This window comes from Leucoraja erinacea, chromosome 17 (genome assembly GCF_028641065.1).
Source record: "Leucoraja erinacea ecotype New England chromosome 17, Leri_hhj_1, whole genome shotgun sequence".
In the NCBI taxonomy this organism is placed as follows: Eukaryota; Metazoa; Chordata; class Chondrichthyes; order Rajiformes; family Rajidae; genus Leucoraja; species Leucoraja erinaceus.
In genome coordinates this window covers 29,125,074-29,269,252 of record NC_073393.1, presented here as the reverse complement: position 1 = coordinate 29,269,252, position 144,179 = coordinate 29,125,074, and the positions used below count along the sequence as shown (strand labels likewise).

The following is a 144,179-nucleotide window of genomic DNA, read 5'->3' as shown; positions in this document are numbered from 1 at the left end:
CAGCATTTTTGTGTACCTTCGATTTTCCAGCATCTGCAGTTCCTTCGTAAATACTTCTTGGCTATGCTCCTTGACCTCCTGAAATTTTGCAACAGTGTCTGTTCTACTTAAATTCTGTGAAAAATGGCCAGAATTTTTCCTCTTGTCAAAAGCAAGTGGCAGGTTCATTGTTTGAGATGGGGATCGATATCACACCATTCACTGGTGGGTATATTGGACAGCAAGGTTGTGAAAATGGGATCCATTCTCTGCATGAATCACAGGCTGATATATTTCATGATTCGTTGTTTCTTGCAAATTAGACGATGTGATGGTTCTTGTGACTTGTGAGGCTCGGTGATGACATTTCTCCATCAGCACCATCAATCTGACCACGACAAATTGGGACTCTTTCATCCAGCTAATTCAAGTCAGGTCAATTGTCAAATGTACCTACAATGGAACGATGAAATTCTTACTTGCAGCACGATAACAGGGCTATAAACACGATACTCATAGAGAACATGTAATAAACCAAAAACTCTATAAATTGATAAGACCAATACTCTTGCAAAAAAGCACAAAGTCCTTTGTGCAAACAAGGATAGTCCTTAGTTCCTAGTTTAGGTATGGTTGTGTGGTGTTCGAAAGTTTGATGGCTGTTGGGAAGAAGATATTCTTGAACCTGGCCGTTATGGTTTTCAGACTCCTCTCCCTTCTTCCAATGGTAGGAATGAAATGGGTGCGTGGCCATGGTGGTATGGATCTTTGATGATGGTGGCAGCTTTTTGAGGCGGTGTATGCTATTGGGCAATGGGTGGTTTCTTGCTGTAACTTTTCAGCTCTCATCATTATGATGAAATGGAGATCTCTTCTGATTCACAAGAGAATGTCAAGTTTTTCAATTGCTTATTAATTACACTGGGGATCCTAGTTTTTCATCCACCCACCCTATTCACACCATCTTCAAAGCTGCAGAAAGGAATCATCAAACACGTGCATATCTGTTGGAATTGGAACAGGTGTGTTCATTAGAACTTAGACTTTAGACTTTAGAGATACAGCGCAGAAACAAGCCCTTCAGCCCGCCGAGTCCGTGCCAACCAGTGATCACCCCGTACACCAGCACTATCGTTCACACTAGGAAAAATTTACAATTTTTACCGAAGCCAATTAACCTACAAATCTGTACGTCTTTGGAATGTGGGAGGAAACCGCACCCAGAGAAAACCCACGCGGTCACGGGGAGAATGTACAAACTGCGTACAAACAGTACTGGAAGCCAGGATCGAATTCAGGTCTCTAGTGCTGTAAGGCAGCAACTCTAATATCCACGGCTATCCTTTAACAAACTGTCTAATGACACCACTGGGGTGACCAGAGCTGTGGAGCAACAGCAGGAAATGCATACAATAATGCAAAATGGTAAGTGCAAGCACCAGCAATGCCCAGAAAATACTTTTTAATCTTTCCATCACCATTGTGAATGCAGATTCACAAGATAAAAATGCAGTTGGGAATTTGAGAGTTGGTAATAAGCCCAAGCTTCAACCATGAATACTGGTGAAACTTTGTCAAGTGCTGGCTGCATATTACATTCTCATCCTGCACTCCAAAGAGAGATTTCTACAATGTAACACACTTTCACGAATAGTGAAATGCCAGGATAGAGCTGATGTTTCCACTAGTGGGGAAGACTAGGACCAGAAGTCATAACCTCAAAATAAAAGGATGTACCTTTACAAAGAAGATGAGGAGAAATGTCTTTAGTCAGAGAATGTGGTGAATCTGTGGAATCCATTGCAACTGAAGGCTGTGGAGGCCAGGTTAATGGATATTTTTAAGGCAAATATTGATATATTCTTGATTAGTTGTGGTGTCTGGGGTTCTGGGGAGACGGCTGGAGAGTGGGGTTGAGAGGGGAAGATACATCAGCCATGATTGAATGATGATGGGCCCCATGACCCAATTCTGTTCCTACAACGTATGAACTGATTATAAACTTAAATCTCAGCCCTCTACTAGGAGTTATTCACAGGGAAAAAAAATGGACAAATTGATAGTACACTGGCACAAGTGATTCGGGTATAATGTTGATTCTAGTGCTGACTGTGTGGAGTTTACACATTCTCCCTGCAACATAATGTGTTTCTTCTACGTGCACCAGGTACCTCCCACAGACCAAAATGTGCAGGTTGGTAGGTTAATTGGTCACTGTAAATTATAGGTGAGTGCGAGCATTAGGGAGCAGATGATGGGAATGTAGGGAGGATAGCATGGGATTAGTATTAATGGGCTTTGATGGCCTGATGCAGACCTGGTGGGTCAAAACGTTCATTTTCAAGCTGTATGGCTCTCAGCGCTGTCTCTAAATGCAGAGGAGGAAGGTTTATTGATAAAATAGATAGAGACACACACAAAATGTTACGAAGGAGAAAGCCACCTACCATTTTCCTACATCTTTTACTGCAGTTAACAATGGAGGAGATTTCAACACAGATCCTCGCAGACAGCCACTTGTGATTGCTGTCCCAGAGGGGGTGACTGATCCCTGCCGATAATCCGTTCACTGACAGAAGTGCTCACTTGACCAGCTGTCAGCCTTCTTGGCTTAATGGGCTGATGGCTGCCTAACACATAGGGTGTATTATTTGACAACAAAAATACTTTGTGTTGACTGACAAATGAACTGGCATCGTGACAGACTGGAGGACAAACAAAACATGCAATGTTGGTCTCCGGGTGGTAGGCCTGGCACAGCAAAGCTAGACGTTGAGGGCATTGTACTTACACTCAAGGAAAGATTGGGAGTGAGATAAAATACCTGAATGGAGATAAAACATTCGTCAGCAGACATTTAAAATGTCCAATTGATCATCCCAAACACTAGTGGGCTGACAAGAACAGCTTACAACATTGAAGCAATTAGCCTGCATTTTGTAAAAAGTTCACAGGGACTGTCATGATTTATAAAGTCCGCAGATGAGTGCATGAATCCTTGAATACTGTTTTATGATAAATGTTTCTGTTTACAACAGCTGAACATTAGTTGGGCAAATCTGCCTCAGTGAATTAGCAGCGATAGTTATTACTTATTAACCTTAGCCCTACTGACAGGGCAAAGATTTCATGCATTATGAAAATTACAGAGTGATTCAAGAATGTTTATTTATGAAAATTGGTGAGTGATTCAAGTATATTTATTTTTTAAAGTTTTTTTTTAATCAAATAGCTACATGCATCTTATGATTATGCTTAGTAATTTCTTCTTTCAGGTCCAAATGGGACATATTTAAATCTTTTGACGCCAATTTGAATGCATCTTTCACCCTCAACTCCACTGCTGCTTGGCACATGCAGAGCAAAAACAAACAAAAGAGAAAAGGAGAAAGGTGCTGACATCAGACACTTGCCTTTGGTGAGATCTGTTAATTCAGAAAATGTGTAGCTGAATACTCTTATCTTTTATCCATAACAAAAAAGATTAGGTACTGCTCAAGGGATTTAGTATCTAACTAGAATGAATTTGCACTGAAGATAGACACAAAATGGTGGAGTAATTCAGCAGGACAGGCAGCCTCTCTGGAGAGTAGGAATGGGTGATGTTTTGGATCGAGACCCTTCTTCAGACTGACAGTCTGGGAAGCGGGAAACTATAAACATGGAAGGGTACAAACAGCATGTAAGGTGTGAAAAGCACATCAAAGCAGACGATGTTCAAGGAAATGTAGATAGACACAAAAAGATGGAGTAACTCAGCGGGACAGGCAGCATCTCTGGAGAGAAGGAATGGGTGACATTTCGGATCTTCTGAACCTTCTGAATTGGATCAAGACCATTCTTCAGAGCAATTCCCGCTGAGTTACTCCAGCTTTTTGTGTCTACCTTCGGTTTAAACCTGCATCTGCTGTTCCTTCTACACATCAAGGAAATTTACAATGGTCTATTGTTAGCTGAGGGGAAGGTGACAACGATGAGTACAAACAGTAAAGTTAATCAGGAAGACAATGAAACTAGTAGGAGAAACAGGGTGGGGGAGGGACAGAGAGAGAGGGAAAGCAAGGGTTACTTGAATTTAGAGAAATCAATATTAATACCGTTAGGTTATAAGCTGCCCAAGTGAAATATAAGGTAGAAAAAAATGCTGGAGAAACTCAGTGGGTTTCGGGTCGAGACCCTTCTTCAGACATGAAATATGAGGTTCTGTTAACATTAGATTTAATTAAAGAATGGCAGTAGAAGCTCTGGGAGTAGAAGTGGGGGTGGATCCGCAACGGCCGTGAGCCCCAGGTCGAGCTCGGCGATTGTTTGCCTGCTTCTGCTGCTGTTAAAGGTGAGACATTGCGTCACACCAGGGTCTTGGGCCTGTCTCACTTTGGCCGTCAGTTACGCGATAGGCTGTTGGCGCGCGAAGATTTAGTTCGCTACAAACATTTTGGAGCCCCGCACGATGTCGCAACAACTACATACCCCTCCGCGCTTCTCAGTGGGACCGGCCCCGCGCGGCCATACGATGCCCGTGCGCCTCAACACGACGACGAGGTCGCGTAACTTGCATGCCAAGGACATGTATGTGGGACAGGCACTTTGTAATTTGCCTCGTGATGAAACAGTTGATCATTATCAGTTCTTTACGCGCAAGCAGGGAAATTCCTTTGATACTTTTTGAAGAGAATTAAGACTGTTAGCAGATAATTGTCATTTTTCAGATTTGAAGGAGGGACTCATCAGTGACGGAATTGTTTGTGGAATCCAGGAGTCCAGCCTAGTGGAACATTGATCATGGGAAATTGTGAAAGTGTATGTAGACATGCAAAACTTCCAAACCATCCAACAGAAGGCTGGAAACATTGAATGGCCAATACTGGGGACTGATTGCACTAGGGACTTTGGGATGATTTTGCACTTATTAATTATATTTTAATTTATTGAACTTAATTTTTGTTTATTATGTTATCTATGAATATTGTGTTTACAGACCTGTTATGCTGCTGCAAGTAAGAATTTCATTCTTCCATTTAAGGTACATATGACTATTAACCATTCTTGAGTCTTGACTCTTGCTCCACTTGGTGAATAAGCAAACCACGATCGCCAGACACAATGTCACGGCATTGAAACTAACGAGTGCCAAGTGGACAGAGGAAAAGATTCAAGGATGCTGTCCAAGCTTTCTTAAACACTTTAACAAATCCACCAACTGATAGTAATCAAATCCCTAAACCGTGGCTGCACTAAATGAGGAATTCAGTCCAAATGCATGGAGAAGCTACCGACAACCGACGACCCATTACGACCACACAGGCGACAACCTACGACAACCGAAGTCAACCTATGTCCACCCACGACAAGCTACGACCCTGTCGGAGACAATTCAGTCGGCAGTACCTGTCGCCGTTTGACGTAGGTTGGTGTAGGTAGTCACCAATGGATTCACTGAAGTCAGCACCAGCAACAACCTACGACACCTGGCGACAACCTACGACCACACCTACGTCAGGAGAAGTCAAGCTAAGCTCATTGGCGTCAACACACTGTTGCCAAAAAATTTTGAACACGTTGAAAATCCAGCGGCGACCAGAAAGACTCTACGACTCTTTGGGCGACTGAGGTGACTACTCACGACCATGCAGGCGACACTCTGGCGACCATATGATGACAGCCTAGTCGCCTGTAGTCATCTAAAAAATAGCTTAAGTGGATCAGGCCCTTAAGCATCAGGCAGCATCTCTGGGAAAAAAAGGTTTGGTGACGTTTTGTGTCTGAAGAAGAGTCCCAACCCAAAACGTCACTTATCCATGCTCTCCTGAGATGCTGCCTAACCCGCTGAGCTACTCCAGTACAGTGTTCTTTCATTTTGATTCTCTGACTGCTTTCCAGTATCTCAGAGATACTAACAACAGATGCTATCCTCAAAGATCCTGTGTGGCAAAATAAATAAAATGTAATGGTTGCTTTGAAAAATACTCTCTGCTGGTAGCACAACATTCTAAAGAGCAGTACTGTGCAAAAATCTGCAAACCATCTTCATGTGTTTCTGCTAGATGTTTGCATTTGCAGCAAAACTAACTGGAATGTGTGACAATGGTAAATGTTCAAATGTGAATTTTACCATTTGGGTGTTATATTCATCAATCCTTTCATTCCAGGTAACATCAGCAAAGTGCAGAGGAAAATCTGATTCTGTTTTTATGATCCTTTTGTCTTCTTAAAATCCTGTATTTCAAACTAATTTATATATGCAATTAACCCTCCAGGGACTTAACAGTCTTTCTACATGCTTTCCATCACCCTATCATTTACACTGACACATACCTTTGGGATTAAACACTGACCTATACTGGAGCCTAAAGGTTAAATGCGCAGCAAAGTGTTTCCATACTCATGAGAAGAGCATTGCTCTTTTCTGCCACGTATATTTGCGATTGTATTATCATTCAAGTTGCAATTTGTAAAAAATAAATTTTCTTCAATTGCATTTCAGCTGGGGTTAATGTTATTTGTGAGATGCATTTACATCAAATCTGAAGTTTAGAGATACAGTGCGAAAATAGCCCCTTCGGCCCACTGAGTCGATGCCCACCAGCAATTACCCCAAACACTAGCATTATCCTACACTTCAGGGGCAATTTACAATTTTACCAAAGCCATAGAAACATAGAAACATAGAAACATAGAAAATAAGTGCAGGAGTAGGCCATTTGGCCCTTCGAGCCTGCACCGCCATTCAATATGATCATGGCTGATCATTCAACTCAGTATCCTGTACCTGCCTTCTCTCCATACCCCCTGATCCCATTAGCCACAAGGGCCACATCTAACTCCCTCTTAAATACAGCTAATGAACTGGCCTCAACTACCTTCTGTGGCAGAGAATTCCAGAGATTCACCACTCTCTGTGTGAAAAATGTTTTTTTCATCTCGGTCCTAAAATATTTCCCCCTTATCCTTAAACTGTGACCCCTTGTTCTGGACTTCCCCAACATCGGGAACAATCTTCCTACATCTAGCCTGTCCAACCCCTTAAGAATGTTGTAAGTTTCTATAAGATCCCCCCTCAATCTTCTAAAGTCTAGTGAGTACATGCCAAGTCTATCCAGTCTTTCTTCATATGAAAGTCCTGACATCCCAGGAATCAGTCTGATGAACCTTCTCTGTACTCCCTCTATGGCAAGAATGTCTTTCCTACAACTCTGTAAGTCTTTGGAGTGTGGGAGGAAACTGAGCACCAGGAGAAAAACAACGTGGACGCAGGGAGAACGTACAATCCCCATACAAACAGCATCCGTAGTCAGGATCGAACCTGGGTCTCTGGCGCTGTAAGGTAGCAACTCTACAGCTGTGCCACTGTGCTGCCCCTAAATTTATGGAGTGCAAATAGGATTTTAAGGGGGAAAATAACAAAATGGCTCAGTGATGGGTGGCCAATGAGATGAACATGGTACCACCATAGTTAAGTTACTGGCCTATCAGATTCAGATTCAGATTCAACTTTAATTGTCATTGTCAGTGTACAGTACAGAGACAACGAAATACTGTGATACAGTTGGTAAGGATGCTCTCGATGGTGCAGCGGTAGAAGTTCACCAGGATCTGAGGAGACAGATGGACCTTCTTCAGTCTCCTCGGGAAGAAGAGACGCTGGTGAGCCTTCTTGACCAGAGTTGAGGTATTGTGGGTCCAAGAGAGGTCATCAGAGATGTTGACCCCCAGGAACCTGAAGCTGGAAACACGTTCCACCTCCGTCCCGTTGATGTGGATGGGGGTGTGCGTGCCGCCCCTAGACTTCCTGAAGTCTACAATGAGCTCCTTGGTCTTCTTGGAGTTAAGGGCCAGGTTGTTGTCAGCGCACCATGCTGCTAGGAGCTGGACCTCCTCCCTATAGGCCGACTCATCGTTGTTGCTGATGAGGCCAATCACCGTTGTATCATCTGCATACTTGATGATGGTGTTAGTACCATGTACAGGTGTGCAGTCGTAGGTGAAGAGGGAGTAGAGGAGGGGGCTCAGCACACACCCCTGTGGAACGCCAGTGTTCAGGGTGAGGGTTGAAGAGGTGTGCTTGTCTAACCTAACAGACTGGGGTCTGTTGGTTAGAAAGTCGAGTATCCAGTTGCAGAGGGAGAGGTCGATACAGTTATCATCCAGAGAACTGTACCAATGATTGAGAGGCATGGATTTATATTGCACCACTGTGCTTGTGAAAGTTAAATTTAAGTAATTGAACAAATGTGGAATCTAAAGTTAGTATCAGAAATGATAAACATGAAATTATTGTATAGAATCCCATCTGGTTCATCGATGTACTTCAGGGAAGGTAATCTGTCAGCCTTAACTTGCTGGCCTACACATGACTCAGACCTACCATTGTGGTTGACGTTGAAATGGTTCCCCAGCTCCGTAACAATTACAGATGATCAAATCCTGGCATTTCCTGTAACAACCACATTGCATCGGCTGTCTTTTTTGTGCATGATGTCAAGCCTTGTGGATGTTGTACTCAGCCTGACAACAAATACTTGCCGAGTGGTAATCCCAGGATATTGTGTTGTCTTGTTTTTGCATGTTGTCAATCTTTTTGGATGTTATTGGAGCTGTACACAAAGTGGCGCAGTGGTAGAACTACCACCTTACAGCGCCAGAGACTCAGAGATCTTCGGTGTCCTCCCACACTCCTAAGACGTACAGGATTGTAGGTTAATTGGCTTGGTAAAATTGTCTCTATTGCATGTAGGATAGTGTTAGTGTGTGGGGATCAATGGTCGGTGTGGATTTGGTGGGCCAAAGGGCCTGTTTCAGCGCTGTATCTCTAAACTAAACTAAACTAGACTAAACTAGATGAGGAATGGTGTGCTGAGTGGTAATCACAGGATATTGGTGGTGGCAGATTTAATGTTTGTCAAAGGAAGGTGATCGGGCTCTCTGTTTCATTGCTCATGCTTTCTTGGAACATAGGGGAACTATTTGGCCCATCAAGTCTATGCCAGTTCTCACAGCAGTTCCATCAGTCCCATTCACCCATTTATTTCCATATACACTATGCACTTTCATGTGCCCATCAACTTCCTCCTTGTTCTTCAGCCACCCATCTACTCGAGGGGCAATTAACCTATCAGCAAAACTATGAGAGGTGGAAGGAAAGCAAAGGCCCAGAAGGAAACTGATACACCTGGCAGAGCTAATTTATCACAGCTGGTAAATTGCCTCACAGCGTCAGAGACCCGGGTTCGATCCTGACCATGGGTGCTGTCTATGTGCACTTTGCACGTTCTCCCTGTGACTGCACGTGTTTCCTCTGGGTGCTCTGGTTCCCTCCCACATCCCAAAGATGATTGACCTCTGTAAAGTTGCCTTAGTGTGTAGGAGGCGAATGAGAAAGTGGGATAACACAGAACTAGTGTGAATGTGTGTTCATTGTCTGCCGGTGGACCGAAGGATCTATTTACAGGCAGTGTCTCTACACTAAGCTAAGCACTCACAAGGAGAATATACCGCATGGACATCACCCAAGATCAGGATTGATCCCAAGGCACTGGGGCTGGGCAGTAGCCACTCTCTCTGCTTCACAACTGTGCCACCCTTGTGGGATGTTGATGATAAATTATCACTATTCATAGAAGACTTGACCCAAGTAACATGTTTTCCCTCAGCTACCAAATGCTTTGGAAATATTTACCATGTATAGACATTGCCTGCCATAATTTTACATTGCAAAATTACAACCTCAAATGTATGAAGAAGGGACCTGACCAGAAATACCCATTCTCCAAGGATGCTGCCTTTTAGACTAAAAGATACAGTGTGGAAACAAGCCCTTTGCCCCCCCCAAGTCCACACCAACCAGCGATCACCCTATGATATACACACCTACACACACGAGGGACTTATTTACACCTTTCAGAAGCCAAGTAACTTACAAACCTGTACATCTTTGGTGTGAGGAAACCGGAACACTCAGAGTAAACTAATACAGTCACAGGAAGAATGTACAAACTCCGTACAGACAGCACCCGTAGTCAGGATTGAACCTGGGTCTTTGGCGCTGCAAGGCAGCACCTCTACAGCTGCGCCACTGTGCTGCCCCTTAATGTGTCTGACCCGCAGGGTTACTCCAGAGTTACAAAATAATTCTTTGGTTTGGAAGTGCTGGAAGAGAAACTGAGTTAGAGAAAAGTGAGCTACTAATACAAATTTGTCATCTGAGCTCTTTAGAGCTTAGGTTATTATTGTCACGTGTACCGAGATGCAGTGAACAACTTTTGTTTGAGTGCTATCCTAGAAAAAGACTGTTCAATGATACAATCAGTGCAAAGATAAAGGATAAAGAGTACAATATTTAGTGCAAAGGTATAACATTTATTTCAGAATGAAACAAAAGGAGAATTAAAGTCCCTCTTCCTGCCACTATAAAATGCTTTGTTTAACTATAACTTCCACTGCAATACAACGTGCTGGCTCAAAGAGCTAAATGGCCTTCTCCTGCACCTAATGTCAATTGTCTATAACATCACAATACAACCACAGCCTTAAGAGGATAATAATATTTGTTGGCTGATCGGCTTTCGGAAATAACATGGTTGGGGGTGTCTAATATATTTCTGTAGAAAACTTTGCATTGTTATTCAATAGTTCAAAATGTTATCAACTGCATCTCAGAAACTCACTTAACACGCAGTTTATATGATGCATATGCTTGAAGAAAAATGTTCAAATGTTTCATTTAAAAAGGGGTAGAAACTTCCTTTGTCATCTTGTGAGGTCAGATCTTATGAGCTGGTGGCTATTCAATATGGTGCCAGAACCTATAAAGTCTACATCAAGTAGGGATGTTTCTTTCCGAACAGTAATATTGTGTTTTTACAGCATATCTGACTGTGTGTGGAGCCCTTGGCGTCAGTTTTGATCAAGGTCAAGTGCTGTTTTTACAAGTATTTAGATGCTATCTCAGGGAATCTCTAATTCAACAGCAGTCAAAAGTTACATTTACTTGGAGACCTGCATAAAGTTCACATTACTAGGTCTGGCTTTGCCTTTGATATCATTCCATCTCTTCATATTAATTTACCCAACTTCCGATTCAACTCGGCTGACAATCCTAGAGATGGCTTCTAATCCAGTATTTTTTCCCCGAGTTTTCCAAAGGCTCTTTTCAAACATCCAGTGCATGGTCATAATGAAGATGGAAAGATGAACACTAAGTACATATAGTATTTTCTTGGCTAGTAATTCCTGTCGTTCATTCCTTGGATTTAACTTATTGATGATGGAGAATTTTGTTTTAATTTGAGAGATACAGCATGGAAACAGGCCCTTCAGCCCTCCATGTCTGTGACAAACAGCAATTGCCCACACACTAGTTCTATCCGATACAAAAGGGACAATTTACAGATGCCAATTAACCTACAAACCAGTGTAGGAAGGAACTGCAGATGCTGGTTTCCAAGTCTTGTTGAATCTCATTGTCTGTAACTCATTTTCACCTAACCCACAGCTAACAATGACTGTTTCCTTTATCAACGTAACTTTTTTGCATATTTTTCTCTGTATATCACTGTCTATATCTCTCGTTTCCCTTTCCCCTAACTCTCAGTCTGAACAAATGTCTCGACCCAAAATGTCACCCACTCTTTTTCTCCAGTGAAGCAGTCTGACCCGCTGAGTTACTCCAGATTTTTGTGTTAACCTATAAACTTGCATGTCTTTGGAATGTGGGAGGAAAACGGGGCACCTGGAGAAAACCCACATGGTCACAGGGAGAATGTGCAAACTCCGTACAGACAGCAATCCTCGTCAGGATCGAACCGAGGTCTCTGCTGCTGCAAGGCAACAACTTTACAGCTGCGCCACTGTCGACTTTACTTTACATATGTAAAAAATGCTTTGCAGACTCTGCTTATATCTTGTCGAAGGACCATATAAGGACCATATATCCCTTTGTTCTTCTCATGTAGCCAATATAATTTCATGGCAAAGAAACATGAGTATCCTAAATCACGATACAGGTAAATTTGGATATTTCAGATCATATTTGTAACTGATTAGCGAATTGAACTTGGTGTATCACCTTGCTTTGATGTTTCACTAATGGGCACATGGCTTTCAGCTGCCCAGGAGCTGAGCTCAGTGGCCCACCCGGATTTTCCCGATCCTTCTGCTTTTTCCAAAGTGCTCCTCAGAATCAACCTCTTTGACCAAAGCTCCCATGAATGTGTTGTCAGCTTTTGTATACTAATGCTGTCAAAGAGCATCCTGGGCTGTAAAGGATATTAAAGGACTAAAGCTACCATGTAAGTGTAATCAGAATCAGAATCAGAATCACACTTTATTCGCAAATATGTTTTACAACATACGAGGAATTTCATTGGCCAGGTCAGATATACAATTAAAAGCAACAAATCACTCAAAAACACATTTTAACATGAACATCCACCACAGTGACTCCTACACATTCCTCACTGTGATGGAAGGCGAAATAAAGTTCAAGTCCTTCCTTATGTTCTTCCTCGGTCAGGGGCCTTCCATTGACGGGATGGTCTTGACTCCCGTAGCCGGCGGCGTTTGGGCTCCTGCATCAGGGGAATGTCAGCTCCCCCGCGCAGGGTGATCGAACCTCACGTCAGGGCTGGTCGAGCCTTCTGCGGCGTTGGGGCTCCCGACTCAGCCTCTCCCGAGACGGCGAGCCCTTGATGGTAAGTCCACGGTGGCCGCGGTTGGAACGATCCCAGGCAAGGGATCCGCTCCGATGTTAAGTCCGCGCCCCGCGGTGGGGCTCACGACAGTCCGAGGCGGCTCCCAGCTCCAGCGATGGTAGGCTGCAGAGCCCGGAGAATGTGATCCAAAAATTGATCACATCTCCGGGAAGGTAAGAACTTGAAAAAAAGTTACCCCCGATCCCCTCCCCCCGACATAAAACGAACCGAAGAACATTAAAACAAACTTTTAACAAACTAAAAAATAACAAATAGAAAGAAAAAAACTAACAGACTGCCGGCAGGGCTGCCATCTCCCTGGCGCCTCTGGTGGTCTGTTGCTTTTATTTGAGGCAACTTAGATATTGACAAGCTGAATTTGCACAATCCTTTGTTATTCTCTAGCCTGAGAAACCAGAGCACTCCACATGGGGTAAGCATTCCACTCATATAAATTAGCTATAAAATCATGTTTAATAGTTTGTTATTTACAACGTGTGGAACTATGGCAGTCGAAATGAAACTAAAATAATGATGAATGCCTTGCCATGCTTGTTTAAATTCAAATCAGGTAACTTCAAATCCTTGTGAGACTAAGTCAGTTCCAAACCACTATAAATAAATAGAAAGGAAGACAGATTTGTATTTATGCAGCACCTGTCATAAATTCTGTATTTCATAAAGTTGTTTCATCTCATGATATACTCAACTATACACATTGTTGAAACAAAGGCAACTTGGCAGCCAACTTATTCACTAAACTGATAACAACATAAATGGCCTTAACATCTGCTTCACTTGTCGATTGAGAACTAAGATTGATCAGATATGATCAACATTTTTTCAAATCTTTGCCAGGAGATCCTGTATATCCAGTTTGAAGGACGGTCTCATTTAGTTTAGTTTATTGTTGTCACGTGTACCGAGGGACAGTGAAAAGCTTTTGTTTTGTGTGCTATCTAGTCAAAGAAAAGACTATACATGAATATCATCAAGCACAGATAAAGGGTTAAAATACTACATTTAGTGCAAGGTATAACATTGAACTCTGATAAAATCCGATTAAAAATCGTGCCAAGGTCTGCAAAGAGTTAGATGAGAGGTCAGAACTGCACTCTAGTTAATGAAAGAACTGTTCGGTTGCCTGATACTGAACAGTTTGTTCCTGAATCTGAAGATAGGCTTTTTCAAATACCTCGTGCCCTATACCTCGTGCCCAATGGGAGAGGGGAGAAGAGGAAGTGACTTTGGTGAGACTGGTCCTTGATTATGCTGGCGGCCTTGCTGAAGAAGCTTGAAGTGTAGATGGAGTCAATGGAAGGAAGGCTGGTTTGTGGGGTGGTCTGGGCTACATCCACATCTCTCTGTAATTTCATCCACATCTCTCTGTAATGTACGACTTCGCTTTCTGAAGTCAATTACTGTCTCCTTTGTCTTGCTGACATTGAGGGAGAATTTGTTGTCTTGGCACCATGTTACAAGGTTCGCAATCCATATTACCCCCATGCCTGTGTCCTAGGCATGCAAATCAAGTTTCGCTCTGATCTTTGCCCCACGGACGTCTCTCTCCAATCCAATCACCGCACTCTATCCTCAGTCCCACCCTCTACTTCCGCCTCTGACCGACACTTCCCTCCTCCAATCATCGGGCTGAATTATCATGGTCCCGACCCCATTGCCTACTGACCGACGTCCAATCGACGCCCACGATCAGCAGTCCCACCCCCACTGTCTCGCGGAAAGCGGAGATTTCATCGGGTTTTAAAATCCGGATTACAATAATGGGGGGGATCGTCCCCCACCTCTCAAAACGGGAAAGGGGGGGCGCGTGCCCCTGGCCCCCCCCGGGATTTCCATCCCTGGTAACAAGGTAGGACCAATTGTCAGTGCACATGGTTGCCCGTGTAGAACACACATGGCCAGCTTTTGGCAACTTGAGGTATGACATGTTAAATACTAAATTGAGACGAACCGATGAAGACTGGGATCCACTCTCAGGAAAATAAAATGGAATAGGGTTCCCCAGACAGTTTCCAAACACTCTGTAAACATTTGTAAAACCACCAAGCTATGATAAATGCAGAAAGACAAATAAGAATTTTTGGCATAAGCAGGCTTTTAGATGGACAAGAGTTATTTTTAACAGCAGTGCAAAATTGGTTATTGTCACTTTTGTAACTGGCGTTATTTTGGCTGCATCTAACAATTAGAGTTTAAATACACTGGATTCTGAGAGTGAAGATGGAAGAGATACTGAAGGGGTTTTAACTCGGGATAAACAATTGGCCATCAGGCCAAAGTGTGAAAAATTATTTTTATGTAGAGGATTGGAAATTGTTGCATTGGATTTTGAACGTTCAGTTAAAAATCTAAAAGGCAAATAGATTGTTGGACTCTTAAAGGAATCAGCAGACATGACCACCAAGTGAATGAAGCATGGGATCACCATGAGCAGCTTGAATGGTGGAATAGGCTTATGCTTGTATGGTCCACTGCCACTCCTTGCGTTTTGTATGTCTTTAGGCCTTAAAAAGGACTGAACAAACACAACACAAGCAGGAGGGTTTTCATGTAGGCTAGTTAGGATCCTGTGCCAATTATAGAATGCAGATTTACATTGCCTTTTGCAAGAGTGAATCACAGCTTTTCTGCAGGACTGGGACTGGCAGTGTGTAATTGACATCACATTTGCAATTAACCAGCAAAATAAAGCCCCATGACAACTGTTTAAGAAGAAACTGCAGATGTCTACCCATGACAACTGATGCTTCTTGGTTCCTCCTGCCTATGGCTGGTGTCAGCTGTGGTTTGATGGAAGGAAATGTTCCTTGCTGGGGGTGTGGGACAAGAGTGGGTTGCTCTAATTTTGCAGAACCTGGAAATGTGGTCCAAAGTGTTGAAGAATTACGCATCCCTCCTTCTACCTAACCGCAACCCCATCCTTACCCAGGCTCCACTCCGCTACCCACCTAATCATACAACATCTCAAAATACAACACCTCCCCAGATTTGTAGATCTATCTAAAGGCTGTTTAAAATGCAACTCAACTTTTGGCATCACTCTTAGAAATATGTTTTGCATAGTTTAGTTTAGTTTAGCTTTAGTTTAGTTTAGAGATACAGCATGGAAAAAGGCCCTCCAGCCAACTGAGTCCACACTGACCAGCGAACCCCACAAACTAACAATATCCACAGTAAGAATGTCATTGTCCTATCTGTGACACATGACCATAAAACTCTCTTGACTCTTGACTCCTACACAATTTACAATTTTACCGAAGCCAATTAACTTACAAAGCTGTACGTCTTTTGAGTGTGGAAGGAAACTGGAGCATCCGGTGAAAACCCGCATAGGTCACGTGGAGACCGTATAAACTCCGTACAGACAGCATGTGTAGTTGAGATCAAGCCCAGGTCTCTGGCGCCATAAGGCAGCAAATCTACTGCTATGCCAACGTGCCGCCAAATCAATTTAATCAACCTTTTGTCTGTTTGGGTGTGGCTAAACATTGAAACTTGAATTTGGTCGGCCTTGGGCAATACTGTAATTGTAAAATTTACAATAATAATAACTGCAACTTATTACTATAGTAACAGGAGCCAATTATTGCTGTAATTTAGTTTCAGCGGACAACTATGTGTCCCAGTGGACTTAGTGGCATTAAGGCAAAACACTCAGTCTCCTACTCACCAAAATAACAGCTCAGGGTCTCAGCTATAGGGAGTGGTTGAGCAGGCTGGGACTCTATTCCCTGGAGCACAGGAGAATGAGGTGTGGTCTTATAGAGGCGTATAAAATCATGAGAGGAATAGATCGGGTGGACACTTAGTGTCTCTTGCCCAGAATGGGATAACAAGAACCAGAGGGCATAGGTTTAAGAAGAAGGAGGAAAGAATTTTATGGGTATCTGAGGGGTTACTTTTTCACGCAAAGGGTGGTGGGTATATGGAACGAGTTGCTGGAGGAGATGGTTGAGGCAGGAAGTATCGCAACATTTTAGAAGCAATTATACAGGTACATGGATAGAATAGGTTTAGAGGGATATGGGCCAAATGCAGGCAAGTGGAACTAGTGGAGCTGGGAAATGTTGGTAGGTGTGGGCACGTTGGGCCGAAGGGCCTGTTTCCACACTGTATGACTAAAACTAGAATGGAACATTTTCTTAGCTATGTTTTCCATCCTAAGAAAAAAAAGCCTAAATTCAAACGTGATGTGAGCAGAAGAGTTAAGGAGAATATAATAAGAACCAACAACAGGGTGAGAAATACATGCCAAGTTGATCTTCCTACTATATGAACAAATAGATCAGATGTCAAATCACTAAAAGACAATGCACTGGTCTTAAAATGGATGAAAGTGGACTGGAAAGAACTTCAGGATTTAAACCTTGTGATGATGAGGGAATGGTGATATATTTTCACATCATGCTGATGTGTAAATGTAAGTGGCATGGGCCCATGTCTGCTTCCCCCGATTTCCTTTGTGATTAAGGTCTTGGATTGAAGAGTGGTCTGAAGACAGTTCCCAACCCGAAACATCACCTCTCCATGTTCTCCAGGGATGTTGTCTGACACGTTGCGGTACTCCTTTACTTGGTGTCCTTCTTGGATTTAAGAACACCTTTCACAGTCACCAAAGCTAGAACTCCAGGTGGGACTCATCGCAGGCACAGTGCGCTAGTGTTGGGAAAAATAAATATGTAGGGTGGTGCAGGGGTGCAGAGATGTTTCATCCTGGATGGTGTTGAATCCTTTAGAAGCCGCACTCATCTAGGCAAATGGATAGTTTGCCATCATACCAATTTTTTCCTTTTAGATGGTTAAAACGCTTTGGGGACTTGAGAGATGAATTATTCAGAGTTATAGCACTTGGTGCAGTACTTTCTCTAACCAGGATTTGTCTGTACTTGCAATTATGACCTTTAGTTGGTCAAACTATGTCACTGGTCAGGGTTAGCTCACAGGACGTTGATGGTGGGGACTTAGTGATGAGTAGATTCATTGATTTACTTTTACTGGAGACGATCTTTGCCTGGCACCTATGTGGCATGAATACCTTTTGCCATTTATAAACACACGTAGGAATTATGTGTAGGTCTGAACCAAAACTAGGAAATGCTGGAAGTGCTCAACAGGTCAGGTGGTTTCAAAGAAGAGAGAGAAGTGGTTATGTTTCAGTCAAGGACCCTGCAATAAAACTGAGAAAGTAAGAAGACATTTGTATTTTAAATTACAAAGAGAGGAGCGTGGACGGGATGGAGGAATGTTGATGATAGGGTATAGACCAAGGCAACAGTTACAACAAGGTAATAATTACTTCAACAACCAAAATCACAAAATGAGAGGTATTTTTTTTGGTGAGTAAATACAGTTCAATAGCTCTGTTGATGACACTTTCCATCATTTTTCTGGTCTTTGGCAATGAAATGATTGGTGTGTAATTGCCCACGATCAGCAGTCCCACCCCCACTGTCTCGCGGAAAGCGGAGATTTCATCGGGTTTTAAAATCCGGATTACAATAATGGGGGGGATCGTCCCCCACCTCTCAAAACGGGAAAGGGGGGGCGCGTGCCCCTGGCCCCCCCCGGGATTTCCATCCCTGGTAACAAGGTAGGACCAATTGTCAGTGCACATGGTTGTCCGTGTAGAACACACATGGCCAGCTTTTGGCAACTTGAGGTATGACATGTTAAATACTAAATTGAGACGTACCGATGAAGACCGGGATCCACTCTCAGGAAAATAAAATGGAATAGGGTTCCCCAAACACTCTGTAAACATTTCTAAAACCACCAAGCTATGATGAATGCAGAAAGACAAATAAGAATTTTTGGCATAAGCAGGCTTTTAGATGGACAAGAGTTATTTTTAACAGCAGTGCAAAATTGGTTATTGTCACTTTTGTAACTGGCGATATTTTGGCTGCATCTAACAATTAGAGTTTAAATACACTGGATTCTGAGAGTGAAGATGGAAGAGATACTGAAGGGGTTTTAACTCAGGATAAACAATTGGCCATCAGGTCAAAGTGTGAACAATTATTTTTAGGTAGAGGATTGGAAATTGTTGCATTGGATTTTGAACGTTCAGTTAAAAATCTAAAAGGCAAATAGATTGTTGGACTCTTAAAGGAATCAGCAGACATGACCACCAAGTGAATGAAGCATGGGGTCACCATGAGCAGCTTGAATGATGGAATAGGCTTATGCTTGTATGGTCCACTGCCACTCCTTGCGTTTTGTATGTCTTTAGGCCTTAAAAAGGACTGAACAAACACAACACAAGCAGGAGGGTTTTCATGTAGGCTAGTTAGGATCCTGTGCCAATTATAGAATGCAGATTTACATTGCCTTTTGCAAGAGTGAATCACAGCTTTTCTGCAGGACTGGGACTGGCAGTGTGTAATTGACATCACATTTGCAATTAACCAGCAAAATAAAGCCCCATGACAACTGTTTAAGAAGAAACTGCAGATGTCTACCCATGACAACTGATGCTTCTTGGTTCCTCCTGCCTATGGCTGGTGCCAGCTGCGGTTGATGGAAGGAAATGTTCCTTGCTGGGGGTGTGGGACAAGAGTGGGTTGCTCTAATTTTGCAGAACCTGGAAATGTGGTCCAAAGTGTTGAAGAATTACGCATCCCTCCTTCTACCTAACCGCAACCCCATCCTTACCCAGGCTCCACTCCGCTACCCACCTAATCATACAACATCTCAAAATACAACACCTCCCCAGATTTGTAGATCTATCTAAAGGCTGTTTAAAATGCAACTCAACTTTTGGCATCACTCTTAGAAATATGTTTTGCATAGTTTAGTTTAGTTTAGCTTTAGTTTAGTTTAGAGATACAGCATGGAAAAAGGCCCTCCAGCCAACTGAGTCCACACTGACCAGCGAACCCCACAAACTAACAATATCCACAGTAAGAATGTCATTGTCCTATCTGTGACACATGACCATAAAACTCTCTTGACTCTTGACTCCTACACAATTTACAATTTTACCGAAGCCAATTAACTTACAAAGCTGTACGTCTTTTGAGTGTGGAAGGAAACTGGAGCATCCGGTGAAAACCCGCATAGGTCACGTGGAGACCGTATAAACTCCGTACAGACAGCATGTGTAGTTGAGATCAAGCCCAGGTCTCTGGCGCCATAAGGCAGCAAATCTACTGCTATGCCAACGTGCCGCCAAATCAATTTAATCAACCTTTTGTCTGTTTGGGTGTGGCTAAACATTGAAACTTGAATTTGGTCGGCCTTGGGCAATACTGTAATTGTAAAATTTACAATAATAATAACTGCAACTTATTACTATAGTAACAGGAGCCAATTATTGCTGTAATTTAGTTTCAGCGGACAACTATGTGTCCCAGTGGACTTAGTGGCATTAAGGCAAAACACTCAGTCTCCTACTCACCAAAATAACAGCTCAGGGTCTCAGCTATAGGGAGTGGTTGAGCAGGCTGGGACTCTATTCCCTGGAGCACAGGAGAATGAGGTGTGGTCTTATAGAGGCGTATAAAATCATGAGAGGAATAGAGCGGGTGGACACTTAGTGTCTCTTGCCCAGAATGGGATAACAAGAACCAGAGGGCATAGGTTTAAGAAGAAGGAGGAAAGAATTTTATGGGTATCTGAGGGGTTACTTTTTCACGCAAAGGGTGGTGGGTATATGGAACGAGTTGCTGGAGGAGATGGTTGAGGCAGGAAGTATCGCAACATTTTAGAAGCAATTATACAGGTACATGGATAGAATAGGTTTAGAGGGATATGGGCCAAATGCAGGCAAGTGGAACTAGTGGAGCTGGGAAATGTTGGTAGGTGTGGGCACGTTGGGCCGAAGGGCCTGTTTCCACACTGTATGACTAAAACTAGAATGGAACATTTTCTTAGCTATGTTTTCCATCCTAAGAAAAAAAAGCCTAAATTCAAACGTGATGTGAGCAGAAGAGTTAAGGAGAATATAATAAGAACCAACAACAGGGTGAGAAATACATGCCAAGTTGATCTTCCTACATGAACAAATAGATCAGATGTCAATCACTAAAAGACAATGCACTGGTCTTAAAATGGATGAAAGTGGACTGGCAAGAACTTCAGGATTTAAACCTTGTGATGATGAGGGAATGGTGATATATTTTCACATCATGCTGATGTGTAAATGTAAGTGGCATGGGCCCATGTCTGCTTCCCCCGATTTCCTTTGTGATTAAGGTCTTGGATTGAAGAGTGGTCTGAAGACAGTTCCCAACCCGAAACATCACCTCTCCATGTTCTCCAGGGATGTTGTCTGACACGTTGCGGTACTCCTTTACTTGGTGTCCTTCTTGGATTTAAGAACACCTTTCACAGTCACCAAAGCTAGAACTCCAGGTGGGACTCATCGCAGGCACAGTGCGCTAGTGTTGGGAAAAATAAATATGTAGGGTGGTGCAGGGGTGCAGAGATGTTTCATCCTGGATGGTGTTGAATCCTTTAGAAGCCGCACTCATCTAGGCAAATGGATAGTTTGCCATCATACCAATTTTTTCCTTTTAGATGGTTAAAACGCTTTGGGGACTTGAGAGATGAATTATTCAGAGTTATAGCACTTGGTGCAGTACTTTCTCTAACCAGGATTTGTCTGTACTTGCAATTATGACCTTTAGTTGGTCAAACTATGTCACTGGTCAGGGTTAGCTCACAGGACGTTGATGGTGGGGACTTAGTGATGAGTAGATTCATTGATTTACTTTTACTGGAGACGATCTTTGCCTGGCACCTATGTGGCATGAATACCTTTTGCCATTTATAAACACACGTAGGAATTATGTGTAGGTCTGAACCAAAACTAGGAAATGCTGGAAGTGCTCAACAGGTCAGGTGGTTTCAAAGAAGAGAGAGAAGTGGTTATGTTTCAGTCAAGGACCCTGCAATAAAACTGGGAAAGTAAGAAGACATTTGTATTTTAAATTACAAAGAGAGGAGCGTGGATGGGATGGAGGAATGTTGATGATAGGGTATAGACCAAGGCAACAGTTACAACAAGGTAATAATTACTTCAACAACCAAAATCACAAAATGAGAAGTATTTTTTTTGGTGAGTAAATACAGTTCAATAGCTCTGTTGATGACACTTTCCATCATTTTTCTGGTCTTTGGCAATGAAATGATTGGTGTGTAATTAGCCAGATTAGATCAGTGCTGTTTATTTGAGAAGATGAAGAAAGAGTGGTGACGTCGAGATCAAGGAGAATGCTCCACATCACACGAGATGGTGAGAAGATGGTGGTGACGATAGTTGAAGACAAGCGGAGTACATGAGGGAAGCAGGATAATGGGAGAGTGAGGATATTAGAATGGGTGGCAGGTAGATCAGAATGGAACAAAGTAAAATAATCAAAATGGGTTGAGGGGAAGGTAAGGGTTAGAATGCTTGTGATGGCCAGCACCAGTCTAATTGCAACGTGGGCAGTTACTGAATGGCAATATAAACTTGGAACTAGCAGGCTTGCTTTTCATATTTAATAGCCGCCTTCATTTCTGTTGGCCTGGTTACCAGGTTACTGTAATAAATGATTCGGATCTCAGCTCAATGGCTAGACAACCTTATCTGGAACTAAATTCTCTCTTTTTTCTCGCTTCAAAGCCAAAGAATGTTAACATCAGTGCCCATTATCTTAAATGATTCTTTAACATGGACAGGAAAGAGTAAATTTGGAGAAAATTGAAAAGTACGCCTTCTTGCGAACATCATGGATACTTTCAACCCTGTATCACATCAATTGTTATGCATCTTTAAATGTCAAATTGCTTTTCTGACGTAACAATATATTTTTTTATGGCAAAACAGCTAGAAGGCATGATTATGAATGTCTCACAAGGGGAACTGGGATATTTACAAGAGAAACCGCTTAGTTCGCTAATAAGGTTAACATTGTCTTGGTATTTGATGAATGGGAGGAGAAAATTTAATTTCAAAGTTCAGCAGGTTTGGTTACTCTGTAAGCATGGTAGTACGCTCCCTCTCGCTCTCAACTCCCTTTTTATAATCCTCCACTCTTATTCAGTTTATAAAAAAATGCTTTGGATAGTAGCCAAAACACTGCTTTTCCTTGGGCATCCTATCCAATTTATGTGTTTACCAAGGAGACTGGAATCCCTTTCCCAAGAGGAGGTGGTGCTTTCATGTGGAAAGTCTGGTACTAGCAAACAAGGTCCAGTTCCCTCCTCCTCTTATCTAAATGCTCTGAGTTGCGTGCAAGCTTTGTACTCATTCATTGATCTGCGTTGATGAAACTGCTTTCCAGTACTCCAAGGTAAAACCCGAAAGTCTATTAAAAATGCCACAAAACTCATTAGACTATTGTTTTTGCAATTCTCAAAGCCGAGCCACAATGGGAAATCTTCAAAGCATTACTTTGATGTTAGCATTAGTTTTTATCTCATAAAACTGGCTCCAAAAAGAAGGGGATAAAGACTTTTTTATCTGAGAACGTAATTTTGCGTTAATGTCTTGGAAGTGGATTGCTTGAGACGAGATTTTGTTACTAATAATTAAATAAGATTAAGGGCATTTTACCCTCCATGGTGCTGAGAAGGAAAAGTCTGTCATGTATTTCAGCAAGTTTGCATCCTGACTCATCCTCAGTGTCTGAAACTCAAGCAGCTATTTTAAATCTGGACTGCCTGAAAGGTTCCAGATTTGATTCTTGGAATTAATTTAACTGATCAAAGCCAGGGCAGCAGTAAGTCATGAAAAATACCATGTCTTCGTTTTAATGGAGTGAAAAATTAACAGGGTGCACAATGATCATCCCATTTTTTACTAGCCACCACAGTCATTTAATTTTACCCCATCGTTCCCCTCCCCCCCTCCCCCCCGAGTAAATCAAAATATGCAAGAATTCAAAAGTGTGAAGCTTTAATTTGAAAGAGATTATTGAAAATGAGAAATGTTTTTTAAAAAATTGAACCACATGCTTAAAGCTGATATTTTGTATCCTTTGTGAGCTGGACTTCGCCTAAAAACACTATTGTGAATCCAATCCAATATTGGATTGTGAATCTATGTTTAGTTTGGTTTAGAGGTACAGCACAGAAACAGGCCCCTTGTCCACCGAGTACATGACAACCAACAATCACTCATATACTCTGTATACTCTGGAATTTAGGATGAGAGGGAGTATATTTCACATACCTGTACTTACCACTGAACAAAGATATTTTCGTTGTTTTCAGTCTGAAGAAGTGAATACGCAGGGATCGGATCGCTGGTCGTCGCAGACTCAGTCAGTGGGCCTGTTTCCGCGCTGTATTTCTAAACTAAAGAAAGGTTGCGACCTGAAACGTCTCCCATTCCTTCTCTCCAGAGATACTGCCTGTCCCGCTGAGTTACTCAAGCATTTTGTGTCTACCTTTGATTTAAACCAGCACAGATGAAATTCTTCCCTACATATTTTAGGTTTTTTTGCAGGTGTTGGCTTGCTATTATTAACTGAAGTTTGCATTATATATTAAGAAATAACACTCAACATAGTCCAATGATTGAAAAAGCATGAGGTTTGAGTAAAAAACAAGTCATTCATTTTTCTGGCCCTCCTGTCTCTGTTGTTTAACACACTTGAGAATTATATCTTACAAACAATTTCCTGAGCACGGGACTCTTTTTGTTTCCACAGAGCAATTTTGAGGGAAATTATAGTTCCAGTCCAGCAAAATAAGATTTTTGAAAATAAATTTCCAAGTTGCATTACACAAGAGATCAAAGATTTTTGCTATGAATTTAGCACAACCACAATGGTGCAAAGAAAGTCGATAAGAATTGATTTCAAGATTAAAGATTTCAGATTTTGTTTCAAGATGAATGTCGGAAAAGGGGAATATCTGAAGTACTTTGAGTGGTTTTGGTCTCTTTATTTCAGCACGGATATGCCTATCTTGGCGATCATGCAGATGTGGTTCCTGCGATGAAAGAGTTGAGCAATATGATAACTACAGTGACTCAGTGGCTGAATCACTTGCTAGATAATCCAAGGGCCTGGACTAACATTCCAACAAGCTCCTGGGCCTACCCGATCTTCCAGTTGCCAAACATTTGAACTCCCCTTCCCATTCTCATAGTGAACTTTCTGTCCTTGGACTCCTCCACTGCCAAAGTGAGGCTACATGCGAAGTGGAGAGACAGCATTTCATATTTTGCTTGGGCTGTTTACAACCCAGCAGTATGAACATTGATTTCTCTAATTTGAACTAGCTCCTGCATTCCCTTCACTCCACTCTCACCTCTCTCCCCTCAGTTGTCTAACCAGTTCCCCTAGTCGCATCCTTGTATCTCCCTTGTTATCACACCTTCCCCAGCCAACAATGGGCCATTGTGGGCTCCACCCTTCCTGAGGTCATCAGTTGCTGGCCCTGATTTGTTCTGACCTTTTCTCACCTCCAGTTTATCTGAAATCTACTTTCAGTTTGAAGAAGGGTTCCAATCCAAAGCATCGCCTATTCTTTTTCTGCGGAGATGGTTCCTGACCCGTTGAGCTATTCCAACATTTTGTGTCTATCTTTGTTTAAATCCCATCATAGCAAGTGGCAATTTAAATTCAGGTTAACAATAGTGAATTATATGACCCAGTCAGTGTTGCTGCCTTGCATCTCCAGTGTCCCAGATTCAATCCTGATCTCAGTGATTCCAAATGAGTTTGAGAAAGAAAAGGTTGCTGCAAAATAAGAGAGGGAATGGGATTAATGGCATTGTAGCGACAGATTTTTATATAGTTTGAGAAATTAACCCTCTAGCCGCTAAATGGACAGCATGGTTAAGGGGAATATCTTCGAAACGCATGTGAGCTCACCCACTGAGACCGTCAGAGCTTCTTCATAGATAAGTCTTCCAAAACACAGTCTTTTGATTAATAAATTCTTTATTGGTGATGAAAACAATAAGGTACAACCAAACTTCTCCCGTCTCGCTACTACAATCTTCATCGAACTCCAGCTTATCACTTTAAATGTTAGAAAACTCCTCGTGTCTCCGTTACACTTCGCATGATCTCCTTTACACATCGCATTGGCGAAGGGTAAACCTTCTCCATGGTCTTTCCAAACTAATCCAAAAACTAAGCTTATGCGCAAGATACATAGCCCAAAACATGCCCAAAATTACATCATAAATCCCACCCACAATATAACGGGCAGTCTAAAATTTAAAGGCACATGCCATCATCTATGACATGCAAAACAGGCTAAATGATCACTACAAACATCACTTGGCTGGAATTAGGTATAAGCCAAATAGCCTCCATCTATGAAATGATGAGGAAGTTAAGTAAGAAAGAAAGAATGAATAGAGTTAGGCTGATACTCTCCAGAGTTTAGAAGAACATAAGGTCAACATGTAAGATTCTAAGGAAGTTTGGCAGGGTGAATCTGCGAACATCTAGAACCAGGTCATCTAGAATCAGGATAAAGTGGTTCTGATTGAAGGCAGAGAAGTGGAGGAATTTATTCTCTCAGAGGACCTTGAATCTAATGACTTCCGTAAAATGTCAACGTGGATTTAGATAGGAAAACTAGAGATGAGAATAAAGATTTTCCTCACATTGTCATCGTTACCTTTGCCCAAACTTGTAAACCTTTGCCTACTGATCAAGGATCAGTGGAGGAAAAGCTAAATTGACGAGCAAGAGGTACAAGGCTGTTGTGAGGAAACACTTCTCAGTCAGAGAGTGGTTATGATTTAAAACTCGCTGACTGAGAGGGCAGTGGAAACAGAAACTGTCCAGTCTTTCAAAAGGAAATTAGATAGGTATTGAGCAAAATTGGCAGAGGCTCGGGGCTGAGGCGGTGTTCTGGCAGCCCGACCTGGAGTTGAGGCGGTGTTCCGGCGGTGGCGACCCGACTTCGGAGGTTCGGCCGCGGGCCCAGTGGACGACATCGTCGGGAGCTCATCAGGTCACAGGTTGGTGACCTGTTTTTTGCGGAGCTCCCGTGGCAACAGCTTCGTCCGCTGGACTGGAGGGCGGCAGCTTTGGCAGCTTCGACCACCCCGGGCCGCAGTGTTTGAACTGGCCCGTTTGTGGAGCACGGTTGAGCCGCGGGACTTACTTACCATCACCCGGTGGGGTCACAACATCGGAGGCCTGGATCGCCTCAGCACAGAGGGAGAACAAGGAGGGAAGAGACAAAGACTTAAGACTTTTGCCTTCCATCACAGTGAGGAGGTGCCTGGCGAACTCACAGTGGTGGATGTTAAATTTGTGTTTATTGTGTGTTTTGTTATTTTATTATATGTATGACTGCAAGGCAACGAAATTTTGTTGAATGACAATAAAGGATACTTTGAGTTTGAGTTTGAGTTTGACTTTGGCTTTGACTTTGAAAAAGCTGAATGTAATGCTCCATAAAGAACTGGATCAGTTTCAATGGGTTGAATGGATTAATACTGTCATGTGATTCTTCGGAGTTGAAGTACTTATGTTTTTAAATGCATAAAATTCCACGTATGTTGCAAAACATATTTAGCTAATAAAGTATGATTATGATTATGATTAAGAAGCAAATGGCTGGAAGTTGTTGGGTAATGTCAACTAACTGGTGCCAAATTATTGGCATAAATGTGTGTGCCATTAATTTCAGGATGCCTGCATTTACAGTAAACCCAGTAGCTACTCGTTGCTGAGCTTTTGATCAGTGCAATGTTGCACGGACTCGCATCTGAACAAGGGTCTCGACCCAAAACGTCACTTACCCATGTTCTTCAGGGATGGTACCTGACCGTTGAGTTGCTCCAGCACTTTGTGTCCTTATGTGTAGCATGGACCTGTTCTCATTCACTGGCAGAAGCCCACTCAAGACCAAATGTATTCATTTCAATGAAGATAAATGACTGTGGAGGCCAACGGTTATTATTAGTTCATTTTTTTGTATGACACAGTCTAGTCAAATGTTTTAAGTGTTATTTTAATAGCTTTTCAATGGCTCTGACCTCTGAGCATTCAAAATTTATATTTACATATTATTTAACAAAGCATTTATAATCTTTGACAGATTGAATAGCTGACAACATCACGGAGCACACATTGACACGGTATTCAGGTACTGAATTCAGGAACAGGCTAAGCTGTGCATTGTAGCTTGCTAGTGGTTTTACTGGGAATCACTAGTTGTAAATGACCTATTGTTTCAGGTGAATTATCTTTAGGATACGAGGACTCTACGAAGTTGCATGAGAGACCTACCAGAACTAAGAGACGATAGGCACAAAAAGCTGGAGTAACTCAGTGATTCAGAATGCATCTCTGGAGAAAAGGAATAGGTGATGTTTCAGGTTGAGACCAATCTTCAGACTGGGAGTTTATCTTTGGTTTAAACCAGCTTCTGCAGTTCCTTCTTACACCTAATAGAATGAAACTAGAACTGAGAGAGTCTACCACTCAAGAAAGACTGATAGATGTGGCCAAGCTTCTTTTGACTTGATATCAAACAAAAACATGCCAAGAGGTCTTGAAAATTGTTATGAAGTTCAGTGTAGATGTCATAATCTTTCCAGTTGCAAGTGGCTTCAAATCACGGGCAATATACTGTATAAAAGAAAGCCATTCATAAATCCAATAACAATATGAAAAACATCATATTTATTCAAAAAGAGGGTGGGAATCATCAATACATAAAGTTCTTCAGGTGAATAACACATGTACAAGAGATATTTTAGCTATTTCTTCCTTCCCCCTCCCCTTCCTCTAGCTTCACAATTCGCAACATCAATCCTTTTGTCTCACACCTTCAGTCCTTTCATCTCAAGAGAGTCGATTGTCATGTGTCCCTGATAGGACAATGAAATTCTTATCTCTGTCCTTTATCCAGCAACTGCCTTTCAAATAACTCTCCTCACCTGTATCAACCTACTACTTGCTAGACTTTGTCCTGCCCCTCCTCTCTTCCAGTTTTCTTTTCAGTCTGAAGACGGGTCTCAGCAAGAAACATCACCTATCCATGTTCTCCAGAGAGGAGTAAAGGGGCTGTCCCACTTGGGCAACCTAATTGGCGAGTTTAGAAGAGTTTAGGAGAGTTTGAAAAAATGTCATGTTGAAGACCTCCTTCGACTATGTAGAATACCTCCTTTGACCTCCTTCAACTATGTTGAAAACCAGCTTCGACTAGCTACGACTAGCTACGACTAACTTCGGGAAAATTGGACACCGAATACTGGACAGTGAAGACGACCTCCTTCGTTCTCCTTCGACCTCCCTTCGACTACGATGAAGACTATCTTCGACTACCTTCGACTACCCTTGATTACCTACAACTAACATGCCGACCTACTACGACTAATCCTACGAGTAAAAAAAGTATCGATTTTTTCCATGCCGACCTTTTTTTACTCGCGGGCATTTTTTTACCTTGAAAAAAAAATCCACGACCTAGCTGAGGCCTCGAGTACCCGGAGACTGCTCTTGAGCATGATGGAGAGTTACGAAGACCTCCTATGACCTCCTATTTTGTGTCTACCTTCGATTTAAACCAGCATCTGCAGTTCTTTCCTACACATGTTCTCCAGAGATGCTGATTGACCTTCTGAGTTACTCCAGCATGTTATGTCTACTTCCACAAAAGAGATAGCTTGAACTGAGCGTGGAATAGAGCATTTTATGAGGTATTGTAGAGGTATATTGCTGGGACAGTGAAATTTCTAACCAGAATGTAGAAACGAGGAACTGCAGATGATTGTTAACAAATAAAAACACACAAATTGCTAGAGTAACTCAGCTGGTCAGGCAGCATCCCTGGGGAATATGGATTGGTGACATTTCGGATTTGGACTCTTCTTCAGAAGTTAGAACCTTCCAACCACGTCCTGTGGCTTTAATCTAACTGAAGGAAATTATATTTTATCAGCATTCACTCTCTGGGAAAGATGAGTCAGCCATCTTGACATTTACACCAGTGCTGTGGGTAGCTGTGGCCTGCACTTCCAAAACGGTTCCCAATCGCAAAGGTTTAAGCAGCAAAGGACACTGACATGAAAACGACCTATACGTTACATGAGGATAAACTATTTTACAGAGTGAGCAGTTATAATCTGGAATGCATTGCTTGGAAGTGCAGTTGTTGCAGATTCAGCTGCAGCTTTCAAAAAGAATTAGGTAAAATCTTTGAAGAGAAAGAATTACTGTATGACAATGATTATAAAAATGTTATGATCTGTGTCCATTGTTCTTCTCTGGTGCTGCTGTATAGATAATAGAAAACGGCTGTGTTGAGGCTGGCAAAATTATAAACCTCCGTAACCTCTACAATACTCCCATTTTGCTTCCACTTTCCATCTAACTTTAGTTTAGGTTTTAGTTTTGGAGATACAGCATGGAAACAGGCCCTTCAGCCCACCGTACCCGCGCCAACCAGCAATCACCCCATACACCAGCACTATCCTACACACTAGGAACAATTTACAATTTTACCTGAACCAATTGACTTACAAAGCAGTACGTCTTTGGAATGTGGGAGGAAACCAGAGAGCCCGGAGAAAACCCATGTGGTCACAGGGAGTACGTAAAAACTGCGTACAGACAGCACCTCTGGTTTGGATCGAACCCAGACAGCAACCCCTACCATGCACCACTGTGCTGACCTAACATTAGCTTCTAAGCCCATGCAAATTCCAGAGCACCGACTGATCCAGTCTGAGGCTAAAACAGGATCTGAATGGACAGTATATATAGTTGAGGAGATACATGAGTGATAGATTTTGATCTACAACAGTTGACATGATTACTATGAGAAACGTGCAAATGATACATGAGCATCTGATATCACACAGACTTCACATTGGCAACATTAACTAGATGGTAACCTGAAACTTTGAAGATGCAGGACATTGCAAGAAATGTGCATGATGAACTTGGACAAATAAGGGTTATTCAAGTCTTTGAATCACAAAGGACATCTCATGAGGAATCGTAGAGCATCAGTTTACTTATAAAGAAGAAACTTGCATTCATAACTTCAGGATGCTGTAAAACAGTTCCAAGGTACTGTAAAAAGTCGTTGGAGTTGGAGTTGGACTTAACCCTTCAACCTTCAGCCTCAGAGACATGCGTGTGTCCGACTGAGCCTCAGCTGATACATCCCATGGCATGTGCAGTGGGAAGGCTCCACAATGCTGAGATTGTTCATAGCATGTTTTACCAGTGATTTCATTTTTAACTTTTAATCTGTGTGCATGCCTGCCTGCTTGCTTGCGTGCATGCATATGTGCTTGCGTGCATGTGCGTGTGAGTGTGCATGTGTGTGTATAAATGTGTGTGTGTGTTCTGATTTTGATGCGATGCCACGATGCCTTGCTTTGAATCCTTGTAGTCAAGCAAAATGCGATGATCATGGAGCATATATGTTGTACAAATAAATATTCCATAAGCAATCCATCATTTTGGTTTCACAGAAAGCAACGCACACAGTGAAGGAGAGGAGACTGCCAGAGTGTCACAGTGTACTGAGCATAGTGGTCAGTGTCAAGATGATTGATAATGCATGCACAAACATGGACATCGGGATTGTGCAAAGTGCTCAAAGGCACTGTAATTGAGAGGGTGAAGAAGTCCATGGTGAGGGTTAGAGCTAAAAATATTGCTTGGCAGTGAAAGCTTTTACTCAGTATTAGTCATCCACACAGTTTTGATATACGGTGCCAACGCTGTCAAAGCTGCTTTCTGCTCTACCCAGTAAGGATGGTGACTGGAGGAGCTGAGAGGCTAGGAAGGGAGGGATGGGATGTTCTTGCAGTGGTTAGGTCAAACTATGTCCCCTGATTCAATGAAATGTAACTCAATGGCTTAAATTTAAAGTCAATCAGTCACAGAGTGAAATAAATCACCGTGTGTAGGAAGGAACTGCAGATGCCGGTTTACACCAAAGACAGACACAAAATGCTAGAGTAACTCAACGGGTCAGGCAGCATCTCTGGAGAAAAGGAATAAGTGAAGTTTCGGGTCGAAACGTTTTGAGTCTGAAGAAGGGCTTCGACCGGAAACGTCACCTATTCCTTTTCTCCAGAAAAGCTGCCTGATCTGCTGAGTTACTCCAGCACTTTGTCTCTATCTTCGAAAGAAATCACCAGTTGTGTTCTGTTTAATTAAGAACAGTGGATACTCATTTGCTTTCCAGGGCGATAAAGAACCCAGGGATCAGTTCCACAACTCTCAATGCACTCATCTGGAACTCATCTCTCTGGCATTCTAGCCAAGGTGTTAACACGTTTAAAGTAAACATCACCATTAAAATAATGAAAAGACATACTTCAGTTAAATCAGTGTAGCTCAGGCATGCGAATATCCTACAAAGTAATATATGGATATGCAAATTTATTGCATGTTTAATTTAGTTTAAAGATACAGTGTGGAAACAGGACCTTCTGTCCACTGAATCCGCGCTGATCAGCGATCCCCGCACACTAAAGGGCCTGTCCCACTTGGCGATTTTGCCAGCGTCATATAAGTGTTGCCAAAAGATTTTGAACATTTCAAAATCCAGCGGCAACCAAAAAGTGGTAGCGACACTTGAAAAAACACCAGGCGTCATATGTCATCACGCAGTGTTACTGCCGCATCATACGTCGTTACGCCCGTATTTTTCGGTGACATGATATGTCAGTCAATGACGCCGCAGTCGCCGAAAAAATTGCCAAGTGGGACAGGCCCTTTACACTAGCTTACACACACTGGAGACAATTTACAATTTTACCATGCCAATTAACCAACAAACCTACACGTCTTTTGAGTGTGGCAAGAGCTCCAGAGCTCCTGGAGAAAACCCACACAGGTTATGGGGAGAACATGCAGACCATAGGTTAAAAGGGAACATCGTGGTCAGCATTGTGGATGAAGGACCCATGTCTGTACTGTATAACTCTACATGCAGTTCAGCGCCAATAGCCACAAAAAATTAAAACTAAACAATATAAATTATTTTCCAGTCTGAAGAAGGGTCTCGACCCGAAATGTCACCCATTTCTTCTCTTCAGAGATGCTGCCTGTCCTGCTGAGTTACTCCAGCTTTTTGTGTCTATCTTCAACATTAATGAAAAATGGATTTGATAACGGATGATTGAATTATTCTGGATAACATCTGTGCTGCTGGTGGACAGCCAAGCAGCTTTTCCAACTATTATGTGGGCAATATCAAATGGATTTAGAAATAAATAAAACATATATAGACTAACGTTCCATTGAAGTAATGTGGCCGTGATACCGTGCTGGATGAAACAGAAACACAAGGCATAATCTGTCCTCTCAGCTGAAGCAAGAGATTTCTTCAAACTATTTTGAAGAAGAGAAATACAATATTAATTCCTCAATCCATTTAATCTACTCAGTTTATGTGATCATTACCTTTCATAATGTCATATAGTCATACAGCATGGCAACAGACTCTTCAGCCCATCTTGTCCATACCGACCATGGTGCAAGGCCCAGTCTTTTCCCTTGGTTGGTATAAACACTGCATGGTATTATCTATATAATTAAACTCAAATCCTGACCACTTTCTGTTTGCATTGCATATTGATTTTAGAAATAATGTTACCATTTACGGCTGTGATTTTTGGCCATCTTACTCAGAGTCCCCCTCCGCTGTGCAGGACAAGAGGATTTTTCCCATCGATGAAAAATAAAAACTTATTAATGTGTAAAAAATGTTGAGATTCTCTCACCTGTCAATCATGCCATGAAGGCCACGCCCCTTCCGGTGGGAGGGGGGAGGGACTATAAAACCCGGAAGTGTGGACGTGCCTCAGTCGCTGCAAGGTGGAGGAGCGAGAGGTCACAGTTCTCTGTCTGAGCTGTGAATCAACTGAACACATGTCTATTAAACTGTGAGTGTGGTTTTACTGACCTGTGAGTGCCCTTAATGTGGTTTGAAAATGAAAATGTGATTGGTTTGAAAAAGCAAATGGTGGTGGTTGGTTTGAAAAAGCAAAGCAGTGGTGGTGGCTTTGAAAAATCAAAGCAAGTGGCGGTGGCTGGTTTGAAAAAGCGAAGGTGGTGGCTTTAAAAAGGAAAAGGTGATGGCTTTGAAAAGGCAAAGGTGGTGGCTTTGAAAAGGCAAATGTGGTGAATTTGAAAAGGCAAATGTGGTGGCTTTGAAAAGGCAAATGATTAAAAGTCTAAACTTGACCACTTCCTGTTTGCACTGCATATTGATTTTAGAAAAAACGCTACCACTTACAGCTGTGATTTTTGGCCATCTTACTCAGAGTCCCCCTCATCTCATTAGGTGCAGAGGAATTTTCCGATCGATAAAAAATAAAATAATTATTAGTGTTTAAAACATGTTGAGATTCTCTCTGCAGTATATCACGCCACGAAAGCCACGCCCCAATAGGTCACTGCTTGAAATGGTATGAAACTGCACTTGAGTTTGGTGGCCTTTGCACCCTGCTTGAAGTAGTAAGAAACTACACTTGTATTTGGTGGCCTTGTACCCTGCTTGAATTAGTAGGAAACTGCACTTGAGTTTGGTGGCCCTGCACCCTGCTTGAAATGATGGGAAACTGCACCTGAGTTTGGTGGCCTTGTACGCTGCTTAAAGTGGTATGAAACTGCACCTGAGTTTGGTGGCCTTGCACCCTGCTTGAAGTGGTATGAAACTGCACTTGAATTTTGTGGCTTTGCACCTTGCTTGAAGTGGTATGAAACTGCACTTGAATTTGGTGGCCTTGCACCTTGCTTGAAATGGTTTGAAACTGCACTTGAATTTGGTGGCCTTGCACCCTGCTTGAAATAGTATGAAACTGCATTTGAATTCGGTGGCCTTGCACCCTGCTTGAAGTGGTCGGAAACTGCACTTGAATTCGGTGGCCTTGCACCCTGCTTGAAGTGGTCGGAAACTGCACTTGTATTTGGTGGCCTGCACCCTGCTTGAAGTGGTAAGAAACTGCACTTGCATTTGGTGGCCTTGCACCCTGCTTGATATGGAATTTCAAGGAAAAGCCGTGAGTCAACTCCCAGCCCACCAATCTTGAGTGAGCTACCAGCACACCAGGCTTGAATGACTAAGCTGCCAGCCCAAGAATCCATTCGGCCCACAATGTCCATACTAGTGCTCCAGAAAGCCCCCACTGGCCACCATTATTGGAATTGAATAGTGAATGACCTCTCATTTACAGAGAGTGGAAATGTTGAGGCAGCGAGTTGTGAACTGAAATAGAAACAGGAAATGTTGAAATATTCAGCAAGTCAGATAGGATCTACGGAGAATTAAAAAGTGCTATTATATCAAGTCTGAAATGAATCAATAGGAAACAATCCTGCACTTTTTGCATTGAATTCAGATTTTTGTGCCTATGTTGATTTGCATTTAGAAACATAGAAACTTAGAAAATAGTGCAGGAGTAGTCCATTCGGCCCTTCGAGCCTGCACCGCCATTCAATATGATTTAGGGGTAACAAAGCCAATAACGAGGTTTACAGTGGCAAATAAACCATTGCCAACATATATCAAAGATCTAAATTTAACTTCAATACACGTGGAGATCTTTGCAAAGATAGCTTGTATTTTAACCTCAATTAAAAATCTTATAAATGTCATCACTGTTATTGGATCCATATACAGGCACTCCCTGGTTTACGTAAAGGGTTACATTCTTGCGTCAGTTAGATTTTAAGTTGAAATCACCATCCCCATCCCCTGTACGAAATAATTAACTGATAGTATTAACTCTCTCAGAGGCATCACGCTGCGTCCTGGGCACTTTGTGCGGCGTGCGGCCTTCTGGGTAAGCATCGCTGCCATTACTGACTTGAGTTCTGTCTCATGGTTCAGGCGCTTTCTGCAGCACACGACCTTCTGGGTAACCCCTGCCCATATTGCCAGCTTGTTTCCAATGAAAACTTGAGTGATCCTACAGTGTTGTGGACATTACAAACTGCCTAGAATTGCGGATGGGATTGAATACAAAATTGTTTATGTAAGTGTGAGTTTACGTATGTTGCCTATTGTGTAAGTTGGGGAGTGTCTGTAAATGAAAGTTATGGGTGATGTTTCAGAACAAGGGTTTCGACCCGAAACATCACTCATTCCTTCTGTCCAGAGATGCTGCCAGTCCCGCTGAGTTACTCCAGCATTTTGTGTCTATTTTCGGTTTAAACCAGCATCTGTCGTTCCTTCCTGCACAATGAAAGTTACGAATTATGAATAGTTTTGCCATAGAGATTCCCCAGAAAAAAATAATTTTCAAAAAATAAGACATTAAAGGCAATGGATTATTTAATTGGTCCAACCTATAAATGCAAGACAAGGTTTCAATTTACTGCTTGTTTCTGGAGTGTTAGATGCTGGGGATGTGTTTTAACACATGGCATGTGTCAAGGAATAGTGCTTCAGTATATTAAACCTCTGCTTCCAATAAACCATTCAAATATATGGTTAATACAAAAATATATACGACATTCATATTTCTAAATGTAAGCTGGTTTTTCCAGAATTCAATAAAGCTTTACTTGGAAACCGTCTGCTGTTTTGCGAAAGATGGAAATAGAAATTTGAAAGAAATACTCAGGTGCATTTTGAGAAAAAAACATCTAGAAGATTTCTCAAGCCTAAACTAATAAAGTTCTCAACACTTAAAATCCACATCTGCAGAGCTGGTGTTAAAGCAAAAAAACACCAGTAATTCTGTTGCAGTGACCTATCAACCCATGAATCCTCCAAGCTAAATCAAATTGACCCAGAGGAGACAGAGTTACTTAGAAAGCACAAATCACTGACACCAAACACCTGGTACTCAAGGGAGACAGCAAGTATGGATGCTGCAAGGGGAGGACAAAGGTAAGGAGAAACATTAATTTAATTTAGTAACTTATGTGGCAGTACCAAAAAACTGTCAGCAAGAGTCTTGTTGTAAAACTTGTTTCTATCAGATATAAACACTGTTAGTTTCTGGGTGGTTTGTATGTTGTGTTCACCAACCTCCTTCCCTAACTCTTTCTATTGCCTTCAAATCTGTGGAATCTCCAACACTCAACCCCCCACCATTCCCCTGCAATCATTAAGCTTTTAAGACCAAACTAACATTTTTTGTTGTATCTCCGTCTCAGCCAGAGCCAAGTCTCTGTACTTAAGGGCCTGCTCTCTCCATCTAGATTTCTTGAATTAAGTTTGTTAAATGGTTCAGTGGTTCTTTATTGTCACGTCCAGGCACAGCACAGTGAAATTATTTTTGCACAACCCACAAATGCACTGTCGACAAATGTTGGCGCCGTTTACAAAGAAAATGTCTAATGTCCAAAGTCTGGTCCACATGCTGGAAGTACTGGAGCACCCCTGTTCCAGCTAAGCCCAGGTAAGCCCCAGGCTGGTGCAGGGCCGCAACCCGACGTTCCTCTTAAGGGCGCCTCCTGCAGCCGACCTTGAAGCCACTGGTTGCAATTCCCTGGTCTCTCTCCAACTGGCCCACCTCTTCGTCTGTCATCGCCAGCAGTCCCTCCTTGACCCACTAGTCTTTGGGACTTCTGTGCTTCTCCATGCAGGCAAAGGACCACCGGGTCTTCCTACTCAGTGGCCACCAGTCCCGCACTTGTTAAAGAGGGAGTGTCAGAGGGATCAGCAATTTGGTTTGATCCTCAGAGTAACCACTCAATTTTAACTGAAATCATATCAGAAAGAAAATAAACATACATTTAAAAAAAACTTATCGTGACCTCAAGACTTTTCAGAGTATGTCATTTTAAAGCATAGCTTTGTTATATTATAAAAATAAAGCAACAAATTTGCATACATAAGGCTCCAACAAGCATCAAAATGGCAATGACTGAATAATGCTTTTTCAAGGATGTTACCTGATGAATAAACATGATGCTGGATATGGGAGATAATCGTTTTGCTATTTATTAGAACTAGACTAAGTGGGGCCCATTGGGTCCCTGTCACACGAGAGGCCTGGTCCCCCAACGCAACCCGTTTCCCCAACGCAATATTCCACCACTCACCCATGGCCCCCAACTGCCCAGGCGCGGCTCATTTCCCTTCATCCCCAGCACTCTCTCACCCTCCTCTTCACCCTTCCTCTTCTTTCCTTTCTCCTCTTCCCCTCCCCAATCTCTCCCTCACTTCTCCCTCCCTCCCTCTCCTTTCCCATACCCTCAGCCACTCCTTCCCTTCATAACTCCTACCCCACTCCTATCCCTCTATCCCCCACTCCTCACCTCCCCCACTGCCCTCCTCTCCTCTATTTCCCACCCACTCCCTACCCCCCCCCCTCCTCTCCCTCTCTATCCCCCCCTCCTCCCCCACTCTCCGTCCTCATCTCCCCCACTCCCCCCCCCCCTCCCTCCTTCCCCTACCCCCTCAATCCCCCAGACTCCCTTCTCACCTCCCCCACTTTCCACCCTCTCCTTCCGTACCCCCTCCTCTCCCTCAATTCCCCAACACTCTCTCCTCACCTCCCCAGGATCTTGAGGTTGCCGCTCCTCTGATCGGAATTTGCCTTGACCAGAGGCTGCGTCAACCAACGCTGGCAGAGGAGGGCCGGTGACAGACAGCAGACGTGGCCAATCAGTGTGGTGATGGTGCATATAGATAGATGGATAGATAGATAGAGAAATAACTATCCCGCTTTCCCTTTTCCTATTTCCAAAAATCCCTTTGGAATTCATCAAGATTTTAGTCGAAGCTGGTTGCGATGCTAGTTGAAGGTGGTTGCCGGAGGTTGCAGGTAGTGGAAGTTCTTACCTCCACTACCTGCAACCTCCGGTGACCACCTGCAACCTCTGGTGATCACCTGCAACCTCCGGCAACCACCTTCAACTAGCATCGCAACCGGCTTCGACAAAAAGATTACCGATTTTTAAAACGGCAACATATTTTTAGTCACGCCCGGTTTTTAATTTTTTGAAATAATCGCCGGAACATAGAAGAAGCGGAAACCACTTTCGACCATTAGGGAGACTGACAAAAACCTCCGGGAACTTCCGGGAACTGCACGGAAACCTTGGGTGGAGCGCAAAGTCTCCAGAGGTTTCCGTTCAGGTTTCCTAAGTGGGACAGGGGCATTAGCTGTTTTCAGGCAACTGAATGGTCCTCTCATCAGTAAGAGTGTCTCCTGACCTCCCACCTACCTCATTGGAGATCTTTGAAATATCTTTAATCAGACTTAATCGGACTTTATGTTGTATCTTTGCCATGAATGCAGTACCTTTTATCCTTTACCTTTCATTGTGGAGAGCTTGATTGTATTCATGTATAGTCTCTTATTTGACTGGATAGCACTCAAAACAAAAGCGTTTCACAGTACTTCAATAAATGAGACAATAATAAACTAAACTAAATTGTCTACGTGTGCTCAGTAAGTAATTGGTTGCATAATCCGGTGCCAATGACAGTTGTTAATTACTTAATAATGGCCACCAATAATGTAGGTTGGTTCTGTTATTTGCCTTACTAAATAGCTAAAAGACAAGAAGAATGTATTTTACACTCACACTGATCAGCCTCAGCCTAATGTCCCTCCATTAAGTGCATCAGAAAGCCATGCAAATAAATTTACATTAAGCAGAATTACAAACAACACAACTTAATTGAGGTTTTAGACACCAAATGCTGGAGTAGCTCAGTGGGCCAGACAGCATCACTGGAGAAAACAAATAGGTGATGCTTAGGGTTGGAACTCTTCTTCAGACTTCCCTGCGATTTTTCCATGATGTTGCTTCCTTTTGTGATTCAAATTTTATTTCTGTGAAACATTAAACAGCAGTCTTTGAATTGAAACAATGTTCCCAAGATTCCACAGCTATCTCAAGTGGTAGAATGTCAACTTAAAATATTATTAATGTTCTAAGGAAAATTGCAGGCATTGTTTGAAAGAAAGAACTTCATTGTTCTCTTTCCAGCAATAGTTTCATTAATAAAGGGTTACAAAATTAAAACATTATGTGTGCAAAGCCTTTCATCAAAATGATAAAAATTGGGTCCATTGAAAAGACATTAAATTATCCCGCTTTTTATGATGCTGCCTGACCAAATTTTTTTTTTTGCATTTTTCACCATTTTCCTTTCATCACTTGTTTAGGCTTCAGTCATCAAAACGACACAAAGTGCTGGAGTAACTCAGCGGCAATATCTCTGGAGAACATAGATAGGTGATGGTTTAGATCGAGACCCTTCTTCGACCTAAAATATTACTATCCATGTTTTCCAGGGATCCTACCGGATCTGTTAAGTTACTCCAACACTATGTCATTTGTGCACTAACCAGCATCTGCAGTTCTTTGTTTCTACATCTAGGATTCAGTCCCCCGCCCACCCCCGCCCCCGATCTGTCTGAAGAAGGGTTTCGGCCCGAAACGTTGCCTATTTCCTTCGCTCCATAGATGCTGCTGCACCCGCTGAGTTTCTCCAGCTTTTTTGTGTAACCTTCGATTCTCCAGCATCTGCAGTTCCCTCTTAAACACTAGGATTCAGTCCTGTTCTGTAGATGGTTTACACTTGGAACTTGCAGCTTTATTTGCATGATCATCTTATAAAATCAGAATCGGAATCACACTTTATTCGCCAAGTATGTTTTGCAACATACAAGGAATTTCCTTGGCCAGGTCAGTCATACAATTAAAAGCAACAGATCAGTCAAACATTTTAACATGGACATCCACCACAGTGACTCCTACACACTTCTCACTGTGATGGAAGGCGACATAAAGTTCAAGTCCTTCCCCTTAGTTCTTCCTTGGTCGTGGGCCTTGAGCCCCCATTGACGGGACTTTCTTGACTCCCGTAGCCAGCGGCATTCGGGCCCTCCGTGTCAAGGCGATCAAGCTCCCGCATCGGGGGGATGTCAGCTCCCCCGCGCCGGGCGATCAAACCTCGCGTTAGGGCTGGTGAACCTTCCACGACGTTTAAGCTCCCAACTCGGCCTCACCCGAGACTGTGAGCCCTTGGTGTTGATTCCGCGGTGGCCGGGGTGGGAGCAATCCCAGGCAAGGGATCAGCTCCGATATTAAGTCCGCGCCCTGCGGTGGGGCTCACAACAGTCTGAGGAGGCTTCCAGCTCCATCGATGGTAGGCCGCAGAGCCCGGAGAATGTGATCCGAAAATTGATCACATCTCCGGGAAGGTAAGAACTTGAAAAAAAAGTTTCCCCTGATCCCCTCCCCCCTCCCCCCACATAAAACAAACCGAAGAACATTAAAACAAAACTTTGAACAAACTAAAAAATAACAAAAAGAATGAAAAGATGAACTGACTGCCGGCTGCCCTGCCACCCCCCCGGCGCCCCTGGTGGTAATATAGGTATGATATTGTAACAAAATAGCCCTTCTCGTGGGACACCAAATCTTCCTAATGGCATAAGTCAACTCATCCACTATTGCTGTTCCCACATTTTACAGGTTAGCTGTATCACTCTTTGGGAAACATGTTCCTTTCTTTCAGTTTTATCTAACTTTCTCCCTAATTTTTCATGAGAGATATGGAATTATTGACACCTACAGCATGGAACACATAGCTTTGAACTTTATTAACCCAGCATGTCCATATCAGCAATAACAAGGAACCTTATAGTCATAGACTCATACAGCATGGAAACAGGCCCTTCGGCCCAGCTTGCCCGCACAGACCAATGTCAAATCTACATTAGTCCCACCTGCCTGCATTTGGCCCATATCCCTCTAAGCATATCCTATCCATGTACTTAATTGTTTCTTAAATGTTGCAGTAGTCCCTGCCTCAACTCCTGTGGCACCTTGTTCCATACATCCATCATCCTTTGTGTGAAAATGTTACCCCTCAGATTCCTATTAAATCGTTCCCCCTTCACCTTAAACCTATGTCCTCTGGTTCTCGATTCCCCTACTGTGGCCAAGAGACTGTGCATCTACCCGATCTATTCTTCTCATGATTTTATACACCTCTATATGATCACCCCTCATCTGCTGCCTGATCTGCAAGGCATTTTCCATTTTTTTCTGTTTTATTTTTGAACTGATCTATGCCTGGTTTCTTCATCTTTACTCTCATCATGCCTCTCATAGGAATTAATTTTGGAGCGTAAAACACAGTGTTCTTTTTACCATAAAGCCCATCAGTTTTGCCGCACAAGTACCTCAAGATGTGACGATACTCTCATAAACTTACAAGAGGTATCTTAAACATGCAACTAATGATCTATTGGTTCTTCTGCACCATTTTGTATATTACCTTTGGGCATTAGAGTTGCTGCCTTACATCGCCAGGGACCCAGGTTTGACCCTGACTATGGGTGCTGTCTGTATGGAGTTTGTACGTTCTCCCTGTGACCTGCATGGGTTTTTTCCGGGATCTCCGGTTTCCTCTCACACACCAAAGACGTACAGGATTGTGGGTTCATTGGATTGTTATAATTGTAAATTGGCCCTAGTGTGTATGATAGTGGTAATGTGTGGGGGTCGCTGGTCGGCGCGGACATGGTGGGCCAAAGGACCTGTTTCCGCGCTGTATCTCTAAACTAAACCTTTACTTCAATTTCCGCTCGCTTGTATGTTGTCCTTAAATACATCCCCTTATGCTTCTTTGAATTCCAATGATCACTTTTGTACCAGTCTAACCAGTCCACTCATACCTTCCTGAAGCCTGCAACTTTCTTCCTGACTCACCACCATGCTGCCAGTTTAAATATCATCTGCAACATTCTGGTCCCCATGTTTGAGTACACATTTTTTATTCACCAAAAAAAGCAAGGGACTTACTTACGAAAACCACAGAAAACTCAAACTGTTCTCCAGTCAGAACATCTATTGAGCATTACCCTTTGCTTTCAGGCACTGAACTAATATTTAATCCATTTGCCACACTCCACAGATCCCAGAGATTTAACCTTGCTGATCAATCAGTCATGTGGGACTTGGTCAAATGTTTTCTTAAAGCTTACATACGCAGCTACTCCAATGCACTGTCCTCAACATTCCTCGCCCAAAGTTTTCAGTCAAGTTAGTCAGGCATGACCTTCTCGCAACAAACCCATGTTTATTCTCTTTGATTATCCCATGCCACTGCACTGTTTCTGTGATAATATGTTTACCATTGATATTAAGCTGATAGAACAGTGAAAGGTGCAACATTGCTGAATTTCAATCCACCGTCACCATGCTTGCAGCCACGGTGTTTTAGACACCAATAACCAAACCATGCGTTACATTCGCCCCTGCTTTTTAAACCCCTGGCTACATTTTATCCAAACCTGGCAAACGACCCTCTCTTACACATGAAAGATCCCTTACCATGCCCGTTCTCTCCACATTTGTTATTTTAAGTATCTCACATTCTTCCTCCTTAATGTTAACATCTCTCGCACCATCTTCTTCCACAAAGACATGTTCTAGAAAAACACACAAAATTCAAATAACTCCTCCATTTAACCCCCTTCTACTAGTTCTATAGTTCACATCCTTGTTTCCCTGCCATTAGCACATCTTCCCCTACCAACAATAGGCCATTATGGGCTTCACCCTTCCTGAGGTCACACCCTTTACAAGCTTTGGCCCACAATGTCCGTGCTGAACATGATGCCAAAATAAACTAGTCTCCACATCATTTCATTCCATGCATATCCCTGTGCCTTTTTAAAGCCTCTTAAACACCACTATGATATCTGCCTCCACCACAACCCCTGGCAGCATGTTTTAGGAACCCCGCCACCCTCTAAGAAAAAAATAATGGCTAATTAACCACACAGCGGAAATTGAATGTTTAAAGGAGAATAGATTGAATGGAACAGAAAGGGTACGGATAAGTTTTACGAGGATGTTGCCACAACTCAAAAGGTCTGAGCTATAGGGTATAATTGAGCAGGTTGGGACTCTATTCCTTGGAGCGCAGGAGGATGAGGGACGATCTTATCGAGGTGTATAAAATCATGGGAGGAATAGCTCGGGTAGACGCACAGAGACTCTTGCCCAGAGAAGGGGAATCGAGAACCAGAGGACATAGGCTAAAGGTGACAGAGAAAGGAAAGATTTTTCACACAAAGGGTGGTGGGTATATGGAAAGAGCTGCTGGAGGAGGTAGCGAAAGCAGGAACTATCGCAAAGTTTAAGAAACAATTAGACAGATTCATGGATAGGACATCTATATATCTATATATAACATCTGTAGGTTTATAGGGATAAGGACCAATTGCAGGCAGGTGGGACTTGTGTAGATGGGACATGTTGGTCGGTGTGGGCAAGTTGGGGAAAAGTGCAAGATAACTATTGGTGAGGTGTTTGCACAGTACTCATCCAGAACCAAAAGGCCTGTTTCCACACTCTATGACCAGTTAGTTAATTATCCAGAAATGCTGTTACACAATTCTGGAAATATGCCATTCCAAGATTTCTTCAGCCACTCACATTATGGTGATGTGTCAGTTTCCAGAGCAGACAATGTAATAACCCTGATGTTTAAGAAAGAACTGCAGATGCTGGAAAAATTAATGGTAGACAAAAATAATGGAGAAACTCAGCGGGTGAGGCAGCATCTATGGAGTGAAGGAATAGGTGATGTATCGGGTCGAGACCCTTCCTCTGAAGAAGGGTCTCGACCCGAAACATCACCTATTCCTTTGCTCCTTAGATGCTGCCTCACCCGCTGAGTTTCTCCAGCATTTTTGTCTGCCATGAAATAACCTTGACGTCCTTTCAAGGCTTGATACCACGCAAACTCCCTGTTTATACGCAGAGAGTGAGTAATATTTGCACAGAGGAGAGTTCAACATCAAGTACAAGCTTATAAATAATGGCTGCAAGACGCAAGCCAAACTATTCTTCTCACGATTGCCACCGTGAGAGACTGCAGTCTTATCCAGTAAAGAAGTATTGTTTATTACCTGTGTATAAACAGTCCATAAATCACACCAATATTTTATCATCAGTTTAAGTTGGGATGGGATTCTCTCTTCCTTCCGTCACAGATACCCATCCCCTCCACTCAACCACAGACTTCCCCACCCCCGCCGCCTTCAAACAATAAAAATAACACACAATAAAAATAGAAATCATTCAGAGAGAAGAAAAGCGACTTCTGCCAAACATAGTGGTGTTTACAGTTCCCTTTTGAAACATTAAAGGGGGAACAGATTGGATAGATTCAAGGAACACTATCTCTATATTAGACGAGTCTAAAATTTGGAGGCATAAATTTAGGGTAAGGGGTACGAGACTTGAATGGGATAAGACCATAAGACATAGGTGCCCAGTTAGGCCATTCAGCCCATTGAGCCTGTTCTGCCATTCAATCATAGCTGTTCTATGTTACCCTCTCAACCCCATTCTCCTGCCTCCTCCTCATAATCTTTGACAACCTTAAGAATTAATTTCTTCAACTGAAGAATAGTTGGAACTTGAAAAGGTGACCACAGAAGCAGTCCCAGCAATTTTAAAAGTATCTGTATAAACACTTTAATTACCAAGGCATAAGAGATTATAAAACAAGTACTAAAGAATGGGTAAGGTGAAGGTAGGTATATGATGGATGGAATGAATATGATAGACTGAAGGGCCTGTTTTACACCCACTGCATAACTTTGTGGGCTTTCTTCTTCACAAACCTACTGACCGACCAGTGATCCCCGCACACAACTTCTATCCTATACACTCTGAACAGTTTACAATTTTTACCCAAGTCAAGTAACTTACAAACCTGTATGTCTTTGGAGTGTGGGTGGAGCACCAAGTATATGACTTTAGTTATAAGGAAATATTAGATAGGCTGCAATTGTTCTCACTGGAGCACAGGAGGTTGAGGGTTTGACCTTATACAGGTTCAGAAAATTAGCAGGACCATAGATAAGATAGTCAGAATCTTTTACCAAAGGCAAGGAAGTCTAAACCAGAGGTAGTGTGTTTAAAGTGAGGGAAAAACATTTTAGTTTAGTTTAGTTTAGAGGTACAATGCAGAAACAGGCACTTTCGGTCCACTGAGTCCGCACCGACCAGTGATCCCCGCACACAACGTCTATCCTATACACTTTTTACCAAAGTCAAGTAACTTACAAACCTGTATGTCTTCGGAGTGTGGGTGGAACACCCGGAGAAAACCCACACAGTCACGGGGAGAACGTATAAACTCCATACAGATAACACCCATAGTCAGGATCGAACCCAGGCCCCAAAAGGTGATCTAATGGGCACAGTGAGTGAAGTGGGGGGGGGGGGGGGGGGGGGGGGGGGGGGGGGGGGGGGTGTTATGCTGTGTGGTTTCCTCTCTGTATCTCTATTATCTCACGATTCAGTCAATTTCAACACATCTAAGATCCAAGATTAAATCTAGGTGGAACAAAAGTATCTTATCTGTAAAGTATAAAAGTATAACAATCAGATCTTAAAAATGTTATTGATTGTGAAATCGTTTGGAATTTCATGACAATATAAAAGATAGAAACATAGAAAATAGGTGCAGGAGTAGGCCATTCGGCCCTTCGAGCCTGCAGCGCCATTCAATATGATCATGGCTGATCATCCAACAGTATCCTGTACCTGCCTTCTCTCCATACCCCCTGATACCTTTAGCCACAAGGGCCACATCTAACTCCCTCTTAAATATAGCCAATGAACTGGCCTCAACTACCTTCTGTGGCAGAGAATTCAAGAGATTCACCACTCTCTGTGTGAATAATGTTTTTCTCATCTCGGTCCTAAAAGATTTCCCCCTTATCCTTAAACTGTGACCCCCTTGTTCTGGACTTCCCCAACATCGGGAACAATCTTCCTGCATCTAGCCTGTCCAACCCCTTAAGAATTTTGTAAGTTTCTATAAGATCCCCCCTCAATCTTCTAAATTGTTATGGAAATATAAACCTTTTATCAGTTTAGTCCTCTACAACTTGGCTGCAAGCCTTTATCTAACTAAGATTGTAGACCCACAAAAATGTCTGCAATCCAGCACCAACCAGCAATCAAGATGTCAGGGATATCCATAAGAACTTTCTGTTTTGCAAACAGCCTTACAGCACCGGAGACCCGGGTTTGATCCTGACAATGGGTGCTGACTGTATGTAGTTTGTATGTTCTCCCACTGATCCTATAGGTTTTCTCCAGGTTCTCCATTTTCTCCCACACTCCTAAGGTGTACAAGCTTGTAAGTTAATTGGCTTCTATAAATTGTCTCTAGTGTGTAGGATAGAATTAGTGTGTGAGGGATGCTGGTTGCCATGGACTGGATGGGCCGAAGGTCCTGTTTCCATGTTCTAAAACTAAAATTAAAAAAACAAACTGACTAGCAGAAGATGGCTGCTACTATATTATAGGAGAGATTTAAATTTGGAGATAATTCAATAGACTAGCGCTGTTGAGTGTTAAAAGGCTCTATTTTAATGCTTCTTTCTTCAACCAGTGAGTCTTCAAGAAGACAATTCTGGAATAACCTAAAATTGGTGCACGGTTAACCCACTTCTGGTTTCCAGCTGTGGCACATTGGTGGGTGAAGTAGTGGAAGCTACCAGCTGTTTTATTTGTGACTTTGACATATTTGATGCTGACACTGTACTCCAGAAATTGAGTTTATTTTCTTAATAGCAACATCACTTGCAAATCCATTTTTAAAAATCTATCAAATTTCCTCAAGTTCCACATACTTTTCTTAAATTACCAATGGTGTATTGTATTCTTAAAGGTCAATATGTCACCGGAGTGGACTATAATGTTCCCTGTTCTTTCAACTCAATATGTAAAGAGCTTTTGTTTCAATTCTTTCTTTCAGTTTTTCTTAGCCATCCACTTATTCTTATTCTAAGCTGAAAATTGCCACCATGACTTCCCATTCTTTAATATCAATGTTACAATTTTTTCTTTCATTCATAATATTATTTCTGCTGAACTCAGCCTTATCTGAAGTAAATTATACCCTGATTTGGAGAATGTATTGTTACTTTTTGTCAGTAAGAATTTGATTGCCTTACTATTTCAGTTAACCTAGTTATTGGATAAATAGAAATCCACACCACTTGGGTCCACTTTTATGAAGAAGGGGATTGAAATTGCAAGAGTAGAAGTCTTATATCACAATATTTGTCTTTGTCATTTTAATTGATTTGTTGGTCTGTAAATGCTCTTGCAACTACTTCCTCTTTCAGTTAAGCTGGTCAAGCACAATGATGGGTAGCAGACGTGTAAAATCCTCAGGGGACGTTATCAGGTTACGCTTTTTATTCCCTGAACAAATGTCCTTATTAGCCTATGGTCCCCAGAAAGAATCCAAAAGTGTAACATGACATTGTTATGTTGTTAAATAGCATCTCCTGGTGATTTCACATTGGTGTGTTTTCAGCTTTGCGTCTGTGTAACAGGGGTCTTATAACTTTGATGCTGGATTGTTGAGCCTGCCCTTCTTTCTATCGCTATATAGGTCAGCAAGCATATCACGTATCTTCACTCCATATCACTAGGACTTTATAATGGCAGTGCAAAAACTTTAATAGTGAAAAACAACATTTTAAACAACATCCAAGTGCCGCATTAGAAGTATTTAAACTTAATTATAATATTTGTAGAATCCGTCAACTTACTGCTGTTTATCAACACCAAAATGTAGGCAGCATTTGTTGATGGGAGCATCATACATACATTTAATTGACTACAAGACCAGTATTTAGGCTGATCAACTTTTGCTGATCAGAGAGAATCAAAATGTATTTGTTTCTCTGTTATTCCAATTATTCACACTGTTTTTCCAGTTGTATGTTATTCAACCAATTGTCTGGTTTAGGCCCTTAGGATGGTTTTGTTACTTTTATATATTTCCAGCTATGAATATTGCCTGATTTACTTACACAACAGTTACAACTGCAAACACATGAAACAATGCAAATTATATATATGTTTAAAATGAATGAATACGTTTATTGGCCACGCATTCACATACAAGGAATTTGCCCTGGTGCTCTGCCCACGTGACAACATGACATACAGTGACAGTTAAGAATGATATATAAAACATTAAACATTAATAATAAAGCATTATTGTGAATTAAATAAAATACCAGAGCAAAAGGAGGCTACAGATTTGTGGTAATTGAGTAGAGCTACTACTAGTGGAAAAAAAGCTGTTTTTATGTATGGTTTTGGCAGTTTTGACTGTCCGGAGTTGCCTTCCAGAGGGAAATGATTCAAAGAGTTTGTCTCTACTAAATGCAACAGTTAACTCAATCATCCCATCAGAAACAATTAACAATTGGATTATTTAAATTTACATAATTTTAATTAAGATTGCAAAATATAAATAATTAAGAAAATTAAAGAAAAATAAAGTTAAAACAATTTCCTCTTTGCCCTACAATTGGATTACACAGGCATAAATTCCTCATTGAAATCAAAGTTTGTCTCAAATTCTGCACCATATCTAACCAGGCACAGGAAACTATCCCGCAGTTTGATACATCGCTGGGCTGTGCTGCTGGAGGCTGCCTGGGAAGTCCAGTGGCAATGTGAGCTGACACATCCAGCTTTCCGACTCTGTCAGCGAATCAAGGATGTCTACATTTGATAGCGCATGTACATAAGTCCTGGTCTTAACACTACTTAGATGCTTAAATGCTATCGGTTCCATTCCACACCATGAGGCACAGCCAGGAAGATCCAGCCTAAACTCCAGGAGTTTAAACACTAACATTTCACAGCCTGGAGCATTATATTGCATCTAAATTAAATGTATTTTGGCTTTTCAGTGAACAGTCAATCAGAACCTTGGTGATGCATGCTGAATGGTGTCAATATATACCTTTCATTTTCATTCAATCCTTTTAATATGAATTTGTTCATGAGACTCCTGGTATAATGTCAGCAGACTTTCCCTTATTGACCTTACTGAAATAATTTGCTGCCCAGATGACAGACAACTGCATTAATTAAGGGCTATTTAGCAAAGGAAAGTTAAAGGTCAAACTGCTGGGCAAACTGTCTCCCAGCTTTGACCTGGTCAATTATTCAGTGCACAATTGCAATGACATATTTAAAGGTTCTCACTCGAGGTTGCAAAACAGCTTACTATTGTTGTTGTATTTAGTTACTGAATATAAATATATTATAGTGGATAGATCACACTTCTTTTAAAAATGTGTAACAGTTGACAAATTTAAAATGTGCCTAATTTTATTTTCCCAATGAAAGAGTTAATCAATGCAATATGCCGATGAAACTTTGCAGAGAAAAGTTGCAAAGTTTTCTTAATCCATGTTAATGATTGGCGCAATTCAAAGGTTGGTGACACATTTATACTGTAGTTTATTAGGGTGAAATTCAACAATGTAGACAGTAGGCGATTGGTCAGGAGTAGAACAGTAGATAGGCTATTTCTCATTTCTTCTTCCCTGCCAATGTTAAACATCTTTTCAATGCACACGATAAAACCTAAATCACGGATTACAGATGCAAGATATGTGTAAACTTATATTACGAGTTTTCTCATCAATGCACTGGTACCCACTTAGTGATACAGAGCTCTGCTTTGATATAGTCCACTCATCCTCCAGTCTGAACACTCACTGATCTACTTTTAAAAAAAACATACACTTTGGAAAAACAAAGAACTACAAATGCTGGTATACACAAGTGCTGGAGTAACTCAGCAGGTTGGGCAGCATCTCTGGAGAACATGGATCGGTGACGTTTTGGATCGGGACCCTTTCAGATCGTTTTGGATCTGTATTTAATGCTGAAACAAATTAATTATAACTCAACCAACATTGGTGGCCTTGGTGGCCTTGAATCCTCCTCTGCTCCCTTGGCATATGGGGTTCCACAGGGCTCAATTTTAGGGCCCCTGCTTTTCTCCCCTTATCTACTTCCACTGGGCTCAATTTTAAGAAGGCATGGCATCTCCTTTCACTTTTACGCGGATGATAGCCAGTTGTACATGCCACTCAGGAAAGAAGATAATTATTCCCTAAAATCACTTCTGTCTTGTCTTGAGGACATTAAGTCCTGGATGGCCTTCAACTTTCTGGGACTTAACGAAAAAAAGACAGAAGTGATTTTGTTCGGCCCTAATGGCTGCCGTGAACCTCCCTCTGTTGACTTGGGTCCACTTGCAGTGTTCGTAAAGCCAACAGTTTTAAACCTGGGTTTTATGATGGACGGTGATTTTAAATTAGATAAACAAATAGGCGCAGTGGTTAAGTCCAGCTTCTTTCACTTAAGGAAGCTGGCAAAGGTGAAGCCCATTCTCGAGCGGCAGCATTTTGAAACAGTAATTCACGCCTTTATTTAATCTCGGCTGGATTACTGTAACGCGCTCTACTCTGGAGTCTCACGAGCTTTGTTGGCTCGTCTCCAGTTGGTTCAAAATGCTGCCGCTCGCCTTTTAACCGGAACTCGAAAGAGGGAGCACATTACGCCAATTTTGGCCTCCCTTCACTGGCTCCCAGTGCACTTTCGAGTTCATTTTAAAATTCTTTTATTTGTTTTTAAATCATTGAATGACCTCGCCCCGCCTTACCTCTCTGAGCTGCTCCACCTATATGCTCCTACCCAGTGCCCCAGGTCAGCGGATCAGCTGCTCCTTGAGGTACCAAGGTCTAAGCGGAAGCTCAGAGGGGATAGAGCCTTTTCTGTTGCTGCCCCGGCACTCTGGAACACCTTGCCGCTGCAGATCAGACAGGCCCCTTCACTGTCCATCTTTAAATCCTCCCTAAAAACTCACTTTTATTCACTGGCTTTCGACACTGGCTGAGACATTGTTCCTGTTTTAGTGCTTTTAATGTCTTTTAATTTTTACTGTTTTTATAGTCCTGTCGTCTACATGGTTTTAGTAGTTTGTAATAACTTTTTGTTGACTTCCCATGTACAGCACTTTGTGGTAACTGATGTTGTCTAAAAGCGCTTTATAAATAAAGTTATTATTATTATTATTATTATTATTATATGTTGGCCTTTACTCCAAGAGGGTTTGAGTGTAAATGCAACAAAGTTTTGCAGAGTTTGTATAGATCTCTTGTGAGAACTCGTTCAATGTATTGTACGCAATTTGTGTCTCCATGCCTAGGGATAGATGCACTTACCTTTAGTCAGTGCTGAATAGATTTACTGAACTGATTTCTGGAATGAGATAGTTTTTAAAGAGAATTTGAGAAACCATCATCTATGCAGTAAAAATGTGACAATCTGCAAACTTGGGACTATGATGGTGCTAGAGGGCAAAGTTTCCAGTTTGTTGGATATTATTAATATCCCTCGCACAATTTTATTTCACTTATTTTATGTCGCACGGTATTATTATGAACTTTACATGAACCCAGTCAGTTAAAATGGAAAACAGAAATGGAAATCTGTCGGGTCTCCATTGTCATTGGAGCCTAGTACGGTCGAACGGCCTCCAACCGGAACGACCTGGGGGCTCCAGTCGCGGAGTCTGCTGAGCTGCGGACCACCCACCATCGTGGGGCTGGCCGGCCTCGGAGCGTGGGGAGCGGTGGTGGCACGCTGCTGCGGAGCTCGGAGGCTCCAGCCGCAGGTCCGGTGGACAGGAACATCGGGAGCTCGCGGGTGCCTGGTGGGAGACCGCTTTTCGGAGCTCCCCCAACGCAACTTCTCCTGCCCATGTCGCGGGGTTGGAACGACCAGGACGACCTTACATCGCCCGGCGTGGCTTTAACAGTCGTGGGACATGCCAACGCCCACCGGGGGCTCCCACATTGAGACATTGAGACCTGGAGCGGGGCCGTACATCGCCCGGCATGGCCTAAACGGCTGTGGGACTTACCTGGGGCTTTAACATCGGGAGAAAAATGGAACACAAGGGAGAGAGAGGACTTTGCCTTCCATCACAGTGAGGAGGAGATTTACTGTGATGGATGTTTTGTGTGAATTGAATTGTTTGTGTGTCTTGTAGAAATTGTTCTTTCTGTATGGCTGTAGAAACAGAATTTCATTTGAGTTTCATTTGAGGTTCAAATGACAATGAATAAATATTGTATTGTACTGTATTGTATTGTATTGTATTGTAATTGTATTGTATTGTAATTTGACTGAAAGATCTTCTTGCCAAAGATCACAAATCCTGGCAATTCACTGTCGCAGAGGGCTGTTACTGAAGGTCAATGATGAGTACATTTGATGCTATGACTGATATTTTGGATACGGAGATTAGCGGAGGTTGACAGATTCTTGATTAATAATGGTGTCAAGGGTTATGGGGAGAAGGCTGGACAATCGGGTGGAGAGGGAAAGATAGAGCAGCCATGATTGAATGGTGAAGTAGACAGTCAGCCCAATGGCCTAATTCTTCTCCAATGATGAACATGAACGTATGATATACAAGGGGAATCAAGAGATGTGGAGATAAAGCAGGAAAATGAATATAGAGAAAGTAGGCAGGTAGCGTTAGGATCAAAAGCAACAGAGACTGTTATAAATGTGTAGACAATACCTGTTGCAGGTTAAAAGAACAAATTACACTAGGTTGGTGATGGCTTGTTCACATTCTATTCATTCATAATTGGCTTTGATCACATTTAATCCCCTTAATTTCACATTTTATCGGCCAGAAGAAAACTTTTGTTCTTGAAGATCAGAACCATAGAGGGATCCCTCTTGGTTTCCACGGGGAAATCATAGCTGGGGCCTACCATACCTTCTCCTCCCAGTAGCCAAACAGCTGCTACCCAAATCATGTTGTGAACTCTATCTATCTAGAGACACTTTGGAGATAAATTGAGAGTGCCTTATGTGGAAACAGACCCTTTGGCCCAACTTGCCCACACCGGCCAACATGTCCTATCTATGTTAGTCCCACCTGCCTGCATTTTGGCAATAAGCCTCTAAACCTGTCCTATCAATGTATCTGAACTCCCAAAATGTCATCCATTCCTTTCCTTCGGAGATGCTGTGTGATCCGCTGAGTTACTCCAGCATTTTGTGTCTATCTACAGAATAATAGAATACAGAAGCAGGCCCTTTAGCCCATAATACCTGTGCTGAACATGATGCCAAGATAAACTGATCTCATCTGTCTGTACATGATCCACACCCCTCCATTCTCTGCATATCCATGGGCCTATATAAAAGCCTCTTCAATCCCACCACCTTTTGTGTACAAAAAATTGCCCCACACATCTTCTTTAAACTTTGCCTCTCTCACCTTCAATCTATGCCCTCTAGACTTTAAAGTTATGGGAGACATGGATAGGGTAGACATAATTTTTTTTTGACTGTCTACTCTGTCTCTGTCTCTCATTATTTGATATACTCCTATCAGGTCTCCCCTCTCAGTCTCTGGCATTCTGAAGGTAACCCCAAACCAAGTTTGTTCAATCTCACCTTGTAACCAATGCTATTTATTCTATACACTTTCCACTGCCTCCTCAAACTTCCTGTAATGGGGCAACCAGAACTGCACATAGTAGTCCAAATGTTCACCAAAGTCTTACATGGTTGCATCGTGACTTACGGACTCTTATATTCAATGTCCCAACAGGATTCCTCTGATCTGATCTTGTCATCACAAAATTTTTGAGATGCGTCTAGTTAGGTTCTTACTTAACGATAATGTCTACTCTACCCCTACAATGCATATACATATCTAGGCTGTCAATATTAATACATCTGAAGATGGCCATTGAATAGCAAGAGAAGATGCTGATTGCTTGATTCTTACTGTAAGTGGTGTAAAATGGAACATGCTCTCTATCAGCTCTTGCTGGTTCTAGTCAAGGACTAATTTGGTACATAAGGAACTGTGATTATCACCAAACACTGCCAACATCAGCAAACATAAGCATCTACACTTCTGAAATGTTAGTGGAAAGGTCTTTCATTAAGTAGAAAAACTGGTTGAGTCTTGAGCGCTTCCCTGAAGAATTCTGCAACAATGCCCTTGGATTGAAATGTATTGTTGCTGTCGCTTGAAAAGCCTGATCATCAATGCCAACACGTGGAAATGTTAGTATTCAAAGAGAATGATATATGCCACTCATTTTAAAGCAATATGCAACAATCCAATTGTTTTGAATGTTTCCAAACAAAATGTTGTGGACTATATTTATTCTTCCAGTTTAAATTGTCTTTTGGCAGGTATTGACAGTAAGCTATGAAACTGGAATTATTAGCCCCTGCTAAAAGCAATATAATATGGATCAGATCATGCTTGGCAATTATTTCTGTGCAATTGAACCATGTGTTTCCATGTCCTATTCATGTCAGTACTTCTGGCATTTTCCCAGTGCCAGGCCTTGTAGCTAATGACACCACAATGCACAAAACACACATTTTTGTTCTTATCAACATAAATGTTAGTTGGAAGATGCAACCTTTGCCCTTTATTCAACTCCCTAGATGCAATATTCAGATCAGCATGTGAAATAATCCAATTTCACGTTGGATGCAAGTCATGCTCACTGATGAGTGTGTTCAATTACCTGCAGCTGCTTAAATGCATTATGTTTGTGGATGCCTCGTGATGGGTCCTTTAGGGTCTAAAAATTGTCTGTTCACAGCCCAGCAAAGGCAGAGCCCATGGGATGAATTTGATTGATTGTGTTGGAAGGAACTGCAAATGCTGGTTTAAACCGAAGATAGACACAAAAAGCTGCAGTAACTCAGCGGGACAGGCAGCATCTCTGGAGAGAAAGAATGGGTGATATTTCGGGTCGAGACCCTTCTTCAGACTTGTTTGGGATAAGGGAAACAAAAGTTATAGATGATAATGTAGAGAGATAAAGAACAATGAATAAAATATATGCAAAAAAAGTAACAATGTTAAAGGAAACAGGCCATTGTTAGCTGTTTTTTGGGTGAAAATTAGAAGCTTTTCATTGATTAATTGAATGAAAGATACAGCATCCCACAGTGTCCCTTGCTGACCATCGGCCACTTGTTCACACTAGTAACACATTATCACACTTTTGCATTCTCTCCCTATACACTAGGGACAATTTACAGACACCAATTAACCTACAAATCCACACATCTTTGGGATGTGGGAGGAATCCAGAGCACACGGAGGAAACCCACATGGTCACAGGGAGAAAGTGTAGGCTCAACAAAGACAGCACCCAAAGTGAGGATTGAATCTGAGTCTCTGGCGCTATGGGAGAGCAACTCTACCAGCTGCACCACTGTGCTACTTTCCATCTCTGCCATTCAGCATAAGGAAACAGGCAGGTCTTGATCTATTACATCTTCCAGATGATAAACCACCTTCTGTTATTGCAAACCTTGCTTTGGCATTTTTATAACGTTTTTCCACGATTTACAAGTGCGAAGATCAATGATGGCTTAATGCATCTAAAATAAGAAAATCCAACTTCCAGATAACTTTGTCTTTTTTAGTTAACCATAAATTCACAGCAAATGCTCTAACAGTATAAATACAATTTGTCATCTAATCCAATGTGATAGAGGTTTACTGCTATCTACAGTTAGTTATTTGGTGAAAATGTGTTAAACTGATAACCCTGAATTGGAAGTGAAAACTGAATGTCAAAAGATGGCTGGAAATGTGTTGTAAAACAGTAACATTATCAAATGAGTGAAAGAAATGTTACAGATAATAATAATTGGAATTGCATCACTTCAGTCCATGAGACAATCATAGCCAGATTTCACTCAGAATGATGTATGCAGTCTTCTGTCTTTTTCCATTATTGAATTTCTTTTCATTCCACTTCATTACTAATGTCATTTTTCCATTACTCCAGCCAGCTGCCATTAAGACTGTTGAGCATTTGCTTGAGCTTTACATAATTTGACAAGAAGTCTGTTTCTTAAATGGGGATAACATTGTAGCACAAGAATTATATATTTTTTTACAGTAAAACAGCATTTTATGATGGAAAGAGAACTTTTATTGTTAGAAGAAAAAAAGTATTTGGGCTCCTCTTTGATATGTGAAATGATTTAACTAATAAACGTGCTATGTTTTACAAGGTCGACTCACACATAATTTCATGCATGTATCATACTGCTGTTAATTCGCTTGTAATAAATTGCGGCTTTCATGAACTGATAAGTATGGTGAGATGACATGTTACCTGGTGCCATGATGGACATTGAAGCAAAGTCATTTTCTAAAAGCTTACATTTAAACATCACATTGCTGAAAGAGTAAAAAGTGTGGGCCAAAGTTAGACAGTATTCACCCAATCTGAACTAGTGAATCAGAAGTTTCACCACAGTGAAAATTGGGTAATAGGCATTCAATGTCATTCTTGGCTACTGGTCAGTGTGGAAAATACCAATTCGATTATTGCAGTAGGGTTCATCTTTGTTTGAGAACCAGACCTGATCTATTTTTAACAAGTGCATACAAGGACAAGCACGTGGTTATTCTGACACTGAAACTAACAGATTATTCCAAGAGAACGATGGTGTCGAAATTGATAAACTGCCAATAGAGTCATAGAGTTATACAACAAGGAAACTTCAGCCAAACTTGCCCCTGCCAACCAAGATGCTCCATCGACACAAGTCCTACCTGCCCATGTTTGCCCCATATCCCGCTAAACCTCTCCGATCCATGATGTACCTGTCCAAATGTATTTTAAATGTTGTTATAGTATCTGCCTCAATGCCTCCCGTTGGTAGATTGTTCCATATACCCACCATATATCTGTGTTAAAACAAGTTGCCTCTCAACTACTAAATCTTTCACATCTCACCTTAAACCTGTGTCATTTGGTACTTGATTCCCCCACTCTGAATAAAAGACTCTGTGCTCTGGGTAAAATAATCTCTTATCTATTCCCCACGTGATCGTCTACACCTCTATAAGAACACCCCTCATTCTCCTGCGAAACGTCCGGCTTGTTTCCATGATGTATCATTCAAGCAATCAAATGCTCAGCCATTGTAACTATTCTCGTCAAACTGGCGACCTTTCATTGAAACGCCGCCTTGCGGAATACCGCTGAATCTATCTCAGTGGATTTAAAATAGCAAAAAAATGATGACTGCATTTTCTTCGCCTTTTTAGTTTCGACAGTCCAATCGTCTTTCTTCAAAACTCATATCGTACATTACATCCAAGTTCCATCCTTTCAGATTCAATGTTCCAGACTTAAAGGGAAAGAGATATCGCATGACTTGCTGTACAAAAATATCAGGGTGCATTTCCTTAGGGGAGCTCGCGGGAATAATCTACATGGCTGAAATGAATGTCTGTTTGAATAGAAGTTAAATACAAATTGTTCGTACAAACGTAGATCAATTTCTTCTGCAGCGTTGACTTGCCTAGATTTTTATCTCTGGGATGTTTCAGAATAACAATGAGTGCAAGATTTTGGGTCGCGGTTGGCAGATAGATTGCAGCCAAATCCATCTCTACCATGACCGTTCGGTCCTGTTGAAAATGACATCGAATATTTATTTTCTAAATAAAATTGCACAGCAGGCAAAAGTATTTCCCCCGAGTGAAATTCAACATTTGCAATAAGAAAAGGAACAATATTTTCAAATGCCATTGAAGAGAATAAGCTTCTTTATTTTCTGTGAATTGACCAACCATTTTTACAATCTAAAATACAATGTTGCACTGATATAGCAATACTAAACAGTGCACGGTAACTGTCGTTAACTTGGTCCGGTGATATATCACTGTAATTTGACGTATTTTATATTCAAGAATTTGAAGAGGATGTTGGATCAATTATATATGTGATTATTCTGTCTAGAAATGAAGTTGGCTTATATAGAAATGGTAACACAGTGCCGGTAACTCAGCGGGCCAGGCAGCATCTCTACCCTTTGACGTATTGACCAGCATCCACAGTTCCTTGTTTCTATATTCTGTCTGCCATTTGCAGTGCCAGGTACCTGGAGTTGAATATATTCTATACCGGTTTTGCCTAACTAGGCGTCTGTGGTGTCGAAGATGCGCCGACGTGGTTAACTCGTAACTTAGCTATATACATGGGACGGTTTCATGACAACGGAGAACTGCAATGTGAAATAAACTTTACTGAAGTTTGTGCGACAAAACGGAATCATTCCAACAGAGCTCCAAGTTTATTGATGACTGTCTACATTTGCTTACTAAAATCTTAGCAATATATATATATATAAATGAACTGTAGACAACAAGATATCAGTTGGGACTGAATTAGAGGTGGGGATAGGGGGGATACGATCACGTGATATCGCATGACATGGTCAAGCATTACGGGAGGTCCTTTCACTATCAGGCAGGCGCCTTCCTTGAAATAGATTAAAATGCATGTAATTGGAACGTAGATGTAATAAATCCCATTCACACCGTGGTCAGATGAATTGGCGAAAGGAACAAAGCAATATAAAATGTTAGATTCTGTTCCGATCGCGTTGTAATATCAAATTGAAAGTTTAAATCTTAACAATCAGCTCCTCAAACTATTCTCCGGCATCTGATTCTTTTCATTAAAGACATGGACAATCAGTTTTACAAGCTGTGTATCACGAAGGGGAAAAAATTGACTCAAAAACTTGTTGAGCTTATTGATCTGTTTGAATTCTGATACTTTGAAAAGTTGTTGACATTGCATTCAGCGTTTTTAAATGAACGAGACAGCAACGTCAAGTTAAACTGGTGAAAAATGTAGTCTCTGTCGCGATTATCTGTTCCCAATGCGCAATAAGGTGGATAAATAGTGCGAACGGTTTAACATGAGCAATAGTTTTATGCAGCGGAGACGGACACGGTGACATTTATGTTAGTGTATGTACACTGATTGACATCTGGAACAATACCAATCCACGATAGTGTCACGTTACTTCAAAATTACTTATCTGATGTACAGAGAATGCCGTTTACACATTATTCCGACTAGATTGCTTTGTTGAAAATTATTCCTTTCCGGGTCCAGTGCTTTTGTCAAATGAAATAGGGTCAATTATTTGTGAGGTTCATTTCTATCTGCCCCACCTGCTCACCTATCTGCACACCTTTCCCAAAGCCAGCCTGTGCGGGAGCAGTAAATCTCCCATCGTTGGGCCTCGTCAACATGTTGTTTAAATAGCAGAGGGAATATCAAGATCTCGGCAGTTTGTGACAGAGGTAGTCGATGCAATTGAAACAGCTCCTATCTGCCGGGAAAATGTCAGGACCCAATCCATCCCAGCTCAGTTAATGCTGCCTGACTCGCAGAGTTTCCCCAGCACTTTGTGTTTTACGTAAGATTCCAACATCTGCAGTTTATTTTGTTTCCAACTAATACACGGTACATGGACACGATGTGCTGGAATACATACTCCGGTACTTTGTGTTTTATTTGTAAACCAGGATCTGTAGTTCCTTGTTTCTGCACGGTACCCAGAGATAGTTAGATGTCCGAATAAAGAGTAAGATTTTTAGTTACATTCCTGTACTTAAAGGGGGGTAATTATCTTATCAGTATGTATGTAACACTCACTGGATATTCTCTGATGTTCGATCTTCATATAGTCAAATAATAACCAGCAACACATACACATTTTAAACCGAATTGCTCACCCATGTGTCTCCTTAAAGCTATATAATGGCTCTAAATAATGATTTTCCGAAATACAGTCCCAAATGGTTAGTTACTGACGGTTTTTAATGACGTTAAAATTAGATTATAAATATGGGCGGATGATATCTTGAACTGCGAGACCGTGCGTTTAATTGTTAAGAGGGCGTAGGGTTTCGTTAAAATAAAATAAAAAACACTTTCTGCAAAGTTGGGATCGGTTCTTTTTCCTGGGAATTTACCAAATAAAAAATCATAAAGTTGAATCATAGAGATGATGCAAAGCAACAACATGGTTATTCCTTGAAGCAGTATTTAAGTAAAAAAAAACATCAGTCTGAAGAAGGGTTTCGGCCCGAAACGTCGCCTATTTCCTTCGCTCCATAGATGCTGCTGCACCCGCTGAGTTTCTCCAGCATTTTTGTGTACCTTCGACCTTCCAGCATCTGCAGTTCCTTCTAGAACCCTTGATATCATATCGCGTGGATTCTCTTTTGCCCGAAGGGGCCAATTCTCATTTGTAATTTTGCATTGTGGTTATTAATTCTATATGTCTGTTGTAAGATTTTTGCTGAATGAGTTTGTCTTCACTCCTTAAAGAAAACAAGGTGCGGAGAAAGGGGGCTAATATTGTTCATTTGCCTCCAGTGCATGGCTAACCTCTATTGGCAGTTTATAATGTAACGTGGTGCTTAAGTTACATTTTAAACTGTTTGGTGTTGGAAATCTGAGTTGGCTGATCAGCCATGATCATATTGAATGGCGGTGCAGGCTCGAAGGGCCGAATGGCCTACTCCTGCACCTATGTTTCTATGTTTCTACTATAGAGAAGGACATGGAGTGCCGGAGCAGCTAAGCAGCATCACTGGAGAACATGGACAGGCGTCGTTTCTGGTCGAGGCCTCCAGAGATGCTGAGTTACTCCAGCACGTTGTGTCCTTGTGTGCAGTAAACAGCATCTACAGTTATCTGCTCATATTGTAGAGAAATGTTGTAATGGCGATCATCTGCTTTAGTTGTAGCAATATTGTCTCCAAAAGTAAAGGAATTCATTGTGGGTCGGTGCATCTCTTTCGGTGGATTGAATATTCGACTGTGGTCCCGAAAGGGTTAATGAACCCAAAGAAGATGATTGAATTAAAAAAAACCCGACTGCCTGCCTGCGGTATTTTGCTGAGCTTGTAGGTAGGCCTGTCATTGATGCAATTGTTCAGTCGCTTGACGCCCCCCAGGCTTTGAAAGGATCTACATGGAGCTTGTAAATTTGTAATATTCCATCTTTTCTTCTGGGGATTGAGGCATTAGCAAAGCAATAAAGCATTTAACAGAATCGTTCTCAGTCACCCTTGTATTGTACACCACCTGTTAATTAGTTGGCCATCAATCCTTGACTCGATTGTCAAAACAGTCAATTAACTCCAAAGACCAAATAAAACCCACGCGATACGCTGACTGTTAAGGAGCTCATTGTAACCTCTTCTGAATAAAATATCGAGATGTAAACTGGAAACAGGGTAGTAGTACAAATCAACGCAATGCAAACCATAAACAAATCAAGTAACAGAGTAAAAAAAAGTCCCGTTGTACATGCCGTCTCTCCTCCAATTATAGTGATTTTTAACAAATAAATCAGTTAGAAACATTCCGACAAGTTCAGAGCTGGCTGCAATGAAATGATTCTTTAAACCCACTGAGTTTCACCGTGTTTCCTCTATTGCCACAGTGACCCTTTCTCAAAAATAACGTGCCGTGGGACGTCCTGATTCCACGACAGATTGTAGAAATTCAATCAAATTTAAATTCAAATGTAAACAAGAACAATAATTGCCGACTTTCAGTCATTCGCAGGCGATTTTACAATGTGGCGATATGTTTTTGGAGTAGCCCATATCGTGGCGGGGAAGTTGATTGAAAATGGTAAATTATTTTCCATTCTGTGTAATACAAAGTATCCCACATTAGCTAAGTTATGTATGAAGCAACGAAGGTAAAAATGAAGAGCTCAAATATACAGTATGGTGTATCTTTTGACCTACACGTTGGAAAACACACCTAAACCGACAGTTTACTTGCCGGGACTGTCATTATCTCTCCCTGGTTTTATCGGGAGTCTGATGATTTCTGCACATTAGATTTATTTTACTTTGCGTGACAGGGGACTTATTCACTGTTAATAACTTAAATGTCCCTTAAAAAGCAGCTTTTAACGTAAAAAAACCCAAATGCCCATCAAGTATGCTATTTGTTAAAATGTACAAAACTAGTCAATAATAGTCTTAGCACTCGGAATTCGTTGTTGAACGCATTCATTCCGAGGTTTTCTTTAACATTTAAAATAAGTCTTGTTTTTATGCTCAATGTGATCCAATGGCTTCTTCCCTTCGCCCAGTTCGGTGAAGTGTCAGGGTCTTTGGCGGAGTTATTGATAAGCTTCAGAATAAAGAATCGATTTACAGTAGAAGTCTCCACCAATACAACAATTAATGTTTAAGTAACTATTGATTGATCTGATGTTGAGAACCACAAAATATAGTTGATTCTTTGGCAAATTAGAACAAAATTGCATCTGGAAATTTACGGTGTCGACATAAAGAGGTATCCCCCAACTTCCATTCCCATTACAGAATGTGCGTTTAAAACATTATAAATATTAATATGAATAAAGTGCATTTTCATGCATCCACATGGCAGTGAAAAAGATCAGGTTGTATATATGTGTACATTGCACTCTATATTTTTATTTTTGTAATGCAACTATACATCTCCAGTCTCGTTTTCTCCTAGGGAAGTTGTCATTATATGCTCAAAGAGTTAATATAGGAAAATATGTATAGATAATAAGAATTTACGTTTCATGAGTTGTATAATTTGTGGTGAAAAACGCGTTCGCGACAGCTTCTAAATAATAGTTTTTAGATACCCAGCATCTGCAAGAAGTCCTACTCGCTACGGATAAGTTTACTCTCTCCACCCCCAACCCCATCTTAAACAAGCATCCTATAAATCTTTGCTCTTTCTTACATGCACGGCATAAATCTTTCTGGGATATTTATTCTCGTGTCACTGGGGTGGACTTTTTAGACTCAAAGGCTCCTCCTGGTCTTGGATCTGCTCTTTCTAGGCTCCCCAGACCTCCAGTCCCCATGAACTACCCACGTTGTTAAATGAGGCAACAAGTGGTTAGCGGAGAAATTTGGACAGCGCTATTCTCGGTCGCCGCCAGCTATTAAACATTCCACCAAACGTCTAACCCCCTGACGGAAGATAAATTCACAAAATAGGAAATATTAATTTTCATTTTAAAAGTTATTACATTGTATTACGATTTAAACACATATTATGTAAATTCTGCTTTGGGCATTTTCATTTCACCGTCCACATTTTAATAAACAGGCCTATTTACCCCGACCACCCCTGTTCCGCTGGGTTACTCCAGCATGTTATTTCTATCTTCGGTGTGAGCCAGCATCTGCAGTTCCTTCCTACACATTACCCCTATTGCGTGTGCATAGACTCGAATGAGCCTTTAATTTGAACGTTCATCCCTACGAACTAAAGATTTTCAGCAGAATAGATTTCCAATACAAGATTATCATGAACTGAGAGTTATTGCATTTAATCTATTTCATGTGGCTCAGGATTAAGGATATAGCATCACAAATGTGAAGCCATTCCAAAAAAATGTGATTATTTATGTGGTAGGTAGTGAAATATATCCGAGTTTTATTTCGCATCCTTTTTAGACTTTGGAAATATCCTTTCTTTCCTAGTTAAAATAAACCATCGATACTTTCCAAACCCAAGGAATGGCGATATCATCAAAAGCTGCCCATGTGAAAGTCAGGTGGAGGAAGTAGAGGGTGATGTATACGTTGTGTGGAATAGCTCAAGGTTGCTGTAGCTGGCATGTAATAATAGTGGAACACACAACGTACACTCGTTAGTAACCAAGAAATAACGAGGATTCAAACAACGGCCGTGTTATATATTTCTTTAGCTGAAACGTTTTGTTGAAACATATACCGATTTGACACCACATCCGTCAAATCTAAAAACACTGGTTAGATGGTTCCTGCTAAGTGAAGCATAAATTCGTCACATTCCACACGTGGAACTAACCGCACACAGAAAGGTCCCCCCCCATCCCTTTTTTTTTACAGAACTTGGAGCATCTGGTTTAACCAGGAGGCAGACTATTTCTGTTTCCTTGGAATTAAGTAATTAGTTTAAAAGTTAAGATAGGTAGGCTGAAGTAGAAAATAATTTAAGCGTTGGTATTTTTAATGGATGATCTCACACATTTTTTTTCAACGATTACTCTTTTTGTAACAAAAATAGGTCTTAACATTACTTCTATTTCTTTGAATAGTTTCAGAACTGAGGGCGGGGATGTTCTTTAATTGGGATGACGCAAAGGTCAGAGCAAGACAAAGTCTCATGATCTGCAAATATCACGCAAATTACATTCACAAATATCTGGGAAGAATAAACAGAGGCTCCTGGAAAGTTGCCCGGGTCACATTTTACGGCTACAAGTTTAACTTGAAGAGGAAACTGCGATAATTCTTCATTGAGTAAGAAATATATGCCTGGACGGGATTGTGTTGTCCGCTTTTCCGGGTGCATTGTGTTTGGTGCGGAGTGACTTCCGTGTCGTAGATAGAGGGGGCGGTCTTCCGCTTGGGTCTGCTCTCTTTATAATTTCGACAGCAGCCAAGCTGTCATTGTGTGGTGCAAGTTAACTCGATTACCTTACAACGAAGAAATCTGCAAACAAGAATATTGTTAAAGACGCTAAATAAAAAATTTTGAATATAAATTTCAACTACAATACCCTTTGCACAATTCGACGCACACGTAAATACAGTGCCCTCCATAATGTTTGGGACAAAGACCCACCATTTATTTATTTGCCTCTGTACTCCACAATTTGAGATTTGTAATAGAAAAAAAAATCACATGTGGTTAAAGTGCACATTGTCACATTTTATTAAAGGGTATTTTTATACATTTTGATTTCACCCTGTTGAAACGACATACATAGTCCCCTTCCCCCCCCCCCCCCCCCCCCATTTCAGGATACCATAATATTTGGGACACATGGCTTCATAGGTGTTAGTAATTGCTCGGGTGTGTTTAAATGCCTCCTTAATGCAGGTATAGGAGAGCTTTCAGCACCTAGCCTTTCCAGTCTTTCCATCACCTTTGGAAACTTGTATCACTGTTTATCAACATGAGGACCAAGCTATGCAAATTAAAGTCAAAGAAGCCACCATGAGACCGAGAAACAAGAATAAAACTGTTAGAGACATCAGCCAAACCCTAGGCTTACCAAAATCAACTGTTTTGAACATAATTGAGAAGAAAGAGAGCACTGATGAGCTTACTAATCGCAAAGGGACTGGCAGGCCAAGGATAACCTCCACAGCTGATGACAGAAGAAGAATCTCTAAAATAAAGAAAAATCCACAAACACTTGTCTGGCAGATCAGAAACACTCTTCAGAGTCAGGTGTGGATTTGTCAATGAGCACTGTCCACTGAAGACTTCATGAACAGAAATACAGAGGCTACACTGCAAGATGCAAACCACTGGTTAGCGGCAAAAATAGGATGGCTAGGTTACAATTTGCCAAGAAGTATTTAAAAGAGAAACTACAGTTCTGAAAAAAGGTCTTGTGGACAGATGAGACGAAGATTAACATATCAGAGTGATGGCAAGAGCAAAGTATGGAGGAGAGAAGGAACTGCCAAAGATCCAAAGCAGACCACCTCATCTGTAAATCATGGTTGTGGGGGTGTTATGGCCTGGACATGTATGGCTGCTGAAGGTACTGGCTCACCTATCTTCATTGATGATATAACTGATGATGGTAGTAGCATAATGAATTCTGAAGTGTAAAGACACATCCTATCTGCTCAAGTTCAAACAAATGCCATAAAACTCATTGGCCAGCGGCTCATTCTACATCAAGGCAATGATCCCAAACATACTGCTAAAGCAAGAAAGCAGTTTTACAAAGCTAGAAAATTGGTAATTCTTGAGTGGCCAAGTCAATCACCTGATCTGAACCCAATTGATTAGGCCTTTTATATGCTGAAGAGAAAGGTGAAATGGGGGATACCTGTATGTATAAACACTACTGTAATTTTTACACGGTGAATCCAAAATGTATAAAAATATCCTTTATTAAAATCTGCCAATTTGCACTTTAACCACACATGATTTTTTTCTATTACAAATCTCAAATTGTGGAGTACAGAGGCAAATAAATAAATGATGAATCTTTGTCCCAAACATTATGGAGGGCACTGCAATTTTAATTAAACACATACTTATTTAATTGCTGGTCCCTTTCGTGTAATGTTTGCCAATACTGACACTTACCGGCTAAATACTGCCGCTCAGATATCTAGAGGTTTGGCGCAGCAAAGACATTTCAGCTTTTGGTGAAATAGCATTTATAATAACACAATATTAAAAAGAATTTCCAATTAAAAATCTAACAAATATGCAAGCAAAACTATAAACCATTTTAAACTCCACCGTCCAATGTACTGAATATTTTACAAATTATATCTCTCTGTTGTTTAGCTCCTATTTGATAATTAGGACAGTACATTCAGAGCTAACCTGCCGTACAAAAAAGAGCAGATAGGACCAATTAATTTCTAATGTAACTCGAAAATTATTGAAATTGTAGGTGAAGAACAAAAAACAAAAAAAAAACATATTTGCTAGAAATAAAACAAATATTATCTTGTGCAGTTTCAATGCTCTACACGTTTTGCTTTATTTTATTCTAGATCTTGGCTCACATTATACTTGTCACTTTTAGTAATGTTAAAGTCATCAAAGGAAATCTCACAATTATGCTCCATATTGTGGTTTACCCTAATTCAAGTATCTAGGCCACACTCAAAGCATGTACCAGCAACTTGTAAATTATATGATCTCAAGCGGGGGTGTTTGACTGGTCGCCATGAATAATTAGCTTCTCCTTGTGTCTTACGCATTATCCCGGCCCAGATACAAGTAACATGAAGACAGTCACTATGCTCTGTGAGCATGTTCTGTGTAGGCTATGCGGTTCAATGCCCTTAAAGGGCATGACCTTTGTGTATCTCAGTGGGGATGCAGACAACCGACTAGTCGGTGGGAAATAAATATCTAGACAATATTCCTTTATTTTTTTCACGATTAAAGACTGAGGTTCGAAATTAAGTTATCCAAAGTTCTAAAATTAGCAACCTCCTGTCACCTAAATGGGCAAAAAAGTTAGCTCTGTGCAGTTTTACCACACTGATGAGGAATTTTCTTTAGAAAATCTGCATGCTTGTTAGACAATGGACCTATCTTCATAAAGGCACCGAAGAAGAGTCAAGAGTGTTTTATTGTCATAAAAGTTACATGTTTGGTTATCACATTAGACACAGTAGTAGTTGACTTTCTCATTTCATTTATTTAGAAATTATCATACATATTGTACCAAGCTTGGGAGAGTCCTGCAGTAAACGTTGAAACAATATGATTGTGTTTTGCATGATGTTAATTTGGAGGCATATAACTGAACTAGATACAACTGATTGTAAATCATATTTATGACATTCAACACTGTTCTATGTTGTATTTCACAGTTAAATCATTAGAACACAAATCGTGGGACGTTTATGCAATTATTGTATTAGTTATTCTCGAAACAAAACCACAAGTTCTCAACATGTCTATTCGCAATGAATCAGCCGGGCTCAGCCGCCACTGTAGGTGTTTACAGAATATTTGTCACGTTTTATAAAACGTTATCTTTGTTTTTCGACTGGTCTCTGGTTGCAAAAATCACTTTGAATTCGTGAATTCGAAACCTTCAGAGAATGGCCCGGCGTTCATTTACCGGGGTGAGACTAAACAATTGTCACAAAGCACATCATCAATTTTACTGCACGGCCCGTTTGCTTGAGCGATATTTGTCGCAAACGAATAAGTAACATACAGCTTAATTTAATTATCTTAACTAAATTGCATGAAGTCACCCTTTTTAATAATGTTCACCAAATATTTGATTAATTACAATAACTCGGGCCAGATTCATCTGATATTGCGGAAATGAGGCATTCCATTTCATAACATAGCATGGACATTAAATTGATCATTTGTGGCGCTTCCTATCATGCCATTTGTTTGTAGAATGTTGTCAGTCCGTGAGCAGCTTTGCACAATGCAAATGTGCCAAATGTGCTTCGTACAGCAGGTTTTGAGAACGTGATTACAGAGTGCGTTTGTTCTAGTCCGTTGACTTTACTTTCTGCGCCAACACGGTAAAACCACGGCTCAAACTAATTTAAGCAAAGGTACTTCACTCCTTATCATACAACGAAACATAATTTAATAGGCTGCATTACGTAATCGGAAAAAAAATCCCACTGCTGTTACCTGGATTATATTCCACTTTATGGTAACGTAGTATGGAACCTTAGACTGCAGATAGACACAAAGTGCTGGATTGACTCAGTGGGCCAGGCAGCATCTCAGGAGAAAATGAATAGGTGACGTTTCAGGTCAAGACTCTTCTTGGGCTAGCATTTGTATCTATCTTCGGCGACAAGCAGCATCTGTAGTTCCTTCCAACACTTTTAGAAAGTTAGACCAAATATTTCAAACATGAAAATCACAATGGTCCAGTATTTGTTAAAGCATCTAGTATAAATTTGAAAACCATCATACATATACACACACCAATCCCATTTTGAAAAATATAACGTCCGTGTGCTATTATTTAAAGTTTTTATTTCACTTTAAAATATGAGCAGCACAAATGCCACCCTGACAAAGTACCGACTGAGATTATATTAAATAGTTTCTTCAGTCGTCTCCTTACTTTCCTGCCAACTTCCCAAAACCTATTCCCTAATGTATATGCTCTGAATTATGCCGAACATTGACTAGATATATCTTTCCAATAGGTTGAATGTTCCGAATTACTAATATAAATAATATAATACCCCAAACAATGTAAATGTTACTGCCTTTATTTTTGTGTATACTTACACGAATCTAAATAGACAAAAATCACCAATAAAATAACATGCCCATGAGAAATGATTCAATGATTTAAATGAGTTCTTACTATTCTTATTATAAATGCATCATTATTTTACATGATGTGTTAAAGGTTGTCGTTCTGTTTTCATGTTTTTGTGCGGGTGCATCCAACTGATAGCAGCGGGCGGGCATTGGGACCGCACGGATCAACGTGCCGGAGTGGGAGGAGTATTTCGCGTATGATTGCGTGCAAATGGGGCAGTCTGGTCCTTGTGTGGTCCGGGTGTGTGGTCTCCGATCCCTGATCATCTGTCCAAAGGCTGCTAACTTGGATGTGAATGACCACCTCTGTTTACTTTAGCTCTGTCTGCAGTTAGTGAACTCTGCTCAGCGTTTTCCTGGCATGGCAGGTTCCAGCTGGTGGAGATCAGGGTTTAGCAAGGGCTCCTCGGGATGGTCTGCAAATGGACTCCCGCGTAAATCAACGTCAGAATTTATGGACCATTTTCCACCTCATCTCGCTTTGCCTAAAATATACGAGTCCCATAAACTATGATTGCTGAGTGATGCAGAAACGTTGTAGATGTTCAGATTACAGCTCAGAAAATAAGACGTTATAGTAATATATGATATACCTGTAAACTTCATTGTAAAGTTGCCGTGTCTGTAATCGACAACACAATAGCGCATTGTCCCCTGCGTGAACTTTTGTAATTAATTAGCTCCTATCATTTTGCTTTGGAAATGTCACTTTCAGTTTGCGTTAGTTAGCTGTCATCCTCATTGTCGCAAACAATAGACGGGTATCGCAGAATGACAAACGTATTAAAGAATGAGTTACTATTTGTGACATTGAAACGCATCTTTATTCATTTACGATAAAGAGGAAGGAACAAAAGAAGAAATGACAACCGATGCCGTTGAAATGCAGTCGTGATCACAACTAATTACTTGTTGGGGGGGGGGGGGGGGGGGGGGGGGTGGTTAAACGAATATTCCAACAACAATCAATTTGTTTCAAACTCTCCTGCAAAATATGAGCGGTGTGTTTTCTTAGCAACTTTAGCACAATTAGGGGTGAGGTGAAGCCATTTAACCAAACGAAAGGAAATTAGCTGGGGGACGCTGTCTGCATGCTAGGACTCCGGACTGCAGTACTGGGCGCCAGCATACTTCTCCAGTATCTGACCTTTCCCCTTTAACCTCCCCTGGCTTGGCTGCAGACTCGCCCCCGAAATGAGTCGGGTCTACTAACCTAGGATTCCGTTCCCACAGGATTTTCTTTAAGAGGCACTAACTGACTAATCAGCGAGACTTAATAGCAAAACTGCTTCGAATTTCATCTTCAGAATTTAATTCAGCAAATCCGAGATTGTTTTACATATTTGAATTAATTAAAAATACTTAGTCTGTGAGCAGGAGATTTCGCGTTTGCGGTGCGAGATTCAATCGCATGGGACGTCGATCGGACAGTTTTCCGTATCAGAAGGAATTTTGTTGAAAACCCTTTATCGTTTCATTATAATTTGCGCACCTTACTTGCAGTCGTTTTGAACCACGTTCAAGTTTACCTCTAATTTAAACTATTGTTCCAACTGTGGTACAGAGTCAAAAGCAAGAGCGGAGTGTTGACACTCATACACCCATGCAAAATAATAGTATCCGCAGTATTTACTAACTCTGCATGAAAAAAAACATTGTTCGAGCCCTTTACACTAAAAATCAGACGCGGAAAAATCTGGCATTTGTATAATCTGGCTTGGTTTATGCACTTTAGTCAATAAAAACAATATCATTATTTTACATGTGGACAACTGGTCCTCGATTATTAAATACTTCTTCAGATGTCCACTTACTAAAACTGATATTGAGCTTCAGTGGGTAGTTTTTATCATTTAACATATAACATAAATTGAAATAAATGTGGTTTGGAACAGGAATGAAACAAGAAGTTTATATAAGACTCCTGAGTCCAGCAATTGTCCAATTACATTAAGCACACTGTGTCCCTTGTTAAAAAATATTATGTCTCCTTTTAGCTTTTTAAAAAAAAATCTACATCAGAGGGATGTGTCAGGATGCTGGTTTTCCAATAGTTGAGGCAGTTTTTCAAGGCATCATTAATTAATTACGTTAGATAGAATAAATAAGGACCTGAAATTCCAATTTGATTCCAACATCATCTTTTTGCCATTCTTGGTATATTAAAGTATCTTGAGAAGAATTGTAGCCCTGGAACGGATACAACAACGTCGATGTTTTATTCTTGATATATTCAAATTAAAGCCAAATTTAGAGGGGCAATTAACAAAATATGTATCAGCTAGATCCTCACACAGTGCAGAGTTAAAACGTCTGAATTGATATATTTGCTCTCCTATTCCAATACTTTACGACTTTCAAATTGGATTAAAATAGTCGTTTTCAGTTACATTTTCCGTATAAGATTACATTTAGTCCCAAGAGCAGTTTGGGAGGAAAATTAGCAAATCTGCCTGTAATTAGGGGAAGGCGGCCGTCTCGTTTTCATTTTAATCATGCTCCACTTTTATGCTGGCCAGGACTCCTTCAATCAGTGCGACATTTAGTTGATGCGAAGTTTGAAGCTTGTGTGTTTTTTGTTTACTTGACATTCTCAGTCGCAGAAAGCTGAACTTAATGAATTATGGTAAATTGTGGAAAATGTTGTGTCTGTGTATAGATCATTGTGATGTGTCTACAAGTCAGAGTGATACCCTTGTCCCCATTTTCTTCACCTTTTCCACCAGTCTCCAAATTAAATTAGAACTTACCAACGCCTAACAAAATATATCTAGCCCTTTAAGCAAAAAAAAAAATGTAAATAGCCCAACGGTTGGGAAAATAGTATGAAACTATGTCACATTGTTCCCACCCGTGGTGTTCCACCGCAAAAGCTGGTAAAATAACTGATCCTTTTCACAGTCATGTGGGTGGTTCGACACCTTATATCATTATCCAAACATAGAACTTGCTCGGTTGTGTGGTCATTTTTGATTTCTTAATGACTTTCGGAAGACCTTAGGACACAGGTCATAATTTTCTTTTAATCCTAAACATATTAAGGAAGTTTTCGCGAAATAGCTCGAACTTTCAACTTCAAAGGCTTCTTTCATACGGCTGCCATGGACTTGAACGCCATCCAAATATATAAATCTCTCCACTTTCACCGTCGTCATTTATTTGGGCTCCCCCCCCCCCCCCCAACTCCCCTGAAATGACAATCAATAAATTAGGGTTATAGGACGCCAGATTTGGAAGTGTCAAACTGTTAAAGCTGTCATAATTAAGATCATATTTCATATTTATGAATATAGATTTTTACTTGAAATAAGAAGCTGATCACAACTTATTATTTATTATGTCTACAATTGCCATCGTTTTCATCTGAGCACACGTGGTTTGATAACGCATGTGCAATTGAACTATTATATAATCTTCTTTCTTCTTACTCAACACACCGTGTAAAAACGGAGACCGTTAATTAAAGCTGTCTGTGAAAATGAGGCCGCCGTAATTGGTTTGATTCCAAACGTGTTTCCAATATTAGAATCAATAAGGACCATTCCACGTACTGTATATTATCTAAATCAGATATTAAAGTGGCGTGTCAGCATCCAAACTAACAATTATTTAAACCCATAAAGAAATCAAATTAGGCCTGACTGAGGGCACGTTTAAAGGGCAATTACTCAAACAATCTTATTTTGTGAGAAGGAGATGCAATATTTTGCTGTACAATGTAATTCTATTTTGGAAGTAAGTGGCCCTCTGGCTGTGTCCTAAATGTGTGCTGATGAAAATTACCCAGGTCAAACATGTTTATAGGATATATATATATAACTGCTCTAGTTTCCCAACTAGTTTCACTGTCTTGATTATTTTTACTATTTGTATGCCTTGTTGTCACATTCCCTTCAACCAACAGTGAACCATTCTACATTTCCGTCTTTTTTCATCTGTTGTTTTCACACCTTTTCAGCTGTTGTTTTCACACCTTACCCTCCAATATCTCTGGTACCCTCTCCCCTGACTCAGCTCAAAGAAGGGTCTGGACCAATTCCTTCTCTCCCGAGTTGCTGCCTGTACACGCACTATATGACACACACACCTATATATATATATATATATATCTATAATACTAAAAGTCTGATCTTGACCGCTTTTGGTCCACTGTGCTGCGATTTCCGAGAGAACGCCTCCACCTACGGCCGTCATTTCTGGCCACCTCGCTCAGAGCCCACGTCAGCCTTCATGGACTGGAGGATTTTTCCCATCGATGAAAAATCAGAGAAATATTAATGATTTTTAAAAAATCACCATTCTCTCTGCTGCAACTGCTGGAGGGAGGGGGAGGGACTATAAAACCAGGAAGTGGTGTGCCTCACTCAGTGTCTGCAAGATGGAGGTCACGTCTCTCTGAGCTCTGAATAACACTGAACACATGTCTACTCAACTGTGAGTGACCATAATGTGGTTTGAAAATGAAAATATGGTTGGTTTGATGTAATAAGGCGCTGCCTGCAAATGGTTGTTTGGGGGGTTTGGGTTGAAGTAAAAAGGCACTCTCTCTCTCCCCCCTCCTTTCTCTTCTCACCTCTCCCCCCTCTCTCTCTCCCCCCCCTCCCTCTCCCTCCCCCTCTCCCCCCCCCCCCCCTCCCCCCCTCTCTCCCCCCTCTCTCTCTCCCCCCCTCTCCCCCCTCCCTCCTTCTCCTCCTTTCCCCCCCTCTCTCCCCTCTCTCTCCCTCTTCCTTTCCCCTCCCCTCCCTCTCTCCCCTCCCTCTCTCCCCTCCTCCCTCACCCACCCTCCCTCTTCTCCTCCTCTCCACCCCCTCTCCCTCATTCCTCTCCCCGTTACTCTGTCTCTCTCCCTGTCTCTGCCCCTTATCTCTCTGCCCTCACTCTCTACCCCCCCCCCCCCCCCACCCCCCCCACCTCTCTAGATGTGAATGCAAGTTGGGGGCTATGCGTCAGTAGATAGGGTGGTTATGAAGTAAAAGGAGCAAATTAATAATATTAATATAATATCAAGGGGGGTAATTAGCGTGTGTGCGGGGTGGTGGGTGATAGTTAGTGTGTGTGACGCTGCATGCCGCCTCCCCCCACACAACCGCACGTTAGGGGAACTGACCCAACGGGTCTGCAATTGGGCCTAGTATATAGATATATATATATATATATATACACAAACACACGCACACACACACACGTGTGTGTGTGTGTGATTATATATAATCTCAGATGCCAAAGAACAGCACATTAGTTTCCAATGAAGTATTTGTGTTATTCATTTTAATGAATCGTTACCATTATTTCAGGAAACATGACCATAAAGATACAAACCCCAATTTTATTTTTGATGTCTGCTGGAAAGTTCCAATAATTTCGTGAAAATAATTTTACAGAAATATTTGGACAACTTGGACCAAGATATTGGCGACTCCTCTGGTTTAGCAGGCTGGCCTGTTAACTATGAAGACAAATACTGTTGAAAACTTATTGGATTCGATACACAGAATTGGTGATGCGCTCCACGGGTTTAATAGGAATGTTTTGAGATGGCATACCCTCGATGGACGAGAGGTCTCGAGCCGAGATGCTGTCTGACCCGCTGAGTAGCTCCTGCTATGTGTGTCTATCTATGGTCGCTTTCTATGCTGTGGGAAATTGATGATACGTGAGCAAATGTAAACAAATATCTTTGCATCCCCATGAAAGAAGCAGTGGTGTCTGAATACTATTCAGGTCATTTTGAGCGATCACGTTATCTTATCTCAGCTAGAGTCTGAAGAAGGGTCCCGTACTGAAACTTCGCCTGTCCTCAGTAGATGCTGCCAGACCAGCTGAGTTACTCCTGCACTTTCTGTTTTGCTCAGGATTCCAGCATCTGCAATTCCTTGTCTTTACATTATCTTATCTCTGACTTTATATTCGAAATAGCCTCTCTTTACAACGCCGGCTGAAAAGTAATTGACTTAAATAACTTTGAAGAGCTTTTAAAAAATAAAATAGCACTCAGCTAAGGTACAGTTATACTGTGTAGGAAGGAACTGCAGATGCTGGTTTTACACCGAAGATACACACTTCTTCAGAGTCTGACGAAGGGTCTCGACCCGAAACGTCACCCGTTCCTTCCTTCAGAAGTACTGCCTGTCCCGCTGAGTTACTCCAGCATTGTACTGCATCAACTGTGATGTTAAAACGATGGATAGGGATTCGGAATTTCATTTGAGTGCCGTTCATTGCCACCACCGCTATGAGTTTACCCCAGCTATTCTGGAAGCTTGATACAACAAAGCAAAATGACCCGGCGAGCGACTTCCGCACACACCAATACACTGAATGAGAATATTCACGGTTCGAGCTGTACATTACTGCGAACGACGTGGTTGGCGCGAGTATTAGCCCCAGGAAAAAAATGTCACTTGTACCTTCTTTGCTAATGGACTCAAAGCAGACGTCTCAAAGTAAATCTATCTCCAGACAATTATTTCATCCATTGGGTTCTGGCTTTGAGTTGCTACCAGCCATGGCAAACACTTAAAGACTAGTAGGCGTGTGAGAATCAAAGCGGTTTAATAAGTGGAGAGTTTAATTAATAGTCACCGAAACAATCGGGCGTGGTTTCCGATTGATGGCATTCCAAAACAGTTCTTCAAACATGCAATACTTTCCTTTAATGTTCCTCCTCTCCGCTTCCAATTCAAAGATATCAACGAAACTAATCCTTCACAAGGGATAGGTTGGTTGTACATGGGTAGATTCAAAAGCCAGAAATTGTCGATGGCTGGACAAAGGGACAAATCTTAAAAGGGTTGGATGAAATTAGCGGTGTGAAATGAATGGTTACTATTGGTATTGAAACGGCAGTACAAAAGCTCGATTGAAGAAAGGAATAGGTGACGTTCTCTAGTCTGAAGAAGGGTCTCCACTCGAAACTTCACCTATTCCTTTTCTCCAGAGATGTTCTCTGACCCGCTGAGTTACTCCAGCATTTTGTGTCTATGTTCGGTTTAAACCAGCATCTGCAGTCCCTTCCTGCACAAAAATTCCATTGTTCTATCTTTCTAATTCCAGCATTAATTTTCATTCATATTGTTCATTACACAGACTACAATGTTGACACCCAAACATGTCACCATTGCAAAAATAGTATGTAGCTCCCCATGATGAGAATGCACCTTAAATAGAGGGATATTAAATGATTTTCCAGAAAATCCAGGTTATAAAATAAGCTGTTCCAAGTAACCCTGCTAAAATATCACATATTAGCTTTTTAAAATTTCACACATACTCTGATTAACTTTCTTTGAGAGTGATAGTCTGAGAAGGTCTTGACCCAAAACGTCACCCATTCCTTCTCTCCAGAGATGCTGCCTGTCTGACTGAGTTGCTCCAGCTTTTTGTGTCTACCTTTGGTATAAACCAGCATCTGGAGTTTCTACACATTCTTTCAGAATGAACGGTTTCTCCCTATATATACTTAAAATTGATTTTTTTTTCAGTGCCAACTGTTTTTCATTAACATTGTGTTTTTTTGTGAGCATTGTTTTAGGATTTGATTTATCTGTTCCTATTATACTGATTATTTTAAATGATTTTTATAGCAGTGCAAATTCACCTTCCCTTCATCTTTTGTTTCAGGTCAAAGGCAAAATTGAATGAGGTGTGAGTTGGAGCCACATCAACTCACAGATGTAAAAGAGCCCTGACAATGATCAGATACATAAGGTTAATTGGAACTAATTCAATGATTCAATGATACCTTATTGTCACATGTTGTTCCGATTGCCCGCAATGCTCAGGCAAGGGGACATTGGAACACATCCTGACCGGCTGCTCAAAGGCTCTTGGGCAGGGCCGGTACACCTGGCGTCACGACCAGGTTCTTAAACTCATTGCACAAGCCATCAGCATGGGAATCAGCAGCTGCAGACGAGCACACCCAGATGATCACCCTTGTGAAGGCCGGAGTGCAGCTGCCAAGAACCACAGCAGCCAGGAATCCATCAGGAATCCTGGCATTTGCACAGGACTGGCAGCTTTCTGAAGACCTGGTGAAACAGCTGAAGTTCCCATAGCACATTACCATGACCACCCTGAGGCCAGACATCCTCCTGGTCTCAGAGGCGACCAAAAACATTGTCTTGTTGGAACAAGCAGGGCTGGAAGGCAAGGTGTATGCCCATCGAGGTTGGCTGCAGAGGTTTTGCAGGGTAATCGCTCTACAAAGCCTTGAGTTCACTGGGCATCAATGGAATGGAGAGCAGAAGAGCCATCAAGAACACCGCAGATGCAGCAAAGAAGGCCTCGAGATGGCTTTGGATCAGGAGAGGATGTCCATGGGAAGGAGCGAATGCCACCTGAACACAAGTCTTGGTCTGATCAAGCACGGCTGGATCGCCTGGGTGAGGGTGCCTGATGTTGAAAGACCCAAAACACCCAATGACCCCAGGTTACATCACTGATGATGTGTTCAGGAGCATCAATGGATGTATTTTTTATCGTGTCACATGTTGCTAGGTACAGTGAAATTCTTTGTTTTGGATACAATCCGGTAAAATCGTACAGCAAACCTTACCTAGGCAGTGCACACAGAGTCACCACGTTTCTGGCACCAACAAAGTTACAAAAAGTTCAACAACCATGTCTTACCTTCTGCTCACAGCAGCTAACCGGGCCTGCCGCCTCACGTGGCTGAACCCCCCGCCTGGTTTCTCCTTTGATCTTGGCACCATCCCGCCAGGTTCCCCTACATTCTTCCCGCTCCCTGTTGAGCTGACCTTAGCGTCCGCCCGCTGGGGTGTTCTCGGCAGCCCTCCTCACCCTCGGCGACATGGAGAGAGCTCGTTCTCAAACACCTCACTCTAAGCAGTCCCCCTAGGCTCTCGGCCGATCTAGTGCATATAACAATACAGCAGAGGAACGGGACTTTCAACCTACAATGTCTGTGCCAAACATGATGCCAAGTTAAACTTTTCTTCTCTCTCTGCACATGATCTATACCCCTCCATTCCCTGCATATTCAAGTGTATAAAAACCTAGCACCGCAGGAAAGATGCAGTGTCACAGTGACAACCTGCAAAATACACTAAGGTCGCATTCATGTCACTGGAGCTGAGAAGGTGCAGATCTACTCGCTGTGCTACTATATCACCCATGATCATGTGTCGCCTACTTGATGTCAAGTCAAGGGGCATTGAAGCTTATTGGAAAGGATGGGGGCGATCCAATCATTGTAGCCCAGGTCGGGACTGGGCAGGAGATATGTAGAGCAATATGTATTGGATCTGAGAGATGACTTAGATGATAGAAACCAATTTGTTGCTGTAGTGGGAATTGCCTGACTGCAAGTGTGAATTGTTAGGAAGCAGATGCGTTGAGATTTTTCAAGAAAGTAACAAAGTCAGAATGGATTTTAAGGGGAATTTTACACAGACCAGTGTGTGTTCAATATAGATTATCACCATTAATTTGAAAAAATGAAAATATTGAATAATGAACCAGATGGGCAGCAGGGTTGTGCAGCGGTAGGGTTGCTGTCTTATAGCACCGGAGACAGAATACAATAATACAGAATACTTGATTAAAGTCTCTTTTGGAAGTTACCTGTCAACATCTGGAACTCCTGCTGCACATGCAGTTTTCACCTACTGCTCCACATCCATTGAAACTTTGAGGTTCATATTCCCTTGCCATTTCCTGTGGGCAAACCATTCGATCTTCCTCTCTTACTAACCTTCCTGGCTCGAACATGGTAGGAAAGACAGAGCATCAAACATGGGCAAATGGGTCCAACAAATGGGACATTTTGGTCTGCATAGGCAAATAGAGCTAATTTTACTACTCCACACTGTTAGTTTTGGATCGGACAAACAAGAAGGTCGTGAAATTGGCCCAACTTGTTCTTCAAATAACTGGAATCACAGAGAAGGTGATGATCCATTGATTAACAATCACCATGTCCTTTGCGATTCCAATCACTTAAGGATTACAGCTTTTGCGTTAAGTATTGAAGTGTATACAATTGTTTTGACATTCATGCTTTGATAGAAATATAACTACCCTATGAGTGATGACATCTCACCATTTATTGAAACCTCGCAAACCGGGATGTGCCTATCCCAATTTAACTAAGTACAATATTTCTGTTGCAATCATTCATTTTCATCATTCCCTTTAATAAGGACATGAAGAAGGCTATTTGGAATCTCACCAGTTCTATTTCCCTCTCCCGATTTCACAATAATTTATTCTCTTGAATTTCTCCCTGGAACTGGGAGATAGATATAGTTTAGTTTATTTTAGTTTTGTTTATTTCACATGTACCGAGGTACAGTGAAAAGCTTTTGTTACGTGCTATCCAGTCAGTGAAAAAACCAAACATGATTACAATCAAGCCGCCCACATTACACAAATACATGATAAAGGGAACAACGTTTAATGCAAGATACTCCAGTAAAGTCCGATTAAAGACAGTCCGAGGGTCTCCAATGAAGTAGATGGTAGGACAGCTCTCTTGTTGGTGACAGGATGACAATAGACAATAGACAATAGACAATAGGTGCAGGAGTATGCCATTCAGCCCTTCGAGCCAGCACCGCCATTCAATGTGATCATGGCTGATCATCCCCAATCAGTACTCCGTTCCTGCCTTCTCCCCATATCCCCTGACTCTGCTATCTTTAAGAGCCTGATCTATCTCTCTCTTGAAAGTATCCAGAGAACTGGCCTCCACCGCCCTCTGAGGCAGAGAATTCCACAGCCTTACAACTCTCTGTGAGAAAAAATGTTTCCTCATCTCCGTTCTAAATGGCTTACCCCTTATTCTTAAACTGTGGCCCCTGGTTCTGGACTCCCCCAACATTGGGAACATGTTTCCTGCCTCTAGCATGTCCAAACCCTTAATAATCTTATATGTTTCAGTAAGATAGAAACATAGAAACATAGAAACATAGAAATTAGGTGCAGGAGTAGGCCATTCGGCCCTTCGAGCCTGCACCGCCATTTAATATGATCATGGCTGATCATCCAACTCAGTATCCCGTACCTGCCTTTTCTCCATACCCTCTGATCCCCTTGGCCACAAGGGCCACATCTAACTCCCTCTTAAATATAGCCAATGAACTGGCCTCAACTACCCTCTGTGGCAGAGAGTTCCAGAGATTCACCACTCTCTGTGTGAAAAAAGTTCTCCTCATCTCGGTTTTAAAGGATTTCCCCCTTATCCTTAAGCTGTGACCCCTTGTCCTGGACTTCCCCAACATCGGAAACAATCTTCCTGCATCTAGCCTGTCCAACCCCTTAAGAATTTTGTAAGTTTCTATAAGATCCCCTCTCAATCTCCTAAACTCTAGAGAGTATAAAGAGTCTAGAGAGATCCCCCTCATCCTTCTAAACTCCAGAATATACAAGCCCAGCCGCTCCATTCTCTCAGCTTATGACAGTCCCGCAATCCCGGGAATTAACCTTGTAAACCTACGCTGCATTCCCTCATTAGCAAGAATGTTGTTCCTCAAATTAGGGGACCAAAACTGCACACAATACTCCAGGTGTGGTCTCACTAGGGCCCTATACAATTGCAGAAGGACCTCTTCACTCCTATACTCAACTCCTCTTGTTATGAAGGCCAACATGCCATTCACTTTCTTCACTGCCTGCTGTACCTGCATGCTTACTTTCATTGACCGATGAACAAGGACCCCCAGATCCCGTTGTACTTCCCCTTTTCCCAACTTGACACCTTTTAGATAGAAATCTGCCTTCCTATTTTTGCTACCAAATTGGATAGCTTCACATTTATCACATTAAACGGCATCTGCCCATTCATCCAAACTGTCCAAGTCATCCTGCATTCTCATAGCATCTTCCTCACAGTTCACACTGCCACCCAGCTTTGTGTCATCTGCAAATTTGCTAATGTTACTTTGAATGGTTCAGTTTCCTGATAACAGCTGGGAAGAAACTGTCCCTGAATCTGGAGGTGTGCATTTACACACAAGAGTTCCTCTTGCTTGATGGGAGAGGGGAGAAGAGGGAGTAACTGGGGTAAGACTCACCCTTGTTTATGTTGGTGGCCTTGCCAGGGCAATGTGGGGTGTCAATGAAAAGGAGGTTGGTTTGTGTGATGGTCTGGGCTGCGTCCACATCTCTCTGCAATTTAATAACACTAACGGCTGCCTGCTATGTTTACATCTTTAGCCCTTTTAAATCAAAGGCCTCTAGGAAAGCTTCTATTTTTGCTTCTGTATGTCTAAAAGGCTCAAGCTTGGGAATAGCAAGTTTCCTTTGCTCAAGGTCCTTTAATGATCTAAGTGCATTAAAAAAAATATTCTTCTGATTTAATGGCTGTAGATTGGTTATTGCATGTGAAACAATCAGAGTAATGTACTAACACTAACCACCTTACTGTACACTTTATATTAACACGCACTTCCCATATTACGTAGTTACACCAGTGGTAGAGACGAACTAACAACGTATTGTACTGCACCACCATGACTGATGATTAAAGCTGACTTTGAACACCAGACTGTGTCTGTACAGTTCTTTTCAATGGCCACTATATCTGATTCCAGTTTTGAATTTCAAATTATTTTATGAACTGAATTCACATTCTCCAGATACAAAAAAATGAATTTGAATTCGTGTCTCTGGAGAGCATTTGTGTTTTTGTGTTAAAATCAGTCAGTCCAATTGGTCTCCACTATGTTCAGCTCTGTATTCAGTTTTATATCCATTTCCTTCACAATGGGATGATGCCTTGATCATGTTTAGGCAATGGGTTCACTTCTCAGATGGACACAAAGTACTGGAGTAACGCAGAGGATCAGGCAGCATCTCTGGAGGGAAAGGATGGGTGACGTTTCGGGTCAGGACCCTTCTTCAGACTGATCACCTTCTTGGCTCACTTCTTGCTCTTCCAGATTTAGGAATAGCTTCTTCTCCACGGCTAATCACCTCCTCACACACTCCTCCCAAAGATGGTAGCTTACTCTTTACTCTCCCTTATTCAATTGTTCTGTAGTTGTACTTTGTTATTTTATTGTGCACTAGTTCCGATTTCATTATAATCATTACTTACAGGTTTACAGGTTTCCTTTATTGTCATTCAGACCGAAGTCTGAATGAAATTTTGTGCCTGCAGTCATACATACATACAATACAATAAAAAAACCCAACAATAAACACATATTAACATCCACCACAGTGAGTCCACCTAGCACCTCCTCACTGTGATGGAGGCAAAAGTCTTAGGTCTGCAGTCTCTTCCCTCCTCTTCTCCCTCTGCACTGAGGCGATACCCCACCGGGCGATGTTAAAACAGTCCCGCGGCTCAATCACCACGGCCCGGGGTGGTCGAAGCTGCCGTCCACCAGTCCCGCCGACGCAGCCGCTGGCTCGCGGCCGAACCCCGGACTCAGGTCACCACCGCCAGAACACCGTCCCAGCCACCGGAGCACCGTTCCAGCCCCGAGCCGGATCGCCCTCACGTGAGTACCGTCTCAGCCTTGCGCCAGGCCGCCCCGACATGGGCGCCGCTCCTCCCTCGGGCTGGGCCGCCCCGACATGGGCGCCGCTCCTCCCTCGGGCTGGGAGCGCCGTACCTCCCCGAGCTCGGCCACTCCGACGGGAGCACCGTTCCTCCCTCGTGCTGTCCGCCCTCACAAGGTCGTCACAGCCCCTCACGGAAGCACTGTTCCAGCCCCGAGCCGGACCGTCCTCACGGCAGCGAGCTCAGGGCGAGCCCTGGCGGGCTCTGCCTCCTGAGCCTCGAGGTCGCCAGCTCCGCCATTAGGCCACAGCGCAGACGGAGGCAGAGAAGGGGAATACGACAAAAAAGTCACATTCCCCCCGCAGGGAGAGACAGCAAGTCCTGTTTCAACCCCCCCACCCCAAAACACAAACTAAAAACCAAAAACTAGACTAACCAAAACGAAAAAAACAACGCAAAAAAGCAAAAACAAACGGACTGCAGGTGAACCACTGCTGCCAGAGCAGCGCCGCCACTTCATTCTGTTGTACATTTGCATTCTGTAATTGCATTTATTATTGTATCTATCATTATCATGTATTATATTTACTTTATTCCTTTCATGCGAACATGGAATTTCATGGCACCCTGGTGTGTATGATAATAAACTAATCTGACTCTGAGTCTTAAATCCAGTCAGATCTCAGGGAGGAATTGGCCTGGTATTTGTGACTTCAGACCTACCAATTATGTGTTGCGTCTTAGCTGCCCACTGAAATGACCTTGGAAGTGTCAATTCTAAATAAAAGTTTAATACTGTGCTTTTCATCTGTGTCCAATTCTTTTAACAAATAAAATTAATTGCAGACTACATCACTTGCCTATGACTTGAATTAAATTGTTTCAAACTCGTTATCACTTCCATGCTCGGTGACTTTACTTGTTAGATTCTGATCCTCTATCTAACAAACAATTTTCGCCTCTATCTTTCAGTTTGAAAAATGGTTCCGGACCAAAATGTCACCCATCCTCTTTTTCCAGAGATGCTGCCTGACCCGCTGAGTTACTCCAGCATTTTTTGTTTATCATCGGTATAAACCAGCATCTTCAGTTTCTTCCTACAAACTTTTTGCCTTTTGTCTATTTCTACATTAAGCACAAATGATGTGATACTTCTCTTAAAATTGACATTCCCAGATTTAAGTCCTTCAGAACCTAACTGTTTAGTTTCACTACAGCCTTATTCAATCACACAGTTCTACTCCTGCACCTATTTTCTATGTTTCTATGTTTCTATTTTACATCGGAAACTTTCTTCAGACCATAGTAATCAATGGCTGTAACAGAATAGGAATCATTCCTATTTTCTTTCAGTTTAATTTAGCGATACAGCGAGGAAACAGGCACTTCAACCCACCCAGCCTGTGGTGACCAGTAATCACCCCATACACTAACACTATCGTACACATTGAAGACGTTACAATTTTTACTGAAGCTAAATTAACCTACAAACCTGTAAATCTTTGCAGTGTGTGAGGAAAGTGGAACACCTGGTGAAAACCCATGCGGTCACAGGGAGAAGGTACAAACTCCATATCGACAAGCACACATAGTCAGGATCGAACCCGAGTCCCTGGCGCTGTAAGGCAGCAACTCTGCCACTGCACTATTTAGTGATATTGCATATGCAAATTGATGAGATATTTAACATGATTTATGAAGAAATTGTCCCTTTTAAAACATTAATTGAGTTTTCCAAAGGCAGTGATTGATTCCACATGGGAAAATATTACAGCTTTGCACTTGTTCCTGCAGAAGTTCATTGCTATTGTGTACGTACATGAACATTCTCTCGATTTAAATCCTTGGCAGTGGTATCTTATTTCCTAAAATATCCTGATCACAAAACTCAAAGGAACAATTGCTTCAACATGGACTTTTGAAGTTAGTATAATTCCTGATCTGAGAGGATGACAGAGTTCCTTGGCAACAGACAAAGAGGACAGGAAAGCAAGCTGTTCTTTTGATTTTAGTTGTTCAACATCACTTTAGATCTGCCACATTTTCTTTTGGCTCAGTAGTTTAAAATGTAAAGTAATGTTAGTAAAGGTTGGTCATATAAATAATGATTGGGAATCTTAGCAAGAGAAAAGTAGTTAGGAAATATGTTATATTTTATAACTTTAACAGTTAAAAGAGTGTAATTGTTTTTCCCATTGAAACCTGCTCAGTTTCCTGTGTGGTACACATATCAGTTGTCTAACATCTAAGCAGCAAATAGCAAAAAACAACTTAAGTATACCTCGTTTATACAGTATGTGAGCAACAAAAAGTGCAACACCTTTGTGGACTTTTTCCAGATTGGCTCCACTTGATTAAATGCTCAATATAATTACTACCTGCGGTACATAGTACATGGGAAGGTAATGCTATGAGAATGTCGATCCCTTATTGTTAGGTCTATGTCACCATACAATGGTATCGGTATTGGTTTATTATGGTCATGTGTACTGAGATAGTGAAAAGCCTTTGTTTGCATGCTATTCAATCAAACAGATGAAGTTTAATGTGGTAAATGTGAGGTTATCCACTTTGGTAGCAAAAACAGGAAGGCAGATTACTATCTAAATGGTGTCAAGTTGGGAAAAGGGGAAGTGCAATGGGATCTGGGGGTCCTTGTACATCAGTCTATGAAAGTAAGCATGCAGGTATAGCAGGCAGTGAAGAAAGTGAATGGCATGTTGGCCTTCATAACAAGAGGAATCAAATATAGGAGCAAAGAGGTCCTTCTGCAGTTGTACAGAGCCCTAGTGAGACCACACCTGGAGTACTGTGTGCAGTTTTAGTCCCCTAATTTGAGGAAGGACATTCTTGCTATTGGGGGAAAGCAGCGAAGGTTTACAAGGTTAATTCCCTGGATGGCGGAACTGTCATATGCTGAGAGAATGGAGCAGCTGGGCTTGTACACTCTGGAGTTTAGAAGGGTGAGAGGGGATCTCATTGGAACATATAAGATTGTTAAGGGTTTGGACACGCTAGAGGCAGGAAACATCTTCCCGTTGTTGGGGGAGTCCAGAATCAGGGGCCACAGTTTAAGAATAAGGCGAAAGGCTTTTAGAACGGAGACGAGGAAAACATTTTCTCACAGAAAGTGGTGAGTCTGTGGAATTCTCTGCCTCAGAGGGCAGTGGAGGCAGGTTCTCTGGATGCTTCCAAGAGAGAGCTAGATAGGGCTCTTAAAAAAAACAGAGTCAGGGGATATGGGGAGAAGGCAGGAATGGGGTACTGATTGGGGATGATCAGCCATGATCACATTGAATGCCGGTGCTGGCTCGAAGGAACGAATGGCCTACTCCTGCACCTATTGTCTATTGTCTATTGTCTATTGTAACATGACAGTCCAAGAGAAAAGGTCTAATATCGTCAATGAGGTAGGTTGAACCCTAGCTCATGGAAGGACAGCTCAGAAGTCTGAAAGCAAAGGGCAGGAAACAGTTCCTGAGTCTGGTGGTATATGCTTTCAATCTTTTGTATCTCCTACATGATGGGAGTGGGGAGAATGAATGACCAGGATGGAAATGGTCTTTGATCATGTTGGCTCATTTTCGAAGGTAGTGTGCAGTGTAAATGGAGTCAAACAAGCCTAGTCCAAGTAGGATAGGAGTTGATGCCAATCTAAGGAAAATCTATAAAATCAAAACTAAAGAAACAAATTAATAAATATTCTCAAACTCAAAGGGACATTGGTATGCTTGCCTTTCACTCTGTTTTTAAAACTATGTCTTCTCTGCACCATATTAAGCACAACTTCAGTTCAATGTGCAGTGGAGTTTGGGTGTGAAATGGATTTCACTGATCCTCGTCAGAGTAAATTAAAAATCTTTGGGTTATTTTGTGACTGTGAATATAATCCTCCATATAATGGGGTGTATGATGAGTCTAACATATATTTTCAGTACAATTTATTCATAACATGTTCAGTAAATTTCTACCTCTATGCAAGGTACTGATCCTTTGAAATATTGAATGCACACAGCAATTAAAAAAATATTTGCATTTTTGCCATAAATAAATGATATTTCCTTGTCAAAGATAAAATTATCAGTTTGTCCACTTTTTAAAGTATAGTTTAGTTTAGTTTTGTGATACAGTGTGGAAACGGGCCCTTTGTTGTACCAAGTCTGCATCGACCGACGATCTCACATATACTCGTTCTATCCTACACACCAGGGACAATTTATAGAAACCAATTAATTTACAAACGTGTATGTCTTTGGAATGTCAGAGGAAACCAGAGCACCTGGAGAAAACCCATACGGTCACAGGGAGAACATGAAAACTCCACCTGTAGTCAGGATCGAACCTGGGTCAAGACAGCAATTCTACCACTGTGCCACTGCACTATGTTAACTTTGTTAAATGTTTGATGCATCAACTTTTTGTCACAGAGTTCAATTCTGTCGACATTTTAATTGGAATTTTACTCTCCTACCATTAAAACTAACTGAAGTTGTAAAAGAGCAGATATCGGAATTAAAATGCAAAGTTCGGGTTAATCTTAAATAGATCTTGGGTGCTTTGTGAAATAGTTTATTCCAGGGCTTGCATTCAGCCTATGGGTCTTTTCAGCATGTTTGTTTGTCAGCTTGAAACAAACCACAAGCAGCTTCACAGAGAGATCCTGGCATTTCTCATAGAACTCAAAGGCACTGGCCTTTGCAAAGAAAAGAATGTGTCAGCTGACATAATTTCCTGAAGTAAGATTCGGGATTTTTAATATACATCAGGAAACTACCCCAAGTGTGGGATCAATTAATCCATCAGTGAGGACCAGAGCCTCCATTAATTCTACGTCTAGCATTCATCTTTATTTATTCGCTCACAGGATGTGGATGTAGCTGGCTGGGCCAGTGTTAATTGTCCATCCCAGAGGAGGCAGTTACATTTTCAGTTTAGTTTAGAGATACAGCGTGGAAACAGGCCCTTCGGTCCAACAAGTCCGCGCAGACCAGCGACCCTTGTACACTAGCACTATCCTACACACTAGGGACAATTTACCAAAGCCAATTAACCTACAACCCTGTACGTCTCTGGAGTGTGAGAGGAAACCGGAGCACCCAGAAAAAATCCACGCAGTCACGGGGAGAATGTACAAACCAAAGGGTACAAACTCCGTACAGACAGCACCCGTGGTCAGGTTCAAACCCAGGTCTTTGGCTTTATTTGAGAAATAAATATATACAATACATGATCCTTACAAAACTCCATCCGACATTCTCGGAGGCTATACATACATACAGTTTCCCCAAGTCACAAATTTATCACTCCACCCTTGCCACTCATGTGGCCTACTGGCGTGGAATCCCTTCCCTTATTATGAGTGGAGTCTCCACCACACCCTGCCCCCCATGTCCAGCAACAGAAGGACCCTAGACTGTGGTCCCCCCCCACCGAGCCTTGGCGTTGGCTGCACCGAGCTTCAGTGCGTCCCCCAGCACATACTCCTGCAGTCTGCAGCAGGCCAGTCAGCAACATTCCCGATGGACATCTCACTCCGCTGGGTGGTCAACACTCGCGCAGACCAAAGAACCCGGGCCTTTTGCGCTATAAGGCAGCAACTCTACCATTGCGCTACCATGCAATAACCTACTTGGTGGATCTGGAGTCAAATTTAGGTTAGACTGGGTTTGGAGGGCAGATTTTCTACCTTGAAGAGCGTTAGTTTTTATGGTTACTGTGCCAGGAAAGTTTTTTTTTGAAATTTCAGATTTGTTTTATTATTTGAATTTAAATTCCCCTGTTGCCTTGGTGAGATTTGAATCCATTTCTCTGAAATAAAACTTTGGCTGTTAGTAACATTACTCCTGTTGCACCACTAACTTAACCACTATCTACTGTATGCCCATAGGTTAATCTGTGAAGTATAGAATACTATCTTCAAAACAGTATAACTTCAGAATGCAAAAGATGTATGAAGACACATTATTGACAACAGCATGAAATTTTTGATTGTACAATAATGTAATAGCATCTTTAATGCCAGCATACTGATTAGGAAAAATACATATTTTGAAATAAGTGCACATCTTCTTTCTTGGAAGAGATAACTACTTTCTTAGGAATTTGGCGGGTAACCTAGTCTCCTGACAGTAAAACTGGCCTGGCTATAAAATTGCTATAAAATAGTTGGCAATGCAAAATGCTCTGACGTGTTTTTTTAAGCGGATGCATCTGGCTCCACCAAGCAACTATGCTTGGTCAATGCACAGCCACCCTCTTGTCTAATCTAAGAAATTTGCAGCAAGCAAAGCGCACTCAGAAACCTCAACACCAATTAATCAATCACTTTAAACACTGCCTCGAACACCGAAAGTTGTTTGCTTTGAAATTTGACTGCATTTTATGAAGGTAGACGAGCTTTACATCATGGGAGTTCGAACCAAAGCCCTATATTGTCGTAATTTCAGCAGGGCTTTCAGATAGAAAATTATTCTATATCAGAGGTTGACTACATTAGATTTTTTTAAAAGATATGAAAGTCATTAAATAGCTATTACAAATTTGAAAATGATTAAAACTGGCTATATTTACAGTTTGCAATGTGCAATTCTTGTAATATAATAACATTACATTTCGCTTTACTGGATACCATCACCAAATACTTATTATTTCTGTGTTGAGGAGACTTATTATCTTCCTGTTCTTTATATTTACTTACCAGATTTAGTGACAGTATCCAGTAAAGTGAAAATTATCTAATGTTAATTCTTATTTTAGTTTAAGTTTTAGTTTTAGAGATACAGCATGGAAACAGGCCCTTCAGCCCACCGAGTCCATGCCGACCAGCGATCCTCACATATTAACACTATCCTACACAAACTAGGGACAATTTGCACATATATCAAGCCAATGAACCTACCAACCTGTACGTCATTGGAGTGTGGGAGGAAACTGAAGATCTCGGAGTAAACCCACGCGGTTAGGAGGAGAACGTACAAACTCCGTACAGGCAGCCCCCGTAGTCGGGATCAAACTCGGGTCTCCGGTGCTGCAGGCGCTGTTAGGCAGCAACTCTACCGCTGCGCCATCGTGCTGCCCCCATCCTGTTATTCAACGTGCTATAATTCCGCCATCACCCATCCTCACCACAGAGCGAAAATATGTTTATTACTAAACCAAGGATGCTGATGATAATTTCTTCTCTGATTCTGCCAGTCCTGTTTTGATCTGATTCATCAGTTATTTGCAATGGCTGCATCACATTTGAGAATTTAAGCATGAAATAGATTGGATGGGATTAAATTAGTTCATTGTCAGATATACATGGGTGCAATTCCATTTCTCACTTACATGAAGCCCACAGAGTAAACTGCACACATGATAATGTTAAGCCTTATATAAATACAATGATGATTGCAAAACAGCAGAAAGGTGCAAGATTGTAAAATCCAAGCCATGCAAAATAATATCAAGGTACAATAACGGAGTAACCGAATGAGGTGTATTTAAGAATAAGAGTTTTAGGCAGCACATTTGGGAAGGGGTGTGAAAAAGGTGATTGATTTAGGATTCACAAACGCTGCGACTCTTTGGGCGACTGAGGAGACTACTCACGACCATACAGGCATCACCCCAACTACCATGTGACGACAGCCTAGTCACCTGTAGTCGCCCAAAAAATCGCCTAAGTGGGACAGGCCCATAACAGCGCCAGAGACCCGGGTTCAACTACGGGTGATGTCTGTATGGAGTTTGTACATTCTCCTAATAACCGCATGGGTTTCCCCCTGGTTCTCCGGTTTCCTCCCAAACTCCAAAGGTTTGTAGGTTCATTGGTTTCGGTAAAGATTGTAAATTGTCCCAAACGTGTAGGATAGTGCTAGTGCACAGGGTGCTCACTGATCGGCGTGGACCCGGTGAGCTGAAGGGCCTGTTTCGGAACCATATGTCTAAACTAAACTAAAAATGAAACTCTCTTGACTCTCTTTGTCTCTTGACTCTTGATATTGACTTTCAGATATATTCCTGTGGAAACCAATGTTCATGTATACAAGACCTCTTCACATGTGTTGTTCCATTCCAGAGAGTAGAAGGTGGACCCACAACTGGTTGATAATTACAGTTTCTAAGATTAAACTAGGTCAGGGAGGGGTTTGCAGGGACTGTGGATATTGTAGTTCTCATCAAAGTTTTGGGGAACTACAATGCCTAGAGTGTACTTTGAAGATGTTTCATCTTGTTGAAGGAATGTACACCGCAAAAATAGTTCCTTTTTAATTACATCCCAAAGAACAATTTTGGTTTGAACTCCAATACAAACATCAGAGTAGTGAGCCACATCAAAATGCCGCACCACACATAGCAACTCCTTCACTATAAAGCAGCAGACATTTATTTCTTAGTTATCACCCATCACAAGTTCACAAGTTCACAAGTTCACGTCATAGGAGTAGAATTTGGCCATTCAGCCCATCGAGTCTACTCCGCCATTCAATCATGGCTGATCTCGGCCTGCTAATCCCATATTCCTGCCTTCTCCCCATAACCTTTGACACCTGTTCTAATCAAGAATTTGTCTATCTGTGCCTTAAAAATATACACTGACTTGGCCTGCACAGCCCTCTGTGGCAATGAGTTCCACTGATTAACTAACTAACTCTGCCTAAAGAAGTTCCTCCTTACCTCCTTTCTAAAAGAGCTCCCTTTAATTCTGAGGCTACGACCTCTGGTCCTAGACTCTCCCATCAGTGGAAACATCCTTTTCACATCCACTCTATCCCAGTCTGTAGAAACAAATCAGTCTTTAGTAACAAATCTAAATAGCAAATCAGCCTGCTGCAGAAATTGTAATCCAATCCCATCAAGGCCATTTTAACACAGCAGCAGGGACTGGAATTCACAGGAAAATGACTCAGGGAAACAACTCTACAAATAAATGACCCATACATCTCAAATAGGCCAAGTTGTGTGGCCGAAGTCCATACTTAAAATATAACACGTACATTCCAATTTAGTGTCTTCCTGTTAAGGTTCTGAAATACGACTGGCCCATTAACTTTCATGGTCCATTTTGATTAACTTTTAATCACTGATTTCTGTAATTGATAAAATTCTCCTGTATATATTTAATTATCAATCGTTTTCAAACAAACTTCATGAAATAGAAATATCACACACGTTTTCTTTTAGAGTTTCCTGAATGCTTAAAAAATGACATTAGTTGCATATTTGCATTGTGTTAACGTATTTCCTCAAGGAATACAGAGGTAAGCAGTAGTATGATCAGTGCCCAAACAGGATGGAAATTATGATATGTTAAAGGTCACCACAGAGTGTGAAATTTCCCCTTTGTCATTTGCTGTAGTTAATGGCTGGCATGCCATGAGAGACTAAATTAGTCATTTCTTCATATGCCTGGGAGACAGTTACTTTGTTTTTTTTTAAATATAGTATCCATACTGTATTATTTTTGACGTCAATTCCAGAATCCCTGAGTGACAAACTATTGAAAGAACTAAAATTAAATTAAAATTAAGCTTTGTAGTGCCTGAACCAGGAGATTGGTCTGCATTTATTGCTCTTTTATCCCGGAATTGTCCATCCCATCTTAGCTCCAGTTTACTGAGATTCTAAGTTTGATGATTATTTTCCCTTAACTGGCTTTTCTGCACATATTAACTGTAAATACCAAACCATTCAACTGCCTGTATCCTTCAGCATTGAAAGACCAATTATTCCAACAAGCTGATCTTTTCTGGTGCACTTTCCTTGGGGTGCAGGAGGGTGAGGGGTGATCTTATAGAATTGTACAAAATCATGAGAGGAGTAGATCAGGTAGACCGTAGACGCACACTCTTGCTTTGAGCAGGGTCATCGAGAACCAGAGGACACAGATTTAAGGTGCGGGGAGAATGATTTAATAGGAACCTGAAGGGTAACTTTTTTACACAAAGGGTGGTGGGTCTATGGAACAAGATGCCAGACGAGGTAGTTGAGGCAGGTGCTATCGCAATGTTCATGAAACATTTTGACAGGGATATGGATAGGACAGGTTTAGAGGGATATGGGCCAAATGCAGGCAGGTGGGACTAGTGTAGATGGAACATATTGGTCAGCATGGGCAAGTTGGGCTGAAGGGCCTATGTCCATGCTCTATGACTCTACGACTTTATAACAGAATTAAACCCTTGTTTTTGCCCAGCCTATCTGTAGGATATTTTCCATGTCATTTTATTGCTTTTCCCCCATGCCAAACACAAAAACATTCAGAAGCTGAAACGTCACCCATTCCTTCTCTCCAGAGATGCTGCCTGTCCCGCTGAGTTACCCCAGCATTCCTACTTAAAAATCTTCCTTCCTACTTAAAAATCTCCCTTTGGTTTGATTTCAATTGTTGATTTTGAAATGCTTCTCTGTAATACTTTATCTTTACCTTTCTCTCTTTGTCTTCTGCTCGGTGCCCATGCTTCGTTTCCTGATTATAAAGCAATATAGTTATCATGCGAGGAATCCTATCTAAATCCAGATTAATGAAAAAAAGGATGTAATTGCTGAATAGCCAATAAAATAGTGTTTAGAATGACTAACTAATACCCACTATTTTTTTCTTTCTATCAAGATTAATACACCTGCCCAGTTTAAATGATTTTTCCTTTTGTGTATATGAATCAACAGAGCATAGATGTGATCCCATGATTTTGCATCCATCAGGCTTAGTGAATGAGCAATCTCGAGAAGAATGTTGCACAACACAAAACATTTTGGCAGGACCAAAGATTATTTTCCAAGTGTGTACATCCTTTCAATTACCAAATTACATTTTCCTTGTGTTTGTCTCCTTTGCTTTGCTCCTTAAGACATTGATTAAACATGTAGAATCTTGTAAACACAAAGGGAAATATTACAACTAAGTTAGATCTTACTCACGTTGTATCTCACTATATGGATGCAGAAGAATTTCTTTCCAGTTTCTTTCACGTTTCTTTAAATTACATTAGGAGATCTGAACTGCCACTTAGTTTAGCTGCTATTGAAAATGATGTATAAAAACCAGGAAATTGTTTGTGTGCCTGTACAAAAAGGTTTGCAAGTTATCCTTTTTAATGGATGGGTGAGTTTAACCAAGGCATACACATTTTATATAATTCTCAGAACTGAAGATTAGTTCCACAAGATCGAGACAATTGGGCTTATTTATAGTGTTGCATAATGAGGTAATTGAAAGATAAACTGGTGCTATCAATGCAATGAAGTGTCCAGTTAGTGTGTTTTCAATATCTTTCAAGCAGCATAGATGGAATTAATGCATTGTCATAGACTGTAAATTCTGTTGGATTAATGGTGATGTTTATTTCACTTGCCTACCTCCAGCCCCCTACCCTCCCACCTTCAGTCTGAATAAGGGTTCCGAATTGAAAAGTCACTCATCCTTTTTCACCAGAGATGCTTTCTGACCCGCTGAGTTACTCCAACACTTTGTGTCTATCTTCAGTGTAAAGCAGCATTTGCAGTTCCTTCCTACTCATTTATTTTAATTGCTCTCTTTGAGGCATATGGTATATGTGTATATGTATCTCATAAGTAGGCACCATATATATATGTATATGTACACACACACACACACACACACACACACACACACACACACACACACACACACACACACACACACACACACACACACCCCCACACACACACCAACACACCCACACACACACACACACACACACACGTATAGAAGATAGACAGGTCTGATGAAGGGTATCGACCCGAAATGTCACCCATACCTTCTATCCAGAGATGCTGCCTGTCCTGCTGAGTTACTCCAGTATTTTGTCTCTATCTAATAAACCAGCATCTGCAGTTCCTTCCTACAACATACACTGTATATATATACCGAAACATCACCTATTCCTTTGCCCCAGAGATGCTAGCTGACCTGCTGAGTTACTCCAGTACTTTGTGTCTACCTTCAGTGCAAACTAGCATCTGCGTCTACTTATGAATACATCGTCATTTCAACAAAAGTGCTCAGGTGATTGCCAAAGGTTATGTACAACATCTTAAGATACATCCTAAGTTTGGAATTTCCATATCTGTTTTGAACGACTGAACTAAGAACTACTGGGATCTAAGCAGCACTTGTACGTTGCTTATGACAACTGTACAGTTACATTGACAGTGGAAGCTATTTGATTCCTTCATTGGCAATGAATTTTGGAAGGATAACATTTGGTAAAAATTTCCCAAGCTAGCAGCTGCAGCACATATTTAGCATTAGGAGTTAATCAGAGTATTATTCTTAAATGAAACTGTGGCCTGTGTGTAACAGATGTCCTCCTGTTATGAAGAAAAGCTGAAAGAACTGACTCACTGATATATAGTGGTAGATCTGTGCTCCACATAGTAACTGTCAGAATAGATTCTGTTATTGCACATTCTGTTAGCAAGCAAAATTGTCAATAAATCTGGAATGTTTGATCAGTTGGAGAAAGGCTTGCCACAAAATACTTCCAGCGATCAATTTCCTTATTTTCTTTTATCTTAACAAAATAAGTATATCCAATGGCATCTTTAAGGAGTAACATTAAGTGTTCATGTAGTGCCCTCATATGGACCGAGAAGAACTACCTTGCTAAAGGCGTCAATGTTTGAAATTTTGTTATGTGCCATATTAAACATGAGAGACAGGCATCTCATTGTTTGTGCATCCCTGTGGTGGGATGAAATGAAATGCCAGCTCTGAAAGAAAAATATCCGTGAGCTACTGTATTTTTGTAATGAATTTATGGATTTGTTTCCCTGATAATAATCCTTAAGTTTTAAAAAGCACATTTGTCAATTATATTTATGCAAAAGGATTTTCAATCCGTTGAGAATTTGTTCAAATATCAAAGGCTAATTGGGAAATATGAAAATATTAAAACTGTGCAGCCGCTTTAGTCAGTCATATAAATTTGGCAAGTTTAAAACCAAATTTCTTTTGCCAAAAAAATCTGAAATATTGTAAGTATTACCTTACTCCTGTTAAGTACTATAGTCCTCTCAGTCTAGAATGCATACCTAAGTGTCTAGCAGACTACCCTCTTATATGGAAAGCTATTATATAATACCATTTCAAATTAAATGAATGAAACTTTGTGTGGGTGTTTTTATATAAATGGTTTGGTTTATGCGCAGGTTAATAACCATGCATTCATTTAAATTCACTTTTCTGAAAGGTAAGAAAATCCTGTATTTTTAATAGAGCAATGTTGGCTTATAGTCAGTTATCCTCATGCATATTTATTTTAGCATATCGGCTTATTCATTCACATATTTGTTTATACACTTCAGTGTGGCAAATGCATGATGATCATAGAGATCATAAATGCTTTGACACTAATATGGTCCAGTTTATTGATATAAACCCCCAGATTTGAACAAAACAATTCCTGTAAAAACAATGAAATTTCACACCTTGGACTTGGATTCTGAATTTTACACGAACAGACTGAGGTGAATCTCTCTAATGGCCGCTAATGGTCCCAAGTGAAGTGCCAAATGAATAAAAGGAAATGCTGAAAATGCTAGAGTATGTCTGGATATTGGATATCTCCCATTTCTGGTGCCTGAAGTATGTGCTGCGTGCTTTGCTGATGCCCAGACCTACAGTAAGATCTCCTGCTGAAAAATGTGAAATTGGGAAATAAAAGCACATTATAAGTACCGTTAGGGCATTTTCCATAAAGAAGAATGATCAAAAACGGGACCGACCTTCCTTCCATTGATTGACTCCATGTACACCCCACGCTGCCTCGGCAAGGCCACCGGCATAATCAAGGACCAGTCACATCCCATTCACTCCCTCTTCTCCCCTCTCCCATTAGGTAAGAGGGACAAAGCACACCTCCTGATTTAGGGACAGTTTCTCCCCAGCTGTTATCAGGCAATTGAACCATCCTATAAACAACTAGAGAGCAGTCATGAGCTACTATCTACCTCATTGGAGACCCCTGGACTATCTTTGATCGAATTTTACTGGACTTTAATTTGCACGAAATGTTACTGACGTTATTCCCTTTATCCTGTATCTATTGGTACACTGTGGATGGCTCGATTGTAATCATGTATTGTCTTTCCGCTGACTGGTTAACATGCAACAAAAGCTTTTTGCTGTACCTGTACATATGACAATAAAATAACTAAAACTAAAAGCTATCCATTCGCATCTGGAACTGCATAAAGTTGTTTGCTGTTCCATCATTTTGATAAGGGCTGATGGTTGCAGAATGGCGACATAAGGGATACAATGAAGATGTGGAAATATGCGGGGAATGGGATACATGGTGATATGCTGTGCTTCTGGGCATCTTCTATGCAATGTTCTGCCCTGATCAATCTCCTCCTATGAGAGGTTCTTTCCCACAGTGGAATGAGGTGGAGATTGCCACTTCAACTTTGTACAAAATGGCTGTGAATAGTAATGATAGAACCAATTACGCAATTTTACTTACCCTGACCATCGAAAACTGAATCTGAGAGATGCCGTGTGCAAGAATTCAAGGAAACAGAAGCATCTCAGTTTAGTTTAAATAAAAAGCTGGAGTAACTCAGTGGGACAGGCAGCATCTCAGGAGAGAATTATGGGTGATGTTTCGGGTCGAGACCCTTCTTCAGACTGAAAGTCACGGGAAATTGAAATGAGAGATATAGGAGATGATGAAGTGAAATATAGAACAATGAATGAAAGATATGCAAAAAATGTTTCCTTTATTATCAACAGGCCATTTGTTTGTTGGGTGAGAACGAGAAGATGGTGCGATATGTGGGGGAGGGATGGAAAGAGGGAATGCAGGGAAAATCAATATTCATACCACTGCAAGCTGCCCAAGCAAAATATGAGATGCTGTTCCTCCAATTTATGTTTTGCCTCACTCTGACAATTGAGGAGGCCTAGGACAAAATAGTCAATGTTGGAATGGGAAGGAGAATTAAAGTATTTAAGAAGGAACTGCAGATGCTGGAAAATCAAAGGTACACAAAAAAGCTGAAGAAACTCAGTGGGTGCAGCAGCATCTATGGAGCGAAGGAAATAGGCAATGTTTCGGGCCGAAACCCTTCTTCAGAGAATTAAAGTGTATAGCAACTGGAGATTAGGTAGGACTGAGCGAAGGTGTTCAGCGAAACGATCGCCAGGCGAGATTTGGTCTCGTCGATGCATTGTGTCTATCTTCAGTTTAAACCTTCAGCATCTGTAGTTCATTCCTACCCAGTTTAGTTTAGTATAGTTTAGAGATACAGCGTGGAAACAGGCCGTTCAGGCCACCGAGTACACGCAGCCCAGCAAAGAGCTCGATGGTCATTCCATCCTACACACTAGGGCCTATTTGCAGTAGACCAAATAACCTACACGTCAGTTGATTGTGCGAGGAAACTGGAGCACCCAGAAAAAACCCAGAAGGTCACAAGGAGAACATACAAACTTCCTACACACAGCACCTGTGGTCATTCATCCATTCCTACCTTATGTGCTCCCACTTTGCCTGCAAGTATTTAACTATGGTCAAATATGATGAGATGAATCATATATAAATGGCCCAGTCAAATTTTCCATTAGATATGATTTCTTCCTAAGATCGTTATTATGATCTAGTCCAGGTAAAATTAACTTTATGTATAATATGTGCACATAAGCCACACTCAAAATGGATGTCATTTCTAGGCCTTGATCTGACATTGATTGTGCAGTGAGAATCAGAGTTAACATTTTATTTCAACAACCTTGCAAAGGAATTCCGAATAACTGTAAAACTCTCTGCTTTAATTTCAGCTTTTTAACATCCACAGCTGTAGCAAATGAAGTGAGTTTTGGAATTTGCATTCTGGATCGTTGTGGTCATCGGACTCTGTTACAAAACTGGCTCTCCACCTTGTCCAATTGACTGCGCCCCAATAGCAGAATTGATTGAATTCATAAGAAAAAGCATTGTTCTGGGAATGGGATTTCAGTTCATAGTGCTGTACTGAACCCTTGCTATGTAACTGAATACATCATCTGAGATCATCTTTCCATATTTCTTTCCATTTTTCTTTTAATTTTATGGTGCATTAAGGGAAACAATATGTGTAGAAAAGGAACTGCAAATTTTGGTTTATACCAAAGATGGACACAACATGCTGGAGTAACTCAGCGGGTCAGGCAGCATCTCTGAAGAAAAAAGATGGGTGACAATTTGGGTTGCGACCCTTATTCAAACATGGCTGTTATCCCTAGCACATCCTCATTTTCTCTTCACCCGACAGAGTCTGAAGAAAGGTCCCAACCTTAAACGTCGCCCATCACTTTTCTCCAGGGATGCTGCCTGACCCACTGTGTTATTCCATCGCTTTGTGTTTATCTATGAGAAAAACATATAATTGTTCCGAACTTCCTGCAGGCAATATTACCATTTACCTTTCCTGGATCAATTATACTTATGCTTGCAAGTACAGCCAAATATAGTGTAGCACAGTATGGAGTCATGCATTTTGGTAGTAGGAATTAAGGCGTAGACTATTTTCTAAATGGGGTGAGAATTCAGAAATCGGAAGTGCAATGGGACTTGGGAGTGCTGGTGCAGGATTCCCAAAACGTTACTCTGCAAGTCAAATCGGTATTAAAGAAAACAAATTCAATGCTAGCATTTATTTCAAGAGGACTTGTATATAAAAACAGGGATGTAATGCTGAGGCTCTATAAGGCGCTGGTATGGCTGCATTTGGAATATTGTGAACAATTTGGGGCACCAGATCTGAGGAAGGATGTGCTGGCTCTGGAGAGGGTCCAGGGGAGGTTTACAAGAAAGATCCCAGGAGTGAGTAGGTTAACCTATGATGAGCATTTGTCGGCACTGGGCCTATACTCGCTGAGTTTAGAAGAATGAGGGGGGACCTCATTGAAACGTACAGAATAGTGAAAGGCTCAGATAGAGTGGATGCGGAGAGGATGTTTCCACTAGTGGGAGAGTCTAGGACTAGAGGTCATAGCCTCAGAATTAAAGGATGTTCTTTTAGGAAGGAGACGATGAGAAATGTCTTTAGTCAGAGTGTGGTGAATCTGTTGGATACTTTGGCAGAGGAGGCTGTGGAGACTGTCAGTGAATATTTTTAAGGCAGAGATAAATAGATTATTGATTTGTACAGGTGCCAGAGGTTATGGGGAGAAGGCAGGAGAGGCAGAATGGGGTTAGGAAGGAGAGCCGTGATTAAATGGTGGAGTAGACTTGATGGGCCGAATGGCCTAATTCTACTCCTATTCCTTATGACCATATGACCTTAGTAGGCCAATTGGTGTGAAATAATGTGTTGGCTTTTGGTGTGGCCCAGAAACCATTTCAAACTGGACTGGGAGCAAACCTATTCCACTGATGTGATTGGTTTGCAAGAAAGATTTAAGATTCATTCAATATTCCTTGTTTTAAAATGTTCAGTGCTATAAAATCTCACTGGTCCTGGATGGATCTTAATTGGAGCCTAAATCGAAAAAAAATCTGTACTCAATTTCACCTGATTTTTAAATTGCAAATAATTAACAAAACTTGATTTTGTGGATTTTGCTCTACATATGGGTGCCTTATGTCCATAGAGCCCATGGAGGCCTGCGGGGTGAGGGGGAAATGAGAATGTGCTTAGAGTAATGACCATGGACACCCTAGAGGAGATGTCCTTATTCTGGTTATTATGGAGGCCTGATAGTTCTCTGTGATTGCAGGTATATCTTAAGACTCCTTGATCAGTGGCAACCAGTGGGACCACGAAGGAGGAGACTACAAACTACATTTTGCCAACTCACAAATGCTTGCTGGTGGCTAAATATAATACAGTATTCTTTTGAACATGAGCACAAGATTGAATAATTACTGAATAGTGAAAGGCGTGGATAGAGTGAATGCGGAGAGCATGTTTCCATTACTGGGAGAGTCCAGGACCAGAGGCCATAGACTCCGAATAAAAGGACTTACCTTTAGAAAGAGAAGGGAGAATTTCTCTAGTCAGAGGGTGGTGAATCTGTGGAATTCATTGCCTTAGACGTCTGTGGATGCCAAATCAATTAATATTTTAAGGTGGAGATTGACTGATTCTTGATTAGTATAGGTGTCAGGGGTTATGGGGATAAGGCAGGAGAATGGGGTTGAGAGGGAAAAATAGATCTGCCATGATTGAATGGCGGAGTAGACTTCATGGGCCAAATGGCCCAATTCTGCTCCTATAACTTATGAACTACGTCTGCAGAGAGTATATTTCAATTCATGGTAGTTCACTACTTTGGTCATAATGGACTCATGAATTTCCTGTGAAATCTGTGGCTTGTAACATTTTGATCCACTTTCTGGCATTTAATAATTAAACCGCAGTGTGTGGGTGTGTGTGTTGATTCCTCTTCAGGGATTGTAGCACTCAACTTACATCAAATTTGTACAAAACGTCTGTAAGTAGTGAATAGACAGTCATTGATACACTTTCAGTTACCCTCACATCCAACAAATATGACAGAAAAATGATATTTGGATCAGGATAAATGATATCCAGAAGAGCCTGAACCTCTGCTGGAAAGGGAGACAAACACTATAAAATAGACATGTTTTACTTTTTCGGATTACAATGAATAAACAGGTGTGAGATTACACCTGTTGAAAATGTCGCACCTGCCACATCTACTTTGGATTTAGGAAATTAATAAAATGGGTGCAGATGTTTAGCTTAGTTTAGTTCAGTTTTTTGTTTAGTTTAGTTTAGTTTGGTTTAGTTTAGTTTAGTTTGGTTTAGATTAGTTTAGTTTATTGTCACGTGTACCGAGGTACAGTTAAAACATTTTGTTGCGTGCTATACAGTCAGCGGAAAGACTACACAGGATTGTAATCATGGCATCCACAGTGCACAGATAAAGTCCAGTAAAGTCCAATTAAAAATATTGAGGTAGATAGTAGCTCAGGCTGCTGTCTAGCTGTTGGTAGGATGGTTCAGTTGCTGGTAGGATGGTTCAATTGCTGGCAGTTTATCCTTTAATGAAAAGAACATGGGTACACACAAAATGCTGCAGTAATTCAGCGGGACAGGCAGCATCTCTGGAGAGAAGGAATGGGTGACATTTCTGGTCGAGACCCTTCTTCAGACCCAACCAAAACGTCAGCCATTCCTTCTCTCCAGAGATGCTGCCTGTTCCGCTGAGTTACTCCAACAATTTGTGCCTACCTTCGATTTGAACCAACATCTGCAGTTCTTTCCTACACAATAAAAATAACATAATGGATCTGTAAATCTCAAGTCTTCATGTTCTTTTTAATGTTAGTCTTAATATTACAAGCATTCTTCAGACTCACCTTCATCCCCACCCACACGCAGACCCCATTGGGGAAAAGGTGATAATTGTTAAACTTGTTCTTCTTTTAGAAAAGGATGTTACAATTTGAGCTGCATATTTTGGTTATCTTAATTTCCATATTTAAAATGGTTTCAAGTAATTTGCCTCTGATGGTCCGACTGGATTGGACGCTGCACCAGGAGACCGAGCGTGCAGAACGGATACGTTATGTAGCGGCACAGAGCGGTGGATTAACTGTGGAGGACGACTGCAAGTTAGCTTGGCCAGCTTGACCCTGTAATGTTGCCAGGACAACAGGCCTTTATGGCCAGTTGCACTTAAAGCACTCAAAGTCTGAAAATGGTGCCAAAACCTGGCAACTCTGGTATATGGTCTCAGTGGACCACTTCCATACACGTTGTACTTAATATGGGATTGTTTTTATGTATAGCTCAATGATCATATTGTGATATTTTACTCAACTGTATGTTTAAAAAAAACATTCACTGCACCTTGATACATGCGATAATAAAGAATCACGGAACCATTTATGGTTAGTAAAACAACGGTAAAGACGGCGCAATGGTGGTAAACGCCATTTTCCTCACTGCTCCACATTTTGAATTTGCACAATGCGACATTTCCCGAATGACCAAGCAGAATTTTACCACCTTCTGCTCTTCAAACAATCGGGTAGGATGCAACAGAGTGAGACAACTTTCCTGAAGATATCTAATCTGGAGAATTTGGGGGAATTGTCTTGCCTGAGCTGTCACAGAGAAACTCCATGTCACAGAGGACTGCCACTTTTTGCAGTATTACAGAAACCTTTGGATTTATTAAGTAGTCTTTTCTGTGCCCCAGCTGGAGTTCCACCCATTTTTCCCTTTCCTCCCCTCCCATCCTCTTCCGCCTATATTCCGTCCTCTGGCTTCATAATTTGCAAGTCTTCTATTCTTATCTCACATCTTTAGCTTTTTCATGTCTGGCCTTTGTCCAGCAATGTGCCAATTTGTACCACCCACTCCCCCACCCTCACTCACTTGTATCCGCCTATCACTTGCCTGGAAGAAGGGTCTCAACCCGAAAAATCGCCCATTCCTTCTCTCCATTGATGCTGCCTGTCCCATTGAGTTACTCCAGAATGTTGTGTGTATCTTTGGTGTAAACAAGCATCTGCAGTACATTCTGACACATTTTGTCCTGTTCCTCCTCTCTTTCAGCCTTCCTTCCCCCACCCCTCACCCCACCACAATTATTCTGAAGAAAATTCATGGCTCAAAACTTCACCTGTTCATGTTCTCCAGAGTTTCTGCTTGACAAGCTGAGTAACATCAGCACTTTGTGCTTTATTTTGCAACTCGGCATCTGCAGTTCCTTGTTTCTTCATAGTGAGGAAAGAGAATGATGGACGTACTCAAGTAATAGTTATGTAGTTGGCAACATTAGCTTCATTTTGTCATGGTGTTTCTTATTCCATTGGATAAATAAAGTTTGAAGCTGAATCCAATAAACACTATTTTCACAAAAATAGTGACTTCCTAAATCCTTGAGGTCAAAGATCTCAGATACAAATGGTGACTTCACTTGGCACCCATTTGCAAACAAGTGGCATTTATTTTATAGATTTGTTTAGCTGTTATTCATCTTATGAAAATACCAGCAGCTTTTGGAACTCTTTATTTCAGTTACTGTATTTTACTTTATTCATAAATATTTGTATACCGTGTCAGATTTATTTTCTTGTTTTCATAACTAAATAGTACCTGCTAGTTCTGTGTGTTTATGGAAACGTATCCTGCAGTTTAATCAAAGCTTTTACAAGGAATATCATTCCATATTAATATTATTTTTACAAGTTTACCTCTTTAAATTATTTTTTAAAAATTGTTTGATTCCTGCCCTGTACAATGGTCCAGTCTTTGATAAAGAAAAGTGTGCACGCAGCTATTTAGCACGATCTACCATTGAACTGACCAGGCCAGTGAATGATAGAGCATTAACTTATCCAAAATTCTCTCAAACGTCCAGAGGATGCAGAGAAAAACTTTTTTTTGTTGCATGAATGGCTTTGATTTCATTACATGTTGGTACAAAGACCAAGCACCAAAGACCAAAAGAAAATGGACCAGGATCTCAAAGAAATTTGTAAATTCATCTTTCAGGACCTATTTCGTTTTAGAGATACAGTGTGGAATCAGGCCCTTCGGCCCACCAAGTCCACGCCGACCAGAGATCATCCATACACTCGTTCTATCCTACACACTAAGGACAATTTACAAAAGCCTATTAACCTACAAACCTGCACGTCTTTGGAGTGTGAGAGGAAACTGGAGCACCCAAGGAAAAGTCACGCGATCACAGGGAGAATGTATAAACTCTGTAAAGACAGCACCCATAGTCGGTATCAAATCTGGGACTCTTGCGCTGTAAGGCAGCATTGTACTGTCTTGCGGCGTTGCACCACTGTGCATCCTGTAAGTGTCAAGGCTGAGGTTAGTTTGGGGATAACTATTAGCTATTAAATCCCTCTGTTGCAAAATCCCTGAGCATTCATTATTGGTGAGTTCCGAGCACAGGGCTCACAACCAATAAGGTCATTGACCATCCATTTATCTTCATGCACCAAGGAAATTCTATCTTCAAAATTAAATGGCCCGGAATTTGCAGTTAAATAAACTTGATGCTATCAGTAGCTCCATTACCAAAACGTAAATCAGACCACAGATTTCAAATAGCCAGACATATACATTTAAAGTACGAAGCTGATGTCAAGTTGCTCCACTTCCTCCAGAGGTTTGCCATCTCGCCAAAGATTCACAGTTCAAATAGATGGAGAGGTTTGGAGCTGGAATATTTATCTGATAGGTACCTGGTTAAACACACCAGAAAGTGTTCAGGCTTGTCTGGTTAACTGTGAATGATTTGTTTAATTACTGACCTTTTGACGCTGACAATAACTTCTTAAATGTGGAGTTTCATTCTTCCCAAATAAAGTTCATTCCATTCGCAAAAAGTTTGAAGATTAGCAAATAAAATGTAAGTGAACTTGTAAAGATGTAAAAATCCTGATCGCAAACTCTAATACTGAAAATTAACTTTCAGAATTTCATTCTTTCTGATTTTAGATGTTTATGCAGATTTTAAATACGTCTGCCTAGCCTTTTTCAACGCATAGATTGTCCTGGAGGTAGAATCCAGACTTTGTGTTGCAGGATGTATGTCCTGCAGTGTGCTTTGATGAACAGAGGGATTAATGACCCATAATTATCCCCTAACTAATCTCAGTAAAACTGATTCTCAACTTAGTGCCACATTGCTGTTTCCGGGATCGTGGTTATTGTGGTTATCTAAGTTGGTTATTGCATTTCCCACAATATATATTAAATTAGTCATTCTTTGCCTGTAAAGCACCTGTACAATTTGTCTTGGGTTTGGAAAATGTACTGCATTAATACATAACCTTCCATTCTCCGTTAATGGTAAAATACCAAGATGCAGTAATTTTGCTCTGCCATCCCACCAAGATTGATTGTATTCTGTTCTAACCTAGCTCAGTTGTTCACAGTTCAATTTGTTTAGTGACTTATCCACATGCTTGGCCTGTGCTAGCACCATGCAGTGGTGCAATGGTAGAGTTGTTGTCTTACAGCGCCAGAGACCCAGGTTCGATCCTGTCTGTACGGAGTTTATACGTTCTCCCAGTAACAGCGTGGCTTTCCTCCAGGTGCTCTGGTTTCCTTCCACATTCCAAAGATGTGCAGGTTTATAGGTTAATTGTCTTCTGTAAATTGTCCCTTGTGTGCAGCATAGGACTAGTGTGTGGGTGGTCTTTGGTTGGCACGGACTTGTGGGCAGTAAAGCCTGTTTCCATGCTGTATCTCTAAACCAAATGAGGTTCAAATCTTGCTCTAGGTAAGATGCCGGTGCATTTGACCTCCTGCTCCACAGCTGAATTCACCCTTGATTCACCTTCGAGGCCTCTTGAGATGGAATACTGATACGTTGGAGAGAGAGGTCAATTGCACTTCAGATCTGACCCCTCAGCTCTGCACTGAGGAGAGGTGGTCTGCTGCTTGTGACCCACTCAGTTAACCTTGCTGCTAACCCTGGGGATAAAGGTAAGTGTAGGTAGCTTACATCTTTTACTTTATATTAACATCTTTAATTGTGATCATTTTGTGTGCTTTTAATAAAATTAATATTTCTAAATGTCTTTGTATAGTTTTTTTTTCATGTTAATTAATCTCTTGAATGGTCTGTTAATATCCATGATCACCAGATATACTAAATAGAAGATTTATTAGTAACCCGAGGGGAAATGTTTTCACTCAGAGGGTGGTGGGTATTTGGAACGAGCTGCCAGAGGATGTAATTAAGGCAGATACAATAAAAAAATATATAAAAGACTCTTGGAGAGATATGTGGATAGGAAAGGGTTTAGAGGCATATGGGCAAATGGGAGTATCTTAGATGGGGCACCTTGGTCGGCATGGACGAGTTGGGCTCAAGGGCCTGTTTCTGTGCTGTATCACTCTACAACTATTTTAAGCCATTGGGAGAGGTAAACAGTGGAAGTCCATCAAGGGGAATGTGGCTGAGGGTCTCAGGACTCATTGCTTGAGGCCCACTCACTACCAGGTGTTGGTTTCTGCTTCAGGGAAACCTGTCAAGCATGGAGGAGGTGTCTGTTCAGTCTGGAAAAGGTAAGTGTGTGTTTGCGTAGTTTGAACCCAACTTGACCCCGCCCATTGCCTCAAAACCAGACCTCAAAACCTTTAAATCTATTCAACGATTAGCAGAACTCCACTATAAAATAATAATTAGCATCTAAGCACACTTAAATCTTTACCACCGTAGCTCTGTAGTAGCCCTTTATTTTCAAACCCTAATTGGATCAGTCTATTAATCTCTACAAATAAAATTACTAAGGAATTGACTTAAAATACTATAATTATTTAGAAATTTAAAACTCTTAGATATAATAGTATCCACATTAAATGATAGTAGGAACCTTAATACTGCAGCCACACATTGATCAATGGACCCTTTACAATAAAAATACTGCACAGGGAGTCCTTGAATTTAAGTTCCCATTCCCCATCTGTGAACACTAATATTTGGTTTGGTATTTCTGAGAGTTCTGTGTCGTATTACTTGATAAATAACATTTTCTGGCATTTACAGGCATGCTTTCTTTTACAGTGGAATTCCAACTTCCTAAATCAACTATAATTTTACTTCCTCCTCACTAACTCCTTCCAAATCAGTCTCCTAAAACTTAACATTGTGTCCTTAATATACCTCTTATTGAAATCCACAGAAAATTACCCACTGATAGAATGAGTGGAGCCTGTCTCATCATTAATTCACTGTACAGTGATATTTGTATATATATATATACTTGTGATACTCCAGATAAGTAAAACCTTATTATGTGATCAAACAAAGGGAATCATTAGCACTCACAAAGGACTGGCCTGCAAGTGCATCTTGCACACCTCCACTCTCCCAGTTTAACACTATTAGCAGCTCGACTGCTTGTAAACACAGCAAGGATAGGCAGTCTATAATTGCAAAATGGAATTAGGATTTAAAACATAATTCATCAATGAACCGGATGAGTCAAATATTATTAAATGATTCTCTACATAAGAATCATCAAATGTCAGTACCATCTCTTGGAAAAGTAACTTTGTCTTTCCAAGAGTAAAATTCTAACTATTAACTGTTTCCCAAACTAAAATCTAATTTGAATTTGCCTTCAAACCAGCAGCCTTATTCAGTTTTATTTCGTCTTTTTCTGAATGGATATATTCAGACGGTTAATTGTTTTGTGATGCCAAGTTGAAGTTAAAATGAAAAAAAAATCCACAGTATTTTATGAGTCCTATTTTTAAGTTCAAGTTCATGGGCTCACTGATGGTATCAATGACCATTGTTAAGTTTGATCGCAAATATCGAACGCAATGTGGTGGATATGGTATGAAGAACTAGAATTTACAGCATCACTGTGTTACATTTGCACAAAATTCATTTATATGTTGTTTTGTTGAAAATGTTAATCATGTTATTTCATGCAGGCCAGTACTTTGTTAGACCAGTGAACAAAGGTATGTTACTTAATTAATGCTAACAGGAACTTCTAGATTTGAGTGTGTTCTTGGTAACTTTACTTAAATTGTTTAGTGGCGCCTTTAAACGCTGCAGAACTCCCCAATTAGAATAATACTCAAGAGTTTGTTAATTCTTGGCAACTTGTGGAATAAGTCAAATAATTTAATTAAAATTCTTAATTTCACTTTAATGAAGAATGAAGAATGTGCATTTAATTTATTTTTAAACCTTTACAAATTCTGTGGTGTTATTTTCAGATAATAATTGGGAAAAGACTAGGAAAGCAATTACACAGATTGAAAAAAAAACCCAATTTGTTTTAATTTATGCAATTTAGAAGAATGAGAGATGATCTGACTGAAACATAAAATTCTGAGGGGATGTCTCAGGGGGAAGGGGTGCAGCGGTAGAATTGCTATCCTATGTTTGAACTAGGTTTGATCCTGACTCTGGGCGCTGCCTGCACAGAATTTGTACGTTCTCCCTGTGATCTCGTGAGTTTTCTCCGGGTGCTCACGTTTCCTCCCACATTCCAATGACGCACAGGTTTGTAAGTTAATTGGCTTCTGTAAATTGTCCATAATGTGGAGTATAGAACTTTTAGTTTAGTTTGGAAATACAGCGTGGAAACAGGCCCTACGGCCCACCGAGTCCACACTGACCAGCGATCCTCGCACATTAACGCCATCCTACACACAATAGGGACAATTTACATTTATACTAAGTCAATTAACCTACATTCCTGTACTTCTTTGCAGTGAACTTGTGTGAACAGTTGATCGTTGGTTGGCATGGGCACGGTAGACTGACCGGCCTGTATCCACACTTGCCTCTAAAACTAAAAAACTAAAATTACCATCAATAAAGACAATAATCCCATTCACTTTTACTGTCTCCTTTTCACCATGAGAGATTCAGAATAAAATTTAAACATTAGCTTTGATGAGTACGAATCTTCAGAAGAGTTTATAATTATGTAACTGCCTCATCCACATCTTATCTGTTACATCTTACTCCCACCAACCTCTGTCTCCAAACTCACTTCTGTCTCTCCGCCACCTGGTTCTATCTGCCCATCATCTGCAACCTCCTGCCATCACATACCTGCCCATCTCGCTCACCTCTTTTTCTTGTTCTCTTCTTCTACATTCTCAGCCCTAATGCAAGTGTCTGAACCTGAAATGTCAACCATGCCTCTGCCTCCCTAAGTTATGCTTGGCTTGTTGATTTCCTCCAGAGTTTTTTTTTTTTGCTTCATTTTTTCATGTTTTTTAACCAGAGATAAATGTGTCTTTCAAAGGTGTGGATAATGAAATGAGATCATGCAAAAGCTAATGCATTTTTGGTGTCAGTCATGAAATTCTCAGACCTAATAATATTATTGTTAAAAAAAAAGTTGTGATTGATTTATGTCAACACCAACCATAGTATTGGCTCCTGGTTCGGGAGCTGCAAGGCGTGAAATGCACCAACTGGACAGGATAGTCAAGTAGATATGGGGCACTCCCCTTCTGCTTAAGCAGGATATTCAAAGATTTCCACATGACATTGTTTTATGGGAAGTGTACAGCAATGCAAAACCAGCAGGATCTCCTCAGTTACAGACCTAAGAATAAATGGACTTTGCCCCCTTGTTCGCGCACAAAAAAAGAGCCACTGTTGCGATTGATTCGGTCGGAACGGCTGTTGAATGTTTAGTAGAGTGTTAAATTTGTTCATGACATGTATTTTTTAATTTTAATTCCTATTTATTTTTTAATGCAAACTGAATGGACACTGGTTGAGCAACGTTTTTTTGTTTCCTCTGGGTATGCGAATACTCAGGAAATGACAATAAAGATTTACAATTACAATTACAATTACAATTAGTATTGCTTAAATGGGAAAGGGTTTTAGCTCGATTCATGGTACCTATTCCCAGTTATGCCTTTCTGTTTAGTATTCAATTCTATTGAGAAAGCATTCGAAACACTCAGAAAGCCACTGGGTGGAACGGTGGCGCAGCGGTAGAGTTGCTGTCTTGTAGTGCCGGAGACCCGGGTTCGATCCTGACTACAGGGCTGTCTATATGGAGCTTGTATGTTCTCCCTGTGACCACGTGGCAACAAAGGCTTTTCACTAAAGAGGAAGGATCTTACGCTGGCAATAGTACAGAAAACATTCAACAGGACATCAGTTACTCAGACATGAGGTCTTAAGTTATAATGAGAGGCTGGATAGACGGACATTTTTTTCCTGGAGTGCCGAAAGAAGCTGAGGGGTAACCATATAAAGTTTTTCAAAATCTAGAAAAGGTGAATTTCCCAGTTCCAGGTTAGAGCAGTCCAGAACTGGTGGGATTAGACATAAATTGAGAGGGGAAAACTTTAAAAGTGATCTGAAGGCAATTTCTTCATGCAGAGGGTGGTGCATAAATAAAATGAACTGCCAACAAACCTGTAGCGGTGAGTACACAATGGCAACATTTAAACGATATTTGCACAGGTGCATAGATAGGAAAGGTATAGAGGAATACGACCAAATGCAGGTTAAATGGGACAAACTCAGTTCTAAAATGTGGTCGGCATGAACAAGTTGAACCAAGGGGTTTCTGTGCTATAAGATGCTATAACTAAAGCACATGTGAATTTATATGACAGAGTGTAGGTATATTCCACAATATTTAGCAATTTCCCTTTGCTAATTTTGAACTGAAATCAAAAGCAAATGTGGGGTTAAAAATAAAAAAGGATTTCAATTACTCATATTCATTCAGAAATGTAAAAATTCTTGCCAATATTCCAGATTAATTGCCCGCCTAAAATAATTTTAGCGTGTTTAAAGTGTCATATTTACAAATTATATGTATTTTTACAAACACTATCAATTAATTCACACCTTTTAACCCCCAAGCCATTATAGTTTTATTTTTAACATGACCACTTTCAAAACCTGTGAGATTGGTCTGTGTATAAATTAGACCATCTTTTTAAGAGGAATGAATATTGCCGCGTTTAGCTGCCCTTTTCAACACTCACATGCAGCATCGTTATCTTTGCTTTCTGTCATTTTACGTTTACATTTTTGGATTAGTGTATAATATGTTCAAGCTTTGAGAATGATGTCTGTATCCAAAAGTAAGAGGATTTTTAGTCAAAACAGTAACTGTATTATTAATAGATCTCACCCCGTCCTTAGAGAATATTCCCACGAACCATTTAAAAAGTATTTTTGGGCATTGAAGACAGGTTCTAAGCTGAATAATGTTAATAATATTTAGCTCATTAGAAAGTAATAGTACTTAAACAATTCGCCATTCTAGTTAATTACATTCATTTCTTCTATCTTCACTGTAAGATTACAAGTTCTCGAATTTAATCTAAATGTTTCTTTCTGTTATCATGTCAGGTTGATCATTCATATTAAAATATAATTTCCCCAGATTACTTCCTGTCCTTTAGTTTCATACTTACAGGCACTTTATATTTTCTGGTTTCCTTGTAGTCTTGCCACGAAAGACCACATAGAAATGTCAAGTGCAACAATTTGTCATAAATAAAGCCAGTCAAGAATTAGTATTGAATTCTTCCATTTCATGTAACTCTCACCCCTTCTGTCTTGTTTCCCTCTCCTCCGATTTATCCTGGTCCCCTGGTGCATCTTCTCGCACCTCACCTTCCTTCCACAGCCCTTATCATGCTGTTTCTCGCCCCCTCCTCTCTTACACACTCCTTCCAATTAATCCCCTTCTACTACTCCCCACTCCCCTCCCTCTGTTTTGCTATCTGCCTCCACCCCTCGCACATTAAGTTCAGTTTTTCCTTTCCGATCAGATCCCAGAATTTGTGGCCATTTTTTCTTTATTGATCATCTCTCAGCCTCTGTTGCTATCTCCAATCTTCTCTCCCTCGCCGGTCTGCTATCTGCCAAACACCCCCTCCTCACTTGTATCCACCTGTCACTTGCTAGCTCTTGCCCCACCCCACCCATCTACTTATACTGTCTACCTACCATCTACTCCTTCAGTCCAGATGAAGGGTCTCAACTCCATTTCCCCCCACAGATACTGCCCCTTGAGTCCCACCAGCTGCTCTCATTTTTTAGCTGGTCAGGACCACGATGCAGAATTTATTGCTCTCATCTTTGAAAATGCCTTATCTGCAGAGTGGCAAAGATATAATCCAGATTTTGAATTTGCAGTTCGTTTACAGAGCATTTAAATGGGAAACCTTTAACTCAATTTACACCGAACCCCAGATCTTTGTTTTAGATTGTGAAGAGGAGTTATTACATATATATTGGAAGAAAACCAGCTATGATATTTAATTCAAGAACCCAATGCACGTAAATTACTCTCCGACCAACAGTAATAAACATTCGCCTTAGCTCCCTCTGCACATTATACTTCATCTCTGAAATGTTTGCTGGCTTGTCTGTACGGCATATTTATCAACCACGTATGAATTGTTAGGAATCTATACCAGACCCACAAGGCAAACAGACACATTGGGGGTCTTGCACTCTCATGGACATGTAATTTATGCTTAATTGATGTTTTGTGCATTAGCCTGTAATGCTGCTGCAAGCTAAATTTCCATTGTCTCTCTATCTGACTGTACTTGTGCAAAGCTCAATAAACTTGACTTGATTTGATTTGAATTTGACAATAAGGGAACATTTTTCAAGCAGTGACCACAATTTGCTTACATTGTATATCAGGTCCGAAAGGGGAAATGGAGAAGCGCGCTGATGTTAGAAGTTTCAGAAAGTCAATTTTTGCAGGGAAAATAAATTAATGAATCCAAATAAACAAGCAATAGGGAGTCCAACTAATTCTACACCAAATCAAACAAAGTGGTTTGCCTACTTAATAATGGGAGGCTGCTCTCTGAAAGCATGTGTGGAGCAGCATGGAAATAAAAGCCTCTGTGAAGAAGAAGTTGATACAAAACTGGAGAGGCTATGGGTCAGATTTGCCATCTGGCTGCTGGCACTTCTTAAGGTCTCTTGGCATTTCATTGCAGAAGTTCCAGGTGTCCAGTCCAGGTGGTCTCAGATACTACCTTCCACGGTCTTCCATAGTTCACCATGAGATGAATGCACTGGTGAACTTTCCAGTGCTTTGAATGGGCCACCTGACTGCTGAGAGTAAATTCATAAGTTCCAGGAGCAGAAATAGGCCATTCGGCCCATCAAATCTACTCTGCCATTCAATCATGGCTGATCTATCTTTCTCTCTCAACCCCATTCTCCTGCCTTCTCCCCATAACCCCTTTCACCCATATTAATCAAGAATCCGTCAATCTGCACATTAAAAATATTTTTCCATCTAATCACCATTAGGCACTGAGTGATACCACTTCCTACTCTTCTTCCTCTACATCCTCTGGTGGGCACTCACTGTATGCATCCTCAGAAGTGTATACACACGGTATGCATCCTCAGAGGTGTGTACACACTGTGTACATCCTCAGAAGTGTGCATTCTCTGTGTACAATACATCTTCACAAGTATACATTCATTCCATAAGACCAACCAGAGAGGTACAAGTTTTTTTTTTAACTACCGCATTAGTACCAATATTTTATTAAATGAATTTGGGTTTAAAAAGTAATCATCAGACAATGAAACCACTAGATCACTGCAGAAGCTCAACCAGTTTACCAAAGACCCACAGAGAAGGGAATGTGGCACCCTTACCACATCTGGCTTCCCTGCAGCTCCAGACTCACAGCCATGCAGTTGATTATGATCTACAATGGTCCAGGCACTCACACCATTAGAGCTATTAGGGATGGACACTAATTTGCTGGCTTTGCCAGCGTTCCTGTAAATGGAAAAAAAAATTCTCAAACTGTTAAATGAGCGGCTAAAGGAGCAACGGGAAGAAACCATGTTTGTATACGGAATTAATTGTAGAAAACAATTAATATTTGTTTTCATTTAGGTGCTAAGTGTTTTGAGCGTTGTACCCAATATAGAACAGCTGCATTTATTTCAAATTCACATTATCACTTCAGTGAACAATCAAAATATAAAGCACAGAAACACAGTGGCTTTATAATTGGTAACATCAAGATTCAATGTAAAGGTAAAGGTGAAAAAAAAAATTAAATCGCACCTTCGTATCCAACATTTTTTAAACCTTACTAAATCATTTTAGAATACTGTGATTAAGCCCTTCCTTTTTCATAATATCAAGCACAAACAATAAGTGCCTCTTTCATGTGTGGAAAAACAATATAGTGGAGCTTGTTAGCTTGTTTAAAAAAAGGATGTATTAATCTGCAGCAGTGACAATATAAATGTGCACCATATCCATTTGATAACTTAAAGAAATTCAGGTTTTCCTGTCACTGTTGTGATAAGGATAGTGATGTTTGTTTAAAACTGCCCTCCCACACACAGGGTCAAATTATTGAAAGCTCTACATCGTGAAAAGTGACAGTAATTATAATCTATTAACTTTTCTCCTGTTGATCTGCTTGGTGCTCTAACAGATAAGTCCAGTATGGCATTAAGCCATAGAAGTGTGTGTCCAAAATTATTTTTTTCCTCCTCCTTTCTCGCACATTTTAGGTCAGAACCATAGCACATTGTCATGTGAAGAAAAACTTGTAGAAGTTGGACTGTAAGTTGAAACAATTGGTGAAGTGAAGTTTATGCCCCCAGCTCGCAATGCAAGCTTCACGGGGAATTTCAGATGTGTGGATTTGGATTACGGCTCCAATACCAGGAAGTGAAACTCATGCTCTTGTGCTGTAAATGTTTTAGTAATGACTTTCAAATCCTTGAGGCAACAGGAATTCATTGAACATTTTTGTACTGCCTCATAATGCAAGAAATGTTCCAGTGTAATTAATATTTATGAAGTTTTTCTCCGGAATATCTGAGGTTGAGGGGAGACTTGATAGACATATATACAATTATGAGAGGCATTGATAGGGTAGACAGTCAGAACCTTAGTCCCATGGTAGAAATGTCCAACATTAGAGGGCAGAACTATATGGTGAGAGGGGGAAAGCTTAATGGAGATTTGCTGGACAGGTTTTTTACACAGTGAAGAGGACCTGGAATGCGTCACCAGGTGTGGTGGAGGAGGCAGCTATGATTTTTGCCTCCACCACAGTGAGGAGGTGCTTGGAGGATACACTGTGGTGGATGTTAATTTGTGTTTAGTGTTGTTTATTATTGTAGGATTGTATGTATGACTGCAGGCACGAAATTTCGTTCAGACCGTAAGGTCTGAATGACAAAAAAGGTATTCAATTCAATTCAATAGAGGCGTTTCAGATGTTTTTAGATAAGCACATAGAAGTGTAGGGAATAAAGGGATATGGATCACATGTAGGCAGATGAGATCAGTTTAACTTGGCGTCATGTTCCGCACATACATTGTGGGTCGAATGGCCCGGTTCTTGAGCAGTTCTATTCTATGTTCTATGTTCTATGTTCTATGTTCTAAGTTGAAACCAGTCTGCAATTTTTAGTTGTTTCTAAAGGTATTCTGAGAACTCTAATTATTATTTTTCTACACCGTGCTATAAGGTTTAGAATTCTAGTCGGTACCTTCTTCAGTAGCTAGGAGTTCTCTCTCCACTAATGGCATGGAGGGAAACTGTTAACAATACAGTTGTGAGGAGTTTCACCAAAAAGGAATTTGAAGCAGAACTGTGTGGGGAGTCATCCCCAAGCAATTTGCCATTTGGCTGAGCAACCTACATTTCTCATATCATCGCACACTTTAAATTGGCTTGTCTCTTTGAAAGGTTCACCACATCTGTCTGCAAACATCTGTGCCTTCGGGTTTACAATTTGATTTATTCATTTCAGGGGTCATCCAATTAGATGTGTGGATCCTGTCGTAAAGTGAATGCCTGTCGAATGTTCAATCTTGAAATGTTTACAAGGGCTATGATTAACACCTCACAGGTGCTAACATGGAAACAAAATACATCTTAGTTCATAGATTTTTATTTTCAGCAAGTTTTAATCAATGTTTTTTGGAATTTACACTTATAATCTATGCAACGTTGTACCTTTTGTAAAAAAGTATGAATTTGGTTGTTTCATTTATATTCTTTAATTGTGATACTGGTCACCTGTGATCACCAGTTCCTCACTCCCCTCCATTGAGTCTGTCTGCAAGCGGTGTCTGCGAAGGGTGCACAACATCGCCAAGGACTGCTCTCACCCCAGCCACAGACTGTTTACCCTCCTCCCATCTGGTAAGCACTACAGGTCTCTCCATTGCCGGACCAGCAGGTTCAGGAACAGCTTATTCCCTGTGGCTGTTACACAACTTAACTCTGCACCTTGGTGATTGCCAGTCACCCCCTCGGACACTCCATCCATCAGAAAAATTGCACTAATGCAAATGTATGTACATATATATATATTTTGCTGTTCCATTATTCTATGTTTGCTCTTCTGGGTGAGATGCTAACTGCATTTTGTTGTCTCTGTACTGTACACTGCACAATGACAATAAAGATTGAATCTGAATCTGAATCTGAAAAAAATCAATTAGAATTGCTTCTTTCCAACCCGTGTACTGTTTGGTCAACCAATGATGGAAAGGCCGGCAGAGTGGATTTATTATGGAGTGTAGATCATCCAGATTTTACTTTCCAACAATGTTTATAGGTATTGGTAAGGGCAGCTATTGGCATCACTATGGGTAGAGAGCGAATATGTCCCATAAAGCAGGATTAACTTTTCAACGCAAAGGATGCTGCCAGAGAAGGTCATTGAGGCAGGTACATGGATGGGACAGGTTTAGAGGGATATGGGCCAAATGCACGTTGGTGTAGATGGGGCATCTTGGTCAGTGTAGGCAGGTTGGGTTTCCGCACTGTATGAATCTATGACTCTATGAGGAAGGAAAGCTAGACCCAAGAAAAGTGACTTAAGAATTAATATTAATGATTGGATAAGGATTCAACTCAATACATATTGTTTATCATGCCCAGAGAAAGTTGGAGGGAGACTTTGTGCATTCTATGGTGTCCGGTATTTGCAGTTGTCTTTAATTTGACTTGGCTTGAATGCTTAATAACCGAGCGGTAATGACCAAGTCAATTCCAAGGACTTTAAAAGCTATTCAGATATTGTATCCATTTAACTGAAATTTAGTGAAGGCATTGTGTTTTCTGTAATTAATCTGGACTCTGTCTAAAAGTAGAACAAAGAAAATATGGATGATGAGAGGGTGTAGACCCGAAGCGTCGCCCATTCCTTCTCTCCAGAGATGCTGCCTGTCCCGCTGAGTCACTCCAGCATTTTGTGTCTATCTTCAATATATGGATGATCACTGATATTCTCAGAAGTGGCGAAGTGGCCCACTTTGTTATGCCATCATTTCCCAAGATCAGCTACTCAGGACAACTTTGGATAGGCACATATGCTCATATTCTACAAAGAAAATTAAAAACTAAATGGTGGATTGTACTATGGAATACCTTTGGAGCGGCACAGTAGCATAGTGGTAGAGTTGTTACCTTACAGCGCCAGAGAGTTTGATCCCGATTACGGGTGCTATCTGTACGAATTTATAAGTGCTCCCTGTGATTGCATGGGTTTTCTCCGGGTGCTCCCACATTCCAAAGACGTACAGGTTTGTAGGTTAACTGTAAAATTGTAAATGCCCCTAGTCGGCAGGATAATGCCAGTATACAGAGTGATCGCTGGTCGGCGAGCACTTGGTGAGCTGAAGGGCTTGTTGCCATGCCGTATGTCTAAAGTCTAAAGTATTAAATAAACTCACTTAAATGGGAGTGCTTAAAGAAACATCTGTTATTTGTTGTAGCTAACTATCAATTGATTCTGGAAGCTTTTACACACAATGCTGAAGTTTAAAGAAGAGTTAAACATTTGAAATGTTTTTATTTAAAAGCTGTAATAATTTTAAAATAATACTTACACTTTTACGGCTAACATGACATGTACCTCACAACGCATTCTTCCTTGGTTAACAGGTTTATTGGTATTGTCAACAGCAACTTAAATAGCAGTTGCTAAAGTTTCCAATCAACTTGGTGTCAGATAGTTGCATTACATTGCTGATTATCCCATTGTGTTTTGGTGTTCCATGGTAAAACGTAACCAATTTTTTTAAATTGCCATGGAAAATGAATTCACATTAATTCAACTTAATATGAAAATATTGCATTAATTTGTTAAGTGTAATTTAGTTTAGTTGAGAGATATAGCGTGGAAACATGACCACTTCGATTCACTGAGTCCACACCGATCAGCGATCCCCGCACATTAACACTCTCCTGCACTAGGGATAATTTTACATTTATAACAAGCCAATTAACCTACAACCCTGTATGTATTTGGAGTGTGGAAGGAAACCAAATATCTCAGAGAAAACCCACGCAAGTCACGGGGAGAATATGCAAACTCCGACAGACAAGCACCCATAGCCAGGATTGAATTTGAGTCTCTGGTTCTGTAAGTGCTGTAAGGCAGCAACTCTACCACTGCGCCACCATGCCGCAAAAGTGGCCCAAAATAATATTTGCACTAGCAGAGACACAAACAACAAGAACAATTAAATGCCAAGTGCCTGGACCCAAATCAAATGGTCATCTAAATATTAGCAAATGAATGAGATCCAAATCCACTGGAATTACAGTATTGGTTTAAATCTGATCTATCATTCATACATTTTATGTGAGGGATGTCCATGGAAGTATTTTTCCTGTTAATTAATTGAGGAAATAAACATTTTATTTCCAGAGATGTCTATGTCTTGGTCAGCCATCCAGTATTTGATCCAGAGAATAGTCCCTTGACAATGGAAGTTGCTTAATAATTGAAGAATGTAATTTTAAAGTTCACAGGGAAAAGTTCAAATTCATTTGCTTAAGATTGTTTGAGAAGAAGATCTTAATTATCTGGTAAAAATGTTAATCTTATAAATTTTGTTTGTTATTAGTCAAGCGCATACGGTAGAATGTTATACATGTTTTTATGGTGACTTGAATGATTAGCATTATATTTTAGAGCAGTAATTATTTATTATTAATCTTTCATATGATACAGGCAAAGACATGGAGAATGGGTAAGAAAATACATTTGATCTGGCTTTGGGCATTGTCCTGTTGCATTATGAACCAAGCGTGAGGGGGCTAACAGATCACTGCTGCTCCTATATCCTGTGTGCTTCGGTCCATATGCACTTGTGATTAAAGGGCCTGTCCCACGAGCATGCGACTCCATGCGGCAAGTGCTACCTAAGCGACTCCATGCGGCAAGTTCTACCTAACCAGAAGCGGGGGCCGCGCGGAGGTCGAGTGAGTGACATGAAGTGCGAGCGAAGTCCACGGGAATTTCGCGGGTGACGTACGGCGTCGAGGCGGCTGCGGGCTGGCAGGCTGTTGCCTCGCGGAATTTTTGAACGCGGTCAGTTTTTCGGAGCCCCGCGCGATGTTGGGCCAGCTCTGCACAACTCCATATGGCTTTGGCAATCGAAGTGGAACTGGTCCCGCGAGGCCGTACGGCTCAAGCGACCACGTTAGGTCGCGCTTGCCGCATGGAGTCGCTTAGGTCGCGCTTGCCGCATGGAGTCGCATGCTCGTGGGACAGGCCCTTTATTGTTTTTGTAAAGAAAACATTTCTCTGTCCATAATGCAATAATGAACTGATATTTTTTAGTATGTAACACTGATAATCATCTGTTTTGTATGTTAATACTTGATCTCCGGTTAATTTTTTTTTTCTAAATTTGTCTTCTTATTTCAACTACTGTTTGTTCAACTTTAACAACCATGTAAAACTATCATCAGCAGGTGCAAAACATTTGCATGGATTCCTATGCTGGAGAAGAATAATTTTATGTCTTACGCTATTGAACTATCTGTACAAAAATATTTCAAGTCAGTGGCCAATGTTCCTTATTTATAATCTATTTTCTATCATAAGAATTTCAGTATTTTACCAATATAATTAAGTGATAACAGAATCAGCAATCTTTTAATACACATACAACATGAAAAGTGCGGAGTTCTAAATTGATTCTGTAAATTTGATTTATCTGAACACAAAAAAACTACAAAAAAATGTAATTAACTAACATTAGCAGAGATCCTTTATAACAAACATTGAAACAGTTACATGATAAAAGTCATTGGAATAAAAATAAGTTGTCGTACTGCGGCAATTAATATTGTGGGATACATAAGCATTCTCTTACATCTTTCAGTCTATAAACATTCAGTGGCAACTTTCCTTCCCTCAGTTTTATTGCATACAGTGAACATGGACAAAGAATGTCACAATGATGCCTGTAAGCCAGAGTGAATGCCTTGATATTCTGCAGGCTCTACATATACTGCCCATACACAAGTATGTTTACTGAATTGAAAAGCCGGTTTCCATCAGTTAAGGCTTCCCAATGTAGACTATTGTGAATTATTTTGTTGAGCAGCAAATGGGTTCAATACTAACGTTTCTAACCCATACCAAGTAAATGTAATTTAACAAAATGTCAGCCTGCGTAAGATAAACTAAAATAGTTATGTGGAGAATTCTTAAATATGAGCTCTTTTTTGACATCTTATTGTCTCAATTACAATGGCAATAATTACATCTTATTGTCTCAATACTACAAAAACATCGCAAGATTAGAGGGATTCATCAATATCATGCTAAGATTGAAGGTGCAGAAGGAGTTTTAAAGGGGATCTGAGGGATACAGTATGTTTCTTATGAGAGTGAGTGGGTGATATATGGAAGACACTGCCCGAGGAGGTGGTGGAATCAAATACAATCACTACATTAAAGAGACATTTAGATAGACACTTAAATGATCAAGGCATAGAAAGATGCTATACTGCAGCAGGAAAATGGGATTAGTGGACTTGGACAGAACTGTCGACCAGAGGGTCTATTTCAGTGAAGGGAAGTGCCCAATTGATAACCCCAATGATATACTGGCAGCTACACGTCTAGTTTTTGTTGTCCCACAGTTAAACTGTGTAAAGGCATTTTAGATTCTCATGTGGGTTTGGAATTGGGTTTCTTGGTTAAACATTTAGCTTGTGTGTTTGTAAGCATGTTATTACTGAATATGAAGTTAGTTATTGTCTTATAGCATAAGTGTGTACACATAGTTTAGATATTATTTTGGAATTGGGCTTGGCTTATCCTGATATTATAGCACAAATACTTTGTGCTTTAACAGTAATTCTGTACAACTTTATGACTCTATGACTCACGTAAGTTCAGCCAAGTATGTTGTCACATTGAAAACCTATTTTACAATAGCACAGCCTAATGAATGGGATGGACAGCCATTCAATATTTAATAAACTTTGAAAATGTGTAACGTTAATGAAGAAAAATGGACTGAGACAACTCAAGCTAGATTGGAACAATGTTTTCAGCAACGATGTTACAAAATCACACCATGACTCATTGTTGAGCAGATACCACACTGTGTTCAAAGTTAGTTTCAGGGCACAACGCACACATTAGCAGCTGACTACATGCAAAACCAGTTAATGGCTAGCCCAAACCAGCTGCTAAAAACTGTATGGAATCAAGCTAAGAAAGAATTGGATAGGCAAGGACAAAATAATGTGCTTGTAAAAAACCAACCAGAGGGACTGGGTCATACCAATAGTGATTGTGGTTACGATTGGCATGTTGTCAAATTAGACTAATTCAAGCTGAAGATTACAGGCAATATCAATAACCTACATTGCAAGACTTGCAGATGGAGTTTGCGGTATCAAGGTGTTCACAGAATCGAGCCTTTTCTTTTCCATAGTATAATTAAACATTGCCAAATATACAGAGCTGTACCTGACCAACACTTGCTGAGGACTCTCTGAATTCACATTGAGCTCCAGACTTTGCCCATGATTCTCCAAACCATGATGGATAAAATCTCCCGAAGAATGTCTCATTGCTTATGAAAGCGAAAGTGTCTGTTGATTGCCATTTGGACAGAAGAAATTCAACTGATTTAGTGGAAGAATCAAGTCCAAACATGTCTTGACAGATAAATAAAATTTATTTGAGTTCAGATGCAGAACAGTCGAAATGGAAGACTCCAAATAACAGAAATTCAATTACTACATTACTAGATCAAACATATTCTGGTATTCATTAAGTATACACTTTGATAACTTGCTAACATCTATGTTGCTGTTATAGGACACAAGGTGAAATGTATCTTTCAGCATAAACTGTTATTCTGTTAGTATCACTGTGTGTGATCACATTATGATTCTATTCAGCAGACGAGTCCTGCTCCTGCTTCTCAACAATTTAACAATTTCACAGATGTTCAGTCAACCAACTAAAGGTCTCCACATTTCAATAGTTAGTGAGTCCTCGTGTAAATAAACCTCTGTCTCTTTGAATATACATATAGAACATGGAACATAGAACAGAACTGCACTGAAATATGCCCTTCAGCCCACTAAGTCTGTGCTGAACATGATGCCACATTAAACTAATCCATTCTGCCTACACATGCTCCATATACCTCCATACCCTGAATATTCATGTGCCTATCCGAAACCTATTAAACCTCACTATCATATCAGCTTCCAGCACCACCCCAGGCCGACCATTTCAGGCACTGAACACGATCGGATAAAAACCTGCCCCTCACATCTCCTTTAAACTCTCGCCGATCACCTTAAAGTTCTGCCTTCTACTATTTAGCATTTCCACCACGGGGAAAAGTTCTGACTGTCTCCCCTATCTATGCCTCCCATAATTTTATAGACTTCTATGATTGGTTTTCTCGCAACCTCTGCCATTCCAGAGAAAACAATCTAAGTTTGGCCAACCTCTCCTTATAGCTAATAACCTCAAACCGAGCTGCATCCTGGTAGAACCTCTTCTGCACTCTCTCCAAAGCCTCCACGTGCTTCTTGTAATGGGGCAACCATAGCTAGTATGTCTCCATGCATTAGTAAAGACAATAAACCCTCACAATAACAGACCTCTACATAGTGGATCTTGATTATAGCTCCCGTTGCACCACGCCCCCCCCCCCCCACCCTCAATTCTGCCAGATACCTAATGAGATGCCAGCACGAGGCATGCTTCCGAGGCATGCTTCCGGTGGCATGAACGGAGAGAGCGAGCAGCATGATGGCGTTCTGTCCCTGGAGCACTGCGTGTGGTGCCGAGAGCTCTGTGGATCCTCAGCTTATGAATTCCCTCTTGTTTAACCCACCCAAACAGCACATTTCTTCCCTCCCGGACTTGGGTTAAATTGTACCTTCCTCCCTCACTCGGTTATAGCGGACAATCAGCAATCATGGTGACAAGCTTCCCACCCCCTGGCCCATTATTGCGAGGCTTTACTGTACAATCACACAACACACTAAACTGTGATAGTAGATCTGTTTTCAGTGCTCTTTATTTAATTACATCCATTTAACAACAAGGGACTTTGTGAACGGATCCCATTTTGGAATAATGTGCAAAACCTTTGGAAGCAAATGTCTTAACTATTTGAGATCTATTGTATTTGAATTGTTTGCAACTGGGAGTATATTTTTTTTGATATGGAGTTGTCCACGAAATAGTTCAAATTGATTAACCCATGGTTGGTTTTCCAATACAGATGATCTTCAAAGGACTTTTGTTAACAGTAGATTCCAAGATAATCATCATCTATGCACTGTAATTGAATGCAGCTGATGTGGTCAGCTGCATTCCACTCATCATAATTCATTCAAACAAATAGTTTAAACAGAAGGTCACAATGCCGAGTTAAAACTCAAATACAGTGTGCATGGTGTGTTGAATATGGAAAATTTATAAAAGGTCAGTCTAGCTCTGGAGGAAAATATTATGTTTACATTGACAGGGTGCATTGGAAGGGAAGAGAGAGAGAGAGACACAGAGAGAGAGAGAGAGAGAAAATGCAGGAACAATCAATGACTTTTCTTTGTTTTAATTAGTCAGAGAACAGAAATTTTAGTCAACTGGAAAATGCAATTAGGATAAGCTTGTGTCAGAAGTAATTCTTCCCCACAACTCACAAAGTGATTGACAGTAACTGACTCGGGACACTCAAGATTACAAAACTGCAAAAAAAGCTGCACCACCCTCAAAAAGATCCGAAATACCTTGAAGATACAACAGGAACATTATTTTTAAAGTGGTAGAAACATAGAAACATAAAAAATAGGTGCAGGAGTAGGTCATTCGGTCCTTCGAGCCAGCACCGCCATTCAACGTGATCATGGCTGATCATCCAATATCAGTACCCCGTTCCTGCTTTCTCCCCATATCCCTTGATTCCATTAGCCCTAAGAGCTAAATCTAATTCTCTCTTGAATACATCAACCGTTGAACCACATCACAGTTCTTTTTAAAAATATGTCTCCCTATTTATTTAGTTCTACAAAATATATTACTTATAAAAAACATTTGTTTTGTAATACTGCAGAAAACGACTATTTGGCCAATTAAGCTAGTGCGTGCACATTAAGCCACTTTGCCAATCGATGCCCAGCTCTTTTCTTTTACCTTAGGAACTGTTCCTTCCCCAAAAATACTCAATTGAAAGCCTTCCATTACTCTTACAGGCAACAAGTTCCACATTATAACCAAACCAGATAATGGAAGGTTTTTCCTCGTTTGGCATTGAATTTCCATCAAATCTGAATCTTTATTCTAATAAGGAGAAAAAAAAATCCAGTTTCACCATCAAACCCAAATCCCTCTTATCTGGATCCGTCCAATAAGCATTATTTTGCATCGTCTCCATGATCTTCTTATCTCACCCAAACCATGACAACCAGAATTAGATGCAATATCCATGTTGTGGACCAATTAGTATTTTACACAGGTCCAACCTAACGCAGTCTGAGGAAGGGTTCCATCCATATCTCCAACTGCCCAGCTGTTGGTTTAAATTCTCCCTCCAGAAACAAGCAGTGTTGCAGTTATAGTCTGCTTCCTGACTGAAGAAATGTTTGATGGCAAGACAGAAACTCCCATCGATGAGCTAGTACCTTTCCAAACCACAGTACAACCAGTGCTATTTAAAACATATAGCCAACCAGATCCAAGTTAGTTGCTGGTTGTAGAAACAATGAACTGCAGATGCTGGTTTATACTAAAGATAGACACAAAACGTTGGAGTAACTCAGCGGGACAGGCAGCATCTCTGGAGAGAAGGAATGGGCGACATTTTGGGTCGAGGCCCTTCTTCAGACTGGAGAATATTCTTGACGCAAAATGTCACCCACTCCTTCTCTCCACTGATTCTGCCTGTCCTGCTATGTTACTCCAGCATTGTGTGTCTAATCTGGGGAGGTCCTGTATACCTTAGCTACGTATCTTTGAACAGCAGGGCTTCTAGAAGGCAGTTCAGAAACACGTTCTCAAGGTAGTTGGATAAATTCTGGCCCTGTCAATGTCCCCACTATGAATGGATCAGAAAAATTGATTGCAGTATTATAAGTAAATGTTAGTGTTAAACCATAGGTCCACCCATAGTCTTTTTTATAAAAATAGATGAGTTAATATAACATTTTATGAATATTACTGATACGAGAATAATTCATAACAATTAGTAATGATTGAGTGTGAATAACTAACCATATAACTTACTGAATGCAGAATTGTTACTCTCTCAGATTTGATTTATATTTTTAAGTAAAAACTAGTAACATTTCTGATTCATGGTATGATGCATTTGCCTATTTTTTCAGATTTTACCACAGGATACTTGGTGATGAGAGCAAGCTGTTTCAATCTGAAAATTATTTTTTCAGCTGTAGAACATCTTAATGATCTATGGTAATTTTGCACCCTTTTGTTCTGCACTTGAAACCCTTTAATCACCATTCGTGACTCACACAGCCATGTAAACAAAAGCATCACTGGTTTTAATATTTTTAAAAACCTTGACAAATGCTGGGTTTGGGTGCATCAAGCAAGAGTTGAATTGGAATTCCAAGCTGAATCAAACTATAGAAGTAGTTAGTCACATTGTGAGGAAACACTGGAAAGAAAGGATCAATTTACACGATTCGCATAGACCTCTAAGCTGCTTACAGAGAGACTTCAGTCATTCGATTTGAGACTTTAGAGATAATGCACGGAAACAGGCCCTTTGGCCCACTGAGTGTACTGACGAGTGATCACCGTACACTAGCATCATTCTACACAAGAGGGACAATTTAAAATTTAATAAAAGCCAAATATCCTGCAAACCTGTTTGTCATTGGAGTTTGGGAGGAAACCGGAGCACCTGGAGAAAGCACACGCGGTCACAGGGAAAACATACATATTCTGTACAGACAGCATCCGTAGTCAGGATCGAACCCGGGTCTCTGTTGCTGTCAAGCAGCAACTCAACCATTGCTCCACTGTGCTGTCGCAGGGCTTAGAAGGTTAGAGATTAGGGGGGATTCAAGGTTAGAAAGTTAAATATGAAAAACCTGTAATGCACTTGGTGTTGCTATTATTGCTTGAGATATTTAGTAGTCAAGAAAATGTATTTTAAATAAAAACAAGCAAGGCTGAGAATGAAGTGGTTGGTATTTATCTTCAGCTCCTTATGTGGATGGAGGTGAAAAACTTTGAAGCAAAACTGTTTTCATCTAAAAATTGTAATTAAAATAACTTTCCAATTTCTGCTCTGCTCAAGTGATCAACAATAACAATTACTGTACTTGAATTGCTTGAATGGTACAGCATGGAAACAGGGCCCTTCAGCCAACCGAGTCCATGCTGACCATCGATCACACATTCACATTAGTTCTACGTGAGGTGGAAGATTGCAACCTTCACGTGGTCCGCCCTGTTTTGACAAGTGCAATCAACCCGGCGTGCACAATCAAATAAAACAAGTTGTCCTCCAACTTTAGGCTGTGCACGCCATACACAAGAAGAAGAAGAAGAGATTAGTTCTACGTTATCCCACTTTTACATCCACCCTTTACACTCTAGGGGCAATTTACAGCAGCTATAAACCTGCGTGTCTTTGGGATGTGGGAGAAAGCCCACCTGGTCACGGGGAGAACGTGCAAACTCTACGCAGACAACACGCAATGTCAGAACCAAACTCGGGTCTCCTTGGCGGTGAGGCGCCAACTCTACCAGTTGCACACTGTGCCACCCTAACAATATTTAGAACGTCTTTTGGAAAATTTCTACCAGTAACTTGTTAAAGTTAAAATGTTCACATTAATAGGAATGAAGGTTTCTCCTTCTATATTCCTGATGGCAGACGTTTCCATGACAACAACCTGCATTTACATAATGGCTTTAGAATAATACAGTGCGTCCCAAGTAAATGGACAGACACACAGAAACAAAGTGATTAGGAAGATCAAGGAGGTTTTCTTAAAGGGAACAAATCTGAGAGGTTCTAAATCTGGAATCAAAATAGAAAAGCAAAGGACTTTAGGGGAATTAGAGAGCTGGGGACAGATAGCTGAAGATTGTCAGAACAAGATTAGCAATGATAAGGAATAAACTTGTCATAGAGCACCAAAAGTAATAATTATTTCTCCTTTGATAAGATTAACTATAAATATTATTATTTTTAATTGGCTTTATCAGCTGTGTCCCGATGCCAATGCGCTTTGAATCGCAGTTGATTTTAAACATCCTGCGCTCTAGCTTTTGATCACAATTGACAGCCACACTAGTAATGGAGATTAGCAATGTTGGGCAATCATTGTGATAAAATTGCTTACATTTGTCTCAGAAAAGTCTGAATATGATAATAAATGAGCAAAACCTTTTTAACCACTTTTGTTGGGTAAGTAGCAATAACTAATTACATATATAAGAAATAATCATCGGATAACATTTTAGCTATAATAAAACAGCGACAAATTAAATATCGGTATTTTCAACACTCAATTCTTTGTTTTATTTTTATTTCCAGTTTCCACTTCCTATCAAGGACACATTGAAAAACTGATTCACCTAAAACACCATGTCGTCTTCCTTCCGTCTTTGCATGTTGACTTTTCATAATGGGTAGCACGGTGACATAGTGGATTAGTTGCTGCCTTACAGTGCCAGAGACCCGCGTTTGATCCTGACAATGGGTGCTCTCTGTACGGAGTTTGTACGTACTCCCCGTGACCGAGTGGATTTTCCCCGGGTGCTCCGGTTTCCTCCCACTCTCCAAAGCCATACAGGTTTGTAGGTTAATTAGTTTAGTTAAAAAATGTAAATTGTCCCGTGTGAGTAGGGTAGTGCTAGCGTACAGGGATTGGGGTTAGAGTGGGGTCAGTGAGCCGAAGGGCCTGTTTGCACGCTGTACCACTAAAACTAAACTAAAACATCATTATGCATATAGACGTAGCATTCTGCTTGCTATGATCCCCAGTTTTTACTTTGTATTTCAATCTTCCAATCTTATTCAAATACTTTCTAACATGTTTGTATGCCGACAGGCCCATTCCTGAGCTGTAGTGTTCTGAGCAGAAGAGGCTGAATTTTCTCCATTGAATGTTCTTAACACCATTGCATTATTCCCTTCTAAAAGTTTAGTTTAGTTTAGCTTAATTTATTGTGACATGTACCAAGGTACAGTGGAAAGCTTTTGTTGAGTGCTAGCCAGTCAGCAGAAAGACAATGCATGATTACAATCGATCCATTTACAGTGTATAGATACATGATAAAGGAATAATGTTTAGTGCAAGGTAAAGTCAGCAAAGTCCGATCAAGGATAGTCTGAGAGTTTAAGAAAGAACTGCAGATGCTGGAAAAATCGAAGGTAGACAAAAATGATGCAGAAACTCAGCGGGTGTGGCAGCATCTATGGAGCGAAGGAATAGGTGACGTTTTCGGGTCGAGACCCTTCTTCAGACGTTGCATGCTAACCAGTCATCAGAAAGAAGGATAGTTTGAGGGTCATCAAAGAGGTGGATAGTAGTTCAGCACTGCTCTCTGGTTGTGGTAGGATGATTCAGTTGCCTGATAACAGTTGGGAAGAAACTGTCCCCAAATCTGGTAATGTGCGTTTTCACACTTCTATATATTTTGCCTGATGGTAGAGGGGAGAAGAAGGATTGGCCAGGGTGCGACTTATCCTTGATCATGCTGCTGGCCTTGCCAAGGCAGTGTGAGGTATAAATGGACTCAATAGAAGGGAGATTGGTTTGTGCGATGGTTTGGGCTGCGTCCACAATTCGCAGCTATTTCTTGCGGTCTTGGATGGAGCTGTTCCCAAACAAAGTATTCTGATAAAATGCTTTCTATAGTGCATGTGTAGAAGTTAGTGAGAGTTGTAGGGGACATGACAAACCTCTTAAGCCTTCTTAGGAAGTAGAGGCATTGTTGTGCTTTCTTGGTCGTTGGTTCAATATGGGTGGTCCAGGAGAAGTCTTTGGTGAAGGTACACAAAAAAAAGCTGGAGAAACTCAGCGGGTGAGGCAGCATCTATGGAGCGAAGGAAATAGGCAACGTTTCGGGCCGAAACCCTTCTTCAGAAGTTTTTGGTGATATTGACTCCTAGGAAAAAAAGTTAATAACCCTGCCTCTGATTTCAGTCTTTGCCCCACAATTTGCTTCAGTTACAGCATTGGATTTGCAGCCTTGATATCTTACTGAAACTAGCAATGCATCTCATTCTTCATATTTTAGCAATAGCACTTACTTCCACAAGCCACAATATTGATTGCCTCTTCAGGAAAGCCAAAACATTTATCAGTTTAGTATGGCTGGCTCATCATTTTGCATTCATAAACATCAACCCGGCATTTAAGAGTTTTTTTGGATCAGCAGGGGAAGGAAGAATATGGCGGAGGAGATTGCTTTAACTTAGCATTATGTTTGGCCTGGACATTGTGAGCTGAAGGGCCTGTTCCTGTACTGTACTATGCTCCATGTTCTATGTTCTAGCCAAAAAGAAACAATTCATATTCAGTTCTGGATAGTTATAGGTCTAATTGATATTAATCTATACTAGCAAGCTTAGACCCAATGCATCCCTCAGATTTTATCTTTATCCTTGCTTCTGTATACCTGCTCAGATATAATTGAAAATAGCCCCTTCAATAGTGTACTGCACCTCAACCCTTTTCTTAGTCCATTTCAAGCTTCCAAAATTATCATTTTCCTTCAGCCCAGTCAACAGTGGGAGAACTTGGTCTGAGCCTTTGGAAATCAATTCCTAAACCTCGCTAGCTCACTTTCTGCTTGCCTTCATTTTATATACTCATCCTATTTGGTTTGCTCACCTACTGGGTTTCAAAAGGAATTAATAAGGGAGAGAGAGGGATATTTTTTCTCATAATGGAGGAGCCTGAAACAAAAGATCAAGTTTGAAATCATGCTCGGTTTGTTGATCATAGTAGATGAGAAAGATGTATTCATATAAACGCCGGCACAGTGGTGAGGTGCCAGTGTTACTGCCTTACAGCGCCAGCGACCCGGTTTTGATCCTGCCCACGGGTGCTGTTTGTATGGAGTTTGTACGTTCTCCCTGTGATTGCGTGGTTTTCTCCGGGTGCGCTGGTTTCCTTCCACACTTCAAAGACGTACAGGTTTGTATGTCAATAGGCTTCTGTAAATTGTAAATCATGTATGAAGGATAGTGCTAGTCTATGGGGTAATTGCTGGTTGATGCGGATTCAGTGGGCCGAAGGGCCTGTTTCCACACTGTATCTCTAAAGTCTAAAGTCTGAAGTAAGGTCATAAGAGTATGGCCCCCACCACTAAAAACAGCAGATCCTGATCAATTAATTGTTGTTATTTATTATCAATTGCATGTTTCTAACCAAGGATATAAAATGGATGAAATGAAGATACTGCTCAATCTGATCTGACGGTGCATGAATAACCTCAAAGGACTGAATGGCCTCCTCTACTCCTAAGTTATTATGCTAGGTGAGCAGGGAGGCCTTTCACCAACACTCCACTCATTCCAGGCCTTTCAGGATCTGGAACTCAGCACATTAATAAATGGAAGTATATTTATGTAGAGTGGTTCTTAATTCATTTTCATATTCTGGCAAAGCCAGTGTTTGATGGCCAATCCCAATCTTCTTGAACTACTGATGTCCTTATGCTGAAGAAACTCCCATTGTATTATTATTGGGTAGGGAGTCACAAATTCATAGTCCTACAGAACGGGAAAAGGCCCTTCAGTCCAACTCATCCATGCTGGCCAGGATGCCCCATCTAAACTAAACTAATTTGTCCACGTTTGGCCCAAATCCCTCTAATCCTTTCCTATCCATGAGTTCCATGATTTAGATACAATAATTTAACATGATAAAATTATATTTTTCAATAGTTCTGTTAAATGATGGAACATTCACATGTTTTGAGATAATTGTATTTCAAAAGTAGAAACTACTATAGATTCTGAAATTCACAGCATTGAGCTGTGCTAACTGCTTACTTTTGCATACAGTGTTTTAGAGGTTTAATATGATTATATTTACTGATGTGCTTAGCTGAATATTGTAACAGTTAAAGAAAAGTTTTTCCTTAGGAAATTGGGTTACAGCTATGTATGGTTATATTACATGTGCACAATTGATGTTATGAATTTTCCTGGCAGAAATTCTCTTCTTTGATAAAAGCTGAAGTGACCACAGCTGTTGCCCTGAATATTTCACTGTAAGTTTAAAAGTACCATAAGCGCAAAACAAAATGAATAAATCCTAATGGCCGTTTGATGGGAAATGCTATTAGCACAATCCCTTTACCATACAAACATTTGCAGCCACTTTCCTGTGAAACGGATAACTTCAGGCATATTTTGATTAACAAATGTGAATTGAACATTACAGTGGAAAGAGGGAAAAAAATGAGGCTGTACATGGTGGTCTCTGCAGTCACAGCACGGGAGGGTAGAATTATAAAAATAAACTATACCTTCTTACTCTCAGGGTGGGCGATGCCATTCTTGCTCAGGAACTTCAGCTCTGGTGAGTGTTAGCAATGTCACAGCAGACCCAATCCCAGCAGAACCTGCTTCGGCAGGTCAGAATGAAGCATTCTCGGCATTCCTGCACTTAGCTCTATCTTGTAAAGAGTCAGACTTCACCGCTCTTGTTGCTCCAGGGTCTTGAAATTTCAAGACCGTACTTTCATGGGACTGGGCAATTGACCAAATAACATTGATACATTTAGTTCAATTATCTTATAACTGCACTGTGAATGTTGCACAGCTGTAAGATGTTGCATTAATCTACAGTCAGTGAAATCTAGCAGCTTCAAATAAAGCAGCCTAGCTGTCACTGTTTTTAAGAGACAAACTATTAGCAAACATGTTTTTACTGCTTTGCTGTTAAGCTCTACCAATTAGCTCCATGCTTAACTAATGCTTTATGTCTAAACTCAGTGGTTAGTATAAGACCAATTGCAATATAATGAAAGCCTCTCTGTCAAAAACTCTGGGGTCGATTCATTCATCAATTATGGTGCAAACATCAGATATAAATATAGTTGTTCCCACACGAAGAATTCTTCTGTAGCTCAAAAAATGTATTCACTGTTCAGATATTTATAACGTTGGAAAGTTATTGATGCATGTTTAAAAAAAAGGCTATCAGTGGGCCAGAATATGGTGGGTTGGTCTGAAGGAGGGTCTCGACCCGAAAAGTCGCCTATTTCCTTCGGTCGATAGATTCTGCCTCACCTGCTGAGTTTCTCTAGCTTTTTTTGTCCACCAGAATATGGTGATAATTTAGAACAACCTATTATACTCAATAGTAGTAACTTCAAACCGTTTTGTTCTAGGTTAAATCATCTCCCATAAGCACAAATGAAATAGGTTTTAGCTTCTCTGCCTCCATTCGATAGGTAACAATGTTGCTAAGTGCAGAGGAACATGGCCTGCTTCCTACCTCAGTTCAAGCCTCAGCAATTGCTGTAACATTGATGAACAACTGCTGTCTTTGCAAACAAATATTATTTAGAAAGAAAAATAGTGATTGGGGAACAAAAGTCCCTGAACAGCAACCTGTGTTTCCTTTCCTCTAGAGCAACAAGATGATCTATGAGGTTTAGACATACAGCACGGAAACAGGCCATTCGGCCCACATAGTCCACACTGACCATCAATCACCCATTCACACTAGTTCCATGCTATCCAATTCCTGCAAGCTAGGGGAAATTTACTGAGGGGCCAATTAACCTACAAATCTGCATGTCATTGGGATGTGGGAGAAAACCAGGGCACCCGGAAGAAACCCACGTGGTAACGGAAACATACACACAGACAGCACCTAAGGTTGGGATCAAACCCGCGTCTCTGGCACTATGGCCTCTGAAGCCGGTCACAGCATATTTGTGCAGGGAAGGAGCTACTATGCACTAGTGTGAATGTTTTAAACCCACTTTGTCACGCAAATCGGTTGCAATAACTGCGTAATATAATAAACTTATCTCCATTCTGTTGTTATTGCATATTAATGATGACTTGATGCTTTGACTTTCCTGTATGCCATACACCTAACTACATTTCTTCCACAGAATGATGTTATAATTCCACTTAATGATGCAGCACTTGGAAAATAAGCATTGCACAATTAAGTTACCAGACTGCAATGTTTTAATAACGCACCGAAAGACAGGAAACAAAGTACAAAAATGACAATACACAGGGAGTTAAACCTCTCAATTAATGAAAGTGACGGGTAGTACAGTTTGGCAATAATAAGTATGTGGGCTGAACACAAAGCAGTTGCAAAAGGTCTGTGTCTAAAGACATTTTAACACCATTCGAAGTAAATATTTAGATCTTTATTATATCACTTCATAGGTTTTCCTTTGCAATTCGCAGCAAAACATTATCTGGAAGATGACATTCTATATTATTTCATGCAGATGTAACTGATTTTAAGATATTATTAGTATCAACTAATTAAAATATTTCCATAACTGAATTTTGGTGAAGCCAACTGATTTGTTGAGGTCAACTGATGATTTCTGTGGAAGTGCTTGTCTGATTCAGAATCCAGATGTACTAGAAATCTAGTAAAATTTCAGAAATACTAATTACTGTGAACTTCCAAGGCAGCCCCTTCTCATCGGGAACATCCATTGTTGGTACATATCACAGGCACAGTTTGTCGATGGATTTCTTCAAGGTGTTGCTATTGTTCCACAAGTGCACAGTTTTAATTTTAGTTTTAGTGCAGAGAAACAGGCCCTCCATCCACCGTTTGCACTGACCATCAATCACCCGTTCACACTAGTACTGTTATCCCACTTTCCCATCCATTCCTTACTCACTTGGGGGCAGTTTTCAGAGTCCCACAAACCCACCTGCACATCTTTGGGATGTGGGAGGAAACCAGAGCACCCAGAGGAAACCCACGGGGTCAAAGGGAGAATGTGACAACTTTACACAGACAGCACCTGAAGTGAGAATCAAATCAGTCTGAAGAAGGGTCCCAACCCAAATCGTCACCTATCCTTTATCTCCAGAGATGCCGCATGATCCACTGAGTTACTCCAACATTTTGTGTCCATCTTTGGTATAAACCAGCATCTGCAGTTTATTGTTTCTACAACCAGAAACAAACTTGGACCTGGCTGACTATATTTTTAAAATAGCACTGGTTGTACTGTGTTTTGGATGGGTACTAGTTCATCGATTGGAGCTTCTGTCATGCCATCAAACATTTCTTCAGGCAGGAAGTAGACTGTAAATGCAATAGTGAGCTTCAAAATGGTATGTTTCTGGAGAGGGAATTTAAACAAACACACAGTACAACTCACAACACCAACTGCACTGTTACAGATATGGATGGCTTCAGCTGAGGCACAGATGATGCCAGTTTTTGCAAATCATTTATTGTCCTTTCATCCTTTTGCTTGTGCCACACGTTTGAATAGCTGAATTTTAACAAGGCTATGCTTCTTCTAATGGGAGTTGGTGGGCAGGAAACTTGGGAGAAGATCCAAGAATATTGTCAAGCTGACGACATCCTGATATCTACTGACCTTCAAAGAGATGTGTGAAGGCCAGCAACTTACACCCAGGATGTATTTAACCTGCATTCAGTTAATGAGCTTGGAATCCTGTGTAAGATCATAAGGCCTATAGACAGAGGAGATGAATTAGGCCACCTGGCCCATTGAGTCTGCTCTGCTATTATATCATGGCTGTTCTGTTTTTACCCCTCAACACCTTTCCCTTCCTGTATATTAGGTAATCTGGTTTTCTGGGATTAATCTGGGTAACCAGATTTCTCAGATTTCAGGTAACACATCAGATGAAGTGAAACAAGGGCAGTTTTGTGGCGAAGGTAAGTATCTTCTCAGTTAATGGGCTAGAAGGAACAATAGCATTCTCTCCAGCAATCCAACATTGGACAATGGATGTCCTCTGGGGTCAGGGTTTTCATGCTCCAGGCAAGATTAAACCCAACCTCGTCCCCTCAATGATTGGACATCCTCTCAGAGTCAAGGATCAACCTTTCATGGAGCTGATTCATTCCATTTCCTAGCATTTATCTTCCAATTTAGAGTCCCCCTTGATTAATTGGAAGCCGAGACTCTCAATCGTGATAACTTCTGGGCATTGAGCCTATCAGTGGCAAAAGACATGTAGTTTGCCGTTAAAACTCCCCAATGTGCTGAGAAATGTAAACTTGCAGGCATCCTATTCCAAAAACACATCCTAACAAAATCTATATAACATATGTGAATTTTCTCCTGGTGTTCCAGTTTCCTGACCCATCCCAATAGCATGCTGGTTGGATAGGTTAATAAATTACCCCCCCCCCGATGTATTTGAGTAACACGTGAATCTGGGTGGAGCTAATGAGCACTTCGGAGAAAATTAGTTGCAAGGAAATAAATAGCAGAATGGGTTTGAGGGGACTGGTCTGGAGGCTATCATGATGTCAATGAGCCAAATAGCATTCTATTTTATAAGATAATATGAAATATGTGAAAAATGCCCCTGTTAATATCTAAGCAAAACTGTTCTAGAATAGAATGCCTTTTATTGTAATTAAAACAGCTTGGTTTGAACGAAATTGCATTGTCTACAGTCTTAACATTACAAAAAAAAAACCCAAGAACCACACTTAACACAGTTTACACAAACATCCATCACAGTGAATCTCCAACACCTCCTCACTGTGATGGAAGGCAAAAACCTTATCTCTTCCCTTTATTCTTCACCCGCGGTCCAGCAGTACAACTGCAGTGTCGAGGCGACTGGTGCTCCCAATGTTAAAGCCCCCGGCGGGCGATGGTAAGTCCCGCAGCCGTTAAGCCGTGCCAGGCGATACTAGGCCCCGCTCCGAGTCCTTTAACCCCCACGATTCGAACGGGAGAAGTTGCCATTGCGGGAGCTCCGAAAAGCGGTCTCCCACTAGGGACCTGCGAGCTCCCGATGTTACCGTCCACCGGGTCTGAGGCCGGAGCCTCCGAAGCTCCGAAGTCGGGTCGCAGCCGCGCGCCACCACAGCTCCTCCCGCTCCAAAGACGGCCAGCTCCGTGATGGCGAGTCTGCAGGCACCACGAGTGGAGCCCTCAGGTTGGTTCCGGTTGGAAGCTGCCGCCGGCTCCACGATGTTAGGCCCAACGACATCAGAGACCAGACAGGGAAAAGGTCGGGTCCCCGTACAGGGAGTTTAAATGGTTTCCCCCCCCCCACCACCCCCCACATATACACAGCTAAAAATATAACAAAAACTAGTCAAAACATACATTTAACGAGACAAAAATGTTAAAAAAGACAAACGGACTGCAGTCGAGCCGCTGCCGTTAGGCGCCGCCACACCACACTATAGATCTATAGATCTGTGTTTAATATAAACTGAGAACATATCTTCACATGAATTATTTTGATGACTTTTTATATCATAATGATTCATGTTACTCTATCAAAGAATTCTCCATCAACAGCATTTACCTTAATGACCAATACAACAGTTAGGGTTACCTACTGTGCTGGATCTAAGACACTCACCAGACCCCGTTATTCTTTTCTCTGACAGTTAGCGATCATCCCCCTAAAAACATATACGTAAGTTCCACACAGTAACAATCCTGCAAACGAGCACACACAATGATATGAGATTTCTCCTGAATTTCTTATTAGAATTATTAATGACCCTTTTAAATTAATAAAGCAACCCTAGGGTTTCCCCACATCTCAAATTCAAACATCTTCAAACTATCGTGATTCAATCTTCATGATTTACTTTAACCATTATGATTTATCTCATGTACTTGGAATGAGCTTCCAGACTGCGGAGACAAGTACAATTATGATAGTTAGAAGACAGTTAGACAAGTACAGAGACAGGAAAGGTTTCCTGGGATATGGGATGGGTGTAATAAAGTGGGACTAGCTCGGTTTAACAACTTGGTGGGCATGGACAAGTTGGGCCAAAGGGCCGATTGTCATGCGTATAGATTTGACTCTGGATGTCTTTCTCGTCTTTCTCTTCTGGTAACTCAAAATAGAGCAATCTGAATTATAATACAAATCTATATTTACCCGTGGGTATCTGCTCATGCATATAACGTGCTCGCAGGATAATCTTATGGATCTGTACTGTTGATCTAAATCATAAATCAAAACAGACATTGTCCACAAATCAATCATTGAAACAAATGATACGAAAATCTGATAATGACTGATGCAGAGTTGGAATGTTTAAAGCTCCTCCAGGTGGAAAAAGTACACAGGCAGTAGTAAAACAGTCTTGTGAAATTACTTGTTTAAGTAGGAACTGCAGATGCTGGAAAATCGAAGGCATGACAAAAATGCTGGAGAAATTCAGTGGGTGAGGCAGCATCTATGGACCGAAGGAAATAGATAACGTTTCAGGTCTGAAGAAGGGTTTTGACCCGAAACGTTGCCTATTTCCTTCGCTCCATAGATGCTGCCTCATCCGCTGAGTTTCTCCAGCATTTTTGTCTACCTTGTGAAATTACTTGCTGTGTGGAATTTCTCAAAAAACAAAAAAATCATGTCCGTGGACATAAAGTAAAAGTTTTCTTTTAGTTTGTTTCCTTGGTGGGAGGTATTGGAGAGTTTAACGTCCTACAAACAACTGCAGGGCTTCAAACCACTTGATGTATACAACCTCTCAGAATATGATTTTCAGAGGAAAAAGAATCTCAAGTTCAGTATATATTTCCTTCTGTGTTTGTCCTTCGCAATTCACACAGATGTCAAGCCTTTACAAAAGGGATGTTATGTTCCTGCTCTCTCCGTACAGACAGAACCAGGAGCAAGGATGAAATTAAAGGAGCAGTACAAAGCATACGAATCCTCCCAAATTGCAGCAATGGATTTTATTGTCAATTACCAGAAAACTGGCCTTAACGGGACTACCAGCTTATAGTTTCCCTTTGTGGTGAGATCAACACTCATTCCAAAGAGTTATAAAATTAAAATTTCATACGTTTTGGGAGCCTGCATAAGACATAACACAAAATACAGCACTTGGAGATAAGTTACATTAAAATATACCGCTTATCACTTTTGAATTTGCAGAGTTTAATGAACCAGGGCATCCACTTATCACAAGTTTAATTCCTTATTTGCACCTACAGTGGTGGTCCACAGTAGACTGCTGGGAACCGTATATTTGTGGATTGCCATTTGAACATCTGCAATTGCCAATTTTTAGTGAGTTAAAGTGATAGCTTACATAAGTAGAAAACAATTGTTTCCGAAATGTGACCATTTTAATGTATTTTTGGCTGATGGGTTATTTTATTTCTTTTAACTCTTAGCAAATAGTTAACCTAAAAGCAAGAGTAGCAGTTCTTAACAACTTTATCTCAAACAGAGTATTTTACAAGTTTATGTATTCTCCGATATTTTTGACATAGTCAGTCATGGAGTCTTATAGCGTAGAAACAGGCCCTCTGGCCCAACTTGTCCACACCGACCAACATGTCCCATCTACACTAGTCCCACCTGCCCACGTTTATAAGTTCATAAGTTCCATGAGCAAAAATAGGCCATTTGGCCTATCAAGTCTATTCCACCATTCAATCATAGTTGATCTAGATTTCCCTCTCAACCCCATTCTCCTGCTTTCGACCCATCATCCTTGACTCCCTTACTAATCAAAAATCTGTCAATCTCCACTTTAAGAATATCCATTGACGTTGTTCACAGCGGTCTGCTTGGCCAATGTCCATCCAAACCTGTTCTATCCATGTCCCTGTCTAAATGTTTCTTAAACGCTGCCTCAACTACCTCCTCTGGTAGCTCGTTCCATATGCCCACCACCCTCGATGTAAAAAAGTTACCCTTCAGGTTCCTATTAAAAAGTTGTTCCCTTGCAGAGAAGACTTTGAATCAAGATCCCATGTAGCAGCTTAATTGATGGTAATATTATCATAGAGTCTTTTAAATATTAAGTTATGCTAGGTGAGATGCAGGCTATTCTGGCCTGGTTACATTTCGTGCGATGATTGGAAAAAAGATGAAAAAATAGTTCTGTTGAATTGAACAACATTATCTTCTTGATAATATATGAAAGAAAACACCACAGCTACTGGTTGTACATTATACCTGCATTTGGTTGTACTTTTGTACACTCGGCATAAAATTAATTGTTAAAAAAAGACTCAAAGTGATGGAATAACTCAGCGTGTAATGCAGCATCCCTGGAGAATATGGATGAGTAACGTTTTGGGTCAAGACCATTCCTCTCTTTTAGCATTCTCCTTGGATGCTGCCTGGCACCTTGAGTTACTCCAGCACTTTGTATCTTTTTCTGTAAACCAACATTCGACATAAAATTAGTTGTGTTTGACTGCTCAGCTTGACATTGCTACAATTGGGTGTACAGTGCTCAAAGACATCTGGCGAGCATGAAGGATGTAATCTCCTATGATATACAGGTTTTAACATAATACATATCCACCAGTTTAGATTTCAGACTTTAGAGATACAGCATGGGAACAGGTCCTTCAACCCACTGAGTCCGTGTCGATTAGCGATCACCCCGTACATTAGCATTATCCTACACATTAGGGACAATTTTACACTTTGCAAAGCCAATTAACCTCCTTAAGCACATCTTTGGAGTATGGGAGGAAACCAGAGCACGCGGAGAAATCACACTTGGTCACAGGGAGAATGTACAAATTCCATACAGACAACGCCTATAGTTAGGATCGATCGCGGGTCTCTGGTGCTGTAAGACAGCAACTTTACCACTGCACCACTCTGCCCCCCTGTTAATTTTATCATTTTAGTTTTTCATTTTAAACAACTTGTCTACACTATCTATAACTTGGAAATGGATAAAGATAACCCAGGCTATTTCGTATGTTTTCCTCCTTCTACATGAGGAAATGTCTTATCTGTGTTCATTGATTCTTTTGGATGACCTGACTGAGATAAGGAACTACACGGGGTCAGTTAGCAGGCATATAAATCAGCATTCTTCCACTTGGTAGCTCTGAATGTAGATAAGGCAATGTGTTATGCCACCGGACATTCATATTATTCTGCCTGCCATATGTAATCTGTTTACATACCTTCCAATCTCGATCTACTATCCTATTTGGTGAGAGACAAGTTCTAAATATGAATGTTGAATGAAACAAAGACTGGCCCTTAGAATCCACATGTGTGTCTCTAACGTAGACATGGATTTAGTGGGAGGATTTTCCTCAATTGAAAGTTAATTAGTAATACTGGCTAATGTCAATTAATTTACATCAAGTATTGATGATTTACTTAGTGGAGGGACATTAGGCTAAAGCTAATCAATGTGTGCATGCCATACATTCTTTCTTCACTGAATCATTGAATGATTGAAAGATACAACATGGAAACGGGCTCTTCAGCCCACTGAGTCTATGCCGATCATTGATCAAACATTCACATTAGTTCTATGTTATCCCACTTTCTCATCCACTTCCTGCACACTTGAAGCAATTTCCTGGTCCTTCATACTGGATTATTTTAGAACATTACAAGAGGAATCCCCTTTCTACTTATCCACTTGTTGATAGTTCCTTATGACTTGTTTACCTATGATTGCTTTTCCTATTTATGTTCCAAATTGAAAGGCCGATAAGGTAATTTTGTTTATCTTTTCTTTAGGGCGGCACAGTGGAGCAGTGGTAGAACTGCTGCCTTACAGCACCAGAGACCGGGGTTCAATCCTGACTACGGGTTCTGTCTGTACGGAGTTTATACTTTCTCCTTGTGACCGCTTGTGACCAGTTACCTCCCACACTCCAAAGACATACAGATTTGTAGGTTAATTGGCTTTTGTAAAATTGTAAATTGTAAATTGTCCCTAGTGTGTAGTATAGTGTTAGTGTACGGGGTGATTGCTGGTCGGTGCAGACTCAGTGGGCTGAAGGGCCTGTTTCCGCACTGTCTCTCTGAAGTCTAAAGTTCTGCATCAATCCCACCAGAATATGAAATCTGTTTTGTTTCTTTTGCCAAGCTTTCAGGTTGATGGGTTTGGCCAATTAGTAAGATTGTTTCTGACCTGGGAGGAATCTGTTGTATTTTTTGTATTGTCAGCACATTGCAGATGACCTTGGTATGACCAGTAAATTACATCTGGAATGGAACTCTATACCTGTGACTTCCCAAGATGGAAATTGTGTTAAAAGGTCTATCCTGATATACCATGGCATGGATAACTAGCTTTTGTCAGACCCAATCGGAAAATGCTTTAGGATTTAAAATGGAGGATCAAAAGCTTTTCAAGGCCATTGCAATCTTGTTTTGAGTTTTCTCTTTTTCACAGGAAATGGCATCAGGCCAGAACTCATTGCTGGAAGCTTCTTTGACCAAGATAAGTAACATTTCCACTCCGATATTTCTATCACTACGCTTAGAGTGACAGTTAAAAGCTTTGAATGTAAATTAAATTTAACTCAGTGAGGTCCACCTGAGAAAGCAGTTTTCCCCGTGTTGGTGAACCTTGAGTTTCCATTTTAAACCTTCAAAGGCAAGGTCACCAAGGTTATGATACTTGTAAGGGTTCAGAAGGAAATGGATTATTGTTTTAATAATGATACGTAGATGTATAAAAGTATTGAGAATGCTGCTGGGACACATCTACTGAGCTAAACTATTGTATTAACTTGGCAGCTACATATGGGATGTCACCTTTAGCAGGGTTAATATCCATCAGTGCACATGTTTTGATGCAATGTGCTAAGTGAAAAAAAAACCACAATACTTATTTTAGGAGAGATACCTTGAACCTTTGTTGAAGTTGCTGCTGAATTAAACTGTGAAGTCAGAGTGCATTCTTGCAATCAGTGAGTGGAGCATCACAGAATACACTGTAGAGATTTTCCCAATCAGCTGTCCTGAAGTGATTCCAATTTATTTAATCTCCAAAGGCAGGTGAATAACCGGTAGGTAAAATTTTGAAGGGAAGTCTGGTCATTTTCTCCTTTCAAACTTCCCATTCTATCCCTTCCAATTAAGCAATATCTTCAGAGATAACAGCCTGTTCTGACAATCCAAATGGTTGTACACCCAATGATTTGTGTTCCACAAATGACATTTCTATGATTCCACGGGTCTGGAGTAATTACAAAGCTGTTCAGCTTTAGGTTACAGTGAAATAGGGACAATTCAACACACATCTCACTTTTAATTTTAATGGCAGGTTAGTAATGAGAGGTACTTAAAGCACGATTTACTTACTAATATCATGCTTATCAGAAGTTATAGTTACATCCATTTAATTTGCCATGTTTCATGTGTTTATTTTATTTAACCATTTTATGGTCTTCTTGGTGCAGCTCAAATGGAGGAATAATTGCTGAGAAATAATTTCTGTTCAGTTTTGCTGGTTATTTTTGACACATTTTTCACACAAAACTCAGTATAACCGATGCAAAAAAAAGGTGGCATTTTAAGCATTAATGACATCCTTGGTATTTACTGTCAGTCTCTGTAATATGTTGCCCTAGTTTAGATAAGCAAAACATGGTGCTGGCAGCTAACTGAGACTGCAGAAATGACCCATTCCAAATCCAATTCATCACAATTTTAAATCTCCACTATTAACACTTATTTGCAGGTGTCCAGGAAATCTGTAGAAGTGACAAAAGAAAAATAATGTAGTTGCTGGAAAGTTGAACTGAATGCCAAAATTGATGAAAATACTTGGCAGGTCAGGTCGCATTTCTAGAGACAAACAAAATTAATGTTTCAAGTCAATTGTCTTTCACCAGTTCAATATTTTGTGTCAAAGTTACTTTGGCTTTTTTGAACACAAGGACACTATAGCCAAGATTTAAATGTTTAAAAGTCTAGTCTTGATGAATGAACTGATCACTGAGCTCCAATATAACTAAGAAATGGATCGGTATTTCTTCCAAAAGGTAACTTTATTTGTATAAAATTGGCTTACACACAATCATTTGAAATTGTGTTAAAATGGTTATTCTATGTGACAAACCCATTTTAAACTATATTCCTAAAAATGTACTATGTTAATAATTTTAATTCATTCTTTCAAAAGAAAATACAGAGCAGCACAGTGGCGCAGCAGTTGAATTGCTGCCTCACAGCGTCAGATCCGAGAGTGCTGTCTGCACGGAGTTTGTACTTCCTCCCTGTAACCATGTGGGTTTTCTCTGGATGCTCCAGTTTCCTCCTGTATTCCAAAGATGTGCAGGTGTGTAGGTTAATTGGCTTCTCCAAATTGGCCCTAGTATGTAGGATAGAACTGGTGTACAGGTGACTGCTGGGCAGTGTTGTCCATGCTGTATCTCTAAACTAATCTAAACTAAAAATTATTGGTTAAGATTTGGCCCTGATGTGAGTTTCAATCAAGCCTTGCATTTTAGCTGTGTATAAATAGATATGTGTAAGAAAGCTTTTTATCTAAGCAGGAGCAATTTTGTGCAGAGATTACACTTATATTGCCAATGTGCCCAGAAATGTACCCATCTATATTTACGAAGCTCCAAGCCAAGCTACTGAAAAATTTCCAACCAGAATATGGTGCATTTATTTTTCACTTTGAGGACTCATAGATTTATTCTGTTTAGATTACCATTTCTGCATACTTTCCTCATTATTAGTATGGCCTGCTAGATTTGAGAAGGAAATCCCAGTTTTAAAGATTAAAACTCTGCAGTTTCATTAGACCACAAGAGCAAATGACATAAGAGTGAAATTAGGCCATTCGGCCTATTGAGTCTGCTCCATTATTCATTCTGCATTCTCCACATAACCTTTGACGCCCTTACTAATCGAGTAAGCCAGTTAGCAAGCCAACGAGTAGAACCACTGACTCACAGCTC

At 40.8% G+C, this 144,179-nt stretch overlaps 2 long non-coding RNA genes across 3 annotated transcripts in view; one reads left to right on the top strand and one right to left on the bottom strand.

Annotated features, from left to right (window-relative positions):
- The window catches only part of LOC129705354 (uncharacterized), an 8,254-nt gene extending 2,908 nt beyond the window's left edge, over window positions 1-5,346 (top strand). Inside the window, exons 2-3 of one of the 2 annotated variants that reach the window (XR_008724886.1) lie at window positions 3,255-3,397; window positions 5,003-5,346. This is a non-coding gene — a long non-coding RNA (uncharacterized LOC129705354). Of the gene's footprint in view, window positions 1-3,254; window positions 3,398-4,957 lie in introns of both variants that reach the window. The other variant, XR_008724887.1, reaches the window with a different exon arrangement.
- A 58,947-nt stretch (window positions 5,347-64,293) lies between these two features.
- On the bottom strand, window positions 64,294-132,858 carry LOC129705353 (uncharacterized). The gene is made up of 3 exons (XR_008724885.1): window positions 131,820-132,858; window positions 91,247-91,347; window positions 64,294-64,800 (listed from the first exon to the last, which is right to left on the bottom strand). It is a non-coding gene; the product is annotated as an uncharacterized LOC129705353 (long non-coding RNA).
- Window positions 132,859-144,179: the final 11,321 nt, after the last annotated feature.